General features: G+C 26.3%; 16 protein-coding genes and 1 further gene across 18 annotated transcripts; 9 read left to right on the top strand and 8 right to left on the bottom strand.

Moving 5' to 3' along the window:
* Nucleotides 1–3,306: 3,306 nt before the first annotated feature.
* Bm1124 (Uncharacterized protein) lies at nt 3,307–9,282 on the top strand (the record flags this gene model as incomplete). Its single annotated transcript, XM_043079763.1, has 14 exons — nt 3,307–3,466; nt 3,758–3,926; nt 4,291–4,459; nt 4,744–4,866; nt 5,251–5,341; nt 5,783–5,856; nt 6,205–6,347; nt 6,648–6,864; nt 7,011–7,151; nt 7,385–7,548; nt 7,867–7,935; nt 8,159–8,336; nt 8,777–8,902; nt 9,175–9,282. The coding sequence occupies 14 exons, from the start codon at nt 3,307–3,309 to the stop codon at nt 9,280–9,282; spliced, it is 1,932 nt and encodes a 643-aa protein (XP_042935697.1).
* Nucleotides 9,283–19,522: 10,240 nt separating this feature from the next.
* On the bottom strand, nt 19,523–21,335 carry Bm17608 (Uncharacterized protein; the record flags this gene model as incomplete). The annotated part of the gene is made up of 7 exons (XM_043079762.1): nt 19,523–19,530; nt 19,661–19,858; nt 19,958–20,035; nt 20,224–20,399; nt 20,526–20,800; nt 20,911–21,031; nt 21,292–21,335. The coding sequence occupies 7 exons, from the start codon at nt 21,333–21,335 to the stop codon at nt 19,523–19,525; spliced, it is 900 nt and encodes a 299-aa protein (XP_042935696.1).
* A 1,840-nt stretch (nt 21,336–23,175) lies between these two features.
* Nucleotides 23,176–23,721, bottom strand: Bm14313 (Uncharacterized protein; the record flags this gene model as incomplete). Its single annotated transcript, XM_043079761.1, has 2 exons — nt 23,176–23,392; nt 23,714–23,721. 2 exons carry the CDS (start codon nt 23,719–23,721, stop codon nt 23,176–23,178), a joined length of 225 nt encoding a protein of 74 aa, XP_042935695.1.
* A 2,119-nt stretch (nt 23,722–25,840) lies between these two features.
* Bm1532 (Uncharacterized protein) lies at nt 25,841–27,107 on the bottom strand (the record flags this gene model as incomplete). The annotated part of the gene is made up of 2 exons (XM_043079760.1): nt 25,841–25,903; nt 27,066–27,107. 2 exons carry the CDS (start codon nt 27,105–27,107, stop codon nt 25,841–25,843), a joined length of 105 nt encoding a protein of 34 aa, XP_042935694.1.
* Nucleotides 27,108–39,501: 12,394 nt separating this feature from the next.
* On the top strand, nt 39,502–40,823 carry Bm14312 (Uncharacterized protein; the record flags this gene model as incomplete). The annotated part of the gene is made up of 2 exons (XM_043079759.1): nt 39,502–39,673; nt 40,495–40,823. The coding sequence occupies 2 exons, from the start codon at nt 39,502–39,504 to the stop codon at nt 40,821–40,823; spliced, it is 501 nt and encodes a 166-aa protein (XP_042935693.1).
* Nucleotides 40,824–46,606: 5,783 nt separating this feature from the next.
* Bm12751 (Uncharacterized protein) lies at nt 46,607–48,244 on the top strand (the record flags this gene model as incomplete). The annotated part of the gene is made up of 5 exons (XM_043079758.1): nt 46,607–46,675; nt 47,006–47,111; nt 47,313–47,354; nt 47,747–47,843; nt 48,193–48,244. 5 exons carry the CDS (start codon nt 46,607–46,609, stop codon nt 48,242–48,244), a joined length of 366 nt encoding a protein of 121 aa, XP_042935692.1.
* A 2,005-nt stretch (nt 48,245–50,249) lies between these two features.
* Nucleotides 50,250–52,038, top strand: Bm17606 (Uncharacterized protein; the record flags this gene model as incomplete). The annotated part of the gene is made up of 7 exons (XM_043079757.1): nt 50,250–50,293; nt 50,530–50,650; nt 50,761–51,035; nt 51,162–51,337; nt 51,526–51,603; nt 51,703–51,900; nt 52,031–52,038. The coding sequence occupies 7 exons, from the start codon at nt 50,250–50,252 to the stop codon at nt 52,036–52,038; spliced, it is 900 nt and encodes a 299-aa protein (XP_042935691.1).
* Nucleotides 52,039–65,064: 13,026 nt separating this feature from the next.
* Nucleotides 65,065–67,034, bottom strand: Bma-cof-2.2 (Uncharacterized protein; the record flags this gene model as incomplete). Its single annotated transcript, XM_043079756.1, has 7 exons — nt 65,065–65,178; nt 65,330–65,536; nt 65,659–65,821; nt 66,115–66,212; nt 66,437–66,534; nt 66,652–66,790; nt 66,918–67,034. The coding sequence occupies 7 exons, from the start codon at nt 67,032–67,034 to the stop codon at nt 65,065–65,067; spliced, it is 936 nt and encodes a 311-aa protein (XP_042935690.1).
* A 7,420-nt stretch (nt 67,035–74,454) lies between these two features.
* Nucleotides 74,455–75,153, top strand: Bm47 (Uncharacterized protein; the record flags this gene model as incomplete). Its single annotated transcript, XM_001891709.2, has 2 exons — nt 74,455–74,560; nt 75,059–75,153. 2 exons carry the CDS (start codon nt 74,455–74,457, stop codon nt 75,151–75,153), a joined length of 201 nt encoding a protein of 66 aa, XP_001891744.2.
* Nucleotides 75,154–75,615: 462 nt separating this feature from the next.
* Bma-unc-95 (Uncharacterized protein) lies at nt 75,616–78,442 on the top strand (the record flags this gene model as incomplete). Its single annotated transcript, XM_043079755.1, has 7 exons — nt 75,616–75,754; nt 76,317–76,423; nt 76,759–76,840; nt 77,066–77,135; nt 77,337–77,394; nt 77,747–77,887; nt 78,311–78,442. 7 exons carry the CDS (start codon nt 75,616–75,618, stop codon nt 78,440–78,442), a joined length of 729 nt encoding a protein of 242 aa, XP_042935689.1.
* A 1,228-nt stretch (nt 78,443–79,670) lies between these two features.
* On the bottom strand, nt 79,671–80,830 carry Bm8907 (high-glycine tyrosine keratin type II.4, putative; the record flags this gene model as incomplete). The annotated part of the gene is made up of 3 exons (XM_001894450.2): nt 79,671–79,961; nt 80,351–80,593; nt 80,771–80,830. 3 exons carry the CDS (start codon nt 80,828–80,830, stop codon nt 79,671–79,673), a joined length of 594 nt encoding a protein of 197 aa, XP_001894485.2.
* A 14,523-nt stretch (nt 80,831–95,353) lies between these two features.
* On the top strand, nt 95,354–96,598 carry Bma-ceh-6 (Homeobox protein ceh-6, putative; the record flags this gene model as incomplete). The annotated part of the gene is made up of 1 exon (XM_001902311.2): nt 95,354–96,598. The coding sequence occupies one exon, from the start codon at nt 95,354–95,356 to the stop codon at nt 96,596–96,598; it is 1,245 nt and encodes a 414-aa protein (XP_001902346.1).
* A 6,897-nt stretch (nt 96,599–103,495) lies between these two features.
* On the top strand, nt 103,496–103,588 carry Bm16818. Its single transcript, XR_006228109.1, has one exon. The product of XR_006228109.1 is annotated as a pre-microRNA Bm16818 (primary transcript).
* Nucleotides 103,589–111,793: 8,205 nt separating this feature from the next.
* Bma-cdc-5L (CDC5 protein, putative) lies at nt 111,794–117,854 on the bottom strand (the record flags this gene model as incomplete). The annotated part of the gene is made up of 17 exons (XM_043079754.1): nt 111,794–111,916; nt 112,352–112,507; nt 112,743–112,826; nt 112,996–113,139; nt 113,238–113,366; nt 113,780–113,929; nt 114,194–114,335; nt 114,433–114,511; nt 114,634–114,805; nt 115,069–115,159; nt 115,272–115,436; nt 115,798–115,967; nt 116,223–116,372; nt 116,582–116,770; nt 117,018–117,194; nt 117,389–117,484; nt 117,810–117,854. The coding sequence occupies 17 exons, from the start codon at nt 117,852–117,854 to the stop codon at nt 111,794–111,796; spliced, it is 2,262 nt and encodes a 753-aa protein (XP_042935688.1).
* A 1,620-nt stretch (nt 117,855–119,474) lies between these two features.
* Bma-cmt-1 (TPR Domain containing protein) lies at nt 119,475–125,181 on the bottom strand (the record flags this gene model as incomplete). The annotated part of the gene is made up of 14 exons (XM_043079753.1): nt 119,475–119,634; nt 119,728–119,868; nt 120,041–120,225; nt 120,769–120,973; nt 121,792–121,916; nt 122,181–122,301; nt 122,779–122,901; nt 123,043–123,235; nt 123,421–123,554; nt 123,870–123,907; nt 124,045–124,106; nt 124,183–124,243; nt 124,587–124,703; nt 124,891–125,181. The coding sequence occupies 14 exons, from the start codon at nt 125,179–125,181 to the stop codon at nt 119,475–119,477; spliced, it is 1,956 nt and encodes a 651-aa protein (XP_042935687.1).
* Nucleotides 125,182–126,865: 1,684 nt separating this feature from the next.
* On the bottom strand, nt 126,866–131,270 carry Bm4045 (uncharacterized protein; the record flags this gene model as incomplete). The annotated part of the gene is made up of 9 exons (XM_043079752.1): nt 126,866–127,035; nt 127,408–127,537; nt 127,910–128,061; nt 128,295–128,447; nt 128,543–128,643; nt 129,003–129,087; nt 129,312–129,593; nt 130,235–130,542; nt 131,050–131,270. The coding sequence occupies 9 exons, from the start codon at nt 131,268–131,270 to the stop codon at nt 126,866–126,868; spliced, it is 1,602 nt and encodes a 533-aa protein (XP_042935686.1).
* Nucleotides 131,271–131,837: 567 nt separating this feature from the next.
* On the top strand, nt 131,838–137,796 carry Bm8909 (Uncharacterized protein; the record flags this gene model as incomplete). Of its 2 annotated transcripts, XM_043079751.1 has the most annotated exons (7): nt 131,838–131,978; nt 134,529–134,699; nt 135,593–135,809; nt 136,242–136,516; nt 136,612–136,805; nt 137,010–137,112; nt 137,695–137,796. In XM_043079751.1, the coding sequence occupies 7 exons, from the start codon at nt 131,838–131,840 to the stop codon at nt 137,794–137,796; spliced, it is 1,203 nt and encodes a 400-aa protein (XP_042935685.1). The 2 variants fall into 2 exon arrangements, with proteins under 2 accessions (XP_042935685.1, XP_001895916.1); XM_001895881.1 differs by lacking the exon at nt 131,838–131,978.
* Between the last annotated feature and the right edge of the window lie 6,383 nt (nt 137,797–144,179).

Genomic DNA, 144,179 nt, shown 5'->3' with positions numbered 1-144,179 from the left:
ATATTTTCTACATATAAAAATGTGTTGAAATATTATTCAGCCAATGTTTTATTTATAATTTCTTAAGACAAAATATTTTAGACGCTTTTTAAAAAAAAAAAAAAAAAAAAAAAAACGATAATAGTATTGAATTATAACTTAAAGTTTTAAAATTGAATGAAAATATTTTGATTATAAAAATTTATAAATAATGGTTGTGTTTAATTTAGTTAAATTTATTTTATGCTCCAATAGATATTATACTTTAATTACTGATAGCCTAGCAAAGTGTCTTATTCAATAAAGTAATATGACAATACTTTATCATTTCAATAATAATTAATACATAAGTAATGTGTCGAAAGAAGCCTAAAAGTGTGGTAAAATTTGGATTTGAATATAATTTGTGGCTTAGAGTCGAATTGAACTTTCATATGTTTAAGTGTTTTCATTGTTTGTTATTGTAAGTGGTATAAACACGAATGCGTTGAATAACGATTTTATTCACTAACAACCACAAATACATAAATATTAATCAATAGCAAAACAATAATGATAATTTCGTAGGGTATCTACAATTAAAATGAAAAAAAAAAAATGGATAAATGAATAAATTGATGGGAAAATGAACTAAATTGTGAGAGAGAGAGAGAGAGAGAGAGAGAAAGCAATCAAATAGTAGTGATAAGGAAAAGCTGAGAAACTGATAAAGCTGATTGAGACAACGGATTTAAATCCTTATATAGTGAGCATTGACTTGCAACAAAAGCATGATTATTGATTGAGTAAGAAGCTATCAGATGATCTTTGCTCTTTGTATAGAAGGCGATGGGTTTTAATATAAAAAAGCTGTAATTTTTAACATATTAAACAATACACATACCCTTTTGTTATCAGTTTGAAAATGTCTAGACAAGCAGATAAGCTCAACTACAATCAGAAGATCATAGTGTTGAAATTGTGATTGCTTAAATGATGCAATTTGAAACAGTTTTACATTAAATTTTAGTATTATGGATTAAAACAATTTTATTTGATATATTTTGTAAGCTATTTGGTAGTTCGCGAGATTATTTCAAATTTTGCATTAAAATGTATCCAAATTACACTTAAAAAAAAATAAAGTTATTTCAATTTTTTTCTTTCTCACATTTATCTCAATGATTTGTTTTGAATAATTCGATAGAAATAAGAATAGAATATTTATTGTTATACGACAATAATTCTTAAAATAGTAACAAAAATTTAGCTAATTAATTTGTGAAAGTTGATTAATGAAAATAATAAACAAAGAAATGTTGCGAATAAAAAAAATGATTTGATTATTTTGATTAGGAATGAATTTTTTTCATTTGTTCGAATAAATAATATTTGTAATTTTTTTGAGGCAATTTTATCAATTTCTCTCTTTTTTTTTTTTTTTTTTTTATTAAGATTAATCACAGAAATTAATAAAAGATCATTTACTATTTTCTAATTAAAAGACTTGGCAACTTAATTTTTTCCTAGCCTAGCAAAAAATCAATAAATAATATTTCTTATACTTATTAACTTAAATACAACTTGTTTTTCTTATACTTATTAGCAAATATAATATATATTAGCTTTAATATAAATTTAACATATTTTAATATTAAAAAACAGAGAAAAATCAAATAAATAAGATAAATAAATTATTTTGTACTAACTAAAATCAATCAATACTTTAAAAAAAAAATAAATATTTTTTAAAGTTTCATCGTTTCGTTTCTTTTCATTTCAAAAAGTTTGAATGCATCTGTAAGATTTGCATGCATGCATGCTAAACAATATGATAAATAGAAAATTTATAAAACAGCTAAGAAATCATTAAAACTATGATTTTTTTTTTTTTTTTTGCTTTATTCAACAATAAATTTCATCGTCTTTACAGTAAAATTTTAAATGTTAATTCAAGAAATTCTATTTTCGTAAATATTGTCTAATTTGCATATTAAAATTATAGACTTGCAATCATTTAGGATTTGCATAATAATTTGTTGCAAACGTTTCACATTTACCAGCATTTCAACATTTGCAGTAAGTTTAATGTTTCACTATTATATTACAATCTTTAATTTAAATTATAACTTAAATTGATTAAATGAATTATAATTAAAAATGTTCTATGAGTCGTTGTAAATTTTATGCATTGTTATTTTATATTAAATCAGATAAAATTATCAATCATATGAAAAATAATACTCCAATTAATTATATATAATATTTTAATACTCGATATATTTTAATTAATCGATGCATTTCCTTACTTTCATTGAAAAGTTATCAATTTGTGAAATTTTTTGGCTAATAATTTAATTTATGAATTAAATTGGATTAGTAAGACTTTTTATTTGAAATAAATTCTTTGCTAGCGAAGAAATTACTATAAAATAAGAAGTTATAAGTAATAAAATGGAATCAAATAAAATCTAAGAGTAATATCACTGCTAATTCCTTTTTTCTTTCTTTTTTTTTTTTTTTTTTTTTTAAATTTAAGCAATTGCTAAGATAAATTGAAATGACAAATTCTATTATACTGTAATTATTTGATTGAAATATAATTGTATTATAACAAATGCCATAATAAAAGTTAATTAAGTTTACTTGCATAGCTCATAACCAGTTTTCATTATAGTTTTGCTTTCAATTTTTATCATTAATCATGGAAGGAGCTAATCAATATCATGTAACTGAGTTAAAATTGTTGTTATTTGTGATACGACAAAGCCTTTTTTGATTTAGAGTTTTTGCCTTTTGCTTTTATTGTTATCAAAAATCAATAATTGTTGATAACGATCAATGTTGATATCAGAATTATAACATTGATGCGATACGGTTCAGTTAGTATATCGCAAAGGGTTAAAATTTTTGATCATTTTAGGTAATTTATTAGTTTTAATTTTTTAAAATACTTTTCTAAACAATCAATAATTGAAGTATAATACCTGGTAAGCATATTCATTTGTTGTTGTTGTTGCATTAATTACCCGTAAATATAATGAAATATTATTAAAATCTAAAAAAGGAATTATCACAGTAAATTCTGCTTAATTCCATTTTAATTGTTTTAATTTTTGATGAATTTTATACAAACTGTATAAAATTTATTAACATAATAATGCTTAAGAAGTTGCTAACATTTTGGCAAATTATTTTTATTTTTTCTCGGTAAATTATGAAATAAAGTGGAAGTTTAAAGTTGTTAAATAAAAATTAACTAATAATAAATAATTTCAGCATATTTAATCATTTTCATCTCTGGATCACCACTTTCACTAGTATTATTGATATTCCAATGGAATAATAATGGCTAAATTAAAAGCAGTTAAATCTTTAATAGCATTTACATTAATTATTGGATTATTTTTTGTAATAATTAATTTGTATTTGCGTGATATTTACAATACACAAATTACTTTACAACAATCAATTTCTCGTTTTCTTGAAGGAATCGATCATTCTACTGGTATTATTTTATAAAATATAATTATTTTAACCATAAATTTTTTTAATTCTTTGAAATTCTCAAATTGTTCGTAAGCATACATTAAAAAAAGAAGAAAAAAATTGAGAAAAATGCTTTAAAAAGAAAAGAAAAATTGAAATCAAAATTTTTTTAGAAAGAAAGGAATGAAATAGTCAAAATATGCTATTCAATTTCATTACTCATTCACTTATTCATCCACTTTTAATTTCACTTAGCTTTCATTTGATACACTTTTTTTTTCCTTTGCATTAAATAAATTATCTTTTGTAGATTTAACCTTTCAAAAGGTCGATGAATGCCATCTTACAAAACTTGACCCCTGGGATCCACATGTTGTCCCATATTTATATCCTAATTGGAATCCATTAAAAACATGTCGCATAAGTCATCAAATGCATGTCGAACTCAAAAATAGCACAGTTAGAATGCTTAATGAGACGTATGTTTTTTTATCTTATCACATACTGTTAAAAGATTCTTCTTTTATCAGTCAGCTCTCCTTTGATTAATCTGTAATACATATTAAATTATGTTTCGGCAAGTTAACTTAATTTTATAAAAATATTTTTTCTTTTTTAAATAATAAAAAAAGTGTGAATAGATTAAACAATGGTTACAAAGAATTGACTGTTTCATTTTATAAATAAATGAATAAAATATTTTTATTATCATTTTTTTTCGTGTCATTTCAATCTCAAAATGATTATAATTTGAATAAAATTTTTAACCTTTTACTTTATAGTACAAATTTATAATAAGGTTATTTAAGCCCTAATTAACTTATTTACTAAATCATAGCTTAGAACTTCAAAATGTCAGTATCGATGTTTGTACGTAAATGATGAATTAAATTTGAAACGAAATAATTGGATTAAAATGGAGAAAAATGTAGCATATAATGAGAGCTGTGATTTTATCGAAACGCATTGCACAGAAAATGAAAAAACAACCTTTCGATATATCTTTGATCAGGCATGTTTCTTTCATTTTTCAATCCTAATTAATTAAATATTTTCACTATTTTTGCTCTTCAACTTTAATTATTAATCTGCTAATAAAATATTTTTATTTCAAAGAAAAAGTAAGCATTTATCATAAACAGCAATATTTTTAATGTTGAAAAAAAATTCAAAATGGATAAATTAAGCTTTTAAATTCGAAACTTTAAAATTTTCAACCTTACTCATTCTTAACTATCATTTTTTTTTTTATTTACAATGTAATGTTAATTATTCGAAATAATTCAAAATTTTCAGGTAGTAAAACAAAGTGGAAAGGTATTTCAAGAGGAGGATGAATTGCATCCAGGTGTATTTATGCTTGTGCTTGATTCCACCTCATCCTCTTCCGGAATTCGTACAATCATGGAAACTAATCAAGTAATTTTTTTTTTTTAATAAATTTCAGTTTTTTTCATTTAAATTACATATCATTTCATTTATTATCATTCATCAATTGATCTTTGGACATATTTATCAACAGTTAATAGTATAGATACACTTTTCTTTTGTTTAGTTCATTCACATAAAATATACATAAATGTTAACATTTGGTGATACTGCTAAACTTATCGATAATTATCATTTCGGCTAAGTAAACTGTATAATATTCGTCACTGATAATAGCAATAACGAAGTTACAAAAAAAAATTTTTCAAAATTTTTTATCTGAAAAGGCGCAATAAGTCGATGAAGTTTGAAATAAAAGGAAGGTAAACTTTGAAACGATTTATTGAAATTCGTGTAAAAGGCCATAATTCTGAGGTTCTCCGTCAATTTTACGATGCGACAACATTTTATTATCATAACAAAGTTGGCCTTAACAGTCGACCAAATGCTTTTGCTATATTTTCAGGTCTTTTTTTCTTTTTGTTTTGAAAGAGATTTGAAGAATTTGCAAATATTATTCAATTTAATTTCTTTGTTTTTCATTTTTTAATTCAGCTTTTTATTTTTTAACTTCTTCCTTAGTCTATTTTCATCCTTCAACTTGTTTTATTTATTACTTAATTTATCTTTTATTTAATTTTCAAATTTTATTCATTTGAATTTTAATTTCGCAAAGTTTTTGTTCCATCTACTCGACTGTTTGATATTTATTAACTGAACTTTAATTATTTTCGTATTATTTGGCTCAATGATTTTCATTCTCGTAATTTCTACGCCTTATAATTTAACTCTTTCATTTTTTTTTTTTAGTCTATTGGTGAATGTGAAATTAGAGTTTTAGAATATATTAAATTGCTATATTTTTATTCCTTTCAAAAATAAAATTTTAACTTTCTCACTATTCTAGGAACTCGTATATCTCAGTTGGATGAGCGCCACTTTCCCGGTAAAAGTGATTCCGAGTATTTAAATTCGTGTAAAGTAAGTTGCTTAATCGTTTAACTCAACAGGACAAATCGAAATATTTAGATGGATGACAAAGTTTAACTTTTTGCATTCTTTATGTCTCTCCTTCTCTTCGTTTACTGATTGCAAAGATAAAAGTGCAAATGCATTAAAATTGTAATTCATTTCATTCATATCAATGTTTTTCATTATTTTAATCACAGTACTTACTGTACTAATTTTTGATCATTGATAAGCATATAAATAAACTATTTTTAATTTTTTAAAATTTTTTCGATCACTAAAACTTTCATCTCGTTCTGTCACATCTTAAATAACTGATTAAATTAAAATAAACGAATTTAACAATTTATTGTATTTCAGGATGGTGTGAAAAAAAATGAAACTGTAACTTATGATTTTATCAATCAAAGTTATGCATCAATAATAGCGGAAGATTGGATTGGTGCATTTAATTGGCCAAATTGTAAAGGTTACGGCTATCCGCCAACCGATCATTTCTGCAAGTAATTAAATTAAAATTATCGTTGTTAAAATATCTAAAAAATTGTGAAGTTAGTAAACTTTAAGTCAAAAATTTTTGCTATCATTGAATAACATACTGAATAAAAGATGAATGAATGATTAATTACGATGTTTACAAACAAGAATACAACTTATAAATGGTACTGTTTAATATATTAGTAATCCGATCGGATGGTTGAAATTAAGTCTAACTTACAACTTGCAAAGATGGAAGCAAAAAATAACATAAAATTTGTCAGAAAAATGATAATTTGAAAATATAATTTGTTGTTGATATGAAGTGCTATGGTATTGCGATCTACCGTAAAGCAACCGAACAAAGAAGAGAAAGATTTCGAGAAATATTTTTATAAAGCAGATTGCCAAGAACCTTATCACAAGGTGATGAATTATGCTAGCAAATTCCTAGACGAATATAATGGAATCTCAAAATTTGTTGTGATATGGCTATCATTGATGACACATGATTCGGCAAGCGGATTATATCGTACTGATAAGGTTCGTCTTTTATCATCACATATCAGATCCTTTGTTGTTCCATTTTTTTGCTAATGATACTGTGATTAGCAGTGATAAAGAAAGTAAAACTTATTGATATAATACTTTTGTCAACTAAAATTTCTTCTATTATTTATAATTTACAGTATTTCGCTAATTTTTTTCGTAAGCATGTCAACAACTTGAATAACTCATTCGTATTTCTAATGGGTGATCACGGATTACGATTTGGTGGTATTCGATCAACTCGTCCTGGTCAGATGGAAGATAATAATCCATTGTTTATGGCAAGATTTCATGTTTATAACAAGAAATAAGCAGTTGAACGAGGATAAATGATGAAGGATGTTTAGAGATCAGAATTTCAATTTAAAAAAATTTTAATTTCACTGATAAATCGTAGATTTTATTACTACAGAATCTAACATTTATCAATGTAAATTTCTAGACTAAGTGAATTCAGCATTTTTCTTATAAATTAAAACTTTGTCAACTTTATCATAATTTCCTTTCCTTTCAGGTAGCATTACCAAAATATTTACGCTCAAATGAACAGCTTATTTTAAATTTAAAACAAAATTCTCGAAGGCATACATCTCAGTTTGACTTCTATGCAACATTATATGATATAGCTCGGTACGCAAGGAAAGATAATTTCCAGAAATGGGATGAACACGATTTCAGGTTTTGCTTCTTTTTTTTTCTTACCATTAACTCTTTTTGCATATATTATCGAAAGAAAGCAATAATAAACATTGCTATTGGCTTTGTCTAAATTTATTGTTTCGTTTAAAATTTTGAGAAAAAAAATTCTAAGAACTTATTTTACTTTTATAAAAATTGTTGTTATATATATATTTTTTAACTTTACCACAATGCTATGTTTTGTGTATACAGTGGATCTCAGTGGTTCACAAAGAAAAAGTTTTTATAATTTTTGAAAATTTCGGAAATGAAAATGCTTTGTTGCATAAATGTTTGTAATATTTATTTTACTTATAGAAATGAATTTGGTGACATAAGAGGTGGCATTCGTGCAAAGAGCATTCTAAGGCCTATTTTATATGACAGGTGAAACAATCTGCAACTATTTTGATGTGACATATTTTGTCCTTTGATTTCTTTTTTTGGAAAGACAAAAGGAAGAATATAAAATTATGGAAGATCACTTTAAAATTAGGAATTATTTTTATGACTATAATTTTATGACTAAGGGAAATAAAAGTTGTTCAGCTTTTTCGAATTTCAATAGGACAATAATTTGAAGTTGTTAAATTTACTATATGACTTCTAGGACATGTGAAGAAATGGAAATTCCGGATGAATACTGCATTTGTGAACAAATTTGGCATAAGACTGATATACACAGTGACGATGTGACAAATGCCGCTCAATTTCTCATTAATGATATCAACAATTTCTTAAAACAGAAAAATCTGACCGAAATCTGCGAAACACTTGATTTCATAGAAGTGATAGTTTTAATTTGCACAAATATTTAGTAAACAAAATTGTTAGATGAAGGAAAAAAAAAAGAAGAAGTTAGTAGATAAAATTACAAATAAAAATAACTGTGAAATATCTTGTAAACAAATTATTTGCTTTCAATTCTTAGTTTAATGAAATTTTATGTTACAAAATTGCATAAGTAATGTAATAAAACATAAAGCAATATATATTAGTGATAAGATTATAATAAAATATAATTTTCTTTAATCATAATATTATACCTAACGTAGCATTAAGAATATAACAATAATTAATAATAGTAATAATAATAATCAAATCTAACAAATTAAAAAACTTTTTGCGCCATTTTTTTTTTCTTTCTTTGAAATAAAAGGAATTTTTTATTTTGTTTTTCTTTTTGTTTTGCTATTTTTTTTTTTCATTTCAACTGAATATTTTTTAGGTTATTTCAGCAGAATATCATGAAACAAAAGCAACGTTGAAAATAGTTGTAAGTGCATCGCCAAGTAATGGAAAATATGAAGCACAATTATTGAAGGAAAAAGATAATTTTAAAATAATCACAAAAGTAACATTTTTTTATTTTATTATTTTATTCACTTATTATTTTCATTTGTTCAACATTTTCAATTTTGTTCCATTTTCTATTCTCTTTTTTGCATTTAATTATTATATTCATAATCTATTATATTTTATTATTTATCTAATATTGTTTGAGAAAATTACATTATATTAATTTATTGGATGAAATTGTAAAGCAAAAGTAAGACGTTATGCTTAAAGTAAAAATTATTAACTTAAATGACTTTCTAGAGCAATTTTTCAAATTTTCAAATTCAGATAACTCGATTGGATCAATACGGCAATCAAGGATACTGTGCACCTGCTGAAGACATTCGACCTTTGTGTTACTGTCGCCAACAGCTTAAAAAAGCTGCGACACAGTGACAATAGCTGCAATATCATTTTGTTTAAATTTTGATAGGAAATGTTAGAATTGTTCCCTTTTTTCACTTAATTTATATTATGTTAATTTTGTCCATTTTCTACAATAATTTATATATCATTATGCTATTATTATATTAAGAAAAAAAAAAGAGTAAACGAAAAGCATACAATCTATAATAAATATAACAGGCAAGGTAATAAGTAAATTTACAGTGTTTCTTTTTAAAAATTCTTATAAATTGGATTTTGAACCTACTTACTAACCTACTTACTTATCAATACATTCAGCTTAATGGTATAAGTTTGTTATGGTATAAGTTTAGGTGCTATCTAAATCTGAACAATACGGATATGCTAGCAAATCAATTAAAATGGATGACTCTCCTCCAAATGAAAATTTGTGAAGAGATTTATCTACAACTGTTATAATTGTGGATGAAACGGCTAATACGGAATAAGCAGATTCAATTACAAAGCGGAAAGTGTCATTTGTCATCACTACTGTACAATTCTCTCAGTGTTTTTTTTCCTCGAAACCGATTTTACGTGACGTCCCCAAAAGAGTCATAACATTATAGATAGCCGATCTCCATGTTTTCCAATTAGAGGTCAAAGTTCATAAAGCTATAATCAAACTAAGAGATTGTTTCAGGGAGCCGTTTTATCTCTTTTTTCGAGCTGCTCTGTTGCGTTAGTAGATAAGCGCTTATTCATGGTAAGCAGTAATCATAACTTAAATACTTTAAAAGAATCGCGAATGACAGTACCCAGGTGACCATCCATGATTTAAACTTATATTAAAAAAGTAAATAAAAACAATGACTCTGTAAATAACTATTCTTCATAGTTCATTGTTTCACATTCTTCTGAATGTTTCGTACACCTTTGTCACATTATCAATTTTCTTGTCCAAGGAATTAATGCTTCTTAGATAGTTGCTGAATTCGTCTATGCTACTTCTATGTAAACAAAAAAGACGAGAAATTCATCATAAAATCAACCGTCGAATGAGGTAATTTAGAAATTTGGCATAGGCCTTTACTTTCCTTAGGCTAATTAGGCTCCCACTGATATGATACTGGACAGTCTACTCGTCTATTCGCTTCATCAAAACATGCCAAACATCATTTTGAAGAAATCTGTGAATAGAACTATATACGACAGTGTCACATAATTGATTATTGGGAAGGATTTAGAGAATGATGCATCTCCATATCTTCATTTGGCCAGTTTTGGTTGATGTTTATATGACAGAATGATCATTTCGAGAAACTTCGAGAGCAGTTCAATCTTGACTAATCAATAATTTGTCACATAGACCTTTCCTGCTCACTCTTTTAATACATTCAGTGAATTTCACATAGAAATGTTTACACATAATATTGAATATCTCCTAAAAAAGGATTTAAACTCTTTGTTTAGATCAGTTTTTTGAAGTTTCTTGCATCCATCTAATTTGATTCATTTATTTAAATTCTTTCATATTTCTTTTGTATTTATATTATAATCATAAATGTTTATGTGTAATGGTTGTTAACGAATAAAAATTATAAAAATAGATTCATTCTCAACAGATTCGTTTATACTAACTCCAAGTCACAACCAAAAAAAGGTTTTCTAACAAAGGCCTATACTTTTGGATCTAAAATTCTTGGATTTGTTATTGTCTTCTTTAGATTTCTTTGATGAGTAATCTTTATGCATTTTATATGTTTTATTTCTCACAGAAATTTTATGGTATCCTTGGTTTATAGTAATAATTTTAGTTTTATTTATAGCTTCTTGCAGCAAATTTTATCTTGCAAATTTTTCTTTGATTTTTCTTTATTGGAATAATGCTTAATTCATTATTTACGAATAACTAATGAAGTATTCATCAGAGTATGTAATTTAAAAATTTTCCAAAAAATTAATCTCAGAATTAGCAACTAAGATAGAAAATATTTTCTAAATATATACCTTATTTTTATTTAATATTAAAATTATTGCAAGAAATAAACTTCATACATATTCGGGAATTGAATTTAGATGAAATATTTGCTCGTCGAATTTTGTTGAAGAGTTGAATTCAATGCTACTGTAAATTTCTAATTTTTAATTTTTTCATTTGTGATACTCTTTATTGAACTTAATTAGAATAATCAAACATTAGAAGATGTTTAAGCTAACAGTAGCAAAAGTCTTCAAAAATAACAGAGCTTAAAATTTTTGGACAAAAAAGAAAGATGAAATTAATTTCAACTTATAATCAGAATATGTCCGATTATATCGTATTGCATTGAATCATTCGTAAATTGTAAATAAATAATTTTGCTTTCAGAATTTCATTTATACTAAAATAATTTTTATAATACAGCGAAATATTTCATTAATTAAAAAATTATTCATTCTGTAAAAGTTTAATTTCAGAGATTATTAGTGCAAAATATTATCACAGATGCGCTAATTAATTAACTAATGAATTCTTCAATACGCTGTCGATTACAATAATCGCAGATAATTCTTTGAAATGAATTTTAAATATTTCAGTTATTCCATCTTCCATTATTTATACAACAAATTTTATGGGAAATAAAATTATTGTAATGAGGAAGTGTGAATGATTTGCAACGTTTAATTTAACAATGTAGAATTAAAAATTCATAATGATTTATAATTTTTCATAAATTTTATTTTAAATTCAGTGGAAGAATTCTTTCTTCTAAATGAAGTTTGTAAAAACGTTTATTAACAATCATTTCTTTAAAAAGGTTCTAAATTTGCCATAAAATAATGGGTATAAGAAAAGAATTATAATTTTCATTTAAATTCATCCAGAAAAAACAAAAAAATTGAATTATGAAAATAAATCGAATTGTTGAAAAAGGAGAATAATTTTAGATTGTTTCATTTAATTTTATTATGTGATCGGATGAATAAAATACAGAAAGTATTTTCTCTAAAATTAAATGAAACAATCTATACAAATGGTTAGCCAAGTAATCAAATAGAAACAATGCAAATATGTCAAATGAGCCAAATGTTTAGCCACGAAGAAAAAAAAAAGTTATATCGAATAAAATTTCAAATTTCTTAAACTTGATTTTCATTTTCAATTTTTTTTACACCGTGACTGGTAATTTGATATTGGTACATTTTAGATAGTTGGCATTTATTGGCCAATAAAAAAAAAAAAAGAAAAAAAAATTGAGCAGAGCAGTTAAACTATAAACTCTACTATACGTACCAATAGCTCTAAAAAATTCCATAAACTAATTTAGGATAAAATTCTCTGATATTTCCCACATTTATCATTATAATAAAACCGGATTAAAGTACTTTCTGAAACGATACAATCAAGCTAATTAATCCGAATTTCCTTGTCGAGCAATGACTTTCGACAAGAGAATACAAATATGCACTAATAGTACCAAAAGCATCATCGATACTTCTCAAAATACCTAACCATGACGCTGATAAGTCTTGTGTTTTTGCATAAGCAACGGTTATCCGAAAAAAAAAAAAAAAAATTGACAAAAAATGCTATTTTTAAATCATAATTTTAATCATTCTATGTTTATAAATTATTGTTATTATTTCATTTCGTTTTTTTTTCGAATAATTTTAAAAATTTCCAAAGCATATCAACAAATAAAAGTAGAAATTGATTTTATTAATTGTATTTAGCAAAATTTCTCGAAAGAAAAAGAGTACGCCATCAAATCTAAGCACAGTCATATACAATTAAGTAAAATAATATAGGCCATTTGACAAATGTATGTTGAACGAAAACCTGGATATTTCTTGCAAGATTCAATCTTTCTTGTTTGTCTGAAAAATTTCAAAGTCTCAAATTAGTTCAAATAATAATTAAACATTAAACAAATGTTGTTTGTTTCGTTTAGAAAAAAAAATTCTGCTTAATTAAGTAGTTAATTTTTTCTATTACTTAGATAGGATTATGAAAAAGGAAAGATGTTGTTGTTGTTGTTGTACTGAAAAAAATAAAAAAGAATAACTTTGGGAAGAAAAAACATTCAAACAAATTGATCATTGATTGAATTAATTAATCTTTTCTTTATTAATTATTCACTCATCATAATTCTTTCACTTATACATCCTATCAAATCTCTCTTCTCTCTCTCTCGCGATATGTCTTAATTAGCCATATCTTATCACTAATCACTAATTCATACTGGATGATAATTTTTATTTCTTGTTTGCCATTAATTATTGCAAAGTGCATAAAAACAGTGATAAAAGATTAATAATTAAGTAATTTGGTATTACTAAATACAACTAATAAAACCAATTTGTATTCTCAAATTTTGCTAATTTTTTCACTCGAATACAAACTTTTACTTGCTTACTCGAATACAAACTATTCAATTCATCAATGATCATTGAATTTGTTAATATCTGTAACTTCTTTCTATTTATAAATATTCGCTGTGAATAATTTTCATTTTTGAAAGTACTAATATGAACCAAATTGATTATAATTGTGATGATTAAGTCTCCTGACGCACAGGTGGCACGTTTGATTTCACGTTGTGATCAATAAATGAAGGTCACATTCAGGTTACTTTTGCAGATTTGCAGATTGCTCTCCTCCTTATAAAATTGATTTAATCAGCAAAATCATTTCATCACACCTATCTATTTGACATATAAATTAATTTTATGTATAAATTAATTTAAATTAATTTTAAAAAATCATTCCTAATTAATTTTAAAAATCATTCCTTAGAAAATAATTTTTTTTTCTGCTTCATAATTTCTAGTATTAATTTTATCAGTCATTTCAGAAAATACTTAAAGTAACTTACTTTCAGTTAATCAGAAGAAATAATTGATGTTATTGCAATAAGGTCATGTGACACGATCATGTTAAACGCCGTTTCACTCTTGATAGCTATAAAAATCCCTTGCTACTTTGCCTCTAAATTTCTTCTTCTTTAAAACATTCAAAGAATAGATATGGAGTAATTTAACAAATGAAATAAGGATAGATCTAAAATCTAAAAGTCAAACTACGTATCTCACATGATTCGATTGGAATGATTTATTTCACATTTCTTAAGTTAAACCAATCAACATTAATTCATTTCAAGCAATTAATAAATACTATCGGCAGTGAAGTTTTAAATGGAATAATCACTAATAATTTAAATATTCTTTTAACCTAATTTACATTTGTTGACTTTGAGGAGCACTACTGGTTCACCAAACATCATCACTATGTTTCATTATGCAACTTGCTTCACTGAAATTTATCGTGGATTCAGTTAATTAAAATCAGCATTTCAATAATTAACCAATTTTAATTCGCTTCGTTCCACTTAATTAATGTGTACCTCTTTTGAGGACTGTTAATGTCTTCAAGTCAATGCTAAGGTTTAAAAAGATCAATTTCATATTTAAGTTCAATTTTTTTAAATTCTTACTACTAGTAATTTTGCTTTTTTTATTATTTTCTAAAATCAAAATTTACTTTCATTAATAATTGCTAATAAATAAATTTACCAGGAGAGAATGACAAATCTCTTTTAGCAAGTTCGGATACTGCACAGTAAACTCTGACGATAACATATACTTCCATAAATACTGATAACGAATTCCATACTGCAAACAACTAGTCGAATTGATAATATCAGCTATAAATAAAAAAGCATGCAATTAATAAGTGGTAAAGTTAAGAGAAAGCATGCAATAAGTGAAAGTAAATGTAGAAGTAGTCTAAAAAAAAATGCATGCATTAATATTGACAAAAACGAACTAAGTAGTTAAAAAGAAAGTGATCAAAGTTAACAAAAAAGCATGCTTTAATATTAACAAAAATGAACTAAATAGTTAAAAAAAAAGGTCATCAAAGTGGATAAGAAGCATGCAGTGAGTAAAGTTAGCCAAAATTCATGTAAATAAATAAAAAAGCTTGCAATTAATAAATAGTAAAGTTAACAAAAAACATGCAGTAAATAAAGTTAGCCAAAATTCATGCAAAAACAAAATTAGTAAAAAAGCATGGAATTAATAAACATTAAGATTAACAAAAGTGCATGCAATTAATAATAGTAAAGTTAACAAAAAACATTCAGTAAATAAAGTTAGCCAAAATTCATGCAAAAATAAAATAAATAAAAAAGCATGCAAAGTAAAAAAAAAGGTAATCAAAGTGAATAAGCATGCAGTTAATAAACATTAAAATTAACAAAAAAACATGCAATTAATAAATAGTAAAGTTAACAGAAAGCATGCAGTAAATAAAGTTAGTCAAAATTCATGCAAAAACAAAATTAATAAAAAAGCATTGAATTAATAAGCATTAAAATTAACAAAAAAGCATGCAATTAATAAACATTAAAATTAACAAAAAAGCATGCAATTCATAAATAGTAAAGTTAACAGAAAGCATGCAATTAATAAATAGTAAAGTTAACAAAAAGCATGCAGTAAATAAAGTTAGCCAAAATTCATGCAAAAACAAAATTAATAAAAAAGCATGCAATTAATAAACATTAAAATTTAAGAAAAAGCATGCAATTACTAAATAGTAAAGTTAGCAAAAAACATGCAGTAAATGAAGTTAGCCAAAATTCATGCAAAAATAAAATAAATAAAAAAGCATGCAAAGTAAAAAAAAGATAACTAATGAATAGGCATGCAATTAATAAACATTAAAAATAACAAAAAGCATGCAATTAATAAATATTAAAGTTAACAAAAAACATGCAGTAAATAAAGTTAGCCAAAATTCATGCAAAAATAAAATAAATAAAAAATCATGGAATTAATAAACATTAAAATTAACAAAAAAACATGCAATTAATAAACATTAAAATTAACAAAAAGCATGCAATTAATAAATAGTAAAGTTAACAAAAAGCATGCAGTAAATAAAGTTAGCCAAAATTCATGCAAAAACAAAATTAATAAAAAAGCATGCAATTAATAAACATTAAAATTAACAAAAAGCATGCAGTAAATAAAGTTAGCCAAAATTCATGCAAAAACAAAATTAATAAAAAAGCATGCAAAGTATAAGAATGCAATTAATAAACATTATATTTAACAAAAAAGCATGCAATTAATAAATAATAAAGTTAACAAAATCATGTGGTAAATAAAGTTAGCGAAAATTCATGCAAAAACAAAATTAATAAAAAAGCATGGAATTAATAAACATTAAAATTAACAAAAGTGCATGCAATTAATAAATAGTGAAGTTAACAGAAGCATGCAGTGAGTAAAGTTAGCCAAAATTCATGCAAAAACAAAATTAATAAAAAAGCATGCAAAGTAAAAAAAAAGGTAATGAAAGTGAATAAGCATGCAGTTAATAAACATTAAAATTAACAAAAAAACATGCAATTAATAAATAGTAAAGTTAACAAAAAGCATGCAGTAAATAAAGTTAGCCAAAATTCATGCAAAAACAAAATTAATAAAAAAGCATGCAAAGTATAAGCATGCAATTAATAAACATTAAAATTAACAAAAAAACATGCAATTAATAAATAGTGAAGTTAACAGAAGCATGCAGTGAGTAAAGTTAGCCAAAATTCATGCAAAAATAAAATAAATAAAAAGGCATGCAGTTAATAAACATTAAAATTTAAAATTAACAAAAAAGCATGCAATTAATAAATAGTAAAGTTAACAGAAGCATGCAGTGAGTAAAGTTAGCCAAAATTCATGCAAAAATAAAATAAATAAAAAGGCATGCAGTTAATAAACATTAAAATTTAAAATTAACAAAAAAGCATGCAATTAATAAATAGTAAAGTTAACAGAAGCATGCAGTGAGTAAAGTTAGCCAAAATTCATGCAAAAATAAAATAAATAAAAAAGCATGCAAAGTAAAAAAAAAAGGTAATTAAAATGAATAAGCATGCAATTAATAAACATTAAAAATAACAAAAAGCATGCAATTAATAAATAATAAAGTTAACAAAAAACATGCAGTAAATAAAGTCAGCCAAAATTCATGCAAAAACAAAATTAATAAAAAAGCATGGAATTAATAAATAGTAAAGTTAACAAAAAGCATGCAATAAATGAAGTAAGCCAAAATTCATGCAAAAACAAAATTAATAAAAAAGCATGCAAAGTAAAAAAAAAAAGGTAATCAAAGTGAATAAGCATGCAGTTAATAGTCATTAAAATTTACAAAAAGCATGCAATTAATAAATAGTAAAGTTAACAAAAAACATGCATTTATTAAGTAATAAAAATGACAGAAAACATGCAGTTAACTAAAAGTAGATGGAGATGCAAACTAAAACAAAAAAAGCATCCATCAATAATAATAATAATGAACTAAGTAGTTAAAAAAAAGTATTATACAGTAAAAAGTTAGCGGAGAACATGCATTAAGTACAAATGATCAAAAATAAATGCAAAACAAGAAAGTGAAAGAAAACTAAAACATAGCTTATAAAAAATGAATACTCTACAGTAAAATTTATAAGAAATATGTTATTAGCTAAAACTAAAAAAAAAAAAAACATGCAACATGACGAATAAATTTAAATTTTCAATTAAGGTTTTATAAATCCAAAACGTCGAAAACAATTCCAAAATTTAAAACCGGAAAGTTGAAAAAATTGAAAATTAGGAAACCAAAAAAACTAAAATTGAAAGCAAATAAATCAAGTTTAAATAAACCTCCCAAAGTTCATTATTTTCAAGCTAATTCAAATAATTTTCAAGATAATTCAAAAATTAAAAAATTGAAGAGGCAATAAAAAAAAAAAAAACAGAAAAAGCTAAAATTTAAATAACTCAAAAATTTTCGAAACTTAGCGAGATCAAAAAATAAATCTCTGGAGAAGTTTCAAAATTTCTTAAAAATCTCAGACTCTACCAATTTTAAAAATATTCAATCAGTAATAAAACATATCTAGAATTTAAAAGCTAATTCAAAAAGCTTCACAATTTAAAATTTCCTTCAGTATTTCAAATGCTCCAAAATTTTCCTCACGTACTATAAGTTACATCGAGGGTAGGTATAACTCTATTTATACCTACTCCCGATCTCTTTCACCACAAAATAACTTATTGGATACCAACTAGGAATTCAACTCAAAAAAAATAAACCTAGACATTGTCAAATTATTCAATGATATCACTATTTTCTAATTCAGCGAATCAAAAATCAAGTTAAATGTAAGAAAAAGCTTGAAAAATTACTAAGTTGCAAAAAAATATTTTAAATGTAAAATGCTGCTATTGGCTACCTAATATGATATTAAAATATTCTAGTAAGACAAAATAAACAAACATGATATTAGCACAAACAAACATAACCAACAAACTTATTACAAGAAACCAAAGTCAAATATAAGTTGGTATCCAACACTCATAATAAATTAGGTGAAAAATAAAAAAATAGCAGAAAAATTAACAGAAAAGAATTAGATAACATTGAAGTAAAAATGAAAAACATATGTAATAAAAAAGTTTAAAAATAACAGTTAAAGTAATATAAAATGTGAAAAACAGAAAAAAAATCATAGACAATCTCTCAAAAAAAAAAAAGCAAAATCATTAGTAATAACTAGAAAATGATTAAAAACACCAAAATTTTCATAATAATAGTTAAATTAGGAACAATAAAATAGAACAATAAACTCTTAAAAAAGTTAGTTGCCCAGAGAGGGCAAATTAAAAAGTAGAATAAAACAAGATAAAAACTGATAAACAAAAAAAAAGCAACTGAATTCAATGAAGTTTGACCTAAAAGTAGCTATTTTCGAATTTTGTCCACGAAAAAGAAATCCCTTTCACAAACTTTTTGATTCTCAAATACACTACAAACAATTAATATTAACACATGCTAGCATAAAATGAATGAGCTTCATGCCCATTTTTCCATATTTTTTTTTCACAAAATTTACAATTTTTTATTAAGCTCTGAATTCAGTTGCTTTTACACTATAAATTATTACTAAAAAAAATTTCAATTTTTATTTTTTTTTTTAGCTTTTTTTATTTTTTTTCATTTTTTATTTTTTTTTGATTTTTTTTATTTTTTAGTTTTTTTGATTTTTTTTTGTTTTTTTTATTTTTTTCGTTTTTTTTTTGTTTTTTTAATTTTTTTTAATTTTTTTTTTTTTTTTTTGATTTTTTTTATTTTTTAAATTTTTTTCATTTTTATTTTGCGCAATACTAACCTGCTTCGGTGTTCTTGTTAGGGCAGAAGACTGGAGAGCTGGGACAGGCAGTAGCAGGTCAGCCGCGTGAGGAGGGCCGGATGTTATCACTGGCCTGAAAAAAAAAATCGCTGGTTAGAAAAACTATGAAATCCACTTTCTGAATGTTTTGTTTTCTGTACATTCGAATTTTCATTTCCTTCTCAATTTCAAATTTCATTTCTTAGATATTAGTAATTTCTCACCTGGAATGAAGAGGTGGCTGGCATCCTCTTCTCTCCCCACTAGGTCAAGTCTGCGGCGCTTGACCTGCCTTTCGTTGATCACGGCCGCACACGCTCTCGGGCACCAATCGAGAGCGTGAACTTCCGTCGCTGCTCTCTTTTGCGCGGCCGTGAATCCGGGTGGCAGCAGGAGGTAATGGCCACAACGAGCGCAAAAACCTGAAATATTCATAATGAATTAGTCCGCCAACTTTTAGATAAATCAAATATGCTAATGTTTTTAAAAACTAATTGCAAATTCCGCTTAGAAGTACTTACCATCCTGCTTATGCATTCTCGAGGCGTGAATACGCCACCCTTTCAATGTGCCAAACTGCCTGCCGCAGATACCACACACTGAAAATAGAAATGATTAGAAGAAGAATGGAAATTTTGTGACCGTTTTGAAACATTGTAAAGAAGAACATTGTGACATTTCACTCATAAATATGATTTTATCATTAAAAGATTAAAGTATGATTATATTCCTTTAAAATATTACAAACATAAAATCATCTTCTAACGTTATTAAAATTATAAATTACCGATGTTCTTCTCTTCATTTGCTTCAACCACCGTGTATGGTTCTGCTTGCGGCACTAGCAACTCCCGTCGGAGCTGCTCCGGAAGATCCCCTAAATCAGCGGGGTGGAATTCTTCCGGTGCTGCCGCAACCGATGTATGCGTCGCCAGAACCGGAATATTAATCGTCCTCGTCCTTCTGAAATAGTTTCAAATTTGGTTTAAATTATTCAGCAGATCAAATTAACAAAAAGTTAGCAATTGTTCTAGTTATTACTTTGTTTACTACATGGTTACTACATTTATTTCAGAAATCAAAACTTACAGGACGAGTTCGCGAACTGATTCGACCGGTTCTGCAACGGCATTTGGTGCCACCGGTGCCTCAGTTTCTTCATCGCTTTCCGGCAGAGGAGCCCACTCTGCTTCCGTTGGCCAATTCTCGGCCTCATCAGTATCATTAGTTTCAGGCAGAGGGGCCCACTCTGCCTCTTCTTCGTAAAATGCCTGCTCCTGAGGCACCGATTCTTCTCCATCCTGCCCTTCGACCTCCGACCTCCTCTCCGTATCCTCCAAGCAGGTTAAGAGCAGATCTTCAATCTGAAAAGACCACATTTTAAGAAAGTACTTTCTATAGCTCTTCATATAAATTAAAAGTATAACTCTTTCTATAATCCTTAATTGATGACAAAAAAGAAAAATGAATTTACCTGCTCTCTTTCGCGCATATATTCCTGTAATGCACGGAGCATTACAGGTTCCCGTTCTAGATATACCAGAACATCGGAAATAGTCCGATGTTCTGGATTTTGGGCGACACGCGAGCCCACTCTATAAAATTATCAAATTAATCAAATGCAAATTGATGATAAACCAACGCCAAATTATGCGTTCCAATTATATTAAAATTGATCACAATACTACTTATAAAATTGATCACAATACTGCTTATATCAATCATCAAATGCCTTGCAATTTTTCTTTAACTCAATTCTAATTTAAGAGAAAAAAAATGAAAAGATAATTTATAAAAACATTTCCATCTTAAGTGATATTCCCTACTGAAGGAATATATGCAAATATCTACTTACTTTCTTTTGATGCATTCGATAAAAGGCGCTATAAATCTCAGCATGCCGCACAAAATTTGTTATTTTTCCTGAAATTAATTTCTCAATTATATTTTGGAAAATTTCGCACAATTTCATCTTTTTTAAGTTATCAAATACCCTACAATTTTTTTTTTTAACCCAGTTCCAATTTAAGAAAAAAAAAAAGTTGAAAAAATCATTTATGAGAATCATTTAAAACATTTCCTACTGAAGTAATACTCTCTCGCGCTCGGAGAATATATGCAAATATCTTATCTTACTTAATTTGCACGAAAACTCGGTGTATACATTCAACCCAATTGCCCTTCACAGGGAATATCATTTGATCATATTCTCGATCTCTCTAACACATCCCAATCTGATGTCAGTCGTCATACTATGCTGGTTGCCACCATCTTCACGTCCATGGTTCTTATGTATCCTTTTTTTATTTATTATTAAGTTATGGTTGTATTAAGATTCTTTTTGTTTCGATTACATGCCTGAATATCATTTGGTTATTTCCAACGAATCGTTTTTTTTTTTTTTTTTTTTTTTTTTTAAGGTATGTTGTTGAATAAAAATGCATTGATTCAAGCTAATCAGCCATTTATTGTTTTTAATTGCTATTAACAGAATTAGCAATTTCTTATTGTTGTGATACCAATTCATTTGAATCATTTTGCAGTAATTATGTATTACCACTTTTCATCGTTAGTTATTAATATATATTAATTCTGTTTGATTTCTGTTTTGATTAAAAATTCTGCTATAATTGTTTGATATTGTTGAAGTTAATGAAATGTTAATAGTGATACAATTTCACCACGTACATAATTTTTGGACTACACATAGGACTATGTTTAGTTATTAGGCTTCTGTTATGCTTGCTAATATGCATTCTACTAGACATCTGTGATTTTAAAAGTTTTTTAACATGACTTTATAAATTTTGACTGCTTACGTAGCTGTGAGATCGACAGGAGACGTTGAATGGTGAATGTTTTAGTTAGGAAAAAATTTCCAAAATAATAGCAATTGTGTTTCTTAACGATATGCGTATAAAATTATTACTCCATATAACAATGGAAAGCTCATCTAAAAGAATCGCAAACTAATTTTCCAAGTTCAAATATTTCTGCCGCGTTCTCGCTTACGAATTTGTTTTTACCGCGCGCACTCCCTACCGAATTTCTATTTTTGCCCTCCCAAATTTCTATTTCTGCAAGCACAAAATATTGTGGAGCAACATTATGATCCAATATTCTGAGGAAGAATTTTACTTGCCCAGTTTCTTTTTTTTTTTTTTTTTTTGATAGCTTTCAGATAAATTCACAAAAGATTTCTTCGCAACTAGATGAGATCATTTGTAGCTTAATAAGTGATAGTATAAGGCTCATGTATGATATAGCAGATCAACAAGACTCTGCATACCGTGACAAAAATTCATCTGATATGACAAAAACTCGTCTGCTAAAAATTATCCTTCAGCTCTAATAAAATAATCGAATTTCCATTATTAATTGTTGTGGCGGTTATTATTTCATAACAGCCACAAACTATTTCTGTACTCTCATTTATATTTATTCAATTAAAAAGAGACAGAACAATCTTGCAAATGCATTACAATATTTCACTACTACCATCATGATCTCATGCAAAAATCATTTACATGAAAGTTGCATCATTTAAGACACATATGGAGTCTGAATACCTTTGACTAATTGGAAAAAATAAATAATACAGAGTGTCTCCTCAACTTTATAGAGCTACAGATGTTTTGTTGCTTCTCAAATATTGCCTATACATTCGCAAAACTTCCACTCAAAAATGATATAAAATGTGACAGTGAATATTTTTCGGTAAAAAGTTAAGTTACTAGAATTATAGTTTCACATCGAATTCCTTAATGGACCTAAGACGATTACCTCCTTTACCTTCTTTGAAACTATCTTTTTGATACCCATAGAAAAAATAATACACACCAACATTAAGATGTTCAAGATACAAATGAAATCTATGAACAGGATGCGCTTGTAACGAGACAAAACATCTCAATAATTCCACATAACTTCTTTCTTCTAGTTCTTGTATGAAGGGCCTAAAATAGAAAAAATCATCCGAATATAATACAAATTTGAAATATTGACCTAGAAAGCGACTAAAAAGGGTAACAGAAGTGTTACAGTTACTCCGGATGCTTTTTTACAATGAAAGCTAAAATGATCACTGAAATATTTGTTTAAGCATTTAATTAATGTGAATAATATGCATACCCATGATTTCGTGATCAGTTGAAATCAAAATGGATACCCGGAAAAATTTTTTGCCGGTAAAGTTTCCCGCAAAAAAACTTTTTTTTCTCCGAATAACCCAGGAAAGCGACTAATTAAAAATTTCAATGTGGGTTTACAAAACTCACTCTGACATACAAACATTTTCGGTGAGCGGAAGTTATCACAGTCAGCAGTCATCCACTCTCCTGCGTAAGCTGCGTAAACACAATTTTTGTTGTCTGTTATATCCGGTTGTCCTGTACGCCAAAAGAAAAAATGTGTTGAGTTCCATAGGTACTAGTATCCCAATATCAATCCCTCTTTCCTGCAGGAATATGCTACCAAATTTAATCTCGAAGTTTATATGAAATAAAACCAACTGATCCTAAGGTGATATTTTAGCCACGAACTCTCATCTACAATTCCATGCAATGTATTAAAAATAACAAGCAGTCAAATAGAAGAGAAAATCGTAAGTTAAGAAGCAAAAAGGATTTGCTATATTCTCAACATTTACCGTTTTTTTTTTTTTTTTTTTAAATTTGATAAATTTACTAACATAGTAACTAAATTACACTTCTCTAAATCCTGAATAATGAATTATAACATCAAATGTTATAGAGTCGTAGTCACCGAAATAAAATTATACCTCTTCACAATCCAAGCCAGAACGACTTCCCACCAGCAAGTCCTGTAAATAAATTTTTATTAAGCCTAACAAACCTTCAATAAAAATGTTCAGTCAGTTATAAAATTTCAGTAATGAAAAAATAGATTATTATCGAGTAGTTAACAATTCTCCCCTCAATTATGACTTTCAAATAAATTTCCATATAATTCAAAACACATATTTCTTTAAAGAAACAATAACAAATACTGGCTCAATCTTACCATAAGCTGTATGTGCCTCCTCCTTATTCCTAATTTTGACTATTTCACTATCCAATAAATTGCAAACTGTTCGGATTGCAAAACGAGGCATGAAGTTAGTAAAACCCTGAAACAGTACTACGTTAGTATGTCTGCAAGTCCTACTATTTCAGACAAATTAAGACTCATTCATTCTATAAATAGACATAGAAAAATATTGAATGATAATAGGTTTAGTATTATATATAATATAACTATTCTTAAGTATGACGTATGCTGCATGCATTAATCTCCTTGCAAATCTTTCTGCTCTACAATGACACCTAGTCATGCATAATATCAGAATGTTCAAGAACTTTCGATGAGATAAACAATCTAAGGTTAACGCCAACCCAAAATGACGATATAAGGCCGAAATTGTAGCTAAATAGATGATTAAAAAAATATAAAAACGAACCGCGATATAGCAGTAGTCATGACGATAAACAAATGATGTTTGACATTTCTGACCTAAAACAAAAATCATCTAGATGATGACCAGATAAAGAAACAATTTAATAATACCAGATATTTTGCAGAATTGAATTGCAGTAAGTAGAAAGCAGGAACAGAAAACATTGCTTGAACAGCAAAACTATCCACAATATTTCTGTTAAAAGGATAAGTTTATGTGAAAAAAGATGCTTCTAAAGAATTTCAAAATGTTTGTAGAATAAAGTACAAAAATGAACGAAACAAATAAAAGTTTCTTGGCACCACCCAAATTCAATATTAATTTTTAACTTTATCACTGAATTTTGAGCTAATTATGCTCAGCTAAATTAAGCCATAATTATACCCAATCAGAAACTGCATTTCATTCAAAATGTAAAAATAAGCAATATTTTCAATAAATCTTTTACACAACTAATAATAATATCTATTAAAAATGCTCCCTATTTAACAGTAAAGAACTGACCTCTGTATGCAGTGGCATTATTCGGAACGGATGACCGAGACACTTTTTCTGAAATAAGAGAAAAAAATAAATAGGAGATCACCAACATTGTCTCATTAATCGATGCAACTTCTTCTCTTATATCTTTCTATCCTTTCTAATACATATCGAACAGTTTTTTTTTTTCTTCTTTCTTTGTTTTGCCATACACAATTTCTTTTTCAATGATTGCTCCTGGTCTTTCCTGAAGTAATGTTTTCCAATTTGCGTAAAATCTCGGTAATATGTCTCTCCATGATTCATCTGTTACTAATCCATCATAACAAATTACTCAAATTGAACATTTTCGAAAAGAGCAAATTATCATTATTGTATGCCTCATTTTAATTCATAAATAATACTTAATTTTGCAAAAAAAAAAAAAAAAAACGTGATTTAATCTCCCTTTGATCAGGAATATTCCAATTCACAAACACTTTCTCGACGTCTTCTGTTCCTTCTTTAACCCAACCACCGCATACAGCCAAGTCTGAAAATCGTTAATATTAATAATAACAATGGTAATAATAATAAATTCATATTCATACGACATTCTTTCATAAGTTATAAATTACTTATTGCATGGAGTATATAACCTTCCGAGAGCAAGATAGTTCACTTAAATTTAGCTAATCGGAAAAACTTAGAAGACTGAATGCTATTCACTTCTTAATCTCTTGATGATATCACTTTTTTTCTGACCTTATATCAGTTATTTTTAATCTTTTCCCATTTTTTTTTAAAAAAGAAAAAAACCATGTCTATTGGCAGTTCCATTCACTTTACTAAATTAATAAGGAAAGCAATGATAGAAAATACAAGAAAAGCAGTAATGATAGAAAGTTTTTTTCCTTTAGTCTTATGTTATTCTTTTCTTCTTTTTTTTGCTCGGCTTTGACGTCAATTTTAGAATACGTCAGAAATTCGAATTCATTTAACGCAGTGGCATGTGTAATACTACTACTATTACTATCATCATTACGCTTTTTATCTCTGAACATTATATTACTGAAGCATATACCAACGATCAATCAATAAAGTCTAATTTGATCAGAAACTGGCGAATGCCAATGGAATCGTTTGCCTTGTCACTTTGCTGTCACCTTTTTGCAATATTCCAACATATTTTCTCAGAATTGATCATAAATGTCTCAATCACTATCCCAAACCTTCTATCTGACTTATCTGAATTCTGAATATTCATTTCTATTTCAATATTTCTTCACTATTTTCTGGTTTAAAATTATTGAGCATTGTAAAATAATTACACTTAAACATTATACTGATTGATAACTGTTAAAGACAAACATTTTCTTCTGCAAGGTAATTTCACATACTTTGCAAATATTATATTTTAGTAAGTATTCACAACACATTTACGCAAAAGACGTATTACATAAAGCATAAACATCTCCAAAAATTTATATATTTGGCTTATTTTCCTAAATTACTCACTGCATTTTTGATACAATTTTATATCAATCATTTGAGATAGAATAAATTATATCTTAATTACATTCTTTAATTACACAGAAAAAATTACTGCATTTTAATATTAAAAAACATTAACTTTGGTATAGCTCAACTACTCACAGTCATTATATTTTGTCTTTGTAAATATAAAAGTTAGCTAGCAAAACTATCTTTCTTACCAGTATGAATATGTTTGCAACGCGACACCACGGGATAATCATTCCAATTATTGCAACTTTACATTATTTCATCGAGGATGAACATAAACAATATTTGATCTTTTGCTACTGTCATTTTATTGTTTATTTATTTCGAGCTGCTATTTCTGAAATGATACAAATAATTAGAATTATTCGGTTTGTTTAATAGTAGTTTAATATCACTTTTTAATTGATTAAGTAAAACTTTAATGCAGAATATTTCCAGGCGATTTCTTCTAAATTTCAATTATTATTAAGTACATAGAGTCATCTTTTTATGTTAGGTTTATTAAGAAACTTTGAGTCACCAAACGAAGTAGCACTTTTTCTGTATTAGAATTTTGATTTATATAATATCAGCAAATCCTCACTTTTGTTAAATTTTGTTTTTAATTTTTGGCATATTTATTTTTATTCCTTTTATGGGGAAGTTCAGGTGGAAACTTTTACAGTGATTTACAAAACTTCAATTCCTTTGAATTCATTTGGTAATGGATTGGACCATTAGATAAAGAAAAACAATGAATTTACATTTCCAGTCGATATACTATTTCTACTAATTACACTTTCTAATCGATATACTATTTCTACTAATTACACTTTCTAATCGATATACTATTTCTACTAATTACACTTTCTAATCGATATACTATTTCTACTAATTACACTTTCTAATCGATATACTATTTCTACTAATTACACTTTCTAATCGATATACTATTTCTACTAATTACACTTTCTAATCGATATACTATTTCTACTAATTACACTTTCTAATCGATATACTATTTCTACTAATTACACTTTCTAATCGATATACTATTTCTACTAATTACACTTTCTAATCGATATACTATTTCTACTAATTACACTTTCTAATCGATATACTATTTCTACTAATTACACTTTCTAATCGATATACTATTTCTACTAATTACATTTCCTAATCGACATGTACACATGCAAACTTAGCAATAACAAAGAGCAAAACGTATCCAAAATTGGTGAAATTCATTTACGTTCTAAAGCTTTCACTAAATATTTAGCAGCAAATATAGCAAGCAAAAAAAAAAAAAAAAATTTACTAAAAAGTAAAAAACTGAAATTTACCCTAATGTTCCAACTATCGATCGAATATCACTTCAAATCATTTTATTCGATGTTAAGATTCAAAAATGTAAAAAGTCCATTTGCTGGTATTTCAACTTGACTTCAAACAAACATTTGAAAAGAGCTTTACTACCCTCGGAAAAGACAACGTGGGAAAGGCAAATAGGCGGTATTGGTGAGGTACAATTCTTTCTGCGTTTTCTCCTTTGCAACTGCTTTCACATATTTCGTCAGTGAAAGTAATAACGTTGTGGAAATTTAATATTCAAATTTAAATTAGTTACACTTAGTAACAAATTAAAAACAGTAGCAATTTACACAAAATTGGTTAATGAAGAAAACTTAATGGTTGGCACAAGATGATAACAAATGAAATGCTATCAAAAACTAAAAATCATATCAAAAAGCATAGAAAACTGCTGCATAAACAAAATTAATAAAACTGAATAATAAAAAGAAATAAAAATTAAAAAGAAAAGCAATCAAAATTAATAACAAAAATACACAGACAATAGAAAAAACAAAAGAATAAATAATTAGCAAAAATTAAATTAGCAACGATAAAAACGAATCAATTAGTAACAACACGAAAGTGTAAAATAAAATTAATTTCACTATTCTCAAAAAGTTAGAAATTACAATGGGTACAGAAATAATTCCTGACTACTACCAGTTATTAGAAAAAAAAAAATATCATAAACATCTGTTTGATATGGTAAATGCAAACAATAATTAAATTGAAATAATATTAAAAGCAGTCGTAGTTTTACAAATTTATTCGTTAAAATTCATACTGTCAACATATGCATTGTGTTATTAGGATCACAGCAAAAGTAATGAAATTATCGAAAATAAAAAAAAAAAAAAAAAAAAAAAAATGCGACTTTTACTTTAATCAGAAAAGTAAAGGAGTGGTCATTGGCGATCACTCGAAAATGCTACGCAACTTTAATGCCATCAATAAATTCTCGAAAATTCCTTTGTCCTACTTATTGTGAGATCACTCACAGGTGGTATTACTGCTTTTGCATGTTTCGGTGTTCACTAATTTATGCACCGACATTTTTATCTTTTACATATTAAACTTTAATTCTTATGGCTTGCTTTCCTATTTTATTTAGGTTAATTGTAGTTGTCGTTTGTTTACAATTTAGTTTTTCATCTTTTTACTGTTTTTTTTTTTGCAGTAGAACAAAGGGTTTTATCTGCAATGGATTTATTTTTAACCTATGGTTAATTTATGGTTTGAAGTTTCTTGTCCTAATTTCTTTGAAGATTTTGTTTTTGAAAAATTTACAAAAAAAAAATTTTTTTAAATTTACTTTCTTTTTTGTAGTAGGTAACTCGACTTTTTTCCTATTTTTCTATTAAATTAGCTTTTTTTCTCTTTCTTTTTTTTTGTGCAGTGTCTTTATCTAGCAATTCATCTTTTCTTTTTTTTTATCGCTAATTTCAATTTTGCATGTTTTTTTGAAAAAAAATTTTTTTGCTTGCATTTATTATATTTATTATTTTACGAAAACTTCGCTTATTTTATGCATCATGTTCATTAAATCTTAATTCTCGAAAGTTTCCCCTAAATATTATTTCTTTTGATTTTTTCTTCTCTTTTTTTTAAATTTTTTAAAGCTTGTTTTCTTGCTAATGTTCAGTTTTTTCTCACAGCCTGCACTTTTTTACTGCATTAATTGCATTTTTTTTTTAATTCTGTCACCAATCTCATTCATTGAGTGCATTTTTGGTATCATTTAATACTAAAAATATTGGTAGTTAGACATTAAAAACTAATGCAAAACCGTTTAGCAAGGATGCTTATAAGACATTATACACTTTTCTAATATTGAATGATTCAAATCTAATGAATCTGAATGCAAATAGCAGCAAATGATGAAAACAAAGGAAACCAAAATTGAAAAAAAAACTACATTAAAGCACAAAAAAAAAAAACATAAAACTGATAAAAAACTATTTGTTACCACTTGCTATTATTTTCTACCAGTTTTACTGCCACTTCTTGTTATTTACAACCACTTGCAACCACCTGTTACTGCAACCACTTGCGACCACTTGTTGCTGTAACCACGTGCGACCACTTATTACTGCAACCATTTGTGACCACCTGTTACTGCAACCACTTGCGATCACATGTTACTGTAACCACTTGCTACCATCTCCTGCTGGAACCACTTGCAACCATTTGTAGATACCTGTTACTGCAACCACTTGTAGCCACCTGCTACTGCAACCACCTCCTACTGCAGCCACTTGCGACCACCTGGTATACATTGTGGTTTTTTCTGATATACGTCACCTTCACATACATATAGGTCACCTGACAGCTTAAATAATAAAAAAACATTAATAATTATGTTTTGGTAGAGGAATTAGTAAAATTTTTAATTAGTCATACTTTTAATTCATTCTTGCAATTAAAATTAACGTTTAAAATACTAGAACTTTTTAATAAAAATAAATTTTTGATCCGATTTACATAGAAAATAACGCGATTTATCATTTTGCATAAACTGAAATGAAAATTTTTTATTGACTTAGTAAATTAGTACCATTTTAAATTTATATACCGCATCTTCACTTCTTTAATACTTAAGTTCATATTTGAAAAAGAAAAAACAAAATTCACTTTTCAAAACAGGAGAAAGAATTTCAGCAGTACATTTTCGTCAAACAATACCCCTGAATTTTAAATTCTTCATGAATATCAGAAAGTAAAAGTATAGAATTTTCCTTTATGCCTTCGTTAGCTCGTTCGCCAATTGTCTCTGGAAAACTTCGGAAAAAAAGTTCTTCGCAAACAATAAAATAACCTACTGATAGCTTAAAAATATTTTAAATGCCCAAAAAATGCCTAAAACTTAAATCATGTCAATGCCTCAAAAATTAATAAAATAATTGCCAAGAATTAATGAAACCACCCAATATTTTAAATTAAGTGTAGTTGTTAAGTTAATGATTTATTACAACAACAACAACGACAACAAATGATGCATCAACCGTATTACAATCGATCGCTAAATCGACTGAAAAAGCTGATTTTAAATATTACCAGTCACTTTTGAAACAAGGATAGCGGCATGAGACATATTACCTAACTATCGGGATATTATCCATTACCATTAACATATTCTTTGGGTCAGTGACCTCTTTCCGGTCACATCCTGAATGATCAGGATGATCTGTGTAACATACAAAGATCAATCGAAAAGATCTCTGACTGACTGTTAATTCAAACATGCTAACAGTAATTTTCAAACGATGATACTATTTTATAATCCATCGAGAGTAGCAATAAAATATATTGAATAATTAAAATGATAATCTATTCACTTGCACTAAGTATATTATTTAACATAGAGTTGTTTAACATGTCAATACAGTAGCTTTATGCTTAAACCAAACCTTTATTAGCATAATTTCAGTGAAATCTAATGAGCGACAATCGAGAAGCTCATCGTTACTAAATCATAATGTTGAATTATGGGAGGAAATCTCGGAGAGAGCATTTTTCCGCGATATTGACAACAAAACTTGAATTTTAATATATTATGCAAATATTTTCATTGATTTTTATCTCTGTTCGCATTTTAACATTGTTAGTTACAATTATCCCATTTTAAAAATGAATAAATTAACAATAAGTATGCTTTCTTTTTCTATCAATATGAATTTTTCCCGGTTTTTTAAAAAACAAAAACCAATCTTAGTATACTATAGTAAATTATGAATTGGAAAATTCTGATATAAATGAATCAAACTTTTTTAAACAAAAATTACTGTCAACCGACTGTGTGGAAACCACCGATAACAATATTATAACATACAACATAACGTTACTAATCATATGTTAAAGTTACTAATCATATGATAAATGACCTATCGAATATTTTTCCACTTTCAAAATATTCTGCTTCTGTGCATTTATCTCATTTCACAAAAATATTCTCATCAGTAAGCAACCACAACCAGATTTTGTTCACAGGGTACTTCAAATCAAATGCATTGAAATTTAAATGATATGAAGTGTCGAAGTCGAATTTCAGGAATAAATTTTCGAAAAACAAACTATTTTTGATAAGTGAATTTTTCACATATAGCATTTATTTCTTTTAATTAGAATCTGAATTAATATTAGTACTGAATTGTTCTCACACGGAATGCTTAAGTATATAAACGATATTATTTGTTTTTCTTTCTTCCATTAGTTATCTCACGGTGATTTTCAGAAATTTACCTTTTCTCTTGCTGATATTTTCAAGGAAATGCAGAAATTGCTTATAACCTTTCAGCAGAACTTTATTTCATTCAGTCTTACAACATCAAAATCAGCTTTTTCTCTTTTCTGAAAAACAACCTTCAGATATCATTTCTTCGCTAAAGACAATATTTGGATTCAATTACAGCCATAATCACCTCAAATTATTAAGCAGTGATTTACAAGTAACCAAAGAAATGAGCAATTAATTCAGTAATTAAATTCTTCTTTTTAATCGTGTAATATTCTTCGCTTCCATATGGTAATTTCATTTCTTAATTTGAAATTAAAATTAATGATAACTTAAAGTATCTCATTTAAAATTAAAATATTAACTGAAGTTGAAGTTCTTTCTATTAATTTCAAAATTCAGAACAACGAGAAAGATTATTCACTGATAACATGATTGTTCGTTATTACTGCATTGTTGTATTATTTCTAATATCACCTCTAAACTGCCATGAAGGAAATACGACAAATGTATTTGACATAAGAGACGAACAGCATATAATTATAAAATATACAGTAGCGACGGTGATTTTTTTCTCTGTGACATACGGTATTATTAGCAATTTTTTAATGGCTACCGTGTGCTACAGTCGGAACAATCTTTACAGTCGTCCATTTATCCTTATTGTATCCCAAATTATTATTTCTAATTTAGTGAGCTTTATTCCATATGTGATTATTCTGTTGCCTGGAATATTACTGAATAAAAAATATGGTAAGTAGACTTTTATTATTATTATTTATAGGCAAGATTTAAAAAAATAAAAGATTAGCCTATTATTGATGAATAAAGTGGTATCACCTGACTGATAATATCATTTGGGAATTTCTTTGAGAAATTACACTAAAGTTTTAAATTTGCTTTCATAAACTATTTTGTCTAATTTCATAGCCTACAAAATGGCGTGGATGAACGACGTATTCTGCAAGATCCGTACATATTCAACTATCGCCATGGTATATTTTTCATTTTTGTTGACGCTGAATCGCTTTATAGTCATAATTTCACCAAAGTACAATGTACTTTTCCAGTCAACAAAGCTGTATTTCTTACTTCTTCTCATGTGGATGATATTTTTTGGTATGATATATTAAATTTTACGCAATATTTTAAATGATTATTCTACTTATAAGTAAGTAGCTTTTGGAAATTGACGATTGTTCATTCTGGGCGATTTTCCTTCATGCCTACATCTTATCAATTTTTGGAAGACATTTTAATTCAACATCCTGCTCCTATTTTATTACTGTAATTATAAATACAATTATGAATTTATACCTATCACTGAGTTTTAATTTTCAGCAACTTCATTTGCTGATTTTTATTTCTGTGCGAGAGATTTCCAAGTTTCTACTTTGCACTGCTCAGAAGATTATACAAAACGCTCAGGCGGAAAACTTTTTAATAAGTTAGATTTAAACACTGTTTTAATTTTTTACATCAAAAAGTTTCAGAGTTCAATTATAACGAATCATCAAAACTTTATACTGCTTCAAACAATAAAATGATATTTTAAACTTTTCCTGTAACTGTAACAAGAAATCAAAATATCACAGTCATTTCATTTTCCTCTATGATTAATTAAAATCCATTAATTAGTTCTGATCAGTTTTCAGCTTTCTTATTATTTTGGGGCTATCTTTATCTACTACAATGCTTGTAATGTACTCAGCAATTACTTGCAATATACGCCGTCGTTTTATATCAGTTAATAATGAAACACAAAGTTGGTGATAACAATGATCGTTTTTTTCTTCTCCTATAATCAAAATAGCATTTTAAGATTTTTTTATCTCCATAACATATTGGAAACAATTTTTGGTAGTTCTAAATTTACTCAGACAATTTCAAAATTTACTTTTCTTTTACACTTTTCTTCATTGTTCATCTCAAATTAAATATGAAATTTTAGAAACATTTGCGATAAAAACGGGACCTAAAACATATACTTTGAGAACTGCGAAATACGAACGATCAATGTTAATTCAAGTAGGATTAACTTCTGGCGGATTAATATTTGGAATTGTAATATTCAGTATTGTGCCATTGGCAAAAATTCTCGGTCAAAAAAGCTTAATTGTAGTAAACATTTTCCAATGTTTCTATATCATTTTATATCGTTCTACATTACCAACAGCTTTTTTCTTAACCAACGAACGTGCTCGTAAATATCTACGTGTACTTTTGAATACTAATGTAGTAAAATCTATCCAAATTCTTACCAAACAAGTTACCAGGTAAAGATATTTCACGTAAACCTAATTTAAAGCGTAACGTCTCTTAATATCTTTCAAATATCACTGATAATTCTTTCCAAATGTTAGATGCATCAATACATGGTCCTTTGAGTATTATCATAGCAATGTAATAAAATTTGTATCATTAGTCTTGTTTCAAATTTATTTGCAATTAATGGCAATTGGTAAACTGATAATTCCCATGAAATTTTGAAGCAATTTAAGGCAATTTTATTACCATTCGAAGATTTGTCCATTGTTGTCGAATTCAGTGCTTTTTTTAACACAATCAATTATCGTAGATTTTTCAATTAATTGAAAGGTTAACTCCGAATCGAAGATAATAGAAACTGGATTTGTGTGACAAATCTGAAATAGACTTATAAATTTACCATATGACATACGGATCTCATAAGTGATGGGCAGTTATAATTTCTAACTTTTTTAGAATAGTGAAATCATTACATATAAGCGTATGGAATTTAAAATGGAAAAAACTGATTGCACATTAATAACAAAATGGTGCTGAATCTGTTTATTTTCGATGTTTATTATCATATTGTCCACTTTAATCATCGAAATAGAAAAGTATATAAATGAAATAATTTCGTGAAGCTAATTTGAATCGATTGTTTGCGATTTGAACAATGCAATCATTTTTCTTTTTGTTTGAAAATAATCTGCACTCATTTCATTGTCAGTCTGATTCTAGCGTTTATCGAATATGTAATTAAACTCTTTTCTATGCATGCAAATTGCATTTAACAATAGTTATACATTAAGTAATAAATTTGTACAGTAATTTTTCCGAAGGAAAAAAAAACGTAAATGTAAAATATTATTGAAGCAATATAGAGTAACTTGTAAACGGATAGCAGTTCAATGTCAGCCTCATCGATTGCTATCGAATTGATATGCATTTGATGATCGTTTTATAGAGGAAATTTTTTTTTTTTTTTTTTTTTGCATTCTGATCAATAAATATTGGAAATTGTTGGATTTTATTTTATGAATTGAAATGTCAGACATATTAGAAGTTGAAATATCAGAAAGAAAGAAAACAATAAACTTTAAAAATGGATTTCTAAAAAGTTTTTCACCACTGAATTGAAAGCAAAATTGCCTATTCACTTGGATTGCTATTTTAATGAGAATAAATATATTTGATTTCATCATTATTATTAATTTCATCTTGCCTAAACAACTACATATCTATCATATTAACAGTAATTTTTAAGCTATGAAACTATTTCATAGTCCATTAAGAATAGCAATAAAATATATTGGATGATTAAATTGATAATCTATTCACTTGCATTAAATATATCATTTCAAATGGAGTTGTTTGACATATCAAAGTAATGTTTCTATGTTTAAACCAAGCATATATTAGTATAATTTGATTGAAATCTAATGGGTGACAATCGAGAAAAACTCTCGTTACTAAATTATAATGTTGAATTATGGAAGGAAATCTCGGAGAGAATATTTTTCTGCAATATTGCTAACAAAACTTGACTTTTAAGATATTTTTCAAATATTTTCATTTATTTTTATTTCTGATCGATCACATTTTAGCGCTGTTAATTGAATTTATCACATTTTTAACAATGAATACGCCCTTTTTTCCATTTTACTTGAGCATAAAGATGTATAGCATTTTGAGTGAATTATGTGTTGAGAACTGCCTTAGAATTAAATTAATCCTAAATATTGTTTCCAATAACAGTCAGTCTCATAAATATAGTTATCAAATCAAATGCACTTTTCTTTCAAATAAAGAAATTCTCGAGCTTCTTTAAACTTAGTCAATTATTTTAAAGTCTCAATTAATTAATGATGTGACTTTGAAAAAGTAGCAATTGGCAATAATATATCATTTTTTTTATTTTTCATGCATTAATTAATCATTATTCATATGTGTTCGTTATCTTTATATTATCTGTAAAAATTGTTTGAAATAGTTTAAAATATTTTTCAGATAATCCAAGCAAATTATAAAGGTGCATTTTTTTAACACTATTTGATCAACTATCGCCAATAAAAAGTTGATAGTCATATAAATTTAATAATTTTAGAAGAAACGAGCTGATAAACACCTGCGTTGTTTAATTTTCATTCTAACTGCTTAGAATTTAAGTCTAACAAAGTTATGAATATATCAGTTTCATAACCTTTTCCTCATATCACCTGCTTTCTTCATTAAAAATTTTCATTTTGTCATTTTTTTTTTCCTTTTTCCATCATTCTAAATTATCCTATATTGATGGAAAACCGAAGAAATCTTTATTGCACATTAAAAGGTTTAGATAAAGGATTCATGTTTCAAAAATGGGAAATAGCAAAGAAATAAAGAATTAATTCCTAGTAATGAATTATCAGAAATATTCTAAACATGAAATGTGTAATAAATATTTTTTCATACATTACCTACTCTACCTATATTAAATGTCTGATAGCTGTACTAACTATTTGTTCGAAAGAAAATTACAAGAAAAAGCTTGCCTGATAGTTGTACTACTAAAATTTAACAAAATAATTCAACATAAAAGTCAAACAGCTCAGCTATCAAGTTTTTGTACAGAGGTAAATTTAGCTTCAAAATTCTTCAGAGAGAAAAGAAAAAGACAAACTTAAATATTGTGTATAAAGGATTTTAAATTTGAACACCTATCATATCTCTGATAATAGTAACTACCATTTATGGTTTCTTTCTCTGTTGAGAGATTTTATAAATACACAAGACCAGAAAATTCGATACATACCTAAATTTGCTCTTTTGTAGGAACTATGTAAATGGGTTTTCGTCTACTATTGATTCGTTTTCAATACGCACCGGGATCGTAAGACAAATCGTAAGACGTGTGACAATCAATTTCCATTGAACATCGTAATTCCTGAAATGATTGAGATACAATTAAAAAATTATTTAGAAAAACAATTACTTAGAATTTCATTACTCATAAATTACTTAGAAAAGTTATCTATCCGAGTTGCTCTATTCAAATAAAAAACAAAATAATTTAAGAATTTTTGAAGTCAGTATTTTTATGGACATTATGTAAGCATTTTCAATTCTTTTAATAAATTGAATGATGTATAGTACTTCAGATTCAGGTTTCAATATCCGATCTACTTTTCAGATATCTTCATTTTTATCTCCTTTCGAATTTTAATGTTCTTAATTACAATTATCACATTTTTTAACAATGAATAAATTAAATAGATGTGCTTTTTTTTTTCGTTAAAATGAATATCTTCCGGTTTTTGGAAAAACAAAAAACTAATTTTTGGTACATTATACTTGAATATGAAATATGATGAATTGGAAAAACGAATCGGAAAAATCTGATATAAATGAATCAAACTTCCATTATATGGATATTATTGTCAGCTAATGTGTTATCGATTTAGTAGAACTGAGAGAGTTAATGATACTTTTTCCTTCATCCGAAGCAGTAAGTAGTGAAATGTTTATCGATTAAATGTTTCCTAAAATAAGTTTTCCAATTAATCTTTATGTATCATCATGTCTGATAAACTCCGATAACAACATGACAACATACAACAAAACACGTTAAAGTTGCCAATCATATGGTAAGTCACCTATCGATCATTTTTCCATTTTCAAAATATTCCGCTTCTGCGCATTCAACTCATTTCACAAAAATATTCTCATCAGTATGCAATCATAAGCACCAAAATTTGAATGATATAAAATATCCATTCCAGAAATAAATTTTAGGAAATAATTTTTTTTGACAAAAAATTTTTCTCACATTACAATTATCTCTTTAATAAGAATTTCAGTTAATGTTAGTACATAATTGTTCTTACACGGAATGCACGGAATGCTTAAGTATACCAACTATCTACGTGTTTTCCTTTTTTATGAGTTATCTCACTGTGATTTTCAGAAACCTATCCTTTCTCTTGCTGATATTTTCAAGGGAATGCGGAAATTGCTTACAACCTTTCATCAAAGCCTCATTTCATTCAGACTCCGAAACCGCAATTTCAGCCTCGTAGCATCAAAATCGGCTTTTTCTCTTTTCTGAGAAACAAGCTCCGAAATTTTCAGATATCATCTTAAAAGTCATTGTTTAGATTGAATTACAACGATAATAACCTCAAGTTATTAAGCAGTGATTTACAGTAATCATAGGAGTGAGCACTTAATTTAGTAGTATTTAAAATTAAAATATTAACTGAAGTTGAAGCTCTTTTTATTAATTCCCAAATTCAGAACAACGAGAAAGATTATTCACTGATAACATGATTGTTCGTTATTACTGCATTGTTGTATTATTTCTAATATCACCTCTAAACTGCCATGAAGGAAATACGACAAATGTATTTGACATAAGAGACGAACAGCATATAATTATAAAATATACAGTAGCGACGGTGATTTTTTTCTCTGTGACATACGGTATTATTAGCAATTTTTTAATGGCTACCGTGTGCTACAGTCGGAACAATCTTTACAGTCGTCCATTTATCCTTATTGTATCCCAAATTATTATTTCTAATTTGGTAAGCCTTATTCCATATGTGATTATTCTGTTGCCTGGAATATTACTGAGTAAAAAGTATGGTAAGTTAATTTATTTTTATAATTATTTATTGATATGATTTAAAAGAATGAAAGAATAACCTGTTATTGATGAGTAAAACGGTATCATTTAACTGATAATATTATTTGAGATTTTTTCAATTACATCTAAGCATGTTAAATTTGTTTTGATAAACTATTTTTTTAATGTCTTAGCCCAAAAAATGGCGCAGATGATTGATGCATTCTGCAAGATCCGTGCATATTCAACTATCGCCATGGTATATTTTTCATTTTTGTTGACGCTGAATCGCTTCATAGTCATAATTTTACCAAAGTACAATGTACTTTTCCAGTCAATAAAGCTGTATGTATTACTTCTTCTCATGTGGTTGATATCTTTTGGTATGATATATTAAATTTTACGCAATCTTTTAAATAATTATTCCACTCATAGGTAGTTTATGAAGACCGACGATTGTTCGATCTTGACAACTATCGTCTTTGTCACCATTTTGTTATTTTTGGAATAACATTTTTAATTCAACATTCTACTCCTATTTTATTACTGCAATTATAAATACAATTATAAATTTATTCCTGTTATTGAGTTTTAATTTTCAGCAACTTCATTTGCTGATTTTCATCTCTATACAAGAAATTTCCAAATTTCCACCTTGCAGTGCTTTCAAGATTACACAAAACACCCTGGCGGAAAACTTTTTAATAAGTTAGATTTAAGCACTGTTTTAGTTTTTTTTGCAGCAAAAAATTTCAGAATTCAATTATAATTTTACGAAGCATTAAAACTTCATACTACTCCAAACAATGAAGTGATTTTCAAATTTTTCCTGTGACTGTAACAAGAAATCAAAATACCACAGTCATTTCAATTCCCTCTAGGATTAGTTAAAATCCATTAATTAGTTCTCATCAGTTTTCAGTTTTCTTACTTTTTTGGGATTATTTCTATCCATTGCGATGATTATAATGTACTCAGCAATTACTTGCAATATACGCCGTCGGTTTATATCAGTTAATCATGAAACACAAAGTTGGTGATAGCAATGATCGCTTTTTTCTTCTCTTATAACCAAAATATAATCTTAAGTTTTTTAATATTCCTGCTATATTGGAAACAGTTTTTGGATATCCTCAAAAAATTTCCAAATTTTACTTTTCTGTCTTGCTTCATAGTTCATTTTAAATTAAATATGAACTTTTAGAAACATTTGCGATAAAAACGGGACCTAAAACATATACTTTGAGAACTGCGAAATACGAACGATCAATGCTAATTCAAGCAGGATTAACTTCTGGCGGATTAATACTTGGAATTCTGATATTCAACCTCTTGCCATTGACAAAAATTTTCGATCAAAAAGGCTTAGCTGCAATGAACATTTTCCATTGCTTCTATATCATCTCTTATCGTTGTGCATTGCCAACAGTATTTTTCTTAACCAACGAACGTGCTCGTAAATATCTACGTGTACTTTTGAATACTAATGTAGTAAAATCTATCCAAATTCTTACCAAACAAGTTACCAGGTAAAGATATTTCACGTAAACCTAATTTAAAGCGTAACGTCTCTTAATATCTTTCAAATATCACTGATAATTCTTTCCAAATGTTAGATGCATCAATACATGGTCCTTTGAGTATTATCATAGCAATGTAATAAAATTTGTATCATTAGTCTTGTTTCAAATTTATTTGCAATTAATGGCAATTGGTAAACTGATAATTCCCATGAAATTTTGAAGCAATAAGCGATGTTTTAAGGCAATTTTATTACCATTCGAAGATTTGTCCATTGTTGTCGAATTCAGTGCTTTTTTAACACAATCAATTATCGTAGATTTTTCAATTAATTGAAAGGTTAACTCCGAATCGAAGATAATAGAAACTGGATTTGTGTGACAAATCTGAAATAGACTTATAAATTTACCATATGACATACGGATCTCATAAGTGATAGGCAGTTATAATTTCTTTTTTAGAATAGTGAAATCATTACATATAAGCGTATGGAATTTAAAATGGAAAAAACTGATTGCACATTAATAACAAAATGGTGCTGAATCTGTTTATTTTCGATGTTTATTATCATATTGTCCACTTTAATCGTCGAAATAGAAAAGTATATAAATGAAATAATTTCGTGAAGCTAATTTGAATCGATTGTTTGCGATTTACTGCAATCATTTTTCTTTTTGTTTGAAAATAATCTGCAAACTGCTCATTTCATTGTCAGTCTGATTTTATATATTTCTGACTTTTGTTGAATATATAAAAAATTCAGATCAAATTGATTCAAATCCTTTCTCTATGTATGAATTATATTGAACAATAGCAATATATTAGCGATAAATTTATGCAATACGATAAGTTGCAGTTTCTTTATTAAAAATTCTTGGCAGATTACTTTTAATGTTTGCTAGACGAAAAATGTTTAACAAAATTACTAAACAATGTACAGTTTGCTTTTTGTTAACTTTATTATTTATAAAGCAAGTTAAAAATTTTGTTTATTTTTTGAATAAAATTTCAAAAATCATAAAAATGTGACATTTGATTTAACTTTTAGTAGAAATGTTTTCTTTCACCAATGAAAGAGCAATTGCTGGAAGTAATAAATAATATGAATAGATTAATTTCGGGTTATAAAAAAGGTTGGATATAAATATTAGTATTGATTATAGGATTGATATGAAACAATAAACACATCTGTGTTTATCAACGGTTGTGATAAAGGTTTTCGGTCAAGACGGCTTAATTGTAATGAACATTTTTAACTTGTTTTACACCATCTTTTATCGTTGTACACTACCAACAGCTTTTTTCTTAACCAACCAACATGCTCGTAACTATATATGCTTACATTTAAGACTGATGTCGTAAAACCTATCTCAATTCTTACAAAACAAGTTACGAGATAAAGATATTCTACATAAACTTAATTTAAAGCATATCGTTTATTGATATGTTTCAAATAGTTATATCGAAATACACTTCTTTGATTATGTTTGGTTGAAGATGTTCTTGGATTATTTCACTGTATTGACTAAGTAGCTCAGAATGGTTTGAAATCGTTTGATTTATTATTTTAATCGAGTGAAACAAAGGCCATGGTTCTCGTTTAATTTAATCTTTGACTTTTCCATGGCCGACAGATTTTATAACTCTTTGCTTTTTAAAGATATTTTATTTCAATTGTCTCAAAAATGTCTTGTTATCATGAGCATTAGATTGTTTTTAAATCCTATCAATTCTAATTCTATTTCGATATAATTATTTGAAACATATCAATAAACGATATGCTTTAAATTAAGTTTATAAAGAATCAGTTCTAATTTTAAGAACTGATTCGTATCTGGAATGTTTCCGGCATTAGTGACACCGATGTGATCTACGGATATTGCATTATGACCATCACCTGTATATCTCGTCCTAACTGCCATTGGTCTAATCTTTGATTGTACTGTAAGAATTCAACTTTCAAAATTTCAATTCTATTTGATTGGCTCCAATGAGGAGATCAAGTCGCCTCCATTAGCTCTTCCCATTTTTATTCCTAGTTTTGCTTTAATTCTAGTTTTTTTGGAATTCTAGTTTTCTTTTTTTATTGCTAGTTTTAAGACATTACCAAACGAAACGATTTTTAGATTTTTTTGAAAAACGATTTTCTAGCTCCTTCTCTTTGGTTTTGATTGGTTGGCCAGTCCATTTGGTATGAAGTATAGCTAAACCGGTGTCGAATAGTGTATAATAGCCTTGTATTGATGTCCACTATATTTTGATTGACCATATTGATTTTTTTTTTTTGCATGAAAACACGATTTTCTTACTATGTTTTAATCCTTTTTCGGTTATCGAAATTGTTATTGTAGTAAAATCCTTATTCCATATTTGAAATTGCAATTTGGACTATTTTTTTTTTGATCTTGTAAGCGGCTTTGGACGTGATAGCACGAGTATTTCTCCCTGGTTCTAGTGGAATATGAAGCTAGTTTGTTTTAGGTTCTGTTAGTTATAACGAAGCAATTATGACTATATTCAAAAAATTGAAAACATAAAGAAAAAACGCCCCAATAAAAGTGCACAACAGCAAATCTCATATCTATTCTCATACCTAGCTACATTTAAACACAATAGAGAAAAAAAGAAAACAATAGATATAAAAAATAGATATACCATCGGTTCCTAAATTCTTCGTTTCGCTTAACTGGCAACCACTTGCCACCGTAACCACTTCCCATTGTAATCGCTTACAACCGCCTGTTGCTGTAGTCACCTGCACTTGCTTGCTATCGTAACGACTTGCGGCTGTTACTGTAGACAGTTGCTGTCGCAACTACTTGCAGCCACCTGTTACTGTAAGCACCCACAAGCACTTACAACTCCAACCACTTGCATCCACCTGTAGTAAAAGTGGCTATAGTATCAATGAGTGGCAGGTGGTTGCAGTAACGAGTGATCATAAGCTGTTACGGTAACAGTTGGAAACAGTAACCCTTGGCTGTAAGTGATCACAAATAGTTACGCAAGTGGCTGCAAATAGTTATGTAGTAAGTGGTTACAGTAGCAGTAGGGAGCGGCAGCAAATAGTAGAAGGTCGTAATAAGTAGTAGCAAGTGGTGGGAAATAGGGTAGGTGTGATAACAAGTGGTTTAACAATTTTATCAATTTTATGTTTGTTGACATTAGTCATACTTTGGTGTAAATGTATTTTTTAACTTTGGTTTCCTTTGTTTGTACTCCTTGCAATTAGATTTCATAGATTGGAATGATTTAATATCAGAAAACATTATAAACTTGCTAAGTATGTTTTCGTAATCATCTGTGTCATTTTTTTCGATACTACATTTCATCAAAATTGCATGCAATGAGGTCAGCATGCACTAAGTAACAGTAACAGAAAAAAACATGCAAATTAGTGGAGTTAGCAAAAAGGTATGCATGAAGTTAAAATAATCATGGGAAACAGCTATAATTAATAAGAAGATATGCAAAAGGGAAAATAAAATAATGTAATACATAAATAACAAAAAAACATGAAGACCAAAACGACCAAAAATGTCACATATTGAACAGAAGGAATAAAAACGTAGGCTATGAGAAAAAATTGAGGCTTTGAAAATGATGGGTATAAAAAATATTTTTAAGAAGAAAAGAATAAAGTAAAATAAAAAGAGAAAAGAAAAGAAAGGAATGAAAAAGTGATAAGAAATAATACTTTAAGAGAAATTTCAACAAAATGATAAATAAAATAGAAAAAATGCAAAATGGTGTGAAAATAAAATTTTTTTCAAGAAAAGCAATGATGAAAACAAAGAAAGGACGAGTTGCTAAACGAAGATATTGGCAGTGTATAGTACAAAAAAAAGTATTCAAAGAAATCAGGATAAAAAACTTCAAATATATGTTGAGCATAAATAAAAATAAGCCTGCTATAGATTGCTACTTAATTACTACTGCAAAAAACAAAAAGATAAGTAGAACAAAGGAATTTTCGAGAATTTATTGATGGCATTAAAGTTGCCGTAGCATTTTCGAGTGATCGCCAATGACCACTCCTTTACTTTTCTGTTTAAAATTTGCTGTGATCCTAAAAAGAGGTGAAAAAAAAGAAAAAATGAAAAGTAAAATCGAATACAAATGAATAAGAAAATAAAACATAAAGAACGGAAGACGAAAAGTAGATAATAAATGGAATGGAGCCATTAATAGACCATTACACTTAAGTTTAAATAATGAGAAGGAAGAGAGGAAGAATTGGGCAATGACTGCTTCGGATCGATTGCTGTTCGATTTCTAATAATAATTTTAAGTTAATGGGAATAAGTTTAGTACATAAATGATTGGTATATGTTTCAGTAATATAATGTTCAGAGATAAAAAGCGTAATGATGATAGTAATAGTAGTAGTATTACACATGCCACTGCGTTAAATGAATTCGAATTTCTGACGTATTCTAAAATTGACGTCAAAGCCGAGCAAAAAAAAAAGAAGAAAAGAAAAGAATAACATAAGACTAAAGGAAAAAAACTTTCTATCATTACTGTTTTCCTCGTATTTTCTATCATTGCTTTCTTTATTAATTTAGTAAAGTGAATAGAACTGCCAATAGACATGGTTTTTTTCTTTTTTAAAAAAAAATGGGAAAAGATTAAAAGTAACTGATATAAGGTCAGAAAAAAAGTGATATCATCAAGAGATTAAGAAGTGAATAGCATTCAGTCTTCTAAGTTTTTCCGATTAGCTAAATTTAAGTGAACTATCTTGCTCTCGGAAGGTTATATACTCCATGCAATAAGTAATTTATAACTTATGAAAGAATGTCGTATGAATATGAATTTATTATTATTACCATTGTTATTATTAATATTAACGATTTTCAGACTTGGCTGTATGCGGTGGTTGGGTTAAAGAAGGAACAGAAGACGTCGAGAAAGTGTTTGTGAATTGGAATATTCCTGATCAAAGGGAGATTAAATCACGTTTTTTTTTTTGCAAAATTAAGTATTATTTATGAATTAAAATGAGGCATACAATAATGATAATTTGCTCTTTTCGAAAATGTTCAATTTGAGTAATTTGTTATGATGGATTAGTAACAGATGAATCATGGAGAGACATATTACCGAGATTTTACGCAAATTGGAAAACATTATTTCAGGAAAGACCAGGAGCAATCATTGAAAAAGAAATTGTGTATGGCAAAATAAAGAAAGAAGAAAAAAAAAACTGTTCGATATGTATTAGAAAGGATAGAAAGATATAAGAGAAGAAGTTGCATCGATTAATGAGACAATGTTGTTGATCTCCTATTTATTTTTTTCTCTTATTTCAGAAAAAGTGTCTCGGTCATCCGTTCCGAATAATGCCACTGCATACAGAGGTCAGTTCTTTACTGTTAAATAGGGAGCATTTTTAATAGATATTATTATTAGTTGTGTAAAAGATTTATTGAAAATATTGCTTATTTTTACATTTTGAATGAAATGCAGTTTCTGATTGGGTATAATTATGGCTTAATTTAGCTGAGCATAATTAGCTCAAAATTCAGTGATAAAGTTAAAAATTAATATTGAATTTGGGTGGTGCCAAGAAACTTTTATTTGTTTCGTTCATTTTTGTACTTTATTCTGCAAACATTTTGAAATTCTTTAGAAGCATCTTTTTTCACATAAACTTATCCTTTTAACAGAAATATTGTGGATAGTTCTGCTGTTCAAGCAATGTTTTCTATTTTTGCATTCTACTTACTGCAATTCAATTCTGCAAAATATCTGGTATTATTAAATTGTTTCTTTATCTGGTCATCATCTAGATGATTTTTGTTTTAGGTCAGAAATGTCAAACATCATTTGTTTATCGTCATGACTACTGCTATATCGCGGTTCGTTTTTATATTTTTTTAATCATCTATTTAGCTACAATTTCGGCCTTATATCGTCATTTTGGGTTGGCGTTAACCTTAGATTGTTTATCTCATCGAAAGTTCTTGAACATTCTGATATTATGCATGACTAGGTGTCATTGTAGAGCAGAAAGATTTGCAAGGAGATTAATGCATGCAGCATACGTCATACTTAAGAATAGTTATATTATATATAATACTAAACCTATTATCATTCAATATTTTTCTATGTCTATTTATAGAATGAATGAGTCTTAATTTGTCTGAAATAGTAGGACTTGCAGACATACTAACGTAGTACTGTTTCAGGGTTTTACTAACTTCATGCCTCGTTTTGCAATCCGAACAGTTTGCAATTTATTGGATAGTGAAATAGTCAAAATTAGGAATAAGGAGGAGGCACATACAGCTTATGGTAAGATTGAGCCAGTATTTGTTATTGTTTCTTTAAAGAAATATGTGTTTTGAATTATATGGAAATTTATTTGAAAGTCATTATTGAGTGGAGAATTGTTAACTACTCGATAATAATCTATTTTTTCATTATTGAAATTTTATAACTGACTGAACATTTTTATTGAAGGTTTGTTAGGCCTTAATAAAAATTTATTTACAGGACTTGCTGGTGGGAAGTCGTTCTGGCTTGGATTGAGAAGAGGTATAATTTTATTTTGGTGACTACGACTCTATAACATTTGATGTTATAATTCATTATTCAGGATTTAGAGAAGTGTAATTTAGTTACTATGTTAGTAAATTTATCAAATTTAAAAAAAAAAAAAAAAAAGCGGTAAATGTTGAGAATATAGCAAATCCTTTTTGCTTCTTAACTTACGATTTTTTCTTCTATTTGACTGGTTGTTATTTTTAATACATTGCATGGAATCGTAGATGAGAGTTCGTGGCTAAAATATCACCTTAGGATCAGTTGGATTTATTTCATATAAACTTCGAGATTAAATTTGGTAGCATATTCCTGCAGGAAAGAGGGATTGATATTGGGATACTAGTACCTATGGAACTTAACACATTTTTTCTTTTGGCGTACAGGACAACCGGATATAACAGACAACAAAAATTGTGTTTACGCAGCTTACGCAGGAGAGTGGATGACTGCTGACTGTGATAACTTCCGCTCACCGAAAATGTTTGTATGTCAGAGTGAGTTTTGTAAACCCACATTGAAATTTTTAATCAGTCGCTTTCCTGGGTTATTCGGAGAAAAAAAAAGTTTTTTTGCGGGAAACTTTACCGGTAAAAAATTTTTCCGGGTATCCATTTTGATTTCAACTGATCACGAAATCATGGGTATGCATATTATTCACATTAATTAAATGCTTAAACAAATATTTCAGTGATCATTTTAGCTTTCATTGTAAAATTTCATTGTAAAAAAGCATCCGGAGTAACTGTAACACTTCTGTTACCCTTTTTAGTCGCTTTCTAGGTCAATATTTCAAATTTGTATTATATTCGGATGATTTTTTCTATTTTAGGCCCTTCATACAAGAACTAGAAGAAAGAAGTTATGTGGAATCATTGAGATGATTTGTCTCGTTACAAGCGCATCCTGTTCATAGATTTCATTTGTATCTTGAACGTCTTAATGTTGGTGTGTATTATTTTTTCTATGGGCATCAAAAAGATAGTTTCAAAGAAAAGGAGGTAATCGTCTTATGTCCATTAAGGAATTCGATGTGAAACTATAATTCTAGTAACTTAACTTTTTACCGAAAAATATTCACTGTCACATTTTATAGCATAAACAATTACTGCCATTTTTGAGTGGAAGTTTTGCGAATGTATAGGCAATATTTGAGAAGCAACAAAACATCTGTAGCTCTATAAAGTTGAGGAGACACTCTGTATTATTTATTTTTTCCAATTAGTCAAAGGTATTCAGACTCCATATGTGTCTTAAATGATGCAACTTTCATGTAAATGATTTTTGCATGAGATCATGATGGTAGTAGTGAAATATTGTAATGCATTTGCAAGATTGTTCTGTCTCTTTTTAATTGAATAAATATAAATGAGAGTACAGAAATAGTTTGTGGCTGTTATGAAATAATAACCGCCACAACAATTAATAATGGAAATTCGATTATTTTATTAGAGCTGAAGGATAATTTTTAGCAGACGAGTTTTTGTCATATCAGATGAATTTTTGTCACGGTATGCAGAGTCTTGTTGATCTGCTATATCATACATGAGCCTTATACTATCACTTATTAAGCTACAAATGATCTCATCTAGTTGCGAAGAAATCTTTTGTGAATTTATCTGAAAGCTATCAAAAAAAAAAAAAAGAAACTGGGCAAGTAAAATTCTTCCTCAGAATATTGGATCATAATGTTGCTCCACAATATTTTGTGCTTGCAGAAATAGAAATTTGGTAGGGCAAAAATAGAAATTCGGTAGGGAGTGCGCGCGGTAAAAACAAATTCGTAAGCGAGAACGCGGCAGAAATATTTGAACTTGGAAAATTAGTTTGCGATTCTTTTAGATGAGCTTTCCATTGTTATATGGAGTATTAATTTTATACGCATATCGTTAAAAAACACAATTGCTATTATTTTGGAAATTTTTTCCTAACTAAAACATTCACCATTCAACGTCTCCTGTCGATCTCACAGCTACGTAAGCAGTCAAAATTTATAAAGTCATGTTAAAAAACTTTTAAAATCACAGATGTCTAGTAGAATGCATATTAGCAAGCATAACAGAAGCCTAATAACTAAACATAGTCCTATGTGTAGTCCAAAAATTATATACGTGGTGAAATTGTGTCACTATTAACATTTTATTAACTTCAACAATTTGAAACAATTATAGCAGAACTTTTAATCAAAACAGAAATCAAACAGAATTAATATATTAATAACTAACGATGAAAAGTGGTAATACATAATTACTGCAAAAGTTTCAAATGAATTGGTATCACAACAATAAGAAATTGCTAATTCTGTTAATAGCAATTAAAAACAATAAATGGCTGATTAGCTTGAATCAATGCATTTTTATTCAACAACATACTCAAAAAAAAAAAAAAAAAAAAAAACGATTCGTTGGAAATAACCAAATGATATTCAGGCATGTAATCGAAACAAAAAGAATCTTAATACAACCATAACTTAATAATAAATAAAAAAAGGATACATAAGAACCATGGACGTGAAGATGATGGCAACCAGCATAGTATGACGACTGACATCAGATTGGGATGTGCTAGAGAGATCGAGAATATGATCAAATGATATTCCCTGTGAAGGGCAATTGGGTTGAATGTATACACCGAGTTTTCGTGCAAATTAAGTAAGATAAGATATTTGCATATATTCTCCGAGCGCGAGAGAGTATTACTTCAGTAGGAAATGTTTTAAATGATTCTCATAAATGATTTTTTCAACTTTTTTTTTTTCTTAAATTGGAACTGGGTTAAAAAAAAAAAATTGTAGGGTATTTGATAAGTTAAAAAAGATGAAATTGTGCGAAATTTTCCAAAATATAATCGAGAAATTAATTTCAGGAAAAATAACAAATTTTGTGCGGCATGCTGAGATTTATAGCGCCTTTTATCGAATGCATCAAAAGAAAGTAAGTAGATATTTGCATATATTCCTTCAGTAGGGAATATCACTTAAGTAGGAAATGTTTTTATAAATTATCTTTTCATTTTTTTTCTCTTAAATTAGAATTGAGTTAAAGAAAAATTGCAAGGCATTTGATGATTGATATAAGCAGTATTGTGATCAATTTTAATATAATTGGAACGCATAATTTGGCGTTGTTTTATCATCAATTTGCATTTGATTAATTTGATAATTTTATAGAGTGGGCTCGCGTGTCGCCCAAAATCCAGAACATCGGACTATTTCCGATGTTCTGGTATATCTAGAACGGGAACCTGTAATGCTCCGTGCATTACAGGAATATATGCGCGAAAGAGAGCAGGTAAATTCATTTTTCTTTTTTGTCATCAATTAAGGATTATAGAAAGAGTTATAATTTTAATTTATATGAAAAGTTATAGAAAGTACTTTCTTAAAATGTGGTCTTTTCAGATTGAAGATCTGCTCTTAACCTGCTTGGAGGATACGGAGAGGAGGTCGGAGGTCGAAGGGCAGGATGGAGAAGAATCGGTGCCTCAGGAGCAGGCATTTTACGAAGAAGAGGCAGAGTGGGCCCCTCTGCCTGAAACTAATGATACTGATGAGGCCGAGAATTGGCCAACGGAAGCAGAGTGGGCTCCTCTGCCGGAAAGCGATGAAGAAACTGAGGCACCGGTGGCACCAAATGCCGTTGCAGAACCGGTCGAATCAGTTCGCGAACTCGTCCTGTAAGTTTTGATATCTGAAATAAATGTAGTAACCATGTAGTAAACAAAGTAATAACTAGAACAATTGCTAACTTTTTGTTAATTTGATCTGCTGAATAATTTAAACCAAATTTGAAACTATTTCAGAAGGACGAGGACGATTAATATTCCGGTTCCGGCGACGCATACATCGGTTGCGGCAGCACCGGAAGAATTCCACCCCGCTGATTTAGGGGATCTTCCGGAGCAGCTCCGACGAGAGTTGCTAGTGCCGCAAGCAGAACCATACACGGTGGTTGAAGCAAATGAAGAGAAGAACATCGGTAATTTGTAATTTTAATAACGTTAGAAGATGATTTTATGTTTGTAATATTTTAAAGGAATATAATCATACTTTAATCTTTTAATGATAAAATCATATTTATGAGTGAAATGTCACAATGTTCTTCTTTACAATGTTTCAAAACGGTCACAAAATTTCCATTCTTCTTCTAATCATTTCTATTTTCAGTGTGTGGTATCTGCGGCAGGCAGTTTGGCACATTGAAAGGGTGGCGTATTCACGCCTCGAGAATGCATAAGCAGGATGGTAAGTACTTCTAAGCGGAATTTGCAATTAGTTTTTAAAAACATTAGCATATTTGATTTATCTAAAAGTTGGCGGACTAATTCATTATGAATATTTCAGGTTTTTGCGCTCGTTGTGGCCATTACCTCCTGCTGCCACCCGGATTCACGGCCGCGCAAAAGAGAGCAGCGACGGAAGTTCACGCTCTCGATTGGTGCCCGAGAGCGTGTGCGGCCGTGATCAACGAAAGGCAGGTCAAGCGCCGCAGACTTGACCTAGTGGGGAGAGAAGAGGATGCCAGCCACCTCTTCATTCCAGGTGAGAAATTACTAATATCTAAGAAATGAAATTTGAAATTGAGAAGGAAATGAAAATTCGAATGTACAGAAAACAAAACATTCAGAAAGTGGATTTCATAGTTTTTCTAACCAGCGATTTTTTTTTTCAGGCCAGTGATAACATCCGGCCCTCCTCACGCGGCTGACCTGCTACTGCCTGTCCCAGCTCTCCAGTCTTCTGCCCTAACAAGAACACCGAAGCAGGTTAGTATTGCGCAAAATAAAAATGAAAAAAATTTAAAAAATAAAAAAAATCAAAAAAAAATTAAACTATATAAGCACAACATAAAAACAACAAAAGAAAAACCAAAAAAATAAAAAAAACAAAAAAAATCAAAAAAACTAAAAAACAAAAAAAATCAAAAAAAATAAAAAAATAAAAAAAATAAAAATTGAAATTTTTTTTAGTAATAATTTATAGTGTAAAAGCAACTGAATTCAGAGCTTAATAAAAAATTGTAAATTTTGTGAAAAAAAAATGTGAAAAATGGGCATGAAGCTCATTCATTTTATGCTAGCATGTGTTAATATTAATTGTTTGTAGTGTATTTGAGAATCAAAAAGTTTGTGAAAGGGATTTTTTTTTCGTGAACAAAATTCGAAAATAGCTACTTTAGGTCAAACTTTATTGAATTCAGTTGCTTTTTTTTTTTTTTTTTGTTTATCAGTTTTTATCTTGTTTTGTTCTACTTTTTAATTTGCCCTCTCTGGGCAACTAACTTTTTTAAGTGTTTATTGTTCTATTTTATTGTTCCTAATTTAACTATTATTATGAAAATTTTGGTGTTTTTAATCATTTTATAATTATTACTAATGATTTTGTTTTTTTTTTTTTTTTTTTTTTGAGAGATTGTCTATGACTTTTTTTCTGTTTTTCACATTTTATATTACTTTAACTGTTATTTTTAAACTTTTTTATTACATATGTTTTTCATTTTTACTTCAATGTTATCTAATTCTTTTCTGTTAATTTTTCTGCTATTTTTTTATTTTTCACCTAATTTATTATGAGTGTTGGATACCAACTTATATTTGACTTTGGTTTCTTGTAATAAGTTTGTTGGTTATGTTTGTTTGTGCTAATATCATGTTTGTTTATTTTGTCTCACTAGAATATTTTAATATCATATTAGGTAGCCAATAGCAGCATTTTACATTTAAATATTTTTTTGCAACTTAGTATTTTTTCAAGCTTTTTCTTACATTTAACTTGATTTTTGATTCGCTGAATTAGAAAATAGTGATATCATTGAATAATTTGACAATGTCTAGGTTTATTTTTTTTGAGTTGAATTCCTAGTTGGTATCCAATAAGTTATTTTGTGGTGAAAGAGATCGGGAGTAGGTATAAATAGAGTTATACCTACCCTCGATGTAACTTATAGTACGTGAGGAAAATTTTGGAGCATTTGAAATACTGAAGGAAATTTTAAAATGTGAAGCTTTTTGAATTAGCTTTTAAATTCTAGATATGTTTTATTACTGATTGAATATTTTTAAAATTGGTAGAGTCTGAGATTTTTAAGAAATTTTGAAACTTCTCCAGAGATTTATTTTTTGATCTCGCTAAGTTTCGAAAATTTTTGAGTTATTTAAATTTTAGCTTTTTCTGTTTTTTTTTTTTTTTTATTGCCTCTTCAATTTTTTAATTTTTGAATTATCTTGAAAATTATTTGAATTAGCTTGAAAATAATGAACTTTGGGAGGTTTATTTAAACTTGATTTATTTGCTTTCAATTTTAGTTTTTTTGGTTTCCTAATTTTCAATTTTTTTAACTTTCCTGTTTTAAATTTTGGAATTGTTTTCGAAGTTTTGGATTTTTAAATCCTTAATTGAAAATTTAAATTTATTCGTCATGTTGCATGTTTTTTTTTTTTTTTTTTTTTTTTTTTTAGTTTTAGCTAATAACATATTTCTTATAAATTTTACTGTAGAATATTCATTTTTTATAAGCCATGTTTTAGTTTTCTTTCACTTTTTTGTTTCGCACTTATTTTTGATCATTTGTACTTAATGCATGTTCTCCGCTAACTTTTTACTGTATAATACTTTTTTTTAACTACTTAGTTCATTTTTATTATTATTGATGGATGCTTTTTTTGTTTTAGTTTGCATCTCCATCTACTTTTAGTTAACTGTATGTTTTCTGTCATTTTTATTACTTAATAAATGCATGCTTTTTGTTAACTTTACTATTTATTAATTGCATGCACTTTTGTTAATTTTAATGTTTATTAATTCCATGCTTTTTTATTAATTTTATTTTTGCATGAATTTTGACTAGCTTTATTTACTGCATGCTTTTTGTTAATCTTAATGTTTATTAATTGCATGCTTTTTTATTAATTTCGTTTTCGCATGAATTTTGGCTAACTTTATTTACTGCATGCTTTTTGTTAACTTTACTATTTATTAATTGCATGCTTTTTGTAAATTTTAATGTCTATTAACTGCATGCTTATTCACTTTGATTACCTTTTTTTTTTACTTTGCATGCTTTTTTATTAATTTTGTTTTTGCATGAATTTTGGCTTACTTCATTTACTGCATGCTTTTTGTTAACTTTACTATTTATTAACTGCATGCTTTTTTATTTATTTTATTTTTGCATGAATTTTGGCTAACTTTATTTACTGCATGTTTTTTGTCAACTTTACTATTTATGAATTGCATGCTTTTTTGTTAATTTTAATGTTTATTAATTCCATGCTTTTTTATTAATTTTATTTTTGCATGAATTTTGACTAACTTTATTTACTTCATGCTTTTTGTTAATTTTAATGTTTATTAATTGCATGCTTATTCATTTTAATTACCTTTTTTTTTACTTTGCATGCTTTTTTATTAATTTTATTTTTGCATGAATTTTGGCTAACTTTACTCACTGCATGCTTCTGTTAACTTCACTATTTATTAATTGCATGCTTTTTTGTTAAATTTAATGTTTATTAATTCCATGCTTTTTTACTAATTTTGTTTTTGCATGAATTTTGACTAACTTTATTTACTGCATGCTTTTTGTTAACTTAACTATTTATTAATTGCATTCTTTTTGTTAATTTTAATGTTTATTAATTGCATGCTTATTCATTTTAAATACCTTTTTTTTTACTTTGCATGCTTTTTTATTAATTTTGTTTTTGCATGAATTTTGACTAACTTTATTTACTGCATGCTTTTTGTTAACTTTACTATATATTAATTGCATGCACTTTTGTCAATTTTAATGTTTATTAATTCCATGCTTTTTTATTAATTTTATTTTTTCATGAATTTTGACTAACTTTATTTACTGCATGCTTTTTGTTAATTTTAATGTTTATTAATTGCATGCTTTTTTATTAATTTTGTTTTTGCATGAATTTTGGCTTACTTCATTTATTGCATGCTTTTTGTTAACTTTACTATTTATTAATTCCATGCTTTTTTATTAATTTTGTTTTTGCATGAATTTTGGCTAACTTTATTTACTGCATGTTTTTTGTTAACTTTACTTTTTATTAATTGCATGCTTTTTGTAAATTTTAATGTCTATTAACTGCATGCTTATTCACTTTGATTACCTTTTTTTTTTACTTTGCATGCTTTTTTATTAATTTTGTTTTTGCATGAATTTTGGCTTACTTCATTTATTGCATGCTTTATGTTAACTTTACTATTTATTAATTCCATGCTTTTTTATTTATTTTATTTTTGCATGAATTTTGGCTAACTTTACTCACTGCATGCTTCTGTTAACTTTACTATTTAGTAATTGCATGCTTTTTTGTAAATTTTAATGCTTATTAATTTCATGCCTTTATATTAATTTTATTTTTGCATGAATTTTGGCTAACTTTATTTACTGCATGTTTTTTGTTAACTTTATTATTTATTAATTGCATGCTTTTTGTTATTTTTAATGTTTATTAATTGCATGCTTATTCATTTTCATTACCTTTTTTTTTACTTTGCATGCTTTTTTATTTATTTTATTTTTGCATGAATTTCGGCTAACTTTACTCACTGCATGCTTCTGTTAACTTTACTATTTAGTAATTGCATGTTTTCTGTTAACTTTACTATTTATTAATTGCATGCTTTTTTGTTAATTTTAATGTTTATTAATTCCATGATTTTTTATTTATTTTATTTTTGCATGAATTTTGGCTAACTTTATTTACTGCATGTTTTTTGTTAACTTTAATATTTATTAATTGCATGCTTTTTGTTATTTTTAATGTTTATTAATTGCATGCCTATTCATTAGTTAACTTTTTTTTTTTACTTTGCATGCTTTTTTATTTATCTTATTTTTGCATGAATTTTGGCTAACTTTACTCACTGCATGCTTCTGTTAACTTTACTATTTAGTAATTGCATGCTTTTTTGTAAATTTTAATGCTTATTAATTTCATGCCTTTATATTAATTTTATTTTTGCATGAATTTTGGCTAACTTTATTTACTGCATGTTTTTTGTTAACTTTATTATTTATTAATTGCATGCTTTTTGTTATTTTTAATGTTTATTAATTGCATGCTTATTCATTTTAATTACCTTTTTTTTTTACTTTGCATGCTTTTTTATTTATTTTATTTTTGCATGAATTTTGGCTAACTTTACTCACTGCATGCTTCTGTTAACTTTACTATTTATTAATTGCATGCTTTTTTGTTAATTTTAATGTTTATTAATTGCATGCTTAATCATTTTCATTACCTTTTTTTTTACTTTGCATGCTTTTTTATTTATTTTATTTTTGCATGAATTTTGGCTAACTTTACTCACTGCATGCTTCTGTTAACTTCACTATTTATTAATTGCATGCTTTTTTGTTAAATTTAATGTTTATTAATTCCATGCTTTTTTACTAATTTTGATTTTGCATGAATTTTGACTAACTTTATTTACCGCATGCTTTTTGTTAACTTAACTATTTATTAATTGCATTCTTTTTGTTAATTTTAATGTTTATTAATTGCATGCTTATTCATTTTAATTACCTTTTTTTTTACTTTGCATGCTTTTTTATTAATTTTGTTTTTGCATGAATTTTGACTAACTTTATTTACTGCATGCTTTTTGTTAACTTTACTATATATTAATTGCATGCACTTTTGTCAATTTTAATGTTTATTAATTCCATGCTTTTTTATTAATTTTATTTTTTCATGAATTTTGACTAACTTTATTTACTGCATGCTTTTTGTTAATTTTAATGTTTATTAATTGCATGCTTTCTTATTAATTTTGTTTTTGCATGAATTTTCGCTAACTTTATTTACCACATGATTTTGTTAACTTAATTATTTATTAATTGCATGCTTTTTTGTTAAATATAATGTTTATTAATTGCATGCTTATACTTTGCATGCTTTTTTATTAATTTTGTTTTTGCATGAATTTTGGCTAACTTTATTTACTGCATGCTTTTTGTTAATTTTAATGTTTATTAATTGCATGCTTTTTTATTAATTTTGTTTTTGCATGAATTTTGGCTTACTTCATTTATTGCATGCTTTTTGTTAACTTTACTATTTATTAATTCCATGCTTTTTTATTAATTTTGTATTTGCATGAATTTTGGCTAACTTTATTTACTGCATGTTTTTTGTTAACTTTACTTTTTATTAATTGCATGCTTTTTGTAAATTTTAATGTCTATTAACTGCATGCTTATTCACTTTGATTACCTTTTTTTTTTACTTTGCATGCTTTTTTATTAATTTTGTTTTTGCATGAATTTTGGCTTACTTCATTTATTGCATGCTTTATGTTAACTTTACTATTTATTAATTCCATGCTTTTTTATTAATTTTGTTTTTGCATGAATTCTGGCTAACTTTATTTACTGCATGTTTTTTGTTAACTTTATTATTTATTAATTGCATGCTTTTTGTTAATTTTAATGTTTATTAATTGCATGCTTTTTTATTAATTTTGTTTTCGCATGAATTTTGGCTAACTTTATTTACTGCATGCTTTTTGTTAACTTTACTATTTATTAATTGCATGCTTTTTTGTTAATTTTAATGTTTATTAATTCCATGCTTACTCATTTTCATTACCTTTTTTTTACTTTGCATGCTTTTTTATTTATTTTATTTTTGCATGAATTTCGGCTAACTTTACTCACTGCATGTTTTTTGTTAACTTTACTATTTATTAATTGCATGCTTTTTTGCTAATTTTAATGTTTATTAATTCCATGATTTTTTATTTATTTTATTTTTGCATGAATTTTGGCTAACTTTATTTACTGCATGCTTTTTGTCAACTTTATTATTTATGAATTGCATGCTTTTTTGTTAATTTTAATGTTTATTAATTGCATGCTTTTTTATTAATTTTGTTTTTGCATGAATTTTGGCTAACTTTATTTACTGCATGTTTTTTGTTAACTTTATTATTTATTAATTGCATGCTTTTTGTTATTTTTAATGTTTATTAATTGCATGCTTATTCATTTTAATTACCTTTTTTTTTTCTTTGCATGCTTTTTTATTTATTTTATTTTTGCATGAATTTTGGCTAACTTTATTTACTGCATGTTTTTTTTTAACTTTATTATTTATGAATTGCATGCTTTTTTGTTAATTTTAATGTTTATTAATTGCATGCTTTTTTGTTAATTTTAATGTATATTAATTCCATGCTTTTTTATTAATTTTGTTTTTGCATGAATTTTGGCTAACTTTACTCACTGCATGCTTCTGTTAACTTTACTATTTATTAATTGCATGCTTTTTTGTTTATTTTAAATTTTAATGTTTATTAACTGCATGCTTTTTTATTTATTTTATTTTTGCATGAATTTTGGCTAACTTTACTCACTGCATGCTTCTGTTAACTTCACTATTTATTAATTGCATGTTTTTTTGTTAATTTTAATGTTTATTAATTGCGTGCTTATACTTTGCATGCTTTTTTATTAATTTTGTTTTTGCATGAATTTTGGCTAACTTTATTTACTGCATGCTTTTTGTTAATTTTAATGTTTATTAATTCCATGCTTTTTTATTAATTTTGTTTTTGCATGAATTTTTGCTAACTTTACTTACTGCATGCTTTCTGTTAACTTTACTATTTATTAACTGCATGCTTTTTTATTTATTTTATTTTTGCATGAATTTTGGCTAACTTTATTTACTGCATGTTTTTTGTTAACTTTACTATTTATGAATTGCATGCTTTTTTGTTAATTTTAATGTTTATTAATTGCATGCTTTTTGGTTAATTTTAATGCTTATTAATTCAATGCTTTTTTATTAATTTTGTTTTTGCATGAATTTTGACTAACTTTATTTACTGCATGCTTTCTGTTAACTTTACTATTTATTAATTGCATGTTTTTTTGTTAATTTTAATGTTTATTAACTGCATGCTTATTCACTTTGATTACCTTTTTTTTTACTTTGCATGCTTTTTTATTTATTTTATTTTTGCATGAATTTTGGCTAACTTTATTTACTGCATGTTTTTTTTTAACTTTATTATTTATGAATTGCATGCTTTTTTGTTAAATTTAATGTTTATTAATTGCATGCTTATACTTTGCATGCTTTTTTGTTAATTTTAATGTTTATTAATTCCATGCTTTTTTATTAATTTTGTTTTTGCATGAATTTTGGCTAACTTTATTTACTGAATGTTTTTTGTTAACTTTACTATTATTAATTGCATGCACTTTTGTTAATCTTAATGTTTATTAATTCCATGCTTTTTTACTAATTTTGTTTTTGCATGAATTTTGGCTAACTTTATTTACTGCATGTTTTTTGTTAACTTTAATATTTATTAATTGCATGCTTTTTGTTAATTTTAATGTTTATTAATTGCATGCTTATTCATTTTAATTACCTTTTTTTTTACTTTGCATGCTTTTTTATTTATTTTATTTTTGCATGAATTTTGGCTAACTTCACTCACTGCATGCTTGTTATCCACTTTGATGACCTTTTTTTTTATCTATTTAGTTCATTTTTGTTAATATTAAAGCATGCTTTTTTGTTAACTTTGATCACTTTCTTTTTAACTAATTAGTTCGTTTTTGTCAATATTAATGCATGTATTTTTTTTAGACTACTTCTACATTAACTTTCACTTATTGCATGCTTTCTCTTAACTTTACCACTTATTAATTGCATGCTTTTTTATTTATAGCTGATATTATCAATTCGACTAGTTGTTTGCAGTATGGAATTCGTTATCAGTATTTATGGAAGTATATGTTATCATCAGAGTTTACTGTGCAGTATCCGAACTTGCTAAAAGAGATTTGTCATTCTCTCCTGGTAAATTTATTTATTAGCAATTATTAATGAAAGTAAATTTTGATTTTAAAAAATAATAGAAAAAGCAAAATTACTAGTAGTAAGAATTTAAAAAATTTGAACTTAAATATGAAATTGATCTTTTTAAACCTTAGCATTGACTTGAAGACATTAACAGTCCTCAAAAGAGGTACACATTAATTAAGTGGAACGAAGTGAATTAAAATTGGTTAATTATTGAAATGCTGATTTTAATTAACTGAATCCACGATAAATTTCAGTGAAGCAAGTTGCATAATGAAACATAGTGATGATGTTTGGTGAACCAGTAGTGCTCCTCAACGTCAACAAATGTAAATTAGGTTAAAAGAATATTTAAATTATTAGTGATTATTCCATTTAAAACTTCACTGCCGATAGTATTTATTAATTGCTTGAAATGAATTAATGTTGATTGGTTTAACTTAAGAAATGTGAAATAAATCATTCCAATCGAATCATGTGAGATACGTAGTTTGACTTTTAGATTTTAGATCTATCCTTATTTCATTTATTAAATTACTCCATATCTATTCTTTGAATGTTTTAAAAAAGAAGAAATTTAGAGGCAAAGTAGCAAGGGATTTTTATAGCTATCAAGAGTGAAACGGCGTTTAACATGATCGTGTCACATGACCTTATTGCAATAACATCAATTATTTCTTCTGATTAACTGAAAGTAAGTTACTTTAAGTATTTTCTGAAATGACTGATAAAATAAATACTAAAAATTATGAAGCAGAAAAAAAAATTATTTTCTAAGGAATGATTTTTAAAATTAATTTATATGTCAAATAGATAGATATGATGAAATGATTTTGCTGATTAAATCAATTTTATAAGGAGGAGAGCAATCTGCAAATCTGCAAAAGTAACCTGAATGTGACCTTCATTTATTGATCACAACGTGAAATCAAACGTGCCACCTGTGCGTCAGGAGACTTAATCATCACAATTATAATCAATTTGGTTCATATTAGTACTTTCAAAAATGAAAATTATTCACAGCGAATATTTATAAATGTAAAGAAGTTACAGATATTAACGAATTCAATGATCATTGATGAATTGAATAGTTTGTATTCGAGTGAAAAAATTAGCAAAATTTGAGAATACAAATTGGTTTTATTAATTGTATTTAGTAATACCAAATTACTTAATTATTAATCTTTTATCACTGTTTTTATGCACTTTGCAATAATTAATGGCAAACAAGAAATAAAAATTATCATCCAGTATGAATTAGTGATTAGTGATAAGATATGGCTAATTAAGACATATCGCGAGAGAGAGAGAAGAGAGATTTGATAGGATGTATAAGTGAAAGAATTATGATGAGTGAATAATTAATAAAGAAAAGATTAATTAATTCAATCAATGATCAATTTGTTTGAATGTTTTTTCTTCCCAAAGTTATTCTTTTTTATTTTTTTCAGTACAACAACAACAACAACATCTTTCCTTTTTCATAATCCTATCTAAGTAATTGAAAAAATTAACTACTTAATTAAGCAGCATTTTTTTTTCTAAACGAAACAAACAACATTTGTTTAATGTTTAATTATTATTTGAACTAATTTGAGACTTTGAAATTTTTCAGACAAACAAGAAAGATTGAATCTTGCAAGAAATATCCAGGTTTTCGTTCAACATACATTTGTCAAATGGCCTATATTATTTTACTTAATTGTATATGACTGTGCTTAGATTTGATGGCGTACTCTTTTTCTTTCGAGAAATTTTGCTAAATACAATTAATAAAATCAATTTCTACTTTTATTTGTTGATATGCTTTGGAAGTTTTTAAAATTATTCGAAAAGAAAAAAAATGAAATGAAATAATAACAGTAATTTATAAACATAGAATGATTAAAATTATGAATTAAAAATAGCATTTTTTGTCATTTTTTTTTTTTTTTTTCGGATAACCGTTGCTTATGCAAAAATACAAGACTTATCAGCATCATAGTTAGGTATTTTGAGAAGTATCGATGATGCTTTTGGTACTATTAGTGCATATTTGTATTCTCTTGTCGAAAGTCATTGCTCGACAAGGAAATTCGGATTAATTAGCTTGATTGTATCGTTTCAGAAAGTACTTTAATCCGGTTTTATTATAATGATAAATGTGGGAAATATCAGAGAATTTTATCCTAAATTAGTTTATGGAATTTTTTAGAGCTATTGGTACGTATAGTAGAGTTTATAGTTGAACTGCTCTGCTCAATTTTTTTTTCTTTTTTTTTTTTTGTTGGCCAATAAATGCCAACTATCTAAAATGTACCAATATCAAATTACCAGTCACGGTGTAAAAAAAATTGAAAATGAAAATCAAGTTTAAGAAATTTTAAATTTTATTCGATATAACTTTTTTTTTTCTTCGTGGCTAAACATTTGGCTCATTTGACATATTTGCATTGTTTCTATTTGATTACTTGGCTAACCATTTGTATAGATTGTTTCATTTAATTTTAAAGAAAATACTTTCTGTATTTTATTCATCCGATCACATAATAAAATTAAATGAAACAATCTAAAATTATTCTCCTTTTTCAACAATTCGATTTATTTTCATAATTCAATTTTTTTGTTTTTTCTGGATGAATTTAAATGAAAATTATAATTCTTTTCTTATACCCATTATTTTATGGCAAATTTAGAACCTTTTTAAAGAAATGATTGTTAATAAACGTTTTTACAAACTTCATTTAGAAGAAAGAATTCTTCCACTGAATTTAAAATAAAATTTATGAAAAATTATAAATCATTATGAATTTTTAATTCTACATTGTTAAATTAAACGTTGCAAATCATTCACACTTCCTCATTACAATAATTTTATTTCCCGTAAAATTTGTTGTATAAATAATGGAAGATGGAATAACTGAAATATTTAAAATTCATTTCAAAGAATTATCTGCGATTATTGCAATCGACAGCGTATTGAAGAATTAATTAGTTAATTAATTAGCGCATCTGTGATAATATTTTGCACTAATAATCTCTGAAATTAAACTTTTACAGAATGAATAATTTTTTAATTAATGAAATATTTCGCTGTATTATAAAAATTAATTTAGTATAAATGAAATTCTGAAAGCAAAATTATTTATTTACAATATACGAATGATTCAATGCAATACGATATAATCGGACATATTCTGATTATAAGTTGAAATTAATTTCATCTTTCTTTTTTGTCCAAAAATTTTAAGCTCTGTTATTTTTGAAGACTTTTGCTACTGTTAGCTTAAACATCTTCTAATGTTTGATTATTCTCATTAAGTTCAATAAAGAGTATCACAAATGAAAAAATTAAAAATTAGAAATTTACAGTAGCATTGAATTCAACTCTTCAACAAAATTCGACCAGTAAGTATTTCATCTAAATTCAATTCCCGATTATGTATGAAGTTTATTTCTTGCAATAATTTTAATATTAAATAAAAATAAGGTATATACTTAGAAAATATTTTCTATCTTAGTTGCTAATTCTGAGATTAATTTTTTGGAAAATTTTTAAATTACATACTCTGATGAATACTTCATTAGTTATTCGTAAATAATGAATTAAGCATTATTCCAATAAAGAAAAATCAAAGAAAAATTTGCTGTAAGAAACTATAAATAAAACTAAAATTACTATAATCCAAGGATACCATAAAATTTCTGTGAGAAATAAAACATATAAAATGCATAAAGATTACTCATCAAAGAAATCCAAGGAAAACAATAACAAATCCAAGAATTTTAGATCCAAAAGTATAGGCCTTTGTTAGAAAACTTTTTTTTGGTTGTGACTTGGAGTTTGTATAAACGAATCTGTTGAGAATGAATCTATTTTTATAATTTTTATTCGTTAACAATCATTACACATAAAATTCTTTAGTAGTTTAAACATTTAATTGAATTGAAATTTGCAAATAACAGAACTTATTTTTAAGTTCTATATACAAAAACTAATACAAATTGCATCATTTTCTTAATATCAAAAGTTTAAATTTGAATTAAAAATTAACTTTAATTGAAAGAGTGATTTAGAACTATCACTATTTATAAATTTAATTAATTTTGCTGCTGAAATAATGTTTAAAACTCAATTATTAAAATTATTTAAGTTGAAAAATGACCACACCGAATGTGACCAGTTCCCATACAGAGCATAGAAAATATTAAATTAAGTTCAAATTAAGTTATATTATTTAGTTGTTTAAACACTTAATTAAATTGAAATTTGCTAATACAAGAACTTATTTTTTAGTTCTATATACAAAAACCAATACAATTTGCAACATTTTTTTAATATTAACGTTTTAAATTTGAATTAAAATTTGTTTTTAATTCCGAGAATATTTTAAAACTCTCACTGTTTAAAAATTTAAAAAATTTTAATGCTGAAATAATGTTTAAAACTCAATTATTAAAATTATTTAAGTTGAAAAATGACCACACCTAATGTGACCAGTGCCCATACAGAGCATAGAAAATGTTCAATTAAGTTCAAATTATGTCTTTTTTCAAATTAACTTATATTATTTAGTTGTTTAAACACTTAATTAAATTGAAATTTGCTAATACAAGAACTTATTTTTTAGTTCTATATACAAAAACCAATACAATTTGCAACATTTTTTTAATATTAATATTTTAAATTTGAATTAAAATTTATTTTTAATTGCAAAAATGATTTAAAACTATCACTGTTTAAAAATTTAATTAATTTTAATAAAATAATGTTTAAAACTTAATTATTAAAATTATTTAAGTTGAAAAATGACCACACCTAATGTGACCAGTGCCCATACAGAGCATAGAAAATGTTCAATTAAGTTCAAATTATGTCTTTTTTCTAATTAATCCAATAAATATAATTAATCCAATGAATATTTGGTTCACGATATTTGTTACGATAGAGATCATATGCAATTGCTATTTCACTTTTTAAATCATATGAACTTCTTACCTGCAAAAAAAAGTTTTAAATGAAAAATGCTACTAATGGTTATATTTCATTATCAAAGTCTTCAAATATTAGCTTACCATTCTTTCATTTTCAACAATAATTCGCGAAAAAAAAAAAAAACAAACAATTTTAATATAAAATTTAAACAAACCAAATACAGTACGCCACATACGACAAAACCATTCGCCACTTCGGTATGATTAATCAAAGTTAAATTCCAAGTTTCATAGATTGTTAAATTGCTAATGTCTAATTTAGCCACTGATAAGTACTCTTCATCCTCATAATGAAACAGTACCCATAAAGCATTCTCATCTACAGCCAAATCGAAATAATTCATCGATAAGTTAAATAAGTACTAGAAATTTTTCATATTAAATTTCTCAAATTTTAAAAAATACTGTGAAAAAATTTTATAAAAAGTTTGAGAAAATTTTTTGAAAAATACCCATAGATTTTTTTTAAATGAAAGTAACTTACATTATTTCCTTTATGCGCTGCATGCTTATCAATTAGCACTTCATTATAATCCTTTGAACTTAACTCATATTTGCCAATTTTAGGAGTGCCAGCACGATGGAAATATATTGAGCCATTGAAAAATATCAAATTTGTTCCATCATATAGATAAGGCATATGATGACTAAAATTTAAATTAGATAAATTAATTTAATTATTTCTAACAATTCTCCAAAAATCAATTTATTTTTGGGTAAAGAAATCTTTATTCTAAATTATTTTTTGAAACTTTTCCAAGTAGCTCGTAGCGTTGAACGTACTTATATCAATATATTTTGACCTAAAGCTAATCAAAAAGTCAATGATACACTTATTTTTTTTTTTTTGTATTTTAACATATTATTATTTATTCTCCTTCTTCTTCTTCTTTTTATTATTATTATGTTGTTTGGATTCAAATATGAGTCACAAACTAACGTGACAAAAGCGCGTTGCCTTCGCATGTCACCTTCGTCTAAATATTCCTCCACTGTGTCACCTTGAAAATGTTTTGTCATCCAACGTTTCATCATATCCTTTAATCGAATTATTTGTTGTATTAAGAAAAATTATGTTTTAATTATTCAATGATATTTTTTTTTTCATACTTTAATTAGCCAATGATATATTTTAAAAAGTATGTTCAATTCATAGTAAAGGAAAAAAAAAATCAGAGAAGTCAATCAATAAATTATTTCTTCCAATATTACCATTGTTTTTTGAAATTTTTTTTTTTTTTGAAAGCAAAGTGCTAGCATACTTTTCCATTTTGTGGATAAGCATCACGCATCCATGATCCGAAATAAGTATTAGAATGAGCATGAAATATTGGTTTACCAACATCATCCAAGTAACAATCTATAATTGAAAATTTTTAAAATAAGTAATAAAGTGAATATCGTAGTACCAAAAATGAGAAATTGCAATAATTTCAATGCTGAAAAGTTAAAAATTTTTGCATAAAATAAAATTTACGAGCTGTTGCTCCTTCGATGTACGGTATTTCGGTGCTGGTTGGTGGAATATCTATATCAGATGGTATTGTTATATTTGGTAGACAAATGCGAATACATTTGTCAATTTCCGGTAACACATCGGTATCATTTAGAAGTATCTGTTAAAATAATATCTTACTTTTAAGACATAAGTTAATAATCTTTCAATATTATCATCCATTTCTGAAATTTTTCTTTTCAAACTAATTAAGAAATGAAAAAAAGATAAATGATAGAACAATTCACCCTAACAAAATATGGTAATTGACGTTCAGCGTATCGTGGTCTGCCTTCATCGTCAACTGTTATCTGTGTTGGACATTGCATTGGTTCAACTTTTGGACATTCCGTTTTACGAAGCATTTCAAAATTCTCAGCAACTGGACATTTTGGACAAATTCCGGGCTTTCCGGGAATACCAGGAGGCCCTACAATTTTGCAAACTTCAAAAAAAAATTTTTTTTTTCTTGCACTTTTATAAGGTATCAAGTATAATGCAAATATATATCGAATATTGCCAAGTAAATGCTTAAAAGCAGAAAAAAAAAACAACTATCTTGTAGATCCCGAGGTCCAGGTATTAATAACAAATTATAATAACAAATTTTATTTTAATTAAGTGTTGAAACTATTAAAAAATGTTAATCCATTAAAAACAATAAGTGTTTTCAACTTAATTGATTATTTTATATGCCATTTAACAGTATAAATAATAAGATAAACTTTAGTAATTAAGTTTTAAACAACAGTTCAGTAGCGAAATTAATAAAATTTTTAATTAGTTATGGTTTTAATTCATTATTACAGTTAAAATCAAATTTTAATTCAAATTTAAATATTGATTTATTATGAAAATCCTACAATTTGTAATATTTTTTGTATTCTTATAAATGCTTATTTTACAATGCTCCCATTGTACCATTCGTTTTCTTTTATTATTATCCCACCAATTGAGGAAATACTTTAACTGCTTTTTCCAAATTCTTATAGAGGTTTTTCAGGATGAAAACTGCCACCTTGTGTTGTCGATTATGTGGTAATACATATTTACACCAAATACAATGCGAACTTTTATTAGATTTGTTTTTCAAATTAGTCTTAGTTTCCAATGAAAATTGTTGTAGTATTGACTGCCCGTGAACAAGATGGATTATTCGGTTTGTTCTATTCAAGATTATTTGAATTAAACTTCTTTAATTAAGTCGGATCAATATGATACTTCCTCTAAAACTTTGAAATCTTAGTTTTTTATTTTCTCCTCTGTTTTATTTTTTGTCCAAATAAAAATTTTCTTTCTTACGATGGCAATTATCACAACTTTTTTTTTTCCAGGAAATCATATTTTTATTTATTCAATATTACATAAATGATAGACAAGAATAGTTGATCATATCAACATGGACAGAAAAGAAAAGTCGAAGGAAATTATTCGTTTCATCAGAGTATCAATGCATCTATTATTCAGTAAAACTACCAATTAATAATGAAATTAGTCATTTCTTCAGAATTGATCACCCTTATCGAATTTCTGTAATTCAATAATGCATTTATGGCACTGATAACAAAATAAGACTTTCTGTTGTCTTGATAGTTTGTTCCAGATGATCATATTGATACTAGATATCTGAACTATTAAGAATATCTTATTGCAAAGAAAAGATGGTGATAATGATTAATTATAAAAAATTTGCACAGACCCATTTAAATACAGAAAAATTTTCTGAAGAATTTTCTGACATTGAAAATCATTTATTAAAATTGCATAGGTTTTATTTTATAAGAATTAAAATGAGTCTGAATTGGATTTGATGTGAAGCAATAGTAAAATGTAAAATATTTTGGTACATTCAAAAAGTTTCGCACAACAGAATTAAAAATTCTATAGTTCAACTTATTTTGCTCAACAACTGCTCATGTAGTTCTAATTATTATTAAATTTTCGCAGTTTTTTTTTTTATAAAAAAGTTTACAAAAGCGTTTATTGGGAATATATAAATTGAAAATACACAAATTATATAAATATAAACGGAATATGTAAATTAAATTTCAACAAAAATTACTATTTTTTTAACAATTTTTTATTAATATCATTTTTTTTCTTCTTTTTCCTGCAGCGATACATCTCTATGCATTTATTTATAAGTTTAATTTTAAGAAATAATTCCTCCTCTTACTTAACACTTTTTACTATGGAAATATTTTATAAAATATAAGAAAATTTTGATAATGCTTTTTTTTTTTAAGCATTTTATAAAAATAGGATAATTGTTTGGAATGTTCAACAATATGAAAGTGACTAATTTTTGACTTCTGAAGTATAACTATAATATATTGCTGATTAATAAGACCATAGGTATCTTCTGTTTCATTAAAAATTTTAAATTATTTTTGATTCATTCCAGTTTTTGAATCTTCTTAAATTTTTGGAAAAAAAAAAAAAACCAGTTTAGTTATTGTTGATGTAACATAATCTTTAGCAGTTTTGTTTGCTGCAAGCTTTCTTGTTAGCCTTATTTATGTTAGTCGATTTTTCTTTATTCATTTTATTCCTGTTAATTGCAAACATTCCAGCATTTCTTATTGCATACCTTTCTGTTTGATCATACTTCCTCTCAAAAAAAAAAAAAAAAAAAAAAAAAAATAGAAAGAAATTTAAAAAATCAAAAAAAAAAAAGTTTAATAATTTTGGTTCATTTCATTTAATGTGTGTTAAAACGGATAAGAAATAAAAATGTTACTATCTATTAGATAATATCTAACAAATTTCAGGAATTATTAAATTTCTATGAATTAGTTTAAATTGAATTTCAATATTAATTTGCTTTAATTAAACTTTGAATTCACTAAGATAAGATTTATCACATATGTACTTTCTAATAGCTAAAATATGACAATTCAAATGCAAATAAATTATTACATTTTAACTGCGACTGGTATAGCGTAAATTAAAATGCATTAAAGATGAAAAATTAAAATAAAAATTAAAATACATAAAAGTTTAAAATACATTGAAGATAAAATTCGCAAAATCAGCTATCACTTATCATTACCAGTTATTTTATCACCTTCTAAATATATACTATCAGCAATGTATATAGGAAATTTAAATATTACTACCTCAACAAAATCGTATCGCTTCAGTTCAAAAGGAAAAAAAAAAAAAAAAAAAACAAGAAGAAATTTAAAATAATATAATTCATTTGCATTTGTAATTATCATATTTTAGCTATAGAAAATACACTTTGTAGTGGTATTGAATTAGTGAGGACTGACGAAGTAATCAATACTTATTTATTTATTTATGCCTAAAATATTTGGATAAAATTGTGCAAATATGTGAAATCTATATTTACATAAAAAAAAATTAGCTAAAAAAAAACTTGTCGTAATATTTTCTCACTTTTTTTTAACATAATTTCTGTTCCTCATTTCATAGAATTCAAATTTTTTGGATAAATTTTAAAATTTAAATATAAATAAGGAAAAGAAATAACATATAAGCGATTGTTAATTAATATATTAGCTCTTATTAATGACTGCAATTTTGTTACCATTTTTTCAAATAAGCTAAACTGTTTCAATTTTACTAATTATAAATTAAAAATCTATCCATAGTAGTGAAACTAATTTAAAGCTTTAGCAATTTTTAACAATTCGAGATTGCTTGAATAAAACAGTCTCTTCAAAAGAAGAAATATTTTTGGATTATAATGTCAAGCGATAGCTTAGGATCTATTTGATTATAACATAAACTTTGTTTAAAAAAATTATGGAAAAAGACTGAAAGTTTAGTGTATCGTATATGTGTGACCATGCAAGTTGACAATTAATTATTGATACTATTTTAAGAAATGATTTAGTAGTAGAAAGATGGTGTAAAGTGAGTCTTCAATACATAAAGAGAAGTGTGGTTCAGTAAATTAAAACTGAAACGATTTAATGATAGCAAATTGACACCACATTAAAAAGAATTCCATTGTTTTCTTTTAAAAATGAAAGATTCCTACTTAATCAATGTTTGTTTCGATGTGTTTAAAAAAAAAATGCAAGCATTTATGCTATTCCGAAATCAAACTGATAATTAAAAGAGTAATTTTCAGTGATAAAAAAATCAATAATCGTTTCTTACTTAAGTCTTTGTTGATGGTTGGAATGTAAAATTCTCTTAAAATAACAAATATTTAAGTAAAGAAACTACTCGCAACAATTTTGTACAATAATAAACAATGATGAAAGATAGTTTTTTATGAATAATAATATGATCATTCATTAATGGTATTTTATTAATTTTACGAATAAACTAAACTTTTTCCAATTTTCCATTAATAATGAAAATCTCTTTCATACTTAAGAAACTAATTGACAGCCTTTATTACTGCATGTATTCTTCAAGCATACATTCTTCAATTCTTTTCTTCTTTTAACAAATATTTTGAAAAGAGTGAGAAATGATCAGTTAGAAAGAGAGGAAAGGAAGAAGCTGTTGTTATTTGCTGTAAACTAAATTAAAAGAGAGATTAGCTGTAAAGTTAAAAGAGAAATGGAGTGGGCGAAGTTAGGGAAGGATGAAATAGATAGATGAGTGGAAGAAGCGAAGTTATGTTGAAGTAAGCTGAAACTTTGTGAAATATAAGTGTGTATACTTAATCTTCGCAGCTGTAGTTTTATTATTCGCTCTGAGAATTTTTGTCACAAATATTTGTATTAAAAATTATTATTATTTTTTTTTTGATTGCTAACAATATTTGTTTATGACATAATTAAATTTGCCTGAGAAAAGTTCAATTATCATTGACTTTGATTTCAATTATTAATTGGTGTGATAATCTATTAATCCTTCTGTCTTTCTTTACTTCTCGATATATATGTAAACAATTTCCAAAAATTTTGATTATTTTTATTATTGGCTTATTGTTACAGTTTAATCTCTTTCAGTTTCCTTTTCCTTTCTTTTTCATCTTCCCTCTCTCTCTCTCTCCCTTTTTCTCAATCATTCAACTGCTCAGCTTTAAGAAAGTTTCGTCACTTTTCATTAATATTAGCTGTGATATCTATCTAAATAGTTTAATCATCAATTAAATCTTTAACTTTTACTAATTTCTGTTGCCTTTGCTTACTAAATGTTTCCATTATTATGTTTTTGAGTTTTATTTGCTTTAATATTTTAATTCATTATTGTCAACATGAAAAAAAAATTTGAAAATTGTTTTTTAGCTTTTAGCTATTTGAACTTTCATATTTTCCTTTTCTTTCATTTTAAGCTTATTTCTATCAATTAACAATAAAACGTTTAGTTTTTCACATTTGAATTATAAAATCTAATTTCTTATTTTTGTCTAGTTTTCTTTTTTCTCTTTTTTTTTTTTTTTTTTTTTTTGCAAAAATGAGATCATATTTTAAAAAAGTATTGCCATATGTAAAAGAAAATTTTCACGAAACAAATTAAATCTTGGAATTACTGAACATTCATTATGAAATGCTTTATACTTCAAATTTTTTAATTTGACAAGAACGAAAAAAAAAATGTTTTTTTTTTTTTTTTTTTTTTTTAATAATTTAACAGTTATATATTTTTTAAAAATGTATTTCGTATTTTTCGATTAGTTGTTGAGTTTTTTTTTTTTCGACTCGAACAAATTATCAATTCTTAGAAAAAAGTTTAAAATTCTGGAAGTCACTTTTTTGTCACCATCGTTCGTATCATTCACAAATTATTGTTGTAAAGATATGAAAGAAATCAATCAACATTACCTGTTTCTATTTGAGTAATATAAAAAGATGTTAAATGCAAATGTATATTGAAAAGATATTATCCACGATTGGCAACCTAAAATTAAATCTAAATAAAAGGTAGGTTAGATGGTTGTATTGATTGTTCGAAAGAATTGGTACCAATAGTTGGCACCTTAGACACCTTAGATTGATTAAATACAAGAGAATGCTTCAAATTATAAGCAATTTTTATGACATAACCTATTAGGTACCTATTGAATTTATTATTTATTATGTTATAATTTTATGCCATTCTATGTATATAAATATCGAGATATATTAATTATTTAACTTAAAATTTTTATTTCATCAATTTAATATTCTTAGTATATTCAAATTCAAATAAAAAAAATCAAATAATTTAATATTCAAATATTTTTATTTCATCAATTTAAAATTCCTTGTTCCAAAATTGCTATTAATGATAATAATATCATAATATATCATAACTGGAAGAAATATACTAGATAAAGTGAATTATTAGAAATTATTCCTAATGAAGCAAAAAATGTAGTGAAAATAGTGGTTGATTAGAATAAGTGTAAAAATTTAAAAGAGATGTTTAGACTTTATGCATTATTTATTCTAGTAATTAATTAACTGATGATATGCACTTTTAATTATAAATATAATATCACACAATCTTTCAGTTTTGGTATTTCATTTTCTGAGCTCTTTAATTTAATTGCAGAAAAAAAAAACGAAAGAAATATCAAGGTTTTAGATAGATTAGTTATAATAATTAATAAAACAATTAAAGTGATTTAAAAAAAATAAAGCAGTGAAAGTGAAAAATCCAAACACAAAAAAATCAAACTGAATTATTTTTTTTTTTTTTAATATCTGTGACACTTTTTAATACTTTTTTTTTTAATAATAGACTTCGTATAAGTTTTATATAAAAAAAATATCTTATAAAATTCCATCAATTACCTGTTTATTTCCTTATCTTTGCACTTTTCACTTTTACTGAGGATGTTTTATTAACTGAATTTTAGTTCTCTTATGAATCTTTCGCAAAACAATAAATTTTATTTTATATTGTATTTGTTCAAAAATATTTAAAATATTTAAAAACCATTTTTTTTTTTTAAAAAAAAAAAATGAACAAATTTTGCAAAAAGTATGAAAAAGTTGTTGTTTTGTAAGAAATGTTATATGAGAATGATGATACTAATTAAATAGATGAATGAGTAAGTAATCAATAAGTTAATTAATAGTTTAATAGATCAATAGTCGAATAAATGACAAGATAAATCAATAATATTAAATAAAATCATGCTAAATTTCTATGAAAAATGGCTGGAAAATGAAAAATTAATTTTTTAAAGAATTCGATAAAAATGAAACAAACGATAAATTATAATTAATAAAACTTAGAATTTTATTCTTGCCATTTACACAACGATACTTTTTGCATGTTGAAAATTTCCATCTCAATGAATTAATGATTAATTAATTCCTTTGAGATGATTTTTTTTTAACTTGTACACTAAATTGATAAAATAACATCGATTTATTGATTTGTGTGAACTTTTGAAATTTCATTTTTCTCTTTTGCAAATGATAAAACTCATTTTCATTCTTTTGCTTTTTATCTTAACAATATTTAACAATTTCTGATATTTAACTATTATCAAAATTATTTTTCCTACTTTTTTTTTTTTTTTTTGGAAAAAAGGAAATGATGGATAATATCTTTATTATTAGATAAATGTAATATAATGCTCACATTTTTTTTTTTATTTGTCAATTTTTATAAGTTAACATTTCACGTAATATTACAGATATTACGTGAAATGTGATTATCATTTTATTTTCACAATAACTGCGTTAGTAATTCAATGATTGTAAAAATTTAGAATTCTGAATGCATTTGAAATATTTTTTATATTTTGTTTTATTTTTATACTTATTACTTTCTTATATATTTGATTCAGCGTGTATTCTTTGTTTATTTTTCGTTTTGAAATTAAATCGTTCGTATTTAAAATGTTTTCATTTTAGCTAGATGACATCTATTTCACCCGTTCAACTACCAAATGAGTCACAGTGGCGATCTGAACGATCTGATAGATCCGAATCACGAGCATCTAGCCGATATGTGCCACTTGATCGTTCGTTTTTAACTGTTGTTTCCTGATAAAAAGCATTTTTCACTGAGAAAAAAAAATTTTTTTAATTTAAAAAAAATTTCACTGAAAAAACTGAAAAAAAAAAACTTTTCACTGAAAAAATTTTTTTAATTTTTAATAAAAAATTTTTAATTAAGAAATTTTTAATTTAAATTTAGAATTAAAACTTCTCAGAAAAATAAACAATTTAATTATTTATGTTTTTTCTAAAAACATTCCAAAATTACTTTCAATCATTTTTGGATTAATTTTCACAATTTTCCTTAATAAAAATGTTAATTTTTATATTAAAGTTAAAAATTGTTTTATTTCTTAGCCAACTTTTGTACACAAAAATATTGAATATAGAAATAGAAAAAAAAAAAAGATAAGCGAAGTTATACTTTTGCTAAGCAATAAATTGAAACTTTTTTCTACTACTGTTTTTTTTAACTTTATAAATATTTGATTTTTGAAATCAAAAGATTTATTCATACTCAGATAGTGGTACTATACATAATACATTGAACACAATGGTTGATAGTGTGAATGCAACAACAGAATTGATCCAACGGAAGCAAAATGAATATGTATGACATTTGTTTTTATCACTTTATCATTTCATTATTAACTTATCATTCAGTCATTTTTTTTTTTTTCAATTATTACTTCATTGCAGGAAATTTTTCTCTTAAGTGAAAAATTTTTCAATTAAAAAAAATTTTTTTGTTAATAAAAAAAATTATAATTCCATTATTTTTTTAATTTTTCATTCAGCTTTCACATTTTACCTTCCGTTTGCAAATGCAAATACTCCAATTTAAATTCAAATACAAATGTGAACGCTCTTATAAACATTTTCTCATTACACAGTAATAAATGAAAATTTTTGCAAAATTTTACTATACGGAATAAAAAAATAGTAAATTTTATATTGTTTTAATTTTTATACCCCCAAACTTTCTTATTTTTTTTTTTTTTTTTTAACTTATTTCAAAACCTTAGTAGAATAGAAATCTAATTTGCTCCAAAAAAAAGTAAATATTTAATTTTGGGTTATGGGAAGAAAGTCGTTTCAAACGGAAATGGAAGTGAGTGGAAGAATTTCGGTGGAACCAACCGATAATATCTTACGGCTTAAATCTGTAAGCACTGAAGATATGCAAAAGGAACTTACTAAGCTTAAAGGCGATCAAAGTAAACATTTTCTTTCTTTCAAGTATTAGTACAGTGTAGCAAAAAAAGTGACTTTTAAATCATTAACTACTTGAAATATTCTTGATAATTCATGTTTTATCACTTTATAGTGATAATACTTTTAAATCGTCAACTATTTAGAGTATTCTTGATAATTCATGTTTTATCACTTTATAGTGATAATACTTTTAAGTCGTTGACTATTTTGATAATTCATGTTTTATCACTTTATAGTGATAATATTTTTAAATCGTTAACTATTTGAAGTATTTTTGATAATTCATGTTTTATCACTTTATAGTGATAATATTTTTAAATCGCTAGCTGCTTGAAGTATTCTTGATAATTCATGTTTTATCGCTTTTCATATGTGAAGATTACAATTAATTTAATTCAAATCTAACAATCTATTTCCAAATCATACGCTACATTTAAGTGCATTTTATGCAAAATCATTAATAATTTAATTATTAATTAGTCAATCATTAGTTGCTAAAATTTGCTAATTAATTTAGCTGAATGAAATTTAATTTAAAACAATTAAATGAAGTAAATTTTGAAGAGCAAAATGCTGTAACGGACACTTTGGCTGCATTAGTGTATGATATTGATGCTACCGCTGAAGTACTACGACGTGGTTCAATGAAAAAGAAGCAAACCACTGGAGAGGTAAAAATAAAATTCCTACCACAAATTTTGGAAAGGCAATCTGATTTTTTGATTAAAATTAAATTTAAATTATTTAAGTTTGAATATAGAAAAAATTTTTTTTGAAATTTTCTGGAGCTTTCGTTGACATGGCGCTTATCTGATGACAGTTGAAGGTTAATTTTCTTTTCTACATCTCATAGTAATATTTCAATTTTTTAGATTTTCATTTGTTTTTTCAATTAAATACATTTTAAATTATAATGAACAAAAATAGTTAAATATAGTGTTTTATAAGTGGTAAATGTTTCTTATTCAGATTAAATACAATAACTAACTAATTTATTAATTTACAGGAAGTAATCACTGGATACAATTTACGTATTACACCTGGACCGGAAGAAGAAATACCTATTCCATCACCAAAACAGCACCATGGTTTATTTATAAATTTATTTCATTGCTCAATTATCTTTAAAAAAATTTTTTTATCTATTTTATTAAATATTTCATTCATTCACTTAATGTATTTATGCTTTATATAATTACTTACTGCTTGTTAAAATTTATTTATTGGATTTTTTTCATCCTCATTTTACAAAAAACAATATTTGTTAGATTGAAAATTAGTTAGTTTTTTTCTTTTTTATATATATATTTTAGCAACAGAGAATAATTTTACATTGGAACGAGTTTCTCGAGATTATGGTGTTGACATTTCTGAATCGCAAATGTAAGTTATCCTAAATTTTGCTTTTTCATGTATGTTTTTTAAAATTTTAGGTAAGTTTTTTTCTGGAATTAGCAGATAAGTTCTTTCAAATTTTAGAAAAACTTTTAAAAATAGAATTAAAATTTCCTAGAAGTAAGAGAATACGCAAAAAAAAAAAAACAATGATAAGTAATGCTTAACAAAATTTAATTCTAATTATAGGAATAGTATTAAAAAACGTGCCCGATCTGAAACACCACGACGGATGATTAATATTGAGGTGAGGAAAGATAAATTAATAAACAAATCAAAAAAAAAAAAAATTAATGGCATTTTTCTAATTTTTTTTTTTTTTTTGAAATTCATGTTAATTTTAAGACAAGTTCAGTTATTTTTGAAATTCATGTTTAATTTTTTTTATTTTTTTTTTTTTTTTTTTTTTTTTTTTTTTTTTTAAAATTCAGTTATGAAATTCATTTTTTTAAGTTCAGTTATTTTTGAAATTCATGTTTAATTTTAAGACAAGTTCAGTTATTTTTGAAATTCATGTTTAATTTTAAGATAAGTTCAGTTATTTTTGAAATTTGAATTTTTTTCTTAAAAAAAAAAAAGGAAGATGAAATATTTTACAGAGTTCACCAGCCAGTTCAGCAGCAATTTGTGCATTTTGTTCAGAAAAAATTGATGGTCCAATTATAACAGCATTAGCACCAAATTCATATTATGCACAAAAGTTCCATCCCTATCATTTCATGTGTACTTATTGTCAAAAGGTAAAGGTTAATTAAAATTTGTCAAATAAGCTTTTATCTCTTTTTTTTTTTTTCAAAAATATAAATGCAAATGAACGATTGCAGAAAGTAATTGTATCTATTAGTTTATGTTTAAAATATTGTAAAAATTTGAGATCTGCTATAATATTAATTAAATTCAATTATTTTTATGCATTTATTGCTTATTTTTGCTAAAATTTGTTTTAAAATGAACAATTGATTTTATTGAAAGAAAAAAAATCTTTTTTTTTTAATATCTTATTTATTCATTTTTCAAAATTTCAATTCTTTTTTTTTTTTTTTTTTTTTTTTATCCAAACAAATTGATAAATGTCAGTGATCACTGAAATAATTGAACAAAAAATAGTAAATATAAATTGGTTGGCTTTTTTTTTTTTAAATCCTAAATTGATTGATTTTTAGGCATTAAATTTACGTGGCACTTATCGAGAACATGAACGAAAACCATACTGTCATGAATGCTTCTATCGTTTATACAATGGCCTCATTTATTCGCCAGATGAAAAACAAGCCAGAATTGAAAAATTAATTTAGTCGTTAACTTTAATATTTTACAAATTTGTTGCAAAATCTCAAAAATTTCAGTTTTATTTTTTCTCATTGTTTTCAAATACATATATGTTTTATTCGTAAATATTTTTTTTCAGGAAAGAAAGTTGTTAAAACATAATTTTTTTTAAAAAAAAAAAAAAAAAAGAATGAGAAATTTGCATAAAATTATTGCATTTAAATTACAGATTTTTTTTTTTTTTTTTTTGGAAATATGTTATTTAAATCATAACTTAAAACAACAAAATTTATTTATTCAAATAATTTTTGAATTAAATTTTTGAATGCTTTAGAAGATTTTAATGATATGGTTTTATCAAGAATATTAGCATGGAATTTGAAAAGGTGGAAAAATTGCTTAAGTTTTGCCCGAAAACGATTCATAAATTATTATAATAGCAGGCAAAAATTAGTTAATTGAAAGTTTTAAAAATTTTATAGAGCATTTCAAATTTATTAAATTTTAAAGTTGTCATGCTTCAAATTTGTTGTCACTATCATCTTATCACATAGTCTTGTTTTGATTGAAGTTAATGAAAGTGAATTAAATTAATAGAACTTTTGTATCCATAAATTTTTATTTATAATGTTTTGATGTTATTTAATATATTTCATCCAACAAAAAAAAAAAGAAAAAAAAAAACGTTAGAAACAAACTTTTTTGTTTCTCTGCACTAATTATTTTCAAATTAATTGCCAATTTTTACAGCTGTAAATTGTCTACGTTGAATAAATATGTAAACATTTTAAATGTATTTTACTTATACATGAAACAAAAAAAAAAAAAAAAGTTGTACAGTATGAATTCTAATTTGCATTTAAATTGCTAAATTTTGTAATTAGTTTCATAAATTGTTTGGAAAAAGTTGTTTGATTTAGTTATTTTGGACTGATAAAAAAAAGTAAACAAAAAGGCGGCGAATGAAATGATATAAAAGAATCGGAAAATATATTTTAGGAACTAACAGGTTAAATTCAATTTATCATAATTATTAATTAATCCAGTAAATGTAAAAAAAAAAAGACATTCTTAATCTAATTATAAATATTTTAAAGTTTTTATCACTCTCAAATAACTAAATCAAACAAATTTTTCCAGAAATGAAATATTAAATTTAAAAATATGGCATTAATTAGAAGAGAGACAATTTCTTTTGAAGATAATATTCAATAAATAGAGATTGGAAATGAATTTATATGAGAAATAGTGATTTCAACGTATCATCAAACCATTATTGCTATTTTTGCAACATAAAGCACCATTATTACATGGTGAATAACCGGTTCCACAATAACACCGAGTGTTAAATGCTGTCGAACAACCGGTCATTTGTGGATAGTATCCGGTATTACTGGTACCAAAACTATTACCATAACTATTACCAAAGTTGTACGGAAATATATTAGTTGTACCACAACCTGTTGATAGCCCTGTTCCTGTCAAACCGCATCCAGTTCCCATGTTATAATTCGTACCATAAGAATATGGATTGTATTGACCATACTAAATAAAATTTAATTATATTTTTTAATATACATCAAATATTAAAAAAATTTTTTTGATACTTTCCTTCTTTCTTTTTTCTCGAAATTCAGGAAAGAAATGATATAGGTCTCAGTTAATTACTACAATTCTTAGTTGAATTATATCTTTACCATAATCTAAAAGTTTTTTTCTTTTCAATTAAAAGCATCGGCACCACAAATAAGAGCATTAGCATAATCAGCAACTAACTGATTAAACTAACTAACTATTAATAATATTTTGTTGCTGCTTACATTTTGTTTACATGTTTATTATTACCGAATATTAATATTCGGTAATAATAAAAATTTGCTTGCTGCAAAATTGTTGCTTTTATACGGAAAATAAATGAGTTAAATGACACATACGATGCTATATGGATATCCGGAATTATAACCGAAACCATAACTACCATATCCTGCATTGAAATTAATACCATTACTACCGTATCCTATATTATTATAACCGGTTGCATAATTACTACTAGCACCAGGAGCACATGGGCATGATGACGGACATGCACAGGATGTTCCGGAACCATAGCATGAACAACAACCACACTGACGTTTAACTCGATGAGTTCGTTTATCCTCCGATACTTCCGTTAAATACTGAAAATTTGAAGAATTTAAGAGATTTGTAACAGTTGGAATAAGCTTTATTTCGTTTATCATTTATTCAATCTTAATTATCATTAAAATATTCACAAAGTAATAAATATTAACATATGCATTAAGAAATGTTTTATGCAAAAATAATAATCAAAATTTTAAAATTTAAAAACATACTGCAAAATGTTGTAAGATGCAAAAAATTGCAAAAATTAGCAAATTTTTTACAAAAAACATTTTGAATAAAAATTGCTGGAAATTTTCGCTGTTGTCTCCTTTGCTAATAATTTGTTGATTTACACTTATGAATATTCCCCGTACAGTTACTGAGTAAAAATTGTTGATTTTATTTGAATAAAACTATCAAAAATTTCGACTTTTATATTATCTGAAGAAGAATTTTTTTTTCTCTTTCATCCTCATTCACTTTCATTTCATATTCTTTCACATATCAAACGTAAATATTCATTTCCCTAAGCTTTCCTTCCTCGTCTATTATCATTCCTTTCCTTTATACCTCATTGAAAAATGATTGCCTAACTGAGAAATATATTAAACAAACATAAAATGAAGTGATGGGTAAAAAGCTTAGGAATAAAGTTAGAAAACGTCCAGTTCTAAATTAGTTTTTTTTTTTTTTTTTTATTTTTTTTCTATTTGGAACCACTTCACTTTTTTTCTGTTTACCTTTTTTTTTTCTGACTTTTTTTTGCTTTCTTCAAGTTACTATCATCTCAAAATACGTAAAATTTAAATGACAATTTTTTGTGTAAACTTTTTCATTTACAAAAATTCAAGTCCACTTTACTATTTATTTGAATGATAACAATTTTTTTATCTAAAGATATAAGCAAAAAAAAAGGATGACCTATTTAGTATTTATGGATATTGCTGTCAAGCAAATATTTTTATTCATTTTTTTATTATATGCAGTAATTAGATCATAGTGATGAAGATATAAGGTATAAATTTGAGAATAGCTGAAAAAAAAAAAACAAAAAATAATAAATTGAAAAAGCGTCATAAATAAAGTATATAACAATTTTTACATGTAAACAACACTGTTTACATTAAATCTTTGTTTAAATTTTTATTTATTGGATATTTGCTTGTTAATTTATATTAAATAATAAAAATAATCAGGTATTTTATTTATTAATTATCAGAGATGCATTGAAATTAAGTACTCCACCAAATATTTAGTTTATGATTAATAAGTGCTTCCGCTGATTTAAATTTACAAAATTATCGTAAATTTTAAATTTACGAAAAAATAAAAAAAAGTCTTCAGTTCATCTTACAACCAATTTTATAATAATCAATGTGGCTTACAAAATACACTAAGAATAATCATTTTTTATTATATTTATTATATTAAAAGTTATTTAAATTATCAATTCTTTAAATCGTTAAAACCTTAAAAATTTTATAATTTTTAATTATTCACGGAATTTTAATTTGTTTCATATTTTATCGTAATATAATAATAATAAAAAAATTAAGTTCATCAGAAAATGGTAAAACAAAGTTTACAACTGTTTGTTTCTTGTAATTATTTTATTTCATTAAAAACTCTGAAGTGAAAAATTTTTGACATTTAAACTTTTGCTTATTTTAACTTTTGACGTTTTGGCAAATTTCTTTTTTGAAAAATTCTTCAAAAAATTAACTTTATAATCATAAAATTTTCTTGTTTGTAATAAGCAGAATTTATAATGACAGATAAAACATTACAAATTGCTGAATAACTTTTGCTAAAACTAAAAGCAAATAATCCATTCAAAATTCATTTTTCTTTCATTTCAACAAATCAAACAAATTAACTAATTCTTAAATCATCCCCTTTTACTTTTCTCTTTTTCATTCATTCATTCATTCATTTATTCATTTATTCTTTTCCTTTTCTTTCTTGTGTAAATTTTTGAAAAATAGCAAAAGAAAAGAAAAAATTTTTCACTTTTCCCGTTCTTTTTCAATTTCTTTTCAGTTCTTTTTTTCCTTTTTTTTTTTCTTTTTTTTTTTTTGTTCTCTTTCATTCCTTTTTATTATTGTATGAATATTTTCTCTCCAATTATTACTGTATTACTATTATTTGTATTTTATCATTTATATAATTTTTTTTTCCCGGGTAATATGCCCATGCCCACCAAATATAGCAGGATGTTTTCTTTTTTTTTTTTTTTTCAATCATTATCAATGGAATGTTTTGAAAAAAAAAAAAAAAAAAGCGAACATTAAAAAGGATGAAAGAATGAAAAAAAAAAAAAAAAAAGCTAAAGCTAAAAGTTAATACAGAAGCAAACGGTACCTACCTGTACATTTGCTTCACTTTCCCGAAGACCACCCATTAAGCATCCCAAAAATATTTTTTCGTCTCCTTTCTCTCCCTCTCTCTCTCTCTCTCTCCCCCGCCTCCCACGACACATTTTTTTCTTCACTTTATTTTGCTTGCATCCTCAATGAGAGCCCACCATGAATCCATAAAAAAAAAATTCATATATGCTTCTTGCATTACTTAAAATGTCTCGATACTTCATCTTCTCGTACAAAAATATGCCTTTTACATTTTCATCAAATATTTTAAAAGTAATAAAAAAACAACAAATATGGAAAATGATTCATTTATATTTATTGATATATATTTATGTAAATATATATACTTTTTTCTTTATCAAAATTTTAACAAAAAAAAAAATTTTTTTTTTGTTAAAAATTTTTATTTTAATTATTTACGTACACATAATTTACTCCAGAAATCAAATAAAAAGTTGATAAACTGATAGTTATCATAATAAAAACACAAAAAAAAAAAAAAAAATACTATGTACATAGTATTCTTCCTTTTCAATAACATTTCTAAATCAAAGAGTAATATTTAATAAAAAATTGAGAAATATTCCTTTTAAGACATTTCACGTTTTAAAATTTTATTGATTCTGATGAAATAACTATTTTTCACTTCGAAGTAAAGTCGAATTTGTTTGAAGAAATGTTGAATAACAATAACAACATAGTAATAATGACGACAATAGTAACAATGATAATAATAATAATGAAAATGATAAAGATAATGATAACAATAATAATAGTAGTAAAGCAATTGAACAAGAAAATCAGACTATTAGAAATTAAAAGTAAATATATACTAATTGTTAATCATATGAATAATTGCAGCAAAATTATTCCAACAATTAAGTTTTTTTCATTATCAGTTAGAAATCACTGCATATATTATTGGAATCATTAACAAATTTCATCCGAATAAAATGCAAAAAAGAAAAATTGATGAGAAATGGAAAATAAAACAGTTCGAAATGATATGAAATTTCATAATGTAAACAAATAACAAAAAGTTTGAACATTATTTTATAAGTATTATTGCAGTAGTATGAAATGAAATTATCATATTACTTCACTAATTCCTTTTCAAACACAAAATAATATGAAATTCTTAAAATAAAACAAACGGTGTTAGAATTTATTATTTTTTCTTAACAATGAGGAAAAAATTATGACAGTAGCAATTTGGTGTAATATTGAATGATTTGGCAAAATGTGACATTGATTAAATAGAAATTGAATTCACTGAATGAATAACTTATTGATTTTTAGATGCTAAACTTGCGAATATTTTGAAATTTTTAATTTAAAAAACTTTACAATTTATAATACTCGAATCCAGCAAGCGATGAAAATAGTACATTACTCAGTAGTAACTTCAACGATAATTTATTGCATGAATTGATTGAAATTCTCTTACCTTTTATTATTTTAGGTTAACATTTTTAAACAGCGTGAATTCATTTTGTTCACTTAAAATTTGTGTATTTAAGATTCAGAGAGTATTAGTTGATAGTTCTAGTCAAGTATATTTAATTTGCTATGGAATAAGTAAAGTAAATATTATAATTATTGTTTTCTTTATTTTTTACTTTCTTTTGTTTCTTCTTAAAATTTTGTCATTCATAATCTAAAACATAATGTGAAATATTACTTGAAATTCCATATCTTAATTATTTATGTCATATATTCATGTTCCACTTTCTTTTTATATCGGTAATTTTGCAATATTAAATTATTAATTTGATGATATATTAAATAAGCAAAAAATTAGAGCAAACAATAAATTTTACCTAAAAGTTATATAATCCAAATATACATGAATGTATGAATATATATACAAAATGCGATTTCAATAAATGATTTTATTATTTTATGAAATACTTGAAGTAATTTAGAGAAATGTAAGCATTTTTATGGGAATGCTAGCTTTTTGTTTTATCGTTTTTTTTTTTTTTTTTTTTTTTTTTTTATTGCTAAAAGTTGTAATAATTTTTATTGGTTAAGCAGTAAAGCTATCATATTTCTTTTTTATGTGTTTACTATGCATTCATTCTTATGATGATATTTTTAAAACGGATGAACCTTCGATACCGATATTTAAAAACAAAATTTCTTCCATTTCTTTTCTTTTTTTGTTTACAATATTTAAATTAGTTAGTAAAATTATTATCATAATTTCATATATGTGTATATTATGATTCGAATTTTTTTTTCACCTGATATTCATATAAATTTTAATGAAATATTAAGTATACTCGTTGTACTAACAAAAAAGGTTAATTATTTCAAAAACAAAAATTTTGTAGATATTATTTAAAAAAAGGATTTAATAAATTAAAACTAAACATTGTATTTATATTAAAATTTATACACCAAATGAATGTTTTACAGGAGTAAGAATAACCCATAAAATATGGTCAATTTTGTGTTTTTTTTTTTGCTTCTATCGATGGTTACTTCTATCATTCATCATTGGAAGGAATTAGCAAGACGGTTTCATATTTCAGTGCATGTGAGGTAAACAATATGATTATTTAATTAATTAAATTATCTTTAAAAGGTTTACAGGAAGAGGAATATATCATATTGATGAACCAATGAAAGCTCAACAATTCTATATGATCTGTTATTTTTAGTTAGTAATTGTGATGCTTGAAAAATTTAGCATCTAATGTTATGTAAAGTGTTGATATTTAAAAAAAGAAAAAACTTGTGTGTTGTTATAAAAGTTTATGTAACACTCAGTCAGCAATCATTTAATTCAACTTATCACTTTAATTGATTATATGTAATTTGTGAACATTCAGTATTCATTGATCATTTTGTTTTATTTATCATAAGATTATAATAATAATAATCAACATGAGATATATATATATATATATATATATATATATGTCAATCAGAATTTGATCATTTCATATTCATATGCATCGATCATTTCATATTTTTCTGTTAAACAAATTTTTTGACACTTCTTATTTGGCATTTATATTAACCAATTTAATTCTTTCCACATTAATTTGAATTATTGCTTGTCATTTGATCATTGGAATTTGTTTTAATGTATTTCAGCTGCATTAAACAATAAGTAAATTATTGATATAAATATATATATTTTTTTTATTTGATACTTCATTGCTTTCCCTAATTTTAGAATTCAAATAGTCTAATATTTTTAGCAGTTTGTAAAAATGTTTACAGTTGTCGATAATTTCAAATTCTATGGTAAGAGTTAATAAGGTGGATTAATTTAATAACGTAGGAAGCAAAAGCGAGAAAGCGAAAGAGAGTGTAAAAGAAAGGGAAGGAGAGATACGGTGTGAAAATTATGATTTCATGAAAAAAGCTTCTGAACAAAGCATAATGGTTGCTAATTGATGATTGCATTAAGCTTAGATTGACCTAAACGCATCTGTATGCTTGCATACTTCGTCTACTTTTATAGTACATTAACATCAGTAATTAAATACATTCTAAAATAAAATTCCAAATTTTAACTTTAGTTTTCGCTTTTTAATTTTTAAAACATTCCATTTGATTATTCATTTTATTTTAACTAATTTAAAAGTAACAATACTCTATGAATGAAGTAAGCATAAATTTTAATCCCATATTATTTAATGTTACACTTTCAATTAGCTATTTGATTACTAAATTAATTATTCTATTACAACCGAAAATGTTAATTTTTGTAGCCACTTAAAAAAAAAAAGTGAAAATGAAATTATTTTAAAACTTATATTTTTCCATTTTATTTATTTATTTTTTGTTGCATTTAGTTTTGCTGTTAAATATATAAAATTGAAATTTATTATTATTTTTTTTTCCTAGTATAATTATTTATTTATTTATATTTCATAAAAATTTTTTTATTATCAAAAAAAAAGACTAAAATTCAAATTTCGGAAAATTAAATTTATTGATGCAATATATTTAATCGTTTTTGCATTTATTTATGCTACCAAAATATTACAGATTTACATTCACCTACAAACATACATATACTTATATACATACACGCATACATATATATATGTCTGTTCATTTACATGCATTTATGCAATATTTACATACATACATACATTCACATGCACAAAACAAGTTATTTCGAAGTTTTCAAGTTTAATAAAATAAATGCCAACTGGAAATAGTCGAAGCGCTTCATTACGGATGCAAATTCAATTCGTTCGAATAGCCCCCGGAAGCCAATTTCATCCTCTCAACTATTTGTAAGTATGTGTGCATGTGTATTTGTATGTGTGTGTGTGTGTGTGTGTGTGTGTGTGTCGTTACGTACGTATGTATGTGTCAACGAATCCGTATTCTATCATTCTTAAAGAACATGAAGTGAAGCTGTGATGCTATGCTACCGTAACCAAGCACCTCCCTTTCATCTATTATCTCGGCCAAAATTGATTGCAGTCCTTAATCATCCTCATCAGTCGAATCATCTGTTGATTGGAAGCAATGAAATGAACGTTTCTCATCAAAATATAATCATTGATAGAATTTGAAATATTTTAAATTCTCATTTGTCAAAGAAACAGTAAAAGATGTTTGAAGCAGTCAAAAGGCAGATAATTCTTTCTCTTTGTAATCAAATTTAAAAAAATTTATCCAACAGCAACATATGACGCAATGAAAATATCTCGTCTCATTAAGCATTTTTTTTTTTTTTTTTGCTTCTTATACAATATGTTTTCAATTAATAATTGAAACTTAAGTATAAATATATGCAATATATGATTAGTTATGAATGATTTTTTTCATTTGCATTTTTTATTTAACATTCTTTAAGTGATAACAATATAAATATTAAAAATAGCTTCAAAAGAAATAAACAAAAAAAAAAAGCAATGGGTTAATCAAAAATAAAGCATTTTTGGAATAAGATTTGTCTCAATTGGCTTCTTTATTAAACAAGTAACTATTTTGATGAGAAAAAAAAAAAAAAGCTTATGATAAACTGTTTTAACCTACATCGATTAAGATAAATAGAATAAACTTCCAGGTATTCTTCGGCTTTAATAAGTGAACTCTAGATTACAAATACGAATAACATTTGAAAAATAATGCAATTCTAAAGTACAAAAGAATGCAAAGTATTTTTTACTTTTCAGTAGTTTTTGTAATTTTTTTGCTGATTGTCTTTCACATTGCATTAATGTCATCAAATTTATGGCTTTTTGTGGTTTCTGATTCAATTTTTGAAATTAACTATTTTATATTGATATCAAAATTGCTGCTTACAGGAAAGTGTAAATTTTTTTAATAAAATAAGCAATCCTGAAGAATTAACTTCCTGTGTAGATGTTGCCAAAATATAAACATATTGATGTTGAATTAATTAATTAAATTAATAATATATAAAAAATAATATATGTATAAAAACAGATACAATTTGAGACACTTTTTAATTTTCATTACCAAAATAACAACAAAGGATGTTTGAAAACAAACAAATTTTTGTAATAAAATTTTTAAAATTTGTTTAACGAGCTATCAAACAACGAAAAATTTGCTTTCCTCAACAATCATACCAGTAATATACTGTATTCTTGTTTCTGCAAAAAATCTAGAATTCAGTAGTACCACAATATATAATATTAAATTATAGATAATATACTATGAATTAATATGAATTAATAGTTATATTTGAAAAGCATATTTACATATAAGTGAAAAAGAAGTGAAATATTTCAAAGATAATAATGCAATAATGAATAAAACGAATCATTTCATAGTGCTATGACAAACAAAAAAAAAAAAAAAAAAAAATTACTTATTCATTTATCAGATATTAATGCATTTGTATTGATAGGTTCATTAAATACGCTAAATAAACATGGAATTTTGGAAGTATTATTAAATGAATAAAAAAGTACTTAATTATACTCTTAATACTCTTGATTGTTATTTATTATAATTATACATAATTAATTTTTTTTTTTTAAAAAAGTTTCTTAATTTTAAAGAAGTGTTCAATTTATAAATTAATAAATTAATTACTTTTTGTGTACTTTAATATAAACGTAACATTCATATGTATGTACCATACTAATCTATAATGATGAATTATTCATTGTTTTCAAGCACTGCAAAGAATTTTTAAATAATTATATACAACAATTCTGAGCTGCTTCTCCCTCTACACAAACCCCCCTCTCACACACACACACACACACACACACATGTACACACATATACATGTGCACATACACATGCACACACATACACATACATACATATACATACACATCCGCGCACACCAGTCGGACATTTTAGCATACCAATGCTACTACTAGCTTTTCCTCCTGTTTTTTCCACATTCTATTTACTTATTTATGTGTTAATTTTTGTAAAAATATGAAAAATTTTATAAAACTTCTCATAATAAATAAAATTTTTGCAACTTCTTTAAAGTATTTTGAAATATTTATTAAAAAATTCACAATTGTTGAAATTTTAATAAAATTAATACTAATATGAAACTTTAAAAGTTTCAATTCTTTTTTAGAAGAAAATGTTTGCGTAATTTTTACTTTGTTTTTTTCGAAAATTCATTCTCACGTGATTGTCTTTTCTGAACAAATTATAAATTATAAAGGGAAAAATTTCATGAAATGTTTTCTTAAAATGACATTGTTACTGTTATTACTATTACTTTATAGTTATCAATATGATGATTACTGTGATTGTAACTGTGATTATTATTATTATTATTATTATTATTATTATTGTCTTGAAAGATTTGATATGTGGAGAAATAATCGAATGACATTCTTTTAAACTTCAAGCTAACTAGGACTAAATTCATATTAAAATTCGAAGCTAATCAAAGATTAAACTTACACCAAAATATTAAAATAGCACTTTTTGTTACATTATGAATAATTTTAAACAAATTTTGGAAACAGTAAAACTTATTTATATTATAGAATATTGCACTGTGTCATCTAAATAAGTATCAACTAAATTTAATTTCTTAATGAAAGTAGTTCCAAAAAAGAATCAATCATTTCTATTAGTTTGCTTTCATTGTGCTACAAAATTTTTACAAAATTTCTAAACATTATCGCTCAATATTGATTACATTTATTAATTAATTCATTAAAAATATATTTGTACTAAAAAAAGGAAAGAAAATGAAAAATTATTGAAATTTATCAGAAATATAATTCAAATTAAATACTAAACATGTGAGTAATGATTGAAATTCAGTGTTTACATTTTCTTTTTTTTTTCATTCATGTTGCTGTCAAATTTTAATCTCACATATGTATTTACTAAACCAATTTGATTAAAGTTGTTACACCAACTTTTACAATAATTTATCAATATATTGTGAAAATAAAACTTTTAATACGACTAACAGTTCAATACGATAGTTTGTTTACTTATAACTTTTTAAACACACTTATTTACTTATGACGCCTTATTATGCATAATTTAACACTCTTATTTTTTTTCTTGAAAAAAAAAAAATGCTAAGTTCTTTTCAACTGCTACTAAAAATTTGTTTCAATTTATTTTGCTATATTTCGAAAGTAATTTACTATTAGCATGCTAAATAATTTTAAAGCATTGTTAATTTTCTTCGTATTAGCAAGTGAAATAGATTTGCTTAATTAGTTAGCAAAAAGTTTCCTTATAATTTTAAATTTGTAAATTTGGAAAAATTATTTTAACATTTTACTTTTATAACAGAAGAATTTCTGATTACATAACAAATACATTGCATCGTTATCCTTAAAAAAAGAAAAAAAAAACTTCGCTTAATTTATTTTATGCGATTTTTCATATTCACATGTCTGTCAAATCATCCATTCTCGTTTTCTTTAATACTGACCATTTTTTTTTTTTTTGTCAAGAAGAAAGATTAAACAATGTTCCGGAAGTACTGAAGAGTAAAATATTTTTAATTAATCAAATCTTTGAATCAAATGTAAACCATCAACAAAATATTTTTAGATGCAAATTTTGATGCAACTTATTTCTCTTTGCTCTCTGAATGTAACTTTTCTCAGTCTAAAAACTACAAAAATAATAATTTTATGAGCTAATGAAAATGATGAAAAAATGATAAGAATTTTAGATGATTTAATCTGTTTTTAAAATGCTTATCAAAATTTTTACCATTATCATTTATAGTCGTTCATATTAATTTATGCATATTGAAAGCTACAATTTTATACTTTTTTCTATTTTATGCTAAATTCTTATCAATATTTCAACTATTTTATAATTTGATTCCTTCACTACTTTTTGCTTTATTACTTCTTTCATCGATCTCTTATCTAATAACGTACCACTTACTTTCACTTAATTACTTTTTTTTTTTTTCTCATAAATATAATTTTAACTTTTAAAACAATGAAAATTCTAATGAGCAAAAAGAAAAGACTCATGTCAAAGTAGAAACTTTTCTTTATTTTTGAATTTTTTTTTCCTTTTTTTATTCTTTCAAATATGCATTAATGATGAATGAAAAATAAAAAGGAAAAAAAAAATTAAGGATTAAATTGAGTTGAAAGATAAAAGTTATGTGATAAAAATAAAAAGGAAAAAATTAAGGATTAAATTGAGTTTGAAAGATAAAAGTTATTATATAAAATGTGCCAAAGTTATTTGGTACATCATTCCTTTTTAGAATTTTTTTTTTTTTTAGAATGTGATTAATCAAAAAAAACTGGTCAATAATGGCATCACATTAAGGCATCTAATTTTTTCACAATCTCTCGCCTTTTCATTCCTCCTTAGTTCTGTCCTCTCTTCTTTTATTAGGACCAAACCAATTTAAGTATTATTCCTCTTTCATTTTCTTCCACAAATATTAGTTCATTACTAATACTATTTTTTTTTTCTGGGTAATAACATATACTGAAATTATTACCAATTGTAAGATACAATAATAATGTCATTCAAAAAAATTAGTCAGTTTAATTTTTTTTTTTTTTTTTTGTAGAAATTATCATTAGGGTATTTTGCTAACATATGTTATATTCGTTTTACTGTAAATTATGTACTTTATTTAGAAAAAAAAAAATTCCAATTTTCTCAAATTGCTTGCTATGTTAAGATTATGATTGCAATAATCTTTTTTCAATTCCTAAAATTTTGTTTTTACCAAAATTTTGACACTTGTTGGATATGAATTAGAAATTTTCAGTTGATGTATGGTATTATATGAAAAAAATATGAAAAACAATTTATTTTATTTTGAAAATCGATTTACTCTGTCAAATGTTATTAGTTTAAATTAGTTAAAATGCTCAATTGATCATTTTGAAGATATGTTGAAAATCAATGGATTGATGATTTGGCTAATAAACGAAACAATCATTTGGAATTAAATTATTTATTGCGTTTTTCCACTTACTAAATTACACAGGTACCATACTATTATTACTCAATTTTACAGAAAAATACTACAATTCAATGAAAAATTCAAATTCAAATGAAAGACAGAAATTTTAGTCAGTGCTATTGCAACAAAAAAAGAATAAGAACAAGAATAAGATCAGTAGCCGTACTTTTGTTTTTGTTTTACTTGCTACTTCTCCATTTATCAGACATTTAAATTTAATTTTAAACAAATATTTATTTTAGTCTTTGAAATTACATTTACATAATTTTTGCCTAATTTATAATATCAAAGATTATATCTATATAATTTTCCTTTTCTTTTATATTTCTAATTTTTCTAATACTTTCTTTTTCTTTTGTCTATGTAATCATCGAGTTATCAAAATTTCTGTAATTTCTTTCAATTTGTGACTAAATTACGGGTGGAGAGAAGCTTAAATTTTTATCTTTTTATATTCTATGTTATTATTTTACTTTATTTTGTACACTTTAACTAATTTCACCTGTCTGAGAGTATTTTAATTTTTTCAAAATTATTCAAAATTGTTAAAAAATTAATACAGGAAACATCAGCATAATTCATTAAGTTGATTAATTCGAATTGATTAATAAGATTGCATTAATTTTTTGCTCACTAATTATGAGAAGCAGTGATAACTAATTGATAGAATATATTCAGGTTTTTTTTTTTATCTGTGAGATTAATTAATTAATAGAATACAAAATGTCCAAATTTTCCGCTTTTAAACTAACGAAAATCAAGTAACGAGATTTGAACGAATAGAAGTATCTAATGAACAATCATAGAAAATGAAAAACATATTTTAAACAAAAGTAATGGTATCTCTTTCATATTCGATATTCATTTTTGATTATCAATCATTTATTAAGATCACAATTTGAATTAAATTCAAAGAATTATATAAGCCACTTTATAATCACAAAAGCATTCAGCAATATTGTAATAAAGTTTAATTAAATTTTTTCATTTCTATAAGTACGTTAATTAAAATTTTCACTTCTGTTTTTCTTGACTTTTTGCTTTTTGCATCTTTCCTTCTGTTTTTTTTTTTTTTGCTTTTATTCATGATGTAATAATATGATTTCTTTTAAATCATGATTTTAATAATTCTATCATTTCATTTTGCACAAAAAAAAAACTCATTTTACCAAATTTTAATGAATTTTAAGATTATTTCTTGAATAAATTTCATTTGGTCATTTGCTCCATTTTTCATTTAAAAGAAAAAAAAAAAAACACATCCATGTATATAAATTACCTTCTTGGAGACATAGTTCAATTGCTTGACATACTGATTAGTAATGGATGATGGAAAGAGGAGAACTATGTGAAAACGAATAAATTTGCATAAATTACAGAAGCGGACAGAGGAAAAGAAGGGAGAAGGATAAGACGAGGTAAAGTGTTGGGCGCAATATTTCTTCTTTTTTCTTTTTTTTTTGCCTCTCCATTTGATTCTTAACTAGTGACCACAATATATTTCATTTAAAAATAAAAAAAATTTTTTTTATCAAAATTTTAAAAATTTTTAATTTACGACAAATTAAAATTTTAGTTATTTTTATAAGCTCTTGTCACTTAAGTTATACAATTTTAATCATTAATGCATTTAATTCTTTTTTTTGTTAGGCAGATAGCAAAAAGAATACTAACTAACTGATTGATTTTTACAAAAATCAAATCAATCAGTTAGTTAGTATTCCTCAAAATTCTTTTAAATGTCGGATTATTAATAAATTACTTACTTTTTGTCAACTTAGTGGTGATTAAATTATTTATTTTTATCAATTTCTTCAATTTATTAGATTTACGATTTAAAGGAATAAACGATAAAGAACAAAACGAAAGAAATTTTCCCTATCATTTTGAATTAAAAACTCCAATCATTTCCGTTTTCTATTATTGTTACTTATTTATGATAATATCATCGCATCATTACCATCATTGCTTCTCATCTTTACATGCACTCAACCAATCATTTTTTCACCTTTACGTGACCTTCGACCCCATTCCTTATCCTTTCTCATAAATCACACCGAAATCACCAGAGGGAGAGGGTGTGTCACCATTTCGGTAGTATCCGGTAGCGTCCTCTTCCACTCCCACTCACTGTTCCAACCATTTACCCACCCACACAGCCACCCACCAATCACAGAATTCCTTGAAAGCAACAACGCCACTAGTCACCTCCTCCCTTCCTCCACGCTATCACATGAAAGAGGAGGAGGCACTCTGCTGTCTATGTACGTCTTCCTATATCATCCGTCTGTCTGCACCTGTCACTACACATGAGGTATTCTCTCTCTCTTCTTCCTCTCTCTTTTTCTTTGCTCCCTCTCTTCCCTTTCCTCTCCTGAAAAACTACCATAGGTTGGCTGTGTTTGTTCCAATGATTTCGGATTGTCTGATACATCATCATCATCATCATCAACATCATCATCAACATCATTACTATAACTATCACTGTCACTATTACTATCACCATTATTATTCATTATTATTATTTTTATTATTACTGTCAGTATTATCATCGTCATCATCATCATCGTCAATATCATCATTATTACAATTACCTAACTGTATAAAGCAGAATTAATTTCCGAGTCATTTCTGCTACCGGAATCAAAATCAAGAAATTTGCTTGGATCGGCGCTTTTCTGTTTGGGTGTGTATGAATATGCTATATGCATATACATGTGTGTGCGTGTGTGTGTGTGTGTGCATGTGTGTATATATATGTATATGCTGATTTCAAGCTATAATAAAGAGGGGTGGAATTGAAGCGGACCATCACCGAAAGCATCACCATCTCATTTACATTGCTGATTATTCACCGGAAAAGTGTTCCGATTTTTCGTCGCCGGTTTTCTTCATTTTTATTTCTGCTTATTTCTCATACATTACCGGTTGTGCACGTATATAAACGTGAAACGTTTATATTCTAAAAACTTTTTTCACCTTTCTTATTAATCGGCAATAACATAACAGATAATATTTATTACGATAAAATTACTTTAATATGCTAAATGTTGTCAGCATCATCATTCTCGGCATCACAACCCAATGATGAACAACAACAACAACAACAGCGGCAACAATCATCTGCGATTGTCATCAGCATACGATCAACGGATAACAACGGTAGCAACCGCAGCAATAACAATAACAACAGCAGCAACAATAACAACACTAATGGTACCAATAATAATGGTACCATTAGTACCAGTAATTATACTCAGGTTATTAAGCCAACATGTGAAGCATTCCAGGAATTAAGTGAACGATGGCCACCACCACCACCACCACCACCGCCACCACCACCACCACTACCACCACCGTCATTATCACTACCACCGACGGCAACTATGCCGCAATCGGTATTACAACCTTATCAACCGCATTCTGTAACTGCTACACCATTTCAGTTGTTATTCCCACCACCTCAGCCAGACTGGACCACCTACCATGAGCATCATCAGCATCATATTCAACAGCAATTGTTGCAGCAACAACAACAGCAACAACAACAACAACAACAACACCATCACCAGCAATTATCATTAATGTCTATTCCACAAGTTATCCCGTCACATCTTGCAAATACCGGTGTAATGGAAATGAAACACGAACCGGAACGCCCGGATGTTATTCAACGTCTTTCCGCTGCCGCACCTTCATCGTGGCCTTATGCATTTGCCCAGGAAGATTTACCCCTTTCATCATCGCAACTTGCTGATGAAACAGACTCTACTTGTTCTGAAGATTTGGAAGCATTTGCAAAAACGTTTAAACAACGTCGTATTAAACTGGGTTATACGCAAGCTGATGTTGGTTTAGCGCTTGGCACTCTATATGGTAACGTATTCAGCCAAACTACCATTTGTCGTTTTGAAGCATTGCAATTAAGCTTTAAAAATATGTGTAAACTAAAACCATTACTGTACAAATGGCTTGAAGAAGCTGATTCTACTAGTTCCTCACCCAATAGCGCCTTTGAAAAAATGACAGGACAGGGTGGTCGGAAGAGGAAAAAGCGAACATCAATTGAAGTACAGGTGAAAAGTCGCTTGGAATATCATTTTCAGAAAAATCCTAAACCAAATGCCCAAGAAATTGCTCAGGTTGCAATGGAACTACAATTGGAAAAAGAAGTGGTCCGAGTATGGTTTTGCAATCGAAGACAAAAAGAGAAACGAATGACACCTCAATATGGTCAGGAACTTTTATTAAATCCTAATAATTATCCACCGGATACTTTTGTTTACACATAGCTTCCATCTTCATTTCCAATTTTTTAAAATATGAATATTTTTTTTTATTGTTGTTTTGCTATTTATATTGCGATCAAATTTAAACAATACTAGCAATATTTTTGATCTAAAATTTTGTTTTGTGATATTATAATCACTTTTTTTTTTCAGAAAAATTTTTAATTTTACAAATTTCGATTGAAAAACTAACTTTAGTTAAAGAAAAAAAAAACTTCTGCAAATCTGAAGTATTTGGGTAAAATGACATAGGTTAGATTATATTTTTTTTCAGCTAACAAATAATGAGACTCTTAATTTCTACAACTTTCAATTTTTTTTTTTATCATATATAATTTCAAACTGAGTAGTTTTACCTAGTATTTTTTATTATTTAGTTTAGTTTTTTACAGTAGCTTCTCTTTCTTTCTTCATATGCATAATCTTCTTAATTTGACCATTTCTGATGAAAAGTTCTGATCGATCGCAAAATAAGAACTGATACATTTGTTGATTTTTCCTTTCGATTGCTAATTATATTCCATAATTTTTAATTCAAAATTTGATGCTTTTTTATGAATTGAAAGTGTATGTGATAATATTGCGGCAGAAGAAAAAAATTAGTAAAAATTTCTCTTAACCCTTTTTTACAATAATTAGAAAATTTGTGACAAAAATCTCGGTGGTTTGGCTTTTAATAGAACTATATCATTTTGACTTTTTAAAAATTTTCTTTGTTTTTTTTTTTTTTTTTTTTTTTTTTTTTTTTTGAAAGAGTTAATTTTTAATGCTTTGAATGTTTATGATTTTGTAATCTACAAGGTACTCGATTTTTTGCATTGATTTTTATTAACGTTTTATTTGATTTAGCAACTAGCTAATCAAAATTTACCGAATTAATTAAAACTCATAAATTAATCAAAATTCTCCCCTTTTTTTTTAGTTCAAATTCTCTTCATTCCCAAAATTTTTTAATTCAAACCCCTAAATAAAGTTGAAATGTATCGTTATTAAATTTAAATTCATCTCTAACATATCCACATACCTCTTTTTGTCATCCAAAATTGTTATTTCTAAAAATTTCGATTAACTTTTAATTTATTTTTAAGAGAATGATGTTTGCGTGATAGCGTTCATTTCTTACGAATGGTTTTTTTTTTTCTCCCATTGATTTTTCAAGCAATTATAAAAATTGCTTTTTAAGTAATATCAAGAAATCGATTACTTTGTTAATTACTTCATTATTAGAGCCGGTGTTTATCTTCCTTTTTCATTTCTTTGTTTTTTTCATAATTCATTCCTAACTAATTTCTGTACACCATATTATGTCTCCCAAAAAATTGATATGTAATAATTGATATATACATGTATACATATGCTATTTTTGTGACATTTTGTTAAAAATTGAAATAATATTTTAAATTTATTATCAACTAATGAAATTTTGGGATAAATTTTGAAATTTGAAAGTTAAATTTTGCACAAAAAAAACGTTGTAGCAAAAAGTTGGTAGCAATTTACATCAAAACACAATGAATGAAATTGATGTCAAATTAACTGAATTTAATTTAGTTATTAAATTATTCAAACTATTTCATATCATAGTCACTTTTTTTTTTCGTGTATGAATAATTTGTGACGAATTTTTGCTCAGTTTACATTGTTCGAACATTTTTTTTTTTTTTTAAAATAGATTTTTCCATAGGTAACACATTTTCATACTGCATGATCTTTGCTCTTTCATGAAGACTTGTTGATTGCATAAATTTTCGAAAGTTTAATCAGAGGGAAAAAAAAAATGGTTAATCTTAATTTATAGAACTTTTTTTTTTTTTAATTTAAAAAATTTGCAAGATTTATTAAATTTTTACAAATTTCACACATTTTATATTAGGTAATTCTACTGCTATATATATATATCATTTGTGGTGTTTTAAAGTTCATTATTCTAATTTCTGTATAATGATATGTAAATTTATACGTATGAAAAATAAATAGCATTGTTGATCTTATGAATGAAGCGACATTTTTTTTACAATATGCGTTGCATAATTAGTAAACTTGAAAATAACGAAATTTGCAAAATGCCTGAAATTTGCATAATTGGAATTACATAATTATACATAATTGGAATTCATATAATAATTAGTAATTCATAATTAATTGCCGCAAAATAATTTTTACATATATGCTATCTTTAATATGTGTAAAATTTTGAATCATTTCGACTTTGGAAATTATATTTATTCTAAAATAAAATATTAAAAAAAAAACTATCATAAATTTATAATGATTTTAATTTCTCTTAATTTTGAAAGCAATCAAATTGCAATTATTTTTGTATTCGTTGAATGAATCAATTTACAATTAATACGCTGTATAAATGAGTTTATTATACCTTACATATATATGTATAATGCACATTTTTCTAATTATTTGCCAAATTTCTACTCACAATAAGCAGAATTAATCATCATTGATTGAATATTTGTTAAATACAACTCACCAAAATACGGTAATGTTCTTTAATAGCAGCAAAAAAAAAAAATAAAATAAGAAAAAAGAAAGAAAGAAGAGAAAAAGTAAAAGATAAATAAAATTAAATTAAATTTAAAAAAAAAAAAAAAAAACGAGAAAAAACGAAAAAATAATAAAAAGGAAAGAAAAATTATTAACAGGATAAAAATAAAATGAGAGATTAGTCAAAAAATTAATTTCATTTTATCAAATAACATCAACTTTTTTTCTTTTAAATTGAACAACAAAAAAAAAAAAATTGTTTTTTAAATTAAGAAAAAAAGAAAAGGAAAATGATATAAATTTTTTAAATTATGATAGCAAAATTTATAAGTGTCTAAAGAATAATAATAAAGAAAGATTGATAACTAACAAAAAAAAAAAAAAAAAAAACAGAAAAAGAGGAAAAATAAAGGCAAAATATGGATTACGATATGTTTCGTTTTTATCGTATCGTTTCGAAGAGATACAAACAAAACAGAGAGGTTAAGAAAAAAAAAAAAAAAAAGAAAAAAGAAAAAAGAAAAAAAAACGCTTGAAAAGGGTTAGAAAACGATCTGAGATTGATATTGATACCCACAATTTATTGCATTATCACTAGATTGCTATTTTTAATATATATATATGATATTTATATGTTCGATATAGCATAAATGTGATAGCTAAATCTTATGATTTTCTTAAAATGACTCTGAATCACTTTTAATATATTCCTTTTTTTTTTTTTTTATTTATTTTTATTCAATCAATAGTGAGATATGCTGAATACTTTGCTTACTATCATGAAGGCAATATTCATAAAATGATCACTTTTATGATTTCATCTTATCATCTTGTCCTTTCATTTAAATCTTTTCAAAATTCATTCTTTAGTTTATGATATTATTTTATAATTTGAAATATATAAGACAAATAGGCTTCATTTGAAAAAAAAAAAAAAAAAAAAATGCATATAGGGAAGAGGTGAGATATGATTTGGAATAAAGCGGAAGAATGACGTACGTGGAACAAAACTTGAACTGTCATTCAAAATGTCTGCTATTTCATTTTAGAATTCATTTTTTTTTTCTTTTCTTTTTTATCGATTAATGTTTATCTCTTATTTTTTCCATATAGTAACAAACAGCATTAGCAACAATTGTTATCATTTTGCTTCTAACGCAGAATTCTTTTTTGCTTTTTCTTTTTTGCCAAAATAATTTTTTGTATTTTTAAGAGAATTTTCATAATTTGAAATGTCCAAAGATATCTCAATTTTCAATTATTTCCAATATATTTATGTGCATTTATTCGCAACCATTTCAATAATTTTAATTAATAAATTATTTTTAATAATATTAATTAGTATCTTTTTAATGAGTTTTTTTTTTTTTTTTTCGATAAATATAATGACAAATTGTTATTAATGATTGAAAATAATGGCTTTTTATTTTTTTAAATTGCATTGAATAATATTTTTTTTAAAATATTTTTGATTTTTAAAGAGCGAAGGTTAAAATTTTAAACGTTTTTTTTAACTTTGCTATTTTATAATTATAGATTTTGGAACTTAACAATAGATCGTCTTTAACAATAAAATCATTTTCAAATTTTATTCATATATATTAGCTATGAAATTGAAGAATACTGCATGACTTTTTGAATGGAATGAAAGATTTTGAATTTATTTCTTAATGCATTTTTATTTGTTTTCTCAAGATTTTTTTTTTCATTCGACATAATTTATGAAATTAGTTTGAACTTTAAAATTAAAATAACTTAAAGTTAAAATTGAGGAACTGAGACAAAAGTAAATCAAAATTCAGCTGAAACATAAAGTACGTAAAACATTGCAATATGTAATATAATATATATCCAATTATAATTTTTCCAGAAATTCGAATCATTTGGCTAAAACTTTGATTAACTCCCTTAATTAACTTAATTAATTCCATTTTTGTTTTAGATCAAAACTGGAGATTATATTTAGTGTTGATAAAATACATTATTTATTGACAAATTAATCCATTTGTGTATAAAATTGAACACAGTTATCTATTTTTTATCAAGTTTTTTCTTCTCATTTTGATAATGTTATTATTATCATTGATTTCTATGTTTTATATTTTTATTTTAATTCATTATTTATTTGTAATTCAATTTGTAATTTTCTGATTTTTTGAACAAAATCGATATTTAACAGCAAAAATTTTTTCTTCATATTTCAAATTACAAAGATTTTCTGCAATTTTTTTCTTTCCTAATTACTTGATAGTCAAGAAATAAATTAGCATACAAAGTGAATTATTGTTTCTTGGAAAATTAATTTACATTATTTCCTGTCTTTTAAAGTTTAAGTAACATCTGTGATCTTGGTATATGTATTTAATTGTCAATCTGATTTACATGTACTTCAACTCCATTAAAATTTTTCACATAGATTTTTTTAAAACAAATTTGATACAAAGTGGTTTAACAATAAATTTTGGAAAAATATTCACCTAGATTTTGGTGTTATACAATTAGACGCAAATTATTTATTGTATGCTCAAATTGTATTTGTATTGCTTTTACACATGTATATTATTTGTTTATTCATTTATTTATTATTTATTTGTTTGTTTGTTTATTTCTTCTTTCTTTTGTTGCTATTTTATTTTCTCCATTCGTTTTATCTATCGTAGCAGAGGTTCAATCTTATTTTTTAAACATTTTATTCGTCAGATAAATAAAAATATGCAATGGTTAAAAAATATTTCAATTAATGTCAAAGTAATTTATTAGTAGAAAATCAAGTAGATATTTTTGAAGTTCACAGAAAAACTCGACGAATACTTCAACAAATATTATCCGATTAGAATTATTTCAAACTGATCATTGTTGTGTTAGCTTATCAAACGGATGCTAATTATCGGAATTGTTCTAAGTTACTGATTTGAATATTTTTGGTAATTCTAAAACAATAATAGTAATAATAATAATAATAATAATAATAATAATAATAATAATAGTGCTGATATTTAGAAATCTGAATTATTTTTATAAATTGAGGAAATTTTCAAATAAGTTTCAAAAAATGGAAGGAATAAATTTGATGAATAGATGACATACATTATGCAAATATACACGAATAATCGTTGGAATGCATTATTATAGTGACAGTAGTGGTAGTATTGGTAGCTGATAGTACTTTGATGCGAAACATATCGATGACACAGCATGTTAGCGGTATCCTTTGAAGATTATTGAAGTATTCGTGAATAATATAATATGGACAAGTGGACTTAATAATAGAAGTGGTGAAGAAGAAAAAAAAAAAGGATTATTTAGGGAAAAAAAAAAAAGAAAAGAAAGAGAAAAAAGAGGAAGAAAGAAAGAAAAAGAAAGTGGAACATAGAAAATCTTAATTTCAATTCCTATAATCAAAGTTTAATTCCCGTGGAAAATCCTCAATATCACGAGTATTTCTTTTTATTACTGTTAAAGAGATGCAATAATGGAACAACAAGGTATCACGGCGAAATTCTCACACTTGACATGATAGATAAAAGGATGGATGTATCTTCAACATTTCCAATCTAATTAATCCGTTCTTCATCTGGAAATGATACTATTGTTATGTGAAATGACAAACCGGATGTATTCATTGATGAACATAATATTTTTTTTTTTTTTTAAATTATTTCAAATTTATTCGCTCAAATTCAACAATTTTTAATCGTTAACGGGAAACATTCTATTTATTATATTAATTTATTATATTATTATTATTATTATTATTATTATCATATATATATATATATAATATTATATATATGATAATAATAATAATAATAAATGTCAAGTTTTTTATTAATGGTCAAAAATTTTTAAATTTAAAGACTAAGTTTGAAGAAAAAAAGACATTATGTTCATCAGAAATTAATAAATAAATAAAATAATGGGATATTTGATCGAAAGAAGAAAATGAGAAGGGCAGAAAATTAAATTGTTGATTTAAATTTATGAAATGCTTTTTAATATATGCATATCACATATTGCAACAATTTTTATATTAAAGTTAAAAATTATAATATTATAATAAATGTCTCAATGAATTGAATCATATGGTCGTTGCAAATTTAAGATATTACTAGGATAAAATGGACCAAATAATTAAATTAATGAGGTTAGGAAGATTAAATTGTTAATTTTATTTTTACATTTTAGATGCTAATGAGTTACAATTAGAATAAAAATATTTGTATTCTATTATATTAGTGTTTTTTTTTTCTGCAATTTTAGTAGTTTCTAATAGATTTTCTGCCAGTATTTTATTTTACAGAATGAAATGCTTTATTCCAAATGCAAATAAATGAATGATTCTTTGAGTAATAATGATGATAATGATGATGATGATGATAATAGTAATGGTGATGATGATGATATTAATGGTGATGATGACAATGATGACATGATGGTACTTCTTGAAACGAAGGAAAAACAGAGAGCTATCACTCATCAATTTCATTAAAAAAGAAGTCAGATGGATAATTTAATATAATGAATATTCTGAAATGGAAATAAAAATTATTGAAGTGATGCTTTTTGTCACAAAATGATGTGACATTTCACTGGCATTGTTCATTTGCAAGTGCTGAAATGAAGTGCATACTGTACGACCATAATGGTTCATTTTATCTAATGCATTTCGAAAATTTTAAATTATTTCAATAACATAAAGGATAATCTTTGATCATTTTAATTAAACAAGTATATACCTTCCGTTTATTGTTATTACTATTATTATTATTGTATGTGTTGTATATGTTATTGTTGTATTGTTGTTGTTACTATTATAGTTTTTAAAATATAGTTTGGTAGCAAAAAAATTTTTTTGTTTTTTTAAAATATTATTGTCACAGAGAAAGCGAAAATGAAAGTAATAAGGGAGCGATTAATTAATTTTTTTCTCTAAGAATTAAGCAAAATTTTAGAGGAATAAAAATTTAACAATTAAATGAGATAAACTGATATATTTTAGAGCAAATGAATGTTTTTTCTTTTCTTTTTTGCATAACTATTTATACTATAGCAGTATTTTTATGCGATCAAAATTGAATGGCTTTAGGTTAAAGGTCAAGGAGGTTCAACAATAGTTGAAGAGAGCAAAATCATTTATCCATTTCTAAAGGTATTTTTGTTTTTGTGAATGATCGTAAAAATCTATAGGAATCAAACAAGAAAGATATGCAATAACAATAGGCTCTTGTGGGTCGATCGTAACCTTCCCGAGATATATATCTGTATGAGAGGATGACAATAGATGACATATCAGAGAGGGAAAGAGAAAGGATTGTAGAAAGATGAGTACTTTATTTTATCCGTTCTTCTAAAATACATCAGATAAAGTCCTATTCATCATCCTGAACCTATTTCGACCTCTGTCTTCATTTCAATTCAAGCTCTATCATCATCAGCTGCTCTCTTCTATCATTCATCTATTCATTCTTCATCCATCATTGCGTGCTACTTTTACCACTAATATTTACCGTATTGCCCGGGATACTTTATTTCAATATGCTAATAATGGATAACAGATATTAAATCAAGCTGTATCACATTTCAGATAAGAAAATTTTAAAATTATGCACACATTATGAAATTAAATAAAAATCATTAACTTATCGTAATTTGTATGCTTAGGTTATATGCAAAGATCATGAATATGACAATTTAATTCATTTGCTATAATGTTGCAATTTAATTAATATTAAATTGTATTTTGATGAAATTTCTAATTATAAGAAATATCGTTATCATATCATAAATATGATATAAAACTTTTATTTTATGTATTACTATGAAACATTTAATAAAATATTTATATTAGCTTCAATTAGTCTTTTTCCTTCTGTCAAAATTAATGTCATTTTTTTGTAATTTTTTAATTTTTTTTTCTGCAATAACAATTTTTACTTGAAATTATCAGAAAAAAAAAATAGTGAAATTACCTACATAAAACACAATTAATTTTCCTTTTCAAATTCAAAAATCAAAACCTATCAAAGTTTAATTTTAAAAAATTAAAATTTTAAAATTTAGTTTTTCTTAACAATGCTGCAGTATATAAAACTATCAAAAGTGTATTTAAAATGTTTAAAGATTATTTGATTTTTTGCCTTTTCTGGTGGTAAACTTCTAAAGGTTGCTACTGTGAAGAATAAAGTTCGAAAGATTACATTATATAGGTGAAAATGTCAACATTAATCATTTTGGTAATCATATAATGATAACAAAAGATTTGTCCACATCCTAAATCAAAAAAAAAAATGATTGATGAATATTAGAAAGAATAAAAGATTGTAAAAAAAAAAAAAAAAAATGATGAAAAGGTTATTAATTTAGACAACAATAAAATGTACATTATGCAAAATATTATGACAAACTTTTTGCATGGATCAAGGGATTTCTCTTTTTTTAAAATTGTTAATATAGATATATCCAATTATTATCTTTTGCATGGGAAAGTTAATCAGTTTTTAAATTCAAATTTCCAAATATTGTATAATTGCTTAAATATTATGAATCTGAATTATTAATAATTATCAAAAAAAAAAAATATGATTAAAAGAATAAAAATGAATTAAATTGTACACAGTTTATATTCATTAATTTTTATTTTTATCAAAAAACAAGCAAAATATGGTCGAAAATGATTTGATTATCATTACATAATGCCATCCTCTTTTTTTCATTTTTGATAATAGAAGATAACTAGTGATTAACCTATTGACTTAAATGATATAATAAATTGTTCATCAAGATGACATGACGACTAACCAGTTTTTCCCTTTTGGTTACCAAATAATATATCATTGTAGTACCCCATGTAGGGATACTTACGATAAGAATAAATTGCAACATTTTTAGATTTAGTAATTGTTAAAATCAAGAATGAATGAGAGCAAAATGATTGAATTAAATGTACCACCCGTTGCTTTTGTCGACAAATATTGATGGTACGAACATGGAAATGATATCAAACAATTTACGATATCCTTAAAATATCTTTCTTTACATTACTGGTAAAAGGGAATGTCATTTTAAGGCAATATTTGATAAAAAAAAAATAAATGTTTACCTTTTATCCACTATTCACTGTTTAATTACTTAAGAGAAAAATGCATATACATATGTTTTCACGTACGTGTATACGTATACATGCATACTCACGTGCAGCAGGTATATACCTTTTTTGTTCTACATATATATATATATATATATATATATATATATATATATGTTATCATGTATTGTTACTTAATTTATTAATTTAATTTAGCTTAATGGCACATTAACAGGTGGGTATATGTATGATCTATGTGCTCTGTGTGTATTTGTTGTATTTTTTACCGCAACAATAATATTTATTTGCATAATTCAATTCAATTCAATTTAAAAGTGAGACAATAAAAATAATAAAAATTTGCTGTTTTACATTATTTGTTGTATCACTTTATTGCAAAAATAATGATTATATTGCATGAAATTATCTCTATTTTAATGTTTATTGTATGCGAATTACATCGGTGAATAATTCTTTATATACATATGACAATAACTGTAATAATTAATAATAATGATAATAGCAATAATAATAATAATAATTCTTTTTAGTGTACAAATATAAAAACTTAACATAAAGGAATATTTTTTATATACATACATACATTCACCATTTAACTGTTCATTAAAATTTGATAGCAATTTTGCAAAAATGAAAAATTAATATTTCAATTAAATAATATGCAATTTCCGTTAAAGTCAGAAATTCAACACGCAACCATTAATATTTATAATATCAAAAAAAAAAAAAAAAAAGGATTTTCATAGAGAAGTATGAACATTAAAGATATTATCAATTATCATAGTGATTTGATTCATGAATTGTTTGAAAAGTTTTGCACGAACTTTGAGCATATTAAAGAATAAATTTACACAAACTTAAATTTATTAGCAATTTGAAAGTTAGAAAGAAAAAAATAATAAGTAAATGAATTAGGGAGTGTATATATCATGAAAATTAGAATTTTAACAGACAGATATGGTTTTTTTTTTTCCTCTCACCTTTATATTTTTGATATGAAATTCTGCAAACTGGAATATTAAATTAATTCTGCAAATATTGAGATTGTTCAATATTTAGTCAAACATATTTTTAAATATATATTTATTTTATATATATATATTTATTTATTTTTAAAATCTATTTATAGTAAAAGATAAAAAATGGCAAAATGAATTAAAAGAAAGAATTACAGAATTTCTTGAAAAATTTTGTAGAATTTTCCATTTTCTAAAATTAATTATGGCAAATGGTTGGGTGAATTTTTTTTCGATAATTCAATTTTGTTTTTTTTTTTTGTTTGCTTTTCTGCAACTACCTTCAATGTGAAATGCTTCGATCACAAATCATTCGTTTAAATGAAATGAAGCGAATAGGATGAAGAATGATAGTTGAAAATGACAATTTAGCATAATTGATTTTTGATTAACTTCATCTACAGCTTATCTAACATTTATTTACCATTTTTCAGCTATGAAAATTTGCTATCGACAAATTCAAACTGATTTTATTTAGAAATACATCGCATCATTTATTCAGTTTAATTTATTTAACTGTATGAAAGATGAAAAGATAATGCTTTTTTTTATATTTTAATATTTATTTTCTTATAATTTCTTGAGATTTTTTTATTTAATATTAGTCTATGAAGTGAAATAATCCCAAAAAAAAAAAAAAAAAAATTTGTAATTAAATAATCTAATTATATTTATGTATGTGAAACGTAAATGAAGTACTTGCATTCGTATATAATATGCATATTAATGTAATTAATTATTCCAAAATTTTAAATTATACATATATAACATTGAAATTTTATTTTAAAATTAAACCTTTAATATAGAAATTTTTTTTCATATGGCTAACATATGGATTAAAAATTGAAAATTGTCAGTTTGTGATAATAGCTTAAAGCTTTTGATACAATCATTTTCGCTTGGTACAGATGTGTTTGCAGTTGTGTAATATGAATAAATGGTTACTGCAGGAGGAAAATAAGTAATGTTGAAGAATTTGAATGAAGTGCAGCTGCAGCTGCATGAACAGCTGGTGGTGCATGCATTCATAAACTGATAAACTGGACACACATGCAAACACAGAGAGAGAGAGAGATACCCATGTGTGGAAATATTTTCATTGTTTCAGTATGCTTACTTTGCTATTTCAATTACTCTTATCAGTTATAATCTGATGATAATATCAAAATATAAAAGCGAATAATTAGGAAACATAGAGAAAAGGAAATTCATTTATTTGATTTTTCTTTTTCAAAAACGAAAAACAAAAACAAAAGCGAAATGAAGAATGAAGGAAATGAGAAAATCATAAAATTATAACAAATTATATTTGTTAACTTTTCAGTTTAAATTCATACTAACTACTTGAAATGAATAAAAAAAAAAAAAAAAAAAAAAACAAAAAAAAAAGGAAACAGAACCACACATTTTGAGAAAAGTAAACTTTTAAATGTATTAGATATAAATTGTGTTCGAAATTATTTAATTATAGGTTGTTTGTTTTGTTAGCAAATGAAGTTGAGGTGAAGTAGGATTAAAAATGAGAGATGGAAGTTCAATCAAATTATAATAGAACGTTTGTATTTGTGTTCAAGGTGACCTTGTAAAGATGAAAGTTATTCTCGCGCAATTAAATCAACCTTATCCTATTTTACCTCTTTTTTCATTTCTTGTTTTCACTTCCCTTTTCCCCTTCTCTATTCTTTTCCGCATTTCAAATAACTAACAAATGGTTTGATAGATAGATTTATATATTTACAGCAAATAATTGTTACATTCTTCAAATGATCAGTTTACCATTTCCTACCTTACCAATGTATTTGTTTACTATTTCCTTTAACTATCAAAATGTTTGAATTTTAAATGATTTTGATGACCTTCATAAGGTTGGAAAACTTCAAATAGTTAAAATATCTACAGAAAAAAAAAAAGAAAAAAAGCAAAGATACTACATTTTTTAATGATAGTACATGTTTTTAATATTCATATGTATGATAGATAATTTGTGGTGAATGATAGCAGGTTGTGATAACAGTAATCAACAACACCATGCAAACAAGCAAAAACAGAATTCTTATTATAAATAATAATTTATAAAATTATTTACAGCACTGGTACAGTTGAATTACTTTATCTAAAATTATTGTAACTGATTATTTACCATTAGCATTGCCATTACTATTATTTATTATTATTATTATTATTGTTAATATTATTAATTATTATTATCATTATCATTCATCACTACCATGTATATTATTATTATAATAGCCAGATATGAATGAAATCGTTAGCATTAAATATAAATTGTTGTTGCTTAAAATAGCACTAAAATTTGCTACAATGAAATTTGAAATATTAATTTACCACCACTTCAACATATTTAATACATTTTTCTTTCCTTCATAATTGTATGATTACATTTGTGATATAACTGCTAGACTGTTTGGTTAACTTTAAAATATTTTGTTTAACAATGGTTAAAAATTCAAAAATGATCAAAAATATAATCATCCCATTTTTGCAGTCAAAGAAAGAAGAAAAAAATATTGAAAGAAATTTGGTCTAAAATTATCGATCATATATGTAGTTATTAAACTGAATATGGTTAGTTATTAAAATAGATACGGTTAATTATTGTTGTAATTGTTTAACTGAATACGGTATACAAGATACCATGCGTTTTTGTCTTTATGCGCTTTTGTCACTGCTAACCATTATGTGCTACTGCTGCTGCTGCTGCTTCATGTGATCCACTTCAAGTTAGACAGCATTATAGGATTAGCATATCTCGTCTATTGTATAACCATTATCATTACGGATACCCGAAGGATATGTGAAAAAAGGTTAAGAGCCGGATTATGATACCATCATGGTATTCGCTATTTCTTTAGCTTTCGACCAGTCTGTAGAATGATTATATATGACAGAGAGAGAGGGAATTTAATTCCTTGTAAAGATAAAAAAAAAGTGTGGGAAGAAATTTATAAAAGTGATTAAATAATTTTAATAAAATATTTTTTTTTTTTTAAAAATAGCATTCATGAACACAATCACTATAATATTTATTATAAATTTATAATCTAACAAAATATACAACAAGTGATAACAATAGTGCAAATGATCATTCTTAGCTCAATAAAATCTATAGAATAAAAATTTTTAAATTACTTATTGATATTATTAAATACAGACAACGAAATTATTAGTCGGCTTTCTTTTCATCTGAATTTTAACAAAAACTTCTTGTTAAAAGTTTTCGTAAAAAAAAAAAAAAAAACAAATTTGTTGATCAACACAAGGAATGAATGAATAAATAAATAAATTAATAAATAATTCAACAAAATGTTAATTATCACTTAATTTATCTCTGCCATACAATAATGATTATAAACTCTCATTATTTCGGATCAAAAAAAAAAATTTCCAATATTTAGTTTAATACTCAGTGATAAAATAACACTTAACTAACAGCATTTAGGAAAGTTCTAATATAAAAACGATTATTGTGATCATTATTCATACATTAATACTTATGCACATACTCAATTAGGCACGCCCTAATAATTGTAAATTCAAGTAATATAATCATCTATTATTTCATTTTTGAAGTGAATTTTTTTATATTCCACATGTATATTCATTAAATGTATAATATTGTTAATATTTGTTTACTTAAACTAAAAAAAGCCCTACTAACTTCCAAATTGATTCTAACTATTCAAAATGAATTGATGACTTTAATACTTTTAAAATAATTGGTAGCAATTTTAAAAACATTTCTGAGTGGAAAAATTGCAGCAGGCAGAATGGGAGCATTTAACTCTAACTATAAAAAGTGATTTGCTAATAATAATATTAATTGATTTCTTTTCAATCTATCACATATTTATCACTTTCATTCGTTTTCGTTTCATACTGAAAAAAGAAAAAAAAAATGAAACAAACAGCACATAACAACAAAGTTTCTATTTCCATTTGCGTTGATTCATTCACCTGCTAACTTTTCAGTAACAGTAATTTGTAGACAAATGATAATAAAATGATAAAGAATTTATCATTTGCAACATTCCCAAATGAAACACACCCTTTCAAGCAGGATAATTTCAGCAATCAATAAAAAACAAATATAATCAAATAAATGAAACTTCTCAACGATCAAAAATTTCTTAATAATAATGCCACTGAAATTATCGGTAAAATCATCAAAAGTTGACTTGATAAATGGTGACAAACAGAAAAAATTGCACTTAAGAATACAGAGTTTTAAACAGTCTAATTATGGCCAGTCAAAATAATTTCAGTGTCAAAATAACAAAGAGCACACAATTCATTATATATATATATATATAATGTACGAAAAAAACAAACTAAAAATTTGTTAAAAACATGAACATTTCTATTTATCTAAATGTTTCACATGCTAACAACTTATCTGCATATGCAAAAATTTCAAACAAACATTTTCAACTGTGTAGAAAAGGCTAACAAATACAAAAAATACAAAAAATTTATTTATAAAAAAACAAATACAAAAAATTCAAACGATAAAAAAAACAAGACATATAAAAAAAGACCCAAAAGTAAAAATATTTCTTTCTACTGATACGTAACAGGTTGAGCAGTGATTGTAGCGTCCATTCGTACAAGTGTTTGTCCAATATTCCACTTCTCTTGCATGAGTTCATCGTAACGTTTCTGCAATTCTTTTTCACGCTTTTCCTAAAAAAAAAAAAAATGAATCAGATTAAAGATTATCATTTCATATGATATTCATATGATTAACAGTAGAAAAATCTCTCAAACAATAGCTTGACTACATGCACCCCTTTGTTTTCGTGCATTGGTTTAGAGCTCAGTAAATACTTAACTGTATTGTTTAATGTCTGTTATTACTGTACTCGTACAAATCAGTGTAAAAAATGTAAATGAAAGACTAGTAACTGAAAATTTTTCAATTACAACCAAGAGTCAAGACAACATTACGAACATGTGCAATCTTATTGAACAATTGTTACAATTTGTTCGAGATACCAAGAGTATTGGATTAGACTGGGTGGCAAATGAAAAATGATGCTCTGATCAATTAATATTCTTATTTTTTATGAGACCAGTACAGAATATATAGGTTTTTCTATGAACAAAACATAAACTAACCTGCTGCGTGACCTCTTCCGTAAGTTTGTTTAATCGCTTTCTAATTGCTTTCTCCTCATTCTTTTCTAACAATTCAAATGTAGCTTTTTCACGCTTACATGCTTCCAATTCTGCTCTTACTTCTTCGATTAATTTTATCAAATGTTGTCCGATGCTCTCAAAATTAATAGAAACGAATTATCTGGACAATGTCGATGGCAATTTTTTAAACAAAACATAAAATAACATTAAGAAACATACATCTGAAAATTAACGACTATAAAGCAACACGATAAAATGAAACTGTGAAAAGTATCCTCAATATCTCAGTATAATGTTTTTTAATGGATTGAATTACTAGAATGAAAATTAAAAATTACTTCCTAGAAAATTTCGGAAAAGAGAAAACTACCTGATAACCAGCCAATTTCACTTTTAATTTCTTCTCCATTTTTGCAGTTTTTTTTGCACGTGTATTCATCCAGTCTCGATAAAGCTGTAAAATCTATTGGCAATGTCTCCAAAATATTAAAAATGGCGCTGAAATCTTAATATAAAAAAAATAAAAACTACCAAATATTACCCTTAGTTTGTGAACTCTAACTTGTTCAGTTTAGCAGAAAATCTTATACGAAATTCAATCGAATGAAGAGCACACAACCTACCTGGAATTTAGCTGAAAGAGCATCAATTTGATCCTTTTTCGGTAGAACGCCGAGACGAGTAAATTTATTTTGTGCCAAGATTAGTTCCGATGAACACTGTTCAATAACAGCCCACAGATTTGAGTTCAAACTGGTATACTCTTCCTGGAAAAGAAAGTATACAATACGATTGTTCCAAAGATGTTAGAAGTGAATTAGCAAAAAAATCTGACATAAATTTTAAGACTGGACTTTATACATACCGGTCGCAACTCATTTTGTATTATTTTTCCTGCTTCTTCTAGATCCTCTAGCGAAATATCATCGATTGGGTGTTTATCAACGTCATGCTTCAAGATACCAAACATTTCAGCTTTAATCACATCATCTGCCTAGAAAGAAATGAATTATATTCAGTCAATCTGAAATAAGATATAGAATTAATATACTTATGAAGAGATGTAAATCAAACAGTTAGAATAAAGATATTATTTCAAACATTTCGAGCAGCCATTACAAATCAGCAAAACGATTCGCAAGTGCAGCATATTTTTTAATTATCTCAGACACGAAATGGCCCTGTAAATTTTTTTTAAAAAAAAAAAAAACCAATTGCTATACAAAATTTCCGCTTAGTTCATCTGACTAATTGAAAAGTTAGAAATTTCAATCGTTTAGCATTAATTCCTAACTCACAATAAACCACCTAGTTGTTAACAATAACCTCAGTTTATAATAAGTCATCCTTCGCTTGTAATAAAACTCTTAAAAAGACAGAAAAAATTATTGCAGGGAGAGAATTCACCTTGGCAATGTCACTCTTGCCTGAAATTGGTTTGAAACTCTGTTCATTAATTTTTGATGGTATTGGTAATCCACGTTGTATAACCTGCGATTCTTTTTTCAGTTTCTGGATACGCAACAATTCACGCGCTTCTGCATTTTGCGCATCCACCTAAAACACCATAATTGGACTTAATACACAAAATACTTCAAAAGAGCTCTCCAATACATCAAGCTTTTGTCATGTTATTATTTGACTTTTCACTTGGAGTTTTCTTATCATCTTACACAACATTTTTTTATTATGTGAAAGTGAATTGTAATAGTAGGTCAAAAAGAAAATCCGCATAATGTGTTAGTTCCATGAGCTTACACGTATGAAAGACAATCACTCCAAGAATCTAATATTTTTCTTACTGGGAATAAAAAAACTCACATCACTGGCATCCTCCACCCATTCAGTTGTTTCCTCCTGTGATGCTTCAATTTCTTCAGGTGGTACCATGATGACAAATTCATTTCGCGGTGATGGTAACGAACTCAATGCTTTCTTCAGCTCACTACGTGAATCACACGGTCTAAAATTTTCATGTGAACTATACGATTTAAAGATTTCCCTTAATCTGATATAAAGAACTAGACAAATTTTATTCAATTCAGTTTTTGAAAACTTACAACTGTGGATTATTAATACTCAATTGGTCCCGGAATGGTGTACTAGATGGTGTAGCAGGTTCTGACTGTCCTGTTGTTCCTGCAAAATATGTATTTTATAGATAAATGATAAACAGACATTATTCTAACAATGCGACACATATAACAAATTTAACAAAAATGAGAGTTAACAAGATTTAAAACCATAAACCAACGGCATACCTTGTAAAATTGAAGAAGGCGTAGCTGCAATATTTGAAAGGACGGTATTCGGAGTAACAACAGAACGATCCTGTGGTAAAGCCGACTGCAAATTTAAATCATGTAATGGTGTATTTACACCTCCTTTCAACGGTGTTTGAACATTCTGTAGTGCAAGCATATTTTCGGCTTCCTGAAACAGCTATGTATCAAACCGTCCTAACAATCGTTTATTAAAATTAAAAAAAGTTCAATTACTTATTGAAATCTTATCTTCTAACTTCGTAACAAATAAGAAAAGCAGCATGTTTAAGCAGAAATGACATCTTAAATACATCAGTATAATTGTGGGAGTAACTGATAGTTCAATTATAACGGAAGTTTAACAGAAAGTAATGGTTGCAAGATGTGGAATTTGCGAAGTAAAGAATAAGTAGCCTATATTACTTAATTAACCTTCTGCAAAGCATCGGCGTACATGGATGGCGTGCGTGCTGTCCGAGCAGTATTTTCATGTATCGGCATTTGATAATCATGCAAAAGTGTACTAAAACATCCATTTAATTTAACACATATGAAGCACAATTAGAAAGTTACTCAAAATTAAAAAAAATTAAGAAAAAAAAATAAGCGAAAAACCATTAGGAAGTGGAAGAAACCTTGTTGGATTGTTATCATTAAATTCGCGAATAGTATCTGTTGCCTGTCCAATCTTAACAATTTCTTCCATTTCTTTATCTGATATTTGTGGAGATGGCAAAATAAGTTTTGAACGTTTCTTTTCAACTTTCTGTTCAAAAATCGATTCAGGATTACCCTCGGCTCTGTAAAATGATCATTATTCGGGGTTAATTTATTGAAATCATCTACTGGCTTTATCTGAAGTACATGCAAACCACTGAATAATAATTTGGCTAAGGAAATGGCTTGACAAAGAAATTTCATGATAGCAGCCTTCACAGATACTCGCCCATTGTATCTGTTGGTTGAGCAATCAGTATATCACGCTATCACTACTTCATTCGAATTATCAAGTAGAAAAAAGTGGTGTATATATATATTTCAGTTATTTACAATTTTTTTCGAATTATTCTCCATTAGGCTTAGCAATAAAAAAAAAAAAAAATATCAACATTACTTTCAATATGAAAAAACCACATTCCAAGAGATTCCTGACATGATTACCTTCTCTTTTTTAACTTCTCGCGATCCTTTTTACGTTCCTCGTTTTCGATGTCGTCACGTCGAACACCTTCAATTTCGGCCCGAGTCTGCTTTTTGAATGTTGTATCCTTTTCAAATTTATCCTCTGATGGGTCATAAAATCCTGGTGGTACAGGTTTTTCAAATGGAATCTGAAAGAGCATGCAATTTAAAGCCTTCATTTTCTTCAAAAAGGACAACAAAAAAAAAAAAAAATTAAATGCACTGTGCTAAAAATAGCGTGCAAGAAAGACAATAGCACTAGATATAACAAGAACAGCAATACTACCTAGGCTGTTTATAAATAAAATCTATAGAAAAGAAAAACTCTAATAAAGACTGATAAATATATTTCAGCTCCGAGTATATGAAGTAAGTGTGGTATTATGAATATAGCAAGAAGAAACCTCTGCACTGTAATCAATATATAAAGGATTTCTACGGTGAAATTTGTGTTGCCCCCATGGTATACCTGCAGCACGCAATTCACGTCGTTTTTGCAGCGAAGCAAGACGACGAGCTTCTGAAAGTTGTTTCTCGCGAGCCTTGCGCTTTGCCTAAAACAAAAGGTTACGATAATTTCAACACAACTTAATGATTTGTCAATTTAGCAAATATAATCCAATGAGCGAATATAGATGAGTCTAGGTATTTACAGTTGCCACAGCTTAAAATCAAATCCACAATTAATATAACATTACCACATTGTTATGAAGATACTAAAGTAAGATTGGAAACTGCTGAAAGTCTTTTATGCGAGAACGACCTTTTTGCCTTGCGTATTCGCTAATCTTGCACGAGCCTCAGAAAGCATCTCAAGTTCATCTTCGTCCATATCAATTGGATCAGGTCTTGCTGGTTTAGTTTCAGGCGTTGGGTCTATTTCACCTGGCCTTAACTTTCTAGCATCATTCAGATCTTCACTTTCGTCCATTTGTTCCGCCTTTTTCTGGGCCTAAAACCATAGCAGTGATCCAGTAATTTCTAAGCAATAATTTTTGCACCTTAAAAAAATGTTAAATGGAACTTAAATATTTGATATATATTAAGTTGGTTAAATATGCTATATTCTGCAATTGTTTATTTTGACTGGAAGTTTTGCTATTTCAGTAATAACTCAGATTAACTTTACTACTCTGTTATTTCGGTAATAATGCATGTTGAAATGGTTCAATAAAAGAGAATTGCAACGTTTCATGTACCTCATCCAGTAGATGTTCGTAACGTTCTAAACATTGAGCAGCTGTCCGCCCAACTATTGGTGCGATTGTTCGCCACTGTGTCGGCATAAGCTTTGCCAAATGCAATAACTTTTCGTCTTCCGTTCGTGACCATTCCGTTTTCTTAATCCCAGGATCCAACCATTCGTACCAACGAGCCTGCAAAAGCAATGAAAACCTAGTAAAAGAATTACAGAAGTAGGACAAACAATGCAGGCAGAAAGGTCAGAAATAAGAAAAAGGAAAGAAGGTCACACTGCAACTGTTTTTTTAATTGTTTTTCAAGATTAATCGTCAAAAAAGTCCCACAATTATTCTTAAATGTCGGAAATATGAAAATATGGAGCATATACCTTGCATTGTTTTGCAGATTTCCTATGCAAAAGAGATGCGATACGACTCCATTGATTCTTCCCATATTTCATAATAGCAGCTTTGAGAATTTCATCCTTAAAAAAAAAGATTGGGAAAAGTCAAATAAACATAAGTAACCAATCATTTATTTGTGTCATTTTTAAATTTCTGATCTAGTGACTTTACTTACTACTTGAGTAAACTAATGCTGGTATTAAAATATATCCCAAAAATCGCACCACAACATTCAAGTATTTCAGAAAAGAATTCGACTAAATCACTGTAAGCAGCTCGTAAATTATGATTGTTCAACTCTTCGAATATACCAAAAAAAAAAAAAAAAAGAAAAATATCGCTAATAGTTATTTATATAATCCCTTTTATTATTAATCATTGCGGTAAAGAATGAATAAAGTGTACCTCAGTATTTCTCCATACACCACCTTTAATGATAACGCGCACCATCTTCTTTTTCTCTTAGCTTAATAAATCTTAATCTGCAATTATAATCACATTATATTAATTTGCATATATCGATTTAAAAAATTGCATTAATTTCCCTATACTGGTGCCAAAATTTCACTATTTTGCGTATAGTCATTATTAATGGCAACGACACAAAGTAAAACAAGTAATAATAAATTACTGCAATTATAAATAAATTGATATGTAATTCCGCTGTAACGACTTCATACAATCAACTATTAAAAGATTTTTTTTTTTGTTATACTAACACAATCGTACATCACGGGTTAAAAAAAAATGGGATTATACTGTCACGTGAACGACTGTATGACGTACGTATCAAGAAGGGGAAACAACAGCTAACAAAAAACGGACCAGACGTAAACAACAAACTACCACAAAATATGCTAATGCTACGTTAAAATTTAGTTGTCCGTTCTGAAAATTTTCGTCTCTATCATGTAATATGATAAAGAATGAGATTTGGTATGGTAGAATCATATTGTAGTTTGTTATACCTTTCATTTGAATTTTCATTCACATAATAGGAAATGTCTTGCATAATTTATCAAAGTACAAGAAACGTTGCAACGACTTAAACTCAACGGACGATTAACATTGATCTTTCCATAATTATTCAAATAGATACAGGCACAGTTTAAAGTAGCTTCACTTATCATTTGATATTAAATTTCGGAAACACATAGCTGATCAATTGGCGAATTATCTTCTCTTTAATGATAAAGGAAATAATGAATAATGTTCTTGTTTGAAAAGATTATGTTTTCTATTATAAGCTGCACTTTGTTTCCATTTTTAATAGAGAAATTTTATCAATACTTTTTTTAATTATGGAATGTTTTATGCCATCCGATCATTTGATTATTACATGAAAATGTACCATAATAATGGGCATAGAAAGTCATTTGCTTGAAGTCGAAATTTTTAACAAAAAATAGTAAATTACTAAAAAAATAAATTACTTCAAGCTTCACAAATCTTTGATTTCAAGAAAAGCTTTTAATTAAAATATAAGTGATAAAACAAATATTTAATTTACAGTAAAAATACTACAAGCAACACATATTGATAAACAAGGAAATTTCTGGAGGAAAAAAAAAAAACAACAGATTAGACGGGATGATTAGGCAATTACAATTGTCAGTACTAAGATATGGGTTCAAAAAAAAAAAAAAAAGATAATGAATAAGTGAAATGATTGTAATGGAAAGAATTCTGACAAAAATTTGTACTGAATGTAGTGTATAATAAAACAAGTTTTTGTGAAGCACAAAATATACCAAAATATTAAATAACATCAAAAAAAAAAAAAAAAAAAAAAAAATCAGACAAAAAACTAACAACATAATCAATGAGATAGGCGAATTCAATACCATAAAGTTCTTTTTAAATATTCATCAATAATATGTATATATTATATTTTGAATTTCCACTTCGACATAACTGAATTCCTAAAACATTTCTATATTCACAGTACCGAATGATCTATAATTCAGTACCACAAAGTCCTTTTAAATACTCTGATTGATAACCTCCTACATTCGTCCAACAGAGGCATAAAACGAAAGGTTCAACAACAAGAATGTGAGCTGCAGCTTGCTAGCTGAATGCCTGGATGATCGGTGAAAGACGAAACCATGTTGTGTCAGGATCACTAACCACAACAACATCCTCAACGCAAAGGTGTTTAAGTACAAACTGCACAGAGTATGTTTTTCGTCGTGCTAACACTTTACCTTCCGGTAATGCAAAACCATCACTATAAATAATCATCAGTTAGTTTATGAAATGAAATAGTTTTAATTGCTTTTTTGATATTCAGTGCAGTTAGTATGACAATATTTTTACTTACTCGTTTTCGACAAGTTCTTCCGGAAATTTAAGAGCAGAAGTTCCACGTACCAAAACACAAACACGAGTATTTCGAGTAATATTCCGTGCAGTATTCAAATTTGGACTTATTACCAATAAAGATGATATCCTACGTTGCTCCCTAAAAATTGTTGCCAATTGAGACAATTTGTAACGTTACTTCATAATGCAGTAATTAAAGTTAGAACAACGAAAAGACAAGCCGGAGGATCTGTTTTTATTTGTTTAAGACTATTGAAACTTTCTCAGCTAATGATTATACCTGCTACATCAAAAATGCAAGTGAAACTAACCTGGACGACAATTCAGCACAATTTTGGCCACAGTGTGAAAGATCCGATTCAAATGAATCACATACTTTAATAGGTATTCGATAAATTTCCTGTGGTATCGCACATGATGCACCAATAATTATAATGATTTCATGAAGTGCACGACGATTACAGCTACGGAATAACTCTCGCAGTGCTTCTCTAATCTGCAAAAAATAAAATAATTTCAGGATAAAACCACAAATTTAAATGAACTGTACAAATATACCCCACTTACCTACTTACATGAAATAATATCAAACTTCTCTAGACTTGTGTCAAGTTTCAGATCGACTTACACTAACTTCAACTAATCTTTCTCAGACTTAGTGAAAGCTCCTTTTGAATTTACACTACAGCTAGCAATTTACAGATATTTAAGTTTCTATTTATCTTCTTGATTTAAAACAGATTATAGTTTTATTCGCTATGGTTCCATTTTTACTAAAGTTACTCCTACTTTGATAGCATTTCCCGTTAGATTTTTCTACCGAGTATTGTAATTATGCAGCGGTAAAACACACGAAAAAAAGAAAGCAGTTAGTCTAAGTGACATTTTTAAGAAATATTCGATTTTTTGTTCAAAGAGGAATGAATAAAATATCAATTCATCAAAAGAAAACAAAACCACAAGTCACAGAAGACTACTGCTAAACGTTTTTTTTTTTTTTTGTATAATAAATAAAAAAATAAAAGATAAACAAATAAACCTTTGTATATGTTTCAAAAAATTTAATTTCATCGTGTGATTCAACGGTTGAAAGCAGTTGAGTTACAACAGCTGGTACAATCCCACGTTGATAAAGTAATGATTGCAAAACAATATCAACAGCTTGTAATTGAGCATGGATACATAAACATCGACCTACTTCTATTTGCTCAGTAATCATTATAACTTCCAGCGAAAAAAGCTCCCTGAGATATACACAACATATTAGATTGAACATTACTACTATTATCACATCAATTCTTATCCGTGAGTTATATTGTTACAAAACATATTATCACTCCAAAAATGAATTAATGTTAGTATTAATGAAAAAAACTATTGCTTCGAATTTCGTTCTCTTTCCTTGCTTTCAACTTCCAATCTTATTGGATATTTGATAGTGCCTCAAATGCACTAAGAAAGTTTCAGGCAAAACACGAGATGCTCCCAATTCAATCCAAATTCAAGTCTTTTGTTAAAAACTTTTATCAAAATTCTTGCGAAACAAGCGTTTTACTTTACTTTAACCTAAATTCAATCTGATAATTAGAATAATAATGATGTAGATAAAAAAACGCATCCTACGTAATGCAGTGTTTGGATCAATCCTATAAATTTTATCCACTTACCAAAGTTCGAAATTTTCTAAGCTTCATTTATCAAATCTTGTCACGCCGAATGTCAATTGATATTAGTTAAAAGATTGCATTGAAGAATTCTAATTTGCTTCCACCATTTAACAGGACGATGCTTTTTCTTATGATTTCTCTACCACTACTAAATTTAATTCAGCCAATAAATAAGACAGAAAATGATACCATATAAATTAAAATCAGTGATGTAATTCAAGTGTTAAAACTGTCTACAAGACAAAAAACAAAAAAATGCAGAAAATGATGTTTATTAATAAATCATTGAGATCAAACACCAGCAATTAATAAATTGATCAAATAACTGATAAAAACATTGTAACATAAAAGCATTACAGTATAATAATCACTTTGATTTGAGTTCTGCAATAAACCTTTCATACTCAGCTAGCTTTTCCGCATCTCTTCGACGCTTTCGTCGCTGCTTTTCATCTGCTGCTCTCGAATGTTCTGCTTTTCGATCTTTCGCTTTAGCATCGTCATTCTTCATTTTAATTATCTAAGAGAATACAAGAAAAAACATTTATAGAAAAATGTGATAAAAACAATTGGAATTATCATTATTTTGAAAATACTGTCTCCAACAAATCGCACTTTTATATTACCGATTTCATTGGATGCAGCAAAATTTCTGTCAAAAATCAAAGAAAACAATTATTTTTGTGATAAATCATAAATTAATGTGATGTAATCACAATTGAAATCTAGTTTATGATATATTAGAATTTGATTTTTCTCAAAACAAAAATCCAGGCAAGTTTACCTCAACCGATGGACTTCGTTCCAGATTTCTTAAACCATCCAATGCACGTACATCACTTTTTATCGTTAAGCTTTTCTCATATTTCACTTTCGCTTCACCTTTTTTGCCAACTTCTTCTAATCTAAAATACAAAAAAGGCTAATTCAATCGCTGATAGCATGACAAAAGATATCACGTACTGCAAATTCTAAACCATCAAGCTAACCACTTAATTTTGGAAATAATTCAAGTTGTTAATCACTAAATTAATTATAACGTCGAAGCAACAAATGAAATATAAGCAAACAAATGAATAAAACATTAGCTTGCTACGAATCCAATAATGAACTTCATCGACATCTGGTACAGCATTAAGAAATGATACATTAACTTTAGTTTCATTTCCCTATATTATTTTAACACATCCCACACAACTGTATTTAATTTTTTTTCCTTTTTCTCTATCATTTAGTTCAGTTCATTTTGTTTACTACCCTTTTCAGAATTTCTTACTCTTTAAAATCCGATTTTCAGATGATTTTGAGATTCATGCATAAATTCGAAATCTGCATAAGCGACAATTATGCATTACTTACATGAAGCTAATTGTAATTATTACCTCTTAGCTTCCTGTAATAGCGTTTCGATCATATAATTTCTTGCATTAGTATGCGATGCATTTATTGCCAAAGCTTCATCTAAATCTGTTTCTGCCAAATTATATTGCCCCATATTGGCATACCTGAATTACATGAAATCAACTTCAATTATTGATTTCATTACGGAAAAAAAAAAAAACTGCCTTTAGAAAATTCCTATCCTTAACCTATCCCTTCCGGAAATGAAATAAAAGCAGAAATATATAGAACAAACAACAACATACGCAGCTGCTCTGCCAACTAAAGCTTCAATATTCTTTCCACAAATGGAAAGTGCTTTGTTGAAATGCTGCACAGCAGCAGCATTTTCGCCTTCTCGAATCCTATCAACGCCTCTTTTAGCAACACTCATAGAAAGATCCTCATTCTGCCTACGACGGATGTAAGGAGCACGATGTTTTGATGAAAAATCCGTATCTGAAATTTACGCTTGAATGTTATGCACTTGCACCATCTGTTTTTGGATATATCCAAAAATTTCACATAAAGAAAGGATCATAACGACTAAAGTCAATTTCTTTACAAGCTCTTTTCAAGCTTAATTTTCTAAAACTATGCGATTAGAAAAGGTACATAAGTGCATTTATTTATTTCAAAAGAACCTTTCAATTCATGCAAAAAAGAAATAGCTAAATCGGTCTCCACACCAAAAAGTGCTGCGAGATTAGGATTAGTAGCTGGCAGATAGTCTTTGAGATACTCATCGAAAGTTTTGGTCCCAGTTTTCTCACCATTCCTTTAAATATACATCTTTGTTGAATTCGGAATTTTTTGAATCTTAATATATTCAAGGTTGAAAGCAGAAAAAAAAAAAAATAATCGCACAGAATCAGCTAATAAATTTTCCAACTCATAGAAAAAATCAATAAAGTGCATTAATGAAAATCGAATCAGTAGGTTTAAAAATAACTTTTAACTACTTAATAACTTCCAGGGAAAATTTCTGTAATATTTCAATATCACCTAAGTACTGCCAGCGATACTGCAGGGAATCACCTAAACTAGGAGACTAAATTTTTAATGAAATTGTAAAATATGAAATTCAGCTAACCTGAAGTAAGTCGGCAATTCAGCTTCCGTCAAAAGACCCTCAATTGAAAAGAAAAATGAATAAACTGAAGATACATAAATAAAAAAAAAACTAAGTCAACAATAAAATTATAATATTAAATTCATATTTAGATTGTTTTTGAGAACCATTTCAAAACCTGCAAAAAAATACTTACCGCATCTTCATCTATAGCAAAAACTGGAATTTTCGTTTCGTCATCAAAGCCAACTACCAGAACTGCAAAACGATGCGATTAAGATAGTAATAAAACAGTAAATTAAGATAGTAATAAAACAGTAGATTTAAATCGAACCTTTAATCAAGTCGTTTGGTCGGTAATCACGTCCACTTTGTAAGTTTCGCCCGAGTAAAACCTATAAAAGCATTATTGACTACCAATAACAATGGTTTTAAATGAAGAGGAGAGATCAAGAACTAATAGTTCCATTCCAAAGACAATATTAATACCAATCAAAATCAAGCAGTTAGTATGTTAAGACTGCTCTCCAATTGAGTTTGCTCTGGAATAGCTTCAACTGAACGTTAAAATCAGTGCCCCACACTTCATTATTATTCATCATCAAATCGCAATCAACACGAAAAATAATGTAGCAATAACTTCATCTGATCAGGTAAACCATAAGATAGTACGCATTATGTGAACAGCAAATATAGTGCTATATAATTATTAAATGAAAAGTCTGTCACAAAACTCACTTGAAAATCATTAATCCACCTCAAACTTCGTCGAAATGAATGTAGCATACAAATAGGTTCAGCATAGACACCAGCAAGCTCAACACGGCGGATTCGGAAACATAATTCATCACCAATCTAAAATTTAAAAATATATTTTAATAATATTGCTGATAAACCTTTTAGACGACACAATGTAAACAAGTATCGCCAGTACGTTAGTAGGATTAAAAAAAATATTATTCGGGGACCAATGCATTCAATATATTTCTAACAACTGATATTTAGATTAGCAATGATAAAATTAAACCATTTCAAATCATACCCGTAAATCATTATACAACTTCCTCTTCGCATCCGTGCTACTAATCTCCGTTGCAAAACATTCAAAAACCGGAAAACCATCATATATAGCACTTAATATTGTAGAATCATCATTCAGAAGCTTTTCTACAGCATCTTCAGGTAAAAAATCCCCACATTTCACATCTAAATCATTCTCCCTGGAATGACCACTGAATCCATTTGTTTGTTCATTTGCTCGATCATGATGATAATTAGGACTTGATAAACGATATCGATGTCGCCTACTAGTTGCAGTTGGTGGTGGTGACATCCTGTAGCAATATAATAATAAAGACACTGAAAATTGATCATTTTAATCTTAATTTTGGATTAATCCATCCCAAAATGTTCTCGTGACGTTTTTGGAGAACATGAATAAGACTACGAATCTTCGGCAAAATACGCATTCATCTAAAATTTTTATAAAACCCTTGATCTACTTGCAGTTAGTGACTATAACCCGACTTCTAATTTAATCGATCACATATATTAATAACAAATCTAACATGGTCTGATAAATTAGGAACGAAATAGAGACTTGATAATGTAACAGCGATGACCATAGAGCAATTCCAGAATGTTCACTTATCACGGAGCGATGAATATCACATTTGCATTAAGAATTAATGTTCAAAAAATATTTTTAATTATCCTTTTTACTTCTCACTTCTTTTAGTATTCCAGCTGGTTGCCCAGTGTCTCTTTTTACCTTTTTTTTTGTGCATACATTTAAAAAAAAAAAAAAAGTTTGCTTTCTTTCCCACAATTTCCCAATCTTTCTGTTGTAAAAATGAATAAACGCTGAAAGGTACTAAATAAGTAATAAATAGTAAAGTAGGAGAAAGCAATAAAACCTCATAACACAGTGATTGCTTCGTTTATACTGATTTTTTTATTGAAATATATGCTTATATTTACAAATAAAAGTTGGAAAAAGAAATCAGTATAAGACAACATTGCAACTAGTCAATAAGTGAATAAGTAAACTTATAAAGCAATTAACTACCCATCGTGAATTAGCAAAAAGGTGAATTTATACAGAACCTAAAATAGGTGATGAAAGGATTCGAGAAATAACACTGGAAAAGAAAACGATATGGAAGAGAAGAAACAATTAGGATCAGAATATAACAAGATATTGTAATGGAAATAATCCGTATATTTAACTCAATGCGAGGAAAACAAAAACAACGAATGAGTAACTTATAAATTTGAAAAATTAATGAAAAAGAGACGGAATAAAACCTAAAAGTAATTACACAAACTGTTCATTTAACATAATAGTTTGTCGCAATATGCCTTTATTTAATTAAATGACGAAAATGCATTAAAGTTGATAAATTCATGCAAAAAAATTGATCCAACAAACAAAAACTCCGCCAATTTAACAACAGATATCTTCGTATCGAAAAAGCTACGACTGCGGCAAAATGAGAAAAATAATCATTTCTGTTGAAAAAATAAAGGTTTCTAAAACCATTTGAAAACAGAAAAACGAAAGCACCTGATATTTCGTATATCACATTGAGCTACAAGATAACAAAAAGAGAAAAAAGTGTCAATCTCAAACACTGATTGTAAATAAAACAATATCACACTTTTAAATTATGAAAGCATAATCTTCAACAATGTATATCAAATTTCCGAGAATTCTATAATCATCCGTGCAGTAAAAGATGAAATCAATAACAAGAAAGACGAGGAAAGTATAACAATTCACAAGAAAAAAAAAAACAAAAAACAAAGAACAAATTAATTGGTGATGCATAATTTTGAAAAATGAGTAGCACGTAACTTTTGCAACATGAAGAGCCAAGTCTGCGCCATGTTTCACTATATGTGATTACAGTATCATTCGTACAGTTTAAACAATTTATGAAAAAGCTTTTGCACGAATAAAATAAAATGCTATTCAAGATACTATCAGAATTATTGAAACTGTTTCAAAATTTAAGCTACTTTTCCTGCACATCGTCTTCATATATTTCACGACAACCTTCAACGTGAAATATTGATAAAGCATTGAACAAGAGATAACTGCCGTAGATTGTTTTTTCTTTTGCTGTCCAATTTTTGGCAGGACCATAGTAATCACCTCTTCTGACATTTGTCAAATTTTGGAGACCTGGTTAATTTCATTTTATGATATAAAAATTTGCAAGTAACGAAACCATTTAAATCTTTTAGATTAAGTAATAATATCGTCTATACCAAGACGTTTTTCATTCATTTAAGCAAAAACACTCATTTAAAAGATGTTTGCCGTAATCTGTTGAATTGTTTCACACAAGAAGAATTTCAACTTATTCCTCAATACAAAATATATTTCATGGAAATGTAGAGATTTTTTTTACCTCAAGGACAGTTATGATATTCTTATCGAAAGAAAAAGTTATAAAATACCCAATTACATCAACATAGATAACGTAATTCAAGTAAATATTTTACATTAAATGATGTGAGAATGCTCTGAAAATATATATATGAACATATTTACCGATAGCATCAATCATCGCTGCCTCTCTTGTAAATGCTTCCGTGGGAACTGTATTCTGGAAAATATGCAACGATACAACACCACGGCCAGTATCCCAAAGATCGACAATCTTTTGCAGTTTTTTACTTTTCTGAAATTAACAGTTCTCTGCAGTTTCTCAAAGATAAAAAAATTTTTGTTGAAAAAAGTATCATTAGATGAAAAAAAAAGCAAAATCATTGGATGAAATGATAAAAAAATTTTAACAAAAAAATTTTTTCTTAAATTTTAAAGACTAGCTTTAAATAATTAGGTGATCTTGCATGCTTAATTCAGTGATCCGTAAAATCCAATATTCTACAATAGCATTTGAACTAACGTTGCTACAATATTTGTTTCAGAATATAGAATATGTATCTAACAATGAAATAATTTCATTCAGTTTTTTGCTCAGAAAACAAAATGTTCTAACAGTAAGAATAAGTTTTGAGAATAATCCAAGATTTCAAAATATTTCTCCTACCGACAGAACACTATCGCCAAAACCTTTGGCCCGGACAGCATCTATCAAATGTTGGAAAGGACGGGAACGTTTTCCTTTGCCAATATAAAATATAGAATCAACAAATTGCTGCATTGTACAGTTATTGGTAGGAAGGCTGATGATGGAAGGATCTGAAAAATACATGATTTTACAAGAAATCCGAACGGTAATATTTCTATAAAAAAAGTTTATTGAAAAAATTAGTAAAAGGTACTGACTTGTAAATAAAAATGTATTGACTTTAACCAATTTTATACATGAATTGAAAAAATAACATAACTAGCTAAATATAACAGTCAAGCCAATATAATGTCAAATTTAACACAATATCAAACTTCAACGACCTCTTTTCTTTATGACTCACCAATTAAAATATAACAAAATGAGGTAGGTTTATTGCCTCCTCTCCACTGCTCACTGGAAATCTCAGCAAAAGTGCCTATAAGAATTTGGTCAAGCTTCGAACCTTCAGAAAATGGTTGACCAGCTATCCAACGTTCAAGTGCCCAGCTATACTCTGAAGAAAGTAATTGAATCGATTTTTTAAATCAAAGAATTTTAAGGAAAATCAAAATCATTTTTAAGAAATCAGCTTATAAATATATTATTTACTTAATTTTGGAGCATTGGAAGGTAGATTTGCAATCAAACGTGCCAGTTTTAATTCATACGCAGGACGTGTAGTTTCAAGCAATGGTCCAATACATTCACCCCTAAAAATATATAGTTCTTATCACATTTTTCCCCGAGAAATGATTACGACCTAATTCAACATTAAAATCGATGAAGATAAACTTCAAAAGAAAAACATAAATTTAAAGACCATTCATGAGTTTCATGAATAGTCCTTAAATTCTAGAAGTTCATGTTTTCCAGTTCTCAGCAGCTTTTCAGGCCAGAAACTTTAGCTGGATAAAGAAGCAAGCTTCTTTTCTCGTGTTCTGAATAAAATCAAAGTGATGATATATTCATACTACTGAAATCCGATTCCTTAAAAAGACATCTGAGAAGTATCAGAAGGGAAAGCATACGTGAAATTAAATATTTAAAACAAAAAGCGTTAATTACTTGCCTTTTGGCTAATTCTTGTCTTAACTGTCCATCAGACAACTGACGCACTACTGCTAAAATTTCCGCCGGAATCTTTATACTTGAAACTAGAATGCAGCGATATATGTTAGCAGGATATTTCGTAAATTGTACCACAAAATAAGTAAAGATTATTTTACAGTAACTTTAAAATCTTCCAAAATTCTATTTTCCAAAAAAAAAAAACCATCTGTTCTAGGAAATGAATTCTAGATTCATTTTGAAAATTTTTGACATAATAATATGGAATCAAATTTAAAAGAAGGAAAAATTCAGAGAAAAAAAAACTTACTTTTAGAAGGAGATTCTTTGGCCACCCATTCCGTGACCTCAGGCGAGACTGAATCAATTTTTAGTGATGCAATTTCTTCAGATAAAACACAAGATGAAGTATTGTTTGAATTTTGGCTACAAGGTAAACCATGATTATCTTTAGTATTATATTCAAGAGCTGTAGCGTAAGTCGTATTATCATTGCTTTCAGACTCAGGCAGTTTCTCGGATGACGAAGTCAAATGTTGCGATGAGCGCATTTTTTCAGTGCGAGCAGATGTTCGTTCAGATGATTTTTTTCCTTAAAAACTAAATTAATATATCATCTCACAGTTTACTTATACTCGTTCATTTTAGTATTTTCAAGAAATCACTTGAATTCCTGACATTTGTACTGCTTAACTGCTAAAAACAAATAATTTCAATCAGGCAGATATTATCAAACGTATCAAAAAGCTTAATAAATTTAAATTTGACAGAAAAGTAGACCGGACTAAAAAACAGCCTGATAATAATTCAAAACAAAACAAAAAAAAAAAAAAAAAAAGAAGGGACTGGTGATTACAGAAACATGCAACCTTATTACATCATCCTAATTTTAAATGAAATACTTCTATGCTTCCTCACTCTACATGGAGTTAAACTAGTTCATTTTTTTTCTGAAAACTTATTTCTAAGAGCTGTAATGCAGCAGCTTTAGTAAATGTAATGCCATTTCGTTTTTGATAAGGAAATTAAAACAGAAAAAAATCGACGTAAGTGTCTAATAACGATACATATAGATCCATTATGAAAAAAAAAAAAACGACTATTTTGCAACCTTACTCACGAAGTACAGTTAAGAAATTTCAGGAAAAGTGAAATTATTAAAAATATAAAAAATTTATGAAAAATGTACCATACATCAATATATTTTTTTCTGTCCCAATTATATATTCTTACCTAATGGAGAAAAGAACTTTTTTTTCCCAGTTTTACCAGCGGGAAAACCTGATTGATTCTTCCGAAAAGCCCATCGTAACCGCTTTTCCTCTTTTGACAAGAAATTCTCCCTTCCATCATAAGAAGGTGACCAAGAATGCGACCTCCTTAGCTGCAGAGGTGTTTTGGTAATCTTCTTCGGTGTACACGAAAACAGTCGATTTAGAGCACGTAAAAATGACTGCTGCACTGAACGATTTTTTTCAGGAGTTTCATAGAGGCGCTCGAAAAATTTTTTCACTGATCCTTTTGCCATATCTTTCGCTGTTCTGTAATGCAAAAATAAAACTGTATATTTAGAAATAACTTTTAAACTAAAAATTAAAATGAAAAGCAAAAAGCACTACATCCTCGGATTTCAGAAAGGATTCAAAAAAGTTTTTTAACCTGCACTTTTTCCTAACAAAGAGCTTTAAAATTGAATTTCTTGTTTATGCTTTTCTCTTCATTTTTGTGTAATCATTCGTCAATTTTAAGCATAGTAACCACGTACAACACATGAAAGTTCCTTAAAATGAAAAGTTTTGTAGTAAACAACCGCATAATGCTATTAAAAAATGAAAAAATGCATAGTAGTGGTAAAAAATCACTAGATATGTTGTTCAGTATATAAATTTTCAAATTAGATTTAGAAAAAAAAAAAAAAACGAAATATATTTCACTGCTTTTAAAAGACTAAGAGGAAGAATGCAAGAAAAGTTATATATTATGATTTTATTTCCCTAAATTAAATGTTAGGAAAACGATGACTGAAAATGAATGAAAACCTGAATCACCTTCCATTATCATCTTTTTCTGAAGGATCAGCACCAAAATACATCAATAACTGACACATAGCCAAATTATCCCATGCTGCAGCTACATGTAATGCTGTTAGTCCTTCTTCCTCACGTTCACTGACATGTTTTTGACGTGTTTTTAACAAATTTTGTACTGCATCCAAAGCTGTTGGATTATTACTTGCTGCTAGCAAATGAAGTATATTTGTTTTTAGCATTGATGTTTGTTATTTCTAAATATTACCTAAAAAACTTGAAGAAATTTTTATTGTCCGATTAATGTGTTCATAAATTTAGAAAATTGCTAATAAACTATAACACAGTAAAAATGTACATTGTTAAAATTGTTCCCAATCGAAAAATATTTGGCTGCCTAATTAAATGAATATTCGGTAAATTTGTTCAAAATATATTATGCATTGATACAAACCTGATCAAATTTCTGAGAATATTTGATAAACATTTGAGAAAAATCGATGATTAATGAGGATAGGTCAAATTTAATTTACAGTATTATCAAACATGAATAATCAGTCAATTAAACTAAAGCACAGAAAATCTAAAGTATCATCAATTATGCGCAATTTTGTTTTGAAAATGAAAATTTTAAAAGTTTATGGAAACTAGGTGAAAAATTATCGTCCTAAAACGTGACCTGAATGTATGAAATTTCCAAGTAAAACTCCGCTTGGCAAATTAACGAGATCAAGTTATGACAAGTAGCGACGTAAAATTACGTGAAACGCTACGAAAAATCCCTTAAAGTGAGTTCTGGAAACCCTCTCATGTGTAGCAGCTCTAAAATTCACGCCTATAGTTTGAAATCTCCCTCCTTAATGTGTGAGTCGGGCGAGCCAAGTGGACCAAGTGGGTCACGTGAACCAGGTGAGTTACGTGAACCAGGTTTGGTGAGTGAGGTGAGAATGGTGAGTTAGGTGAGAAGATATGATTGGAGTGTGTTTTTAATACTACTTTTCTTTCCTTTTTGCTTTCTACTAGCTTACTTAACGATTAATGCTTGTTTCGAATTTTTGCAAGGTGATAAGTAATCTAAAATTAAACGTCTCACTTTTGTCTTTTTGAAATTATTAAATATTATATATAATATAATCTTTTACAGCTTCTTAGTGACTAAATAAGAAAGTAAAATAGTGAAAAGCAAAAATTGAATTAGTCTTTTTTTGTTCACACTCTCGTTGTATCATAATCAATCATTGTTTATTTGTTTAGAATTTAGCATATTCGTAAATGAAGCCAATTAAATAATTTTTAATTTATGCAATTTGCAAGTGATTAATTTATTAAATTTCTCTTTTTCATTTTTTACATCCAATTTTTTCCTTATCATTCATAAAATTGATAAGAATAATTGAACATTCATTTCATAATGCTTGCCATATTTATGTTATAATCATTTGAACAATTAAATACAATTCTTTTTTCCATTTCTGGATAAAAAAAAAGTGAATTCGTAAAAGCATATATTATTATTTTATTTTATTTATTTATTTGTTTTTTTTTTTTTTTTTTTTTGTTGTTTCATATCGAATTTATTCATTTACAACTAAATTAAAATGAAATGAAAAGAGAAAAGTACTAGAAAAAAAGAAGCTTAGCTGATGTAATTTTTTTTTTTTTTTTTGTAATACATTTCTATCTAATTAGGCTTACGTATGTGCAGGCGTATATAACGTATATAATACCTTACTATTAATGTTTACCTAAATAGATATACACCACTATGCATGCAATAAAATTGATTTTTATACATACATATATGAGGGAGAAATATTACATTTATTTCGTTATATACTATGACATATTGCGTCTCAAACTAACATTACTTCATTTCTTGTCACAATTCAATTAGATTTTATGGTAGTAATATGTTCATCTGTAGTACTCTTTAATTCTTTGATAGATGTTAAATAAGTAAAAGAAGTCATTGCGACTGAATAAGTGAGAACAAAGTGATGTGTTAACGATTTTCTTTTGTAATGCAAATGATCAAAGTGAGAAATGTAATCCTGTAGAAGTTCATTAACTGTATAATGTGCTAATATCCTAGTGCTAGTGCTATTACATAAATTTAAAAATTACTTATTTAAGGTGATAAATCAAGCATCTATCACTACATGTCAAGATAATTGTTAACGTTTGTTTTTTTATATTGCAATGTTTTTACATTTTGATAATTGAAAGATTAACCATTAGATTCATGATTTTAATCATTTAGAAGTTTAAATCGAGCAGTTGTGGTAATTTGTATTGAAAAATATTTGTCAAAAGGAAAGGTACTGTTATCGGAAGTGTGCGTGAATTTTTCGTATTTAGTACTTATTTAACATTTTATATTTTTGATTAAATTATAGCTGTATGATTAAATTATTGGCATCATTGAACGTAACAACAGGTATTCATGGCTTAGATATAACTTTCAGAATCATTATCGAAGATATTTCATAGCTTGGGAATTATCTCTGCCATAATATTATGTCTCTGTTCGTTCGGTAATGAGGATTTTATGGTTATGAGTGTAAAAAAATAAGGAGCTTAGAAATTGCTTAAATGAATGATTTACAAATTTTAATCTGGTAGGGAAGAATAGCAAATTATGAACATGTTTCATATTGCTAATTGGTCAAGGGTCAAGGGGCATTTCTTGCTCAGAAGAAAATAAAATATTTCTCTAACTAGGAATTGGTTTAACAATGAAAAAAAAAACTTTTACTGATTAGAAATCTAAAAAAATTTTCCTTGAATTTTTTTTATTGTTTTTCTAACTGGCATTTAGAAAAAGGGCATGAAATTTCATTATCACTATCCATTTTACTTACCTTTTGTGCTTTCATTTATTGCCGATTATTAGTTGTTTATCTTTTAAACGCGGTATTAGTGTTTTTGCAATTCGAAAAAAAGAAAAAAAAAAGCTAGCAAAAAACTGGACATATATAAATAGATAAGAGCAATCTATACAAAAATAAGATTTTAACGAATTTATTATCTATAATCAAGAGAAATAGGTGAGTGGTGAGGTAGTGTTAAATGGAAGACTCTTTTCTAATTATTGAGAGGGGAGAAGATATAGAGAGAGGAGTATTGTAATTTGTTAAAAAAAAAAGTAATTAAAAGTATTGAATAAATTGAATAAAAAATGAAAAAAAAGAAACGGTTAATAAAATTTTATTTAGAAAAAATTGTTATAAAAATTTATTTTAAAAAAAAATTTGTTATTTGATTAATGCGTAATTGTAATTCGATATGGTCTGCGTAAGGTTCTTTGCCATTTTCTAAAATAGTGCCTTTAGTATTAATTGCTGACATTTCTTTCTTAGCTAAAGTGCAGTGGAAATTTTTCCAGTCGTGCTATTTCAGAGAGAAGCATATGTTCTGTCCAATGATTCAAAAGTAATAAAATAGCACGTAAAATAAAATAAGCACATAAATATTTTATTAATAAGTAAAATCTATTTTAGATGAAGCGAACTGAAACAATGAAAACTGGAAGTGAAAGATCAAAGTGCTCAAACGATATAATTCGAAGTGCAGAGTTGGATGCAGCAAATGAAATTCATAAACAGCAAGTTGAAATTAAGCGGGTCGATAAAGCTTTATCATTGCTAAAAGAAATGGAATCGAATAAACAGGTTATAGTTTGATTAATGTGTTGTGAAGTAAGATGAAAATTCAAGTTGTGGATTTAAATAATAACATGTAAATTTACTATGCTGTCATTTTTATTAACATTACTGAACTTATCAAATTATTTTGCAAAGGATGTAAAACAAAGTAAGCTAATATCGTAAGCTTGATAGTGTCAATGGAAATTAATGGAACAAAAATAAATATTGAGAGATGAATGCTGAACATTGTTTACTATTACTATGTGATTTAAGACTGCGTCGCTGAAACTTGGAAGTTCTGTTAATAAAGGATTTTTTTTTTTTTGATAGGATTTTTGATAACTTAATGCAGAAAGTAGTATACACTACTGGTAACGTATTATTTTTAGTAGTTCTCGTTCATTTTTCCTTTCAAAGAACAGATTAAGAATTTCTAGGTTAAGATGGAAGAAAAGGTAGTTACGATAGACGAGAAGAGAGACGAGCTATGGTGATAAGAGTAGTGTTACTATTATTATGGTATTAATAAAAATAATCTGGTTAATAATGTGGATTTTAGGATTTTTAGTTAGGAATCTGGATTATTTATGTTTCATATTTTGGGGTTAAATGATGCAGAATTTGATTTTGAAAGTTGATGTTGATAATTTGTTTCTTTGTGGTTGTTATTAAAAATTATGGTAAGAAATTTTGAGGACCATTAGAAGGGGAGAATGTTAATGGTTGATTATTGTCCGATAATGTATGATAATATGATATTGAAAATTGTATTGAAAACACGGTGTCTGTAGTAATAATAGTGATCATTTGATATGTCTGAATATGTTGTTGATATTTTTGTTGAAAAATATATATCTTACGGGATTTTTTTTTTTTTATTTCTTCCCAATGACATAAGGAATTTTTTTGTTGTTTAGGATTTATCACCGGATGAATGTCGAGGTTTTCGAGAAGTTTCTGAAGAGTTAGATCAATACATGGCTCTGGTACAACATACAATAAGTTTGATAAAACAAAATCATTCGAATTGTTCGAAGCGCGAATATTTCGTTGATAATTTTGTTGAAAAACCTCGTAATGACCGCAATATTCTTATTGAACTGGCTTGTCGTAATACAGCTACCTCTACTTCAAGTTGGTTAATTGATTTGCCAAAAAGTTTTAGTTTTTCTAATTATTGTTCACATAATAGGTACGTTTTTTGAGACGTGGAAAAATAGTGCTGGTAAATATGTGATGATTACATAGCTTTATCCAGTTAATAAACAGAATAATTGGCATATTCGATTTGATATTAATATAACTAATGATTTCAAAAAAGCAGCAAATTCATTTTGCGCAAATATTAATTAAATCTTTAAGATCAGGATTATTTCAATATTGTATTAATTTCACATGCACACACACACACACACAACAGTTGTTTATATAATGTAAATGAAATTTGATTGAGGAAATTAAGTGTAAGCTTCCTTTTATATTCTTGAAAATACGGCTTATATTTCTAATCTAAACATTTAATTTTGAATGATTTTTAGACTTTTATTTTCAAGAAACAAGTTTCAGGCCAACATTTGACTAATTCACAAGTAAATCATCTAGCTATTACACCAACGACTACAGTGCATGTTTCACCAGAATTAGGAGATGCTATACCAAAATGCAGTAGTGATAATTCGCTACATATCGGACCGAAGAAAATACTTGATGGTACTCATCAAAGTGTTCAGAATGAGCGAATACATTCTTCAAGTGAACCTGGTTCATTAATACAGCTGGCTCAACCGAAAATTGAATCAAAAATTGCTGCGAATCAAAAATCGCTTCCATTTTTATCACAGGTATTTTTTGACATAATTATATTACGATGATGTAATAGTTATCTCTTAATGGTAAGATCGATCAAAATATTAATCCTGCTTTCATAATTCTATAGGCTGGATTTGACTCACATTCGCTGCATGCAGCCATGCAGGGCGTGCTTGGATCATTGAAGCGTACTCTTCCTGGATTTCATTCAGCAGCTTCAACAATTTTAAAGAGTGATGTGGTTGATTTTATTTCTGCATTTTCTGTTGCACTTCGGCGTTACAATGATCGTGTACTCTCACAAATAAAATTACTACTTGAGTAAGAGATTTGTTATTTCTCAAGTTTAGATTAACTGTAGTTTTGTCTGGACCATGATGATTATACATGTAGTCCTGCTTCTGTGTTTATATCCGATTTCGTTCACATCAGTCTATTCAGTTGCCTATCAAGCATTTGTTGATATATTTTGATTTGATATGTTCTGCTAATATATGCGAAATTTATTTGGAAATAATTTTGCAGCAAATACGATTCATCAGTTAGCAGCACGGAACGCAACGAACTTGTCTGTGAGATTAATTATTTGCACAAAATAAGCATTTCTACAAGTGCTAAACGTGAGCAGGTTTGTATAGACTACTTATTATGCTTAACTTAACGAAGATTATTTAGGTTACAATGAGTTAAATTATTCGTAATTTATTAGGAAGTGATTTTCTAGAGAATAGCTGATTAATTGATCTATAGAGATATCGAGCAGTTACGGGTCACTATTGTCCTTCGTTATCGCTTGTTTGATACAGCTACATATGTCCACAAAGAATTACGATTTCACATATTTAATCATTTGTTTTATCCATTTAAAAAATTTTTCAACATTATTTTTTAGTTCATTGCTAAGTTTCTCTTCTCATAGCAACTGGACAGGGTAATTATATTATAATGGTGGGTAATTAATGTGAATCTGTAAATAATTGAAGTTATATTTCGATTAGCATACAAAGATGGAAAATAAGTAAAGTACTGCCGAAGTGATTTGAGTGATTGTTTACCATCCAAGGTTAAATTAGCATTAGCACTGATGACATAATTTTCGTCGTTTCGTTTTTAGTCATGAATCTGTTTTTTCCTATGTTTTGCTGCTTACAAATACATCATACATCATATTTATATATCATATCATGTTTATTGTTTATTTCATTTGCAGTTGCTGGATATTATCCATGATCCATATTTCCAAGCAGCAAATTGTCCACCATTACGTCAAATGAAAATTCTCCATTCAATTTTTTCATCAAATTCATCGTGATGGTCGCTACAATGGATTATATGCATTTCGATCATTCTAGTCAAACTATATTTTATTATTTGATTTCGTCCAAGAAGTTTTCTGCTCTGTATTCCTGTGAATAGCTCTAAATTTAAGTTTAACTCAATACTAATTCCGATTAAATGTACACTCTTTCTACAGTATTTTCATCAGTCTCAAATTTTACATGAAATTGGAACGTTAAATACCGAGATCATTCATGATACTGCAATGTAATTTGCTATGAATAAATATTGAACATTTCTAAAATTTGTTTACAGTGAAATTACTGGAACAGCACAAGATATTCATCAATGAAAACACCATCCAGCTTTTGTTCGGATCTCATCATCCTTCTTAACCATTGTTTACTATAAGAAAATTTATATTTGTAGAAATAATTGACAATTAGCAAAAAAAAAAAAAAAAAAACTGTTTAATACAAGCGCAAATGAATGTTGAATGCAAAATATATTACTAGCAAATTCTCAATCTTGTAGGCATTTCATTTTTCTATATATTGAAAGAAAAAAAAGAAAAATCTCAAATCTATCTCATCATATCAATTTGTTCGAGATTTTTTTCCGAAAATTAAGCCATTTTCTGCATAATTCTAAAAGGACGAAAGCTGTTGCATTTGCTCACCTGTTGATTTCAATTGTTTATTTTGATATTCATCACTTTTCAAGCACAAATAATATTCACATTTCATTTAAATTCATTCTCATTCATACATTCTATTATTTCTTTCTGCTTAAAAATAGTTGTCAATACTACCATTTAGTTCTAAATCAAACATTAAATTGTCGTTAACTGATTTACAAGCGAAGAATGATAATCTGATGTCGTGTTCAACACTAAAATTAATGTAAGCTCTATTTTGATTTTAACTGATGACACTAGAGGAACCGATGAATTTTCTTGTTATAGTTAATAATTTTTAAAAGATTCATACCTGGCAGTTATCAGTTAAAATTGATGATATTATTAATAAGAAATCAGAAGTAATATTTTATTTGTAAAAATTATTATTACTGTTATTGTTATTATTATTATTATTATTTTATTACTATTAATATTATTATTATTATTATTATTACTACCATTATCATTATCATTATTATTAATATCATTATTATTATTACTATTATTATTATTATTATTTTATTACTATTATTGTTATTATTTTATTACTATTATTATTATTATTATTATTATTATTATTATTATTATTATTACTATTATTATTAGTATCATCATTATCATTATTATTACTATTATTATCATTTTATTACTACTACTATTTGTTATTATGTTGTTTATTATTATCATTATTATTTATTATTACCGTTATTATTTATTATTAGTATTATTTATTATTATCATTAATTATTCTTGTTAAATTATCGATTACGAAGAGCGTTTACAATACGGAGTATCTCAAACAATCGTTGTACACTATCAAATCTATCCCCTATTCAACTCTTAACTCAAATCTATAAGTCTTTATTATAGTACTAGAGTACAAGATAATGACAGTTATAAAACTGTTCAATATTTACTGCAGGATTAAACCCACCTAACTAACACCTTACTGCCGATAGCTTTTTTTTCCTGTAAATATCGACAATAATTATTTCTCCGACAGATGTTTCATACATTTTTTTTTTTTTATTTCTATTCTTTTTTTTTTTCGTGAACGAATTGCTAACAGTGTGTTACAACATTTCCAGATCATCACATTTATCATTCACATTGTTTCCTTCTAGCAAATATCGATCGATCATTATCAGAAAAGAAATTTTTAGGAAGCATTGGATTAGTATTATCAGTAGATTACTAAATTTTATATTGATAATTATCACAAATAAAATTCATGTTATACTTGGGAAATTTTCGTGCAAAAATTTTTTGAAATTTTGCAGAAATATTAAAAAAAAAATTTATTGCTTCGTTTGATAATGTTAATCGGAAAATTTGCAAATTTTTGCTCTGATATGCAAATAAGCGATAATTTGCTTATTTCTAATAATTATATCAAATGATAACAAGCGATACATAAACTAAAATTGGATATAATTCATTCTTTCAAATTATCAATATTGTCTTAAAATTAAATTTTATATAATTTTAAAAATTAGATTATTCATTTAATTAGGAATAATATTTCTGTAAAATGAGTCCATAAATTTGTTCATAATATTAATATTTTCAAACTATAATGCTCAAATGTATTGCATATTTAACAAAACAATTTACTAAACAATTAAAATGAGTTTGTCAACTTTTTCATTCAATGCAATCATTTGAGTTAAATAAGTAAAAATTGCAAACAAATGTCATCGATATGTCATCAATAAATAAATTTGTTTGAGAATTAAAATGGTGAATTCAATTCTTTAGTTTTGGTTCAAAAATTATTTCTAATATATATTAATTCAACTTAATTTTAAATAATTGTTTGCAAAATGAATCAATTTGTTACATTTAGTTTTAATTTCCATTTCTAATTTTTTATATTTATTCTTTGTTAATTTATTCTTTCTTAATTTTTCAAAAGGAAGTGTAGGCTTTTTGAGTGAAAAATTAGTTATTATTAATTACTAATTAATTGAATTAAATGCAATTTATTTGATAAAACTTATTTAATGATACTATTTGCATGCAATGTTATTTTGAAATTAAACATTTAATTTAAAAAATTGAAATATTAAAAACAGTTTGTTACTTAATAAATATGAATACTATCAATATGCTATCATTTGCTAATAATTTTATTTTAAAAAATAATTTTTGTTTTAATCATTTATAATTTTTATTTTAAAAATAAATGATAAATAAATGTTAATAATTTTATTTTAAGAAAAGGAATTTTTTTCAGTAGAAAAAATTGATTTATTTATTTTTTTTCTTTCAAACAATCATTTTATTTCAAATTTAATTTTATTTGTTAAATCATTACTATTAATTCATTTAAAAATATTTATACATAGAAAAAGTAAAGGAAATGCAACGACTTATTGTTCATTTTTGCTTTTTGCTTCTTTTTTTTTTTTTTTTTTCTCTTTTCTTTTCAATTTTTTCGGCGTACTTTAAGATAAATTTTTATTTTTCGTTTTGATGACATATTAAGAAAGCTTTTTTTAAGAATTAAAAAAAAAATTTTTTTCACATACTAATTATTATTACCTCCTTGTTAGTTTTTAATTTTTTTTTCCTTTTTTTTTTTTTTAAAAAAATTTGTAATTTTTTTAAAAAAAAAAACAATTAATTATTATTAGCATCGTTACTACCACCTTTTTTTTTTATTATAACTTAACAGCTAATTACAATTTTGCATCATTTATAAATAATAATTTTGTTTTATATCAAATTCAATAATTTATTTATTTATTCGTTTCTTTTTCCTTTCTTCTTCATTCCTTTTTTTTTTTTTATTTTTTTCTAATATTTTCATTGCCTTTTTTTATTTACTTTTTATTTTTGCTTATGCATTATTTTATTTAACCCAAAAAATTGTATATTTGCTTTTTTTTTTTTTTTTTCTCTTTTTTTTTTAAAAAAAATTCCTTATGTTTCATTCATTCTTCTATCGAATGAATATATTTCCGAATGATTCATTTAATATTTTTATGATAACAATAGTATTTTTTTTTTCTTTTTGTCTGCTTCTTTTAGCATTCTAAGCTTTATCAAAAAAAAAAAAAAAAAATTGCTTAATTTAATTTGCATATAATTCATATAACAAATAAATCTTTATAAATAATATAGTTGAGAGTTAGACGATAGAGTAAGTAAATAGTTAAAAATCAATTTATACATGCAATTAGTTAGTTATTTTGTTTTCAGAGATTTTTTTTTTTTTAAGATGGTAGGCAATTTTGTTCGAAAAAAAAAAATTATTAGTCATCAATAGAAAATGTATTATTATTTACTTTCATCTCATTTTTGTAATAATTTTGTTTTGAAATTAATAACTAAAATATTGAAACTATATTAGTATATTGTAGCGATAAATATTTTTAAGTTTTTTTTTTAAGTTTTAAGTAAAACTTCAAACTTTCGATGATTATAATAATAATAAAAAGAATAATATTTGCATTTCTTTAAAATGCAAAAAAAAAAAAAAAATACAATCCTATCAATTGATTGATCGATCGATCGATCGATTAATACGACTGTTCACTGATTTGTCTAGTAATTTATATTGATTTTGAATAAAAGATAATGCTTAGTTATTTATATTACAATATTTTATCAGCAATGAAACATTTTCAAATTTATCACCTTCCTTATCATTTTTTTTTTTTTTTTTTTCAAACAAACTAATACTATCCCAATAATAGTAATAGTAAACTCATATTCAATTCAAACTAATACGATCAAAATAAATCAAACTAGTATTATTGAGAAAAATTTTCTCAATTCAAAACTAGTACTATCTCAAAAAAAAAAAAAAAAAATTCCTTAATTCAAATTAGCACTATCCAAATAAATCTCAAACTAGTATTATCTAGAAAATTTCCTCAATTTAAGCTAGTACTATCCAAATAATTGCTTAGTATCGTATTATCTTTTCAATCTTAACTTATCATTTCTTTGCATAAAACTTCTTCTTAAGTTATTTCATTCTTTTAGCCAGCAAAATAATATCAAATGATTGTAATCATAACAAAAGATTATTCTCATGATTGCTTCAGAACGAAATGGAATAGCAATACTGATCCCACCTACCCATGAATGAATTAACAAAATGGTTCACCCGATCGGCTCCACCCCATCATTTACTCTCGACAAAAGCGCAATTATTGATAGATGAGAAGACGTACCTTAAAGCTAACCAATCATTTCTAACATACAATCTTTTGGTTTCAAATTATACTTACGATGATTGATTATTGATTCACACGAATGTGTTATTTTTTTTTTTAGCAAATAGTTATTGAATTATTATTATCAATTCAAAAGCATAAATTAATTTAAAAAAAAAAAATTAGTTAAATTTATTCTACAATTGCTTCTTATTTGCAATGATCATTACTTATTGTTATCGAAATGATATTTGAATTATTATTGTTATCAATGATAATTTAGTAATAATGATAATAATAATAATAACAGATAAATTATCAGATGCATATTAGATTAATTTGTTATTAACTAATGACTTATAGAATATAAAATTTGACTAGTTTATTTTCATAATTTTTATTACTAGTATTATTCTTACCACTGTCATTCATTAATAATTGCTTCTAGCCTTTCATAAATAAGCTTACTGTTAAATTAATCATTATCATTTATATCATTTAATCAGTTACTCTTTGAACTAAATTATTTGTATCGTTTAGTACAGTAATTCAACATTATTGTTCATTATTATATGATCAATTGATTAAGTTATTAAATTATTTTTTAAATTATTAATTATATTTTACTTATTTTACTTCCTTATTTGTTTTAATTCATTTCATTTTTATGCATTTGAAAAATGAAGTAACATGCAAATTTTATTACATCCTTTTCAAATTTTTTTAAATTTGAAAAAAAAAAAAAAAAAGAAAATCAATGTTCAAATTTTATTAAAATTGTGCAATTATTTGCACTTAAAATTTCATTTCACACAAAAATTTCACACCTATTCGTATATTATTTGTCATTTTAAATATTATATTAATAATTCAATCATTGAAGGATAGCAAAATGATGGTTAATTGTTAAATTCTTGATCACTTTCTTGATCTCTTCCGGATGAACAGTTGCTCTTTGCAGTGAAACTATTTCTTAATGTTCAAAAATAGTTCTTTCATCCTTTGATCTAATCTTTTTCCTTTTTCTTATTTTAATTTTCTTCTTCTTCTTCTTCTTCTTCTTCTTGCTAGCATATAATTTAATAATAATTTTGTTATCCTTTAATTGATTGAATTATTAGAATTTATTAGAAAATGTAAAATATTTTTTTTATTCAGCAATTTATTAATTTTTATTAAAAATAAAATTTAATCTATTCTTTCTCTTCTTGCAGTAAATCTTTTTATGAATTCATTTTAATTTCTTTTAATATGTAAAGATTACATTTTTGTTTTTCTATTTGATCTTTTTTTTTTCTTTTTTTTACAATTACACCTCAATAATTTCTCTTTGAAATTTATATAAAATTTAAATAATGATCAACTTTTCAATAATAATTTCTTTATCCTATCACTAATGAAAAAAAAAAAAAAAGAAAAACCATGTGAATTTGGACTTAACAAATTAAATTTTAAATGTTAAACATAATTTCATCTCATTGAAATTTAAAGTTTTGTTGTGTATGATTTTAAGAAAAAAAAAAAAACAGATAATAATCATGACGTTCATCATAAAAATTGATCAATTTTTTT

Source organism: Brugia malayi (genome assembly GCF_000002995.4).
Source record: "Brugia malayi strain FR3 genome assembly, contig: Bm_v4_Chr3_scaffold_001, whole genome shotgun sequence".
In the NCBI taxonomy this organism is placed as follows: Eukaryota; Metazoa; Nematoda; class Chromadorea; order Rhabditida; family Onchocercidae; genus Brugia; species Brugia malayi.
The sequence above is the reverse complement of the archived record's forward strand: the minus strand, read 5'-3'. Positions and strand labels throughout refer to the sequence as shown.